The following is a 144,179-nucleotide window of genomic DNA, read 5'->3' on the forward strand; positions in this document are numbered from 1 at the left end:
AAGTACAGATTCTAGTAGATTTTTTAGGTTGAGTCCAATCCGGGATTCGAACCCACACTGCCAGGGTGACTTTGTGTGCTGGCGATTAGGTGCCTCACTCTGGCAGTGTGGGTTCGAATCCCGGATGGGACTCAACCTAAAACAACCTACTAGAATCTGTACTTTACTAAGAAAGTGTTATCCCAAATATAACATTTGTTACACTTAAGTACTGGTGCAGAATATTATATTTTAACAAACAATAGGCCAACAAAACAATGTTTTATCATGTTAAAATCCTTGGATGATGTCCGTAATCCATGGGGGGCACAAAACAGAAATATTTTGTTTAAGTTGGATTTGGCTTTGCCTGGAATAGTCAGGAAACAGGAAACCAACCAGCCTTCTTTACATGATAATCTCTTTCAGTCACGGCAAGCATCCTTACATGCGATTCATAAGTGTTTTTACCTTTACCAGTATAAATCACTTTTAAAATTTGAAAAGTCTACTCTACTCTGTTTTCCCGACATCCATACACAATTAATACCAAAAATTATTTTGTCGTTTCTGCATGGTTTGTGAAAAAAATGTGTGGTACTGCAGACATTTAGTGAAAAGATGGAAAAATCGTAAAAAAACGCAACAAGGGGAGTGTCTGGCGCCGAAACACACCAACGCGACATGCACGTGTAACATCACTTGTTGGGTTATAATTTGCATGCCATCACAATCTTACAGCAAGTGAACAGCGAAAACATGACACGACTGGCGGAAGTCAAACGCAACAACGCCATCGGACGATGGCAAAATCAACTACAGCCGTCGCCAGGTTTTTCCAAGTAGCACCAATCACCATTATAAGAATGTGGAACCGTTATTAGACACATGGGACACAACTAGACCTGCCCAGATCCGGTCGATCACGTATTACTACTAGAGCACAGCACAGCCTCATACGGCTACGTCACTTACCTGAAAGAACCACCACGGCCACCTCAACAATAACGGCAATACCAATTCATCCGTTGAAACAGGCAGATGGAGCAAAATATTGAATTTGAATTTACTTTTTAATAGCTCAAGAAACGGGAAAACTATGTAAGCTGTGTAAAATAATGGAAAGAATATTCATAAATGCTTGTACACATTTTCAGATGTGTTCTGTACGTGATCCGACTCTTCGGAAAAATTGTGTATGATACTGCAATAATTGTTTTCAGTGATCGGAACTCCTTAACCTAGACTGAACATTGATATCAATGGGTACATTTTAACATTTTAAACATTATAAATTAACATGCACTAATTAGACATTAACTAACGGTAATGAAACTGATAAGCGGTACTCCTTTGTTCTCATTTTATTTGCCTTGTACCGGAACGCCAAATTCCGTGTCAGCGAACCATGTCTTAGCCCTTACTGCTCCATCCGCCCGGAGAGCGGAAGGTCCGGGGTTCGATCCCCGGCCGCGTCATACCGCGTGTTACCACTAACGCGCTCGAAATTAAGGGGCTAAGACAAGGACTGGTCGGCTCGGAGTCAGTATATTGTGTCTGAGTGGGGTATTCATGTTAAACTGCGGCATGGTATCTCAGTGAGCTAGCACTATAAATCGGCATCAGTCCGGACTAGTACAAGCAGCCACACACACACACACGAGCATGCACGTCGCTATATAAGTCCAATAATCTTGGACGCGACGTTAAACCAAATTTCACCTCACCTCACCTTACTGCTCCAGGGAGTGCGACGATTATTTTTCCTCCAAAATATCAAATTTCGCGCGTCCAGGCCGAAACCGATAAAAACTATTCACAAAGCTGTATGACAAGAGAACGGACATCATCTTTCAAATAGCCTCTTTCCCTTCAGGTCGAGCAATATTCCAGCAGCTGCAGCCTTTAGTATCATTCCGAGAATGCTTCATGGAAAGGGTCTTGTGACTTATATTTGCTAAAGTACCTTCAACGATCCAAGCAAGTAATAAACCAAGCACTCGAGCTGCATTATTGATCCCGGGTAAGGCTTTGGAAACATATCAGGCTGATTTGATCAACAAAGAAACATACGCGTTGCGTTGCGAAATCATGTACAACTATCTACTAAAACTTTGCACAATCTTTAAATATACCACCACAGTACATATTAACAAGTCGAACGTCTTGAAAAAAGGTATGACTACATACTTCCTGTTTCTTTATTCATAATGCCTTTTCCAGATGGATCCAAGATTAGAAGCCTTAGTCCTGAACAAGCCCGTTTCGTCAATTCATTGTGGCATTACAATAATGGTGTACACTCTGAACCCTACATAAAGGAACTCATCAGCAAACTTCCGTCGTCTAGCCTGTACAATAGTGAAGGCTCCGTGGTAGGATACGCCCTTGCCTACCATTACGGGTATCTAGGTTTCTACCATGTTCTCAGGGAACGCGAAAGAAATGGGTTCTCCCAAGTGATAGGGTTTCAATTCCTCAGTTTGTGTCTACAACAAGCGGTGATGCATATTCACATCAATGAAACTAATGCTTCATCTATGAGGTTGGCTGAACTTACTGGCTTTGATGTTGATCAAAATATTTATTTTGTAAAGGCCCTCGATTCTAAAAAAAGGTAAATATATACACATCTGGGTGTATGCTTCCTTTACTTCATAATTCTATATAGGAAAGAGGTTCAATATTATCCAATCATAATTGCTGACTTCTTCACTGCACGTTCTACGAAAGCAACGAGCCTGACCTCCCGGGCCATTAAGACGCCTCTTACGACAAATTCTAAAACGTAATACTCCACGGGTGTTCTCCAGTAACATACATGTATGTCCATCATACAAGGTCGACTCGAAAAAAACAAAACACAGACTTTACGCGATTTTACGACCGCTTTTGAACTACAGAAAATATGGTGTCCATTAAGACTTCAACCATAGAGCTGATGCAGATTATAAACATGCTCTAAATGTGTGGGATAAATTAGGCTGTAAGAATTTAGGCGCTTATCATAATCCTTACTTAAATATGTCAGCGAGTAAAAGTACATCAGGTTTTGAGATATTTAGAAGTCAATATGGTTTGGATCCGGCATGGTACTATCGCAGTCCCGAATTCTCGTGGGATGCATTGTTGAAGAAGACTAATGTAGAACTAAACTTTATTGAGAAAGGGTAAAGAGGCTGTATATCAATGGCAGCAAAAAATATTCTAAGGGCAATAATAGATAAGTAGAAGGACAGGGCGTCGTGAGTGGGCGATCTGCAGCTTACTTCAACTGTGTTCCACAGGGTTGAGGTCTGGTGACCGGGCTGCCCATTCCATGCAGACAAGTAGGCATCAGCGACCCTGCCTGATTGCACCAATATTTGGTATCACGTACACACCCAGAATGTCATCACTGTAGCGCACCCCTTACCTTGTGCCCGCTGTAAGACAAGAAGTTTTTTTCAGCTCTACTGATCCCACCCCATACCGGTCATGTTCAGCTCTTGAAACTTTGTGTGATGCGAATGCGTGCCCTCCCTGACAAGAGACCAACCTTACGGAGACGATTACGCCACTGGCCTTCCGCAGGTAATTTCTGAGCGTGGTGGCAGTCACAAACTGATGAGAAACAGTCTTCCTGCATGTATCTTGGTAGCTTATCCAAGCGTGTGATATCGATTCCATGTCCTGCTGATCACACTTTGGTTGACACCAAAGACATTTGCAACATAGCGTTGTGTTGACCAAGTTTCAAACATGCCTATGCATCTGCATATTTTCTGGGTCGTCAAACCGACGTCTTTGACGTGCACCCAGTGGATTCAGTTTTTGCAATCCTCTATTGCAAATGTGTTCCCTGATCATGAAGTGCAACGATTCTGTCACGATACATCCAAACACAGGATCTTCAAGCACCACGTGCACATCATTCCCATGACAGCACGCCTCTGTCCGTTCATCATGAAATTGACCGCCTCCGTGGTCTAGTGGTAGAGCGTCCGCCCGGAGAGCGGAAGGTCCGGGGTTCGATCCCCGACCGCGTCATACCAAAAGACGTTAAAAGATGGTACTTGTTGTTACCCTGTCTGGCGCTCGGCATGAAGGGGCTAAAACAAGGACTGGTCGGCTCGGAGTCAGTATACTGTGTCTGAGTGGGGTATTCATGTTAAACTGCGGCATGGTATCTCAGTGTGCTAGCACTATAAATCGGCATCAGTCCGGACTAGTACAAGCAGCCACACAAACACACACACGTACATGCACGTGGCTATATAAGTGCAATAATCTTGGACGCGACGTTAAACCCCATTTCACCTCACCTCACCTCATCATGAAATTGAATTCATATAGGGGTTACCCAAGCATTGAGTAGTGGGGTATTTAAATCTTTATCTGCAGGATGTTTTTTATGTCAACAAAATTTGATCCTTGTTACTTTATACAATTCTTTTTAAAACTTTTGTAACTTTTATCTTTGAACGTCAAGAAAAGAATATTTTCACTTCCCGTGACTCCTTTTCAGCGCCTTCATAGATAGCCTGTTTATTTGCCCATGTGCGCGTTTGTCATGGCAGAGTGGATGTCATCATACCAGGTGTTTTGAAATGTGAGCAGTCAGAGTGTACTTTCGACACGTTTATTTGATCAAATTTCTAACATTTGATTATGCATTAAATTTACACCGGTCACTTCATAAATGATGCACTGCAATACTTTCAATTTAAATACGACATACCACCATTTATTTGGTTTGTTTGAAACATTTTTGAAAGCTTTACTGAGGCCCTGAATGTTGTAACCTTGATCAAACAACTTCTCGGAAAGAGTCGTGTGGCGCTCTTTGAAATCGTGGTAGAAAGAGCATGCCCGATTGTATCTCAAAAGTTGTGAAATGTACAACTAAAGGCTGGAGCTGAGAATATTTCTTGACATGAAGGGAAAGTTGACTATTGGAAAGTTGACGTCATTGCTCTTGTCATCCAGTCTTTGTATCACTCTGAATCTTTATGCATAGATCTACATATGAAACAGTTGAGGCTGTCTCATTGGGCTCCTTTTTCCTAGTACAGGTGGGAAAATCAGTTGAAGGGAATTGCTATTTGATTGTTATTTGAACGATATCAGATCATCGATATACCTCACTGCAAACACGAAAACGTCGTTTTTTTCCGTACATGGTCATTGGACGGAAAAACGACGTTATTTGGACGTTTTCAAACCATCGTTTTTCCGTCCAAATAACGTCGTTATTTGACATCGGAATTTACTGGGAGAGAACGATAGCGTTTAGCTCCTCCCTTTCTTGATTGACATTGTCAATCAAGCAACAGCGTCTACCGGTATTTCTACTTCTCAGATTTCATTGGTCAGTCCCCGCGTGTTAGATTACAGGCCCGCGTTTGACGCTGCACTCGAAGCGCTTAGCGGAAGTACTGAAATCAATCGTTCTGCGCATGCGGATTACTTAATGTCTTGACCAAATTTTCCGTTCTGTGCATGCGCGATTTCGCGTATTGTTTCCTAGATTTAATGTCACCACTATTTGACAATGGTTCATAAACACAGTCACGTGAAGGTTCGGAATCGTAACGAGTAACTCCATTTAAATTGAAGAGGATTCCCAGTGATATGGGAGATTCCAAGATGAAACTATTCTTTGGCTGTCTAGGCTGCCACCCAAACCGATCTAAACGGGACACGATAGCTTATTGTATGCTACATAGTCATATGGAAGTGGACAAGAACTATACATTGTATTCCGGCCGATTGTTCTTGCATTTACTTATAAGTCAGGAAAATGGACTTAAAAGGGGAGTTGTTGAATGTAATTATTTTAATTATTAAATGTTGCCTATACACTAATCTGGACGAACTTCTCATTGCTCTGTTTATGTCATCCTATATACTATTAGTATGTTACCGTTCTAAAGTCAACCTCTCACATAACATTATATTGTTCATAGTATCAAAGTTTAATCAACAATATCAAGAGTAGCGATTTAAACCACTGAAACGCCCAAATACAAGGCTGTTATCAAGCGCTAGTGCAGACGTGATGCATCGTAAAAACTGTATCGTGATGTCTTCAGAAATTCAATTATACTACGAGATAGTACGGCTAACGCTGACTCACCGGTGGAACAAAGACAATATCGCTAACACAGATATAACGTATTTGAATGTTAATACTAAAGACAAACAATTCATTATTTTTGCAGTGACGATATAACACGTATACACGTTTATTGTTTATTTTCATCAGTTTTGCTCTTCATTTTAATAACTTTGTTTTCACATATATATGTAGCAATACCCGACAAGCATGTCATACATAATTATGGGGCAGTTTTCAATCTTGTACTGACTTACCCTGGTGTTAATGAGCGAAGTTTATTGGCTTGTGTGTAAAACCCCGTTTTTCTGGTAATCCTATTATTACTTAGTTTATTTCTATCTAATGACACCCTGTTCTCTGGATCATGGCTCCGTGACTATCCATAGCAATTAAGATGAACATTCAGTTCAAGTAAATGAATGAGTTTGTTTTGACGCTACAGTCAGTCAAAAAACCAATGCTGTGAGGTTTGATAACACACTTCTACCAGGTCGAACATCGTGGATCCTCATTTTCTGCCTAAAGAGAATCATAGTTCATATGCTAATCAATCTGCGAATACCCTCCCACTCAAGATGACCTTACTTGTTGCTAAATCTGTCATCTATCCCCCTAATCTCACCCGCCCCCACCCCCCACACGCACGCACGCACACACGCACACACGCACACGCACACACGCGCACACGCACACACACACACACACACACACACACACACACACACACACACACACACACACACACACAAACAACTGACCTAAATAACCCGGACAGGAAATACTGCTGATAGCCTCTGGTCAACTCAGCCGCGCCACCGCAGAATGTTCGTCCAACTCTGCAGGGGGCATTCTCAGTGGCTTCAAACGCGCTGAAATGTTTTCGCTTTGCATCCAAGATGGTGGACAAGTGAAATCGTATGAAATTTGGCTATTTTAGGTCCTATCTCTTTTTTGATTACCCAATAAAGTCAATTCATAGTTACACGGTTGTGAAGAAGCTTACAACTTTATAAGACTTATTCATCTCATTCCAAAAAGGCTACTCGCGCTCACATAAAGTTGTAGTTATTATGTCACTGTTTTATTTCTTTAAAAATATATTACATGTTCAACAATAACAATTAAGATGAACATTCAATTTCCGATATAAGTAAATGAATAAGTGTGTTTTACGCCACAATCAGTCAAAGACCAACGTTGTCCGGTCTGATGACACACAATCTACCAGGTAGCACATTGTGTACACCCTATCCCCATTGAAGTCTCCACTGTGGGTATTCCTGGGGACGAAAAGGCCCCATGTACCTAGGAATTTCATCAATACATTCATGCGCGGCATTCTCTGCCTAAAGAAGATCATATAGTTAACATGCTAATCCAACTCGAACTACCATCCCGCTCAAGATGAATGTTTTATGTAACATCCAACAGGCCCACATTTACGCACGCACGCACGCACGCACGCACGCGCACACACATATTAGGATTTACCAATCCCTGAATTGAGAAGACGTGCGTTACGAAGCTCCTCCAAGTCATCATCAATATCCGTATATGTCTGTGATATCATTACCCATCCAAAGCCGAATATACATTTATTGTGTTTTCTTGACAACAAATGTTATAATTGGGATAACACTTTCTGAGTAAAGTACAGATTCTCGTACTTTCTTGGGTTGAGCCCTGTCCGGGATTTGAACCCACACTGTGAGTGAGGCACCCAATCGCCAGAACACAAAGTTGGCGATCTAACCCAGACACCGAACCAAAAATGTTAGTCCAGATGACGTATACTTTCTGTACTCCTCTGACAAGAGAAAAATGGCACGGCTTCTATGACCGAAAGCTTTGAACCAACAATGCCTTTAAGAAAGTGGTCAACAGTAACACACATTATATTTGGATACCACCTTCTCAGTAAACTACATATTTTTAGGGTGGAGATAATAGACGTTGATGGTTGATTATCAATGGACAAATTAAAGCCAAAACTTAACTTATGAATGATTGGTAATGGGAAATGGACAAAGGGCAAACGGGAGGCGGGGTAATCAGCGCCATGCCAGTTATCTGTTGGCTTCCCTTGTTGCGTTCCCTTCTTTGCTATCTTTTTACTTTTGTTGTTCTTACAGGTACAAATATATGTTCTCTGCCTCATAGCATTTAATAATATGCACCTGATGAAGGAGAAAGTATATATTCCGAAACGCAGTGTTCCTCCGTTGACATCCATACATATTTTTCCTTGTGTGTATCAGTTCTTAATGCCCTTCAAAGACTCAATCTAGCTTTGTTTTTAAATGTCGTGATATTTGCGTAGAATATAATATGGTCATGCCTATATACATTTGGGTCTTTGTCTACATAAGCATTTAGACATACAATTTAGAGCTAAGGACATTGCTAATTCTGCAGGCATGAAGTACGTCATAGCAAGCTGTGATCTTTATTCATACTTTAGATATTCGTAATGGAGATCTGTAACTGATGTTTACCGTAATCCTCGGCAACTCTCACCTCCTGAGCAGTTGAACGTCTTAGTGCATTCAGATGCCATTGTAAAAAATAAATGAAATCTATTGCGTTATAATAATCTCTGTTTGCTGATATATAATATGTACATGTAAAATATTTACGATATTTTAAACGTGTAATTCGATGCATATGCAATGCAATGTGAACATAAGTGCGGATGCACGAAGGCGGTTATAGTCATAGTTATACTGCGATGGATGTAGGGGAATGGTAGGGGGGTGTATGTATGTATGAAAGCACGAATACCGATACATGAGGGCGGATATAGTTATAGTTCGATGGATGTTGGGGAATGGTGGGAGGATGGATTATGTATGAAAGCATGCGCATGGATCCATGATGGCTGACGTAGACATAGTGGTGGGGAAAGAAGAATGTGATGTGTGAGTGTGTGTGTGTGTGTGTGTGTGTGTGCGTGCGTGCATGCGTGCATGCGTTGTGATACGAACATGTTGTCAGATGATTGTGTGAGTAAGTTAAGTGGTTGAGGATGTGGCAGGTATGAGTATTGATACATGCAGACTTGGGGTTGGGGGACTGGGTGTGCCTGTACTGAGGTCTTTTGTTTCACTCACTTATAGTGTTTTCTTTCACTCAAATACTGTTTTACGCATTTTAATGACTGCAACTGTAGTGACTCAAAGGTCATACTGGCCGGGCATTCAACATATCTACCCCAACTACATACGTAGCCATTTGTATGGTATACAATTCTTCTTCTGCCTCACACACACACACACACACACACACACACACACACACACACACACACACACACATTAATTGTTTTATTAAATGTATCTTCGAGAGTCAGTAAGAAACTAGAAATAACTGCCTTTGTTCTGTAAACCTCACCAAGTTTCAGCTTTCGCCTCTTCCTTTGTGGACTGAGGTTTCACATTTGTAAAATGATCTCTCTTATCTGTCTGTACCATCAACTTAACTGCCCTCACCCCCTGCAGTTTTCCTGTCCCATATTGCCAAGCAGGTGACCCACAAGGAGGAATACCGCCCTCCCTCAGTCCAGTGATACTGTGCCTAGCACAATATGTTGGGGATACGTAGCCTTGCTGTGGGCAAACATTTTGTAACAATTTGGCAAACTTTGATATGTAAACAGCAAATATTATTCAGTTTTATTTCAACAAAAACGGAAAAAATCGGATCCTACTTATTTTGTGGATACCATAACAATAAATCAAGCCAATAGATCGTTTGAGCTGGCATGAATATAAAAAATAATTAGCAAGTCGATAGTCATAATTCCCTCTGTTGTTCCCACGTGAAATGTTCTTCATGAATAGAATAGATGGCTGATAGACGTTCGACCGAATAATATCATTTGCTAACTTCAACTGTTCATCTAATTTCCATGAATGTATGTTACATAGTTCATATGTTCATGGGCTTCTTCACTAAATGTATAGTGTGGAGGACTACTTCACTTGAGGATAAGTAACATAAATAATGATGATAATTATGATAGTATTGCCATTATTATTCCTTCAGATTATTAAAAAAAAGTTTGTTTTTTTTCATAGAGAGAAAGAGGTATGGAGATTGTGAGATTATTTTTAGCATCGGAATTGTTAACATAATTCTTAAAGATATTATGTTTTGTTTGTTTATTGTTAAATGCTGCACTCAGCAACGTAAGGATATTAAAACATTACATTTAGGTTCAGTTGTATTTTTATATTTGTATCATTTTGCAAATGTTACAGAGACCTGATAAGGGATATATAATAATGTATAGTCGCTATTCTTAAAGTAAGAATATGTTAGATTTATCAACCAGAAATATTGCCCACAAGAGGATAATCATATTTCATGACACAATTTTTTAACGTCGAAGTCAACGATATTTGTGTTTGTTATTCCTACATGACACGGATACGTCATGATAAAGCAATTAGAAATTGGCATTTGATGATATAAGATAGCTACGCGATAAATCACAAAGAACAAAGAAGGAAGCGATATTTATTTCACGATAAAACATTGTTCTATCATGACGTCATTTATTGAGATTCGAACATGCACTCGCAACTTGAAAAGTAAAATTTGTAAATTTGACCTTATTTTTGAGAGGTATGTGTCTAGTGAGTTGTTCCCAATAAATTTTACTGGAGAATCCGAAAATGAGAGTGATATGACAATCGGTATTGGGAGAAAAGGTACAGATGATTGACGAGAAAATTGTGAGAATATGCGGGACCAAACTCAAATCCTAAAATGGATTTATCTAGCATGGCCGCTGTCGGATTCTATTCAAGGAATCATCATTATTTAAGTACGGGTAAATATTGTAAAGCGTGAATTTTTTCATAATTTAACACCCTAAAAGAGGCTGTACGTAATGTTGATATCGCATATAGAAATAAACGAGTCTCGGTCGTTGTTTATCGTACAATAAACAACTCCCACTCGTCGTTTGTTTCTTAATAACATGACCATATACACTAACATTATATCTTTTCATGTTTATCGGTCAACAAAAGCGACATAAGCATTTCCATTATCATGAGAAACCCTTGCCAAAATTAAAGTAGCGCCAACTGCACCATTGCGACAACATCAGGAGCATGTTTCATGATTCATCATAATAAATGATGACATTGGATGCTCGCAAAAACGCGAGCTCATTCCGATCCACTAGTTGCACCCGCCACAAACACATCCAAAGGCAAGCCAATCGTTCACCCGAAAAGGCAGAGAATTGCATCTGATATCATTTTTGTCATTGATACGTCAAACCTGGAAATGCCGTCTACACGTCCAACACAAAGCCCAAGCCAGGACCCAAATCCTTCAAACCCGGCCAAAGTTCTGTTAATTACATACATTTCCCGCTAACCTTAAATAATCTATACTAGTTCTGAAGTAAATCGTATTTACCCGTATGAATCGTCTTATGTTATTTATTGCCGATAAACAGAATATGCACACTTTCTGAAAGTACTGTGTGATAAGTCACGCACCAAACCTATACTCTCGATATACATGCTGCTCTTACTTAAAAAAGAATATTGGGTTAACAAGATACGTATATTAAAGTACCATGCTTTCCTGATGTGCTCTCATTCTAATTTGAAATAATGGCATAAATAGTTACCACTCATCTTTCAATATTTTTCAAATTTGGGTTAATCACGAACATATTTGAATATGTACAACATCTTTACTTACTTATCTTTATACTTAAAGGCATCAGGTTTGTCTGTCATAAGACCCCGAAACAAATATGTCCAACACAGCCCAATATTTGGCTCTTGGCTCCTTGTTCTTATATTTTATAAGTATTGTTTAAACAACTGTTTTTTTCTGTAAAATATGTTCATTTCAGAAATTAGATGTTATTCTAGCATTAGGTCTGTGGTACGTTTACTGCATCAGCATTACATTAAAACGATATTACATTATATAAATCCATACAGAGGAAATGCTTAACATTTATCTTTTAAGGAAGAGTGCAGGACGACTTGCTTTATACATATAAATGTGGACATATATGTATGGACATTTGGATGATACAGATATACCTCCTAAAAGATAGTGTTCGTAGATGACTGTAGAAAATGGAATAATTATGTGAGTAATCGGGTTAATACCACGTTCAGCAATATTTAGCCATATTGCGATATTGGTTTCCAACATACAAGACGGACCATGAAATTATGACTTGAATTTGGACCTGACTTTCTGGTGTGATGTAACACCCCAGAATCTCCGGTAGAAAAAGGGCTCAAAGCACGAATTAAGATCACGAGATGATACTGATGTATGCATCTGGACATATATTTGCGTAGTATTACTACCTTAATTCATCAGTATATATGTATTTTGCAAACAAGGATATTATAGGATCGACGCTGACATGCGCATATAGCCTATTCACCAGTGCTGTAATATTTCATTTCTTCTGACACATATCGACACGAGAAATTATATTTAAATTTAAAAGGAGTCCAAGTGGGATAGAATTTTGAATCTGAACCTGTTGAACAAGGCTTGTTTCATTTTGGGCTATAGCATTGCCGCAAGGCCTGGGCGGAAGGGAACACCTGTTTGCACCCATCAGATACCAATCACAACTTATCTCTCCAAACGAAAACAAAATACGATAAATGTCGGAAGTGTATCCTTCTAATTTTCTATTTAGATACATGTTTTAACTTTAAAGTAATTATATGTATCTCATGTATTATTGGTATCTGTGATGCTGGTACCGTTTTGTTGCCATTGTGTAGCTTTTGTGGAGTTATTATGAATATCAAATACATGCCTTGAAATATGGACTTGTGAAAGAACTCATCATTGAATCATTTGCATTTAAATTAATGCATATACCATTTACTTGGTGTGTATGGACATATTATCCATCTACTTATACACACTTATTATGGATAAAAAAAGAATTTCATTGTACTTTATTATTTAAAAAAATACCCGTGAAGATCCGGGTTAGAATAGGCATTCAACAACCCATGCTTCTACGAAGGCGACTTGGCTCGCTGACTTGGTTGATGCATGTCATCGTATCCCAAATGCGTAGATCGGTGCTCTTGATGATAATGACTAAATGTTTGGTCCAGACTGGATTATTTACGAACCACCGTCATAGAGCTGGTATATTGCTGAGTGCGGCGTTAAACAACAAACAATCAAACAAAATCTATATAATTATTAAACACCTTCCAACAATGAGAAATTAAACTTATATTTTCTAAATATTCTGTTATTTTTATAACATAATTTGATTCATAATTAAATTATTGCGTTGCTTTCTTCCCTGTCATTCAATGTGCATGTTCAAACCCCTAAACTTTTAATATTTCATTTTTCATAAATGGCTACGTTAGTGCGTTGCCTAGATCTCTCGTTACCTACTCACAAGAATAGATTAAAATAATTTGTTTTACTATCATATTTCTGTTTATCTAATTCATAATATGAAATTGATAATTCATTTATAATAGTATAGATCATATTCGTGTATATCACTATCTGATGCTAAGGTTTTATTTCAGAAAATATAATTAATTCAAAATGTAGAAAGATACACAATTTGCCATTATTTGACTTTTAAACTGTACAGAGTATGATATAATGATCAGAATACCTGTAACGGGTAGTATTTAAGAAAGAAATATTTGTCGAGAAGTCCCATTTTTCAGATATGCCCTTCAGTAGTATTATTGCATATCTCCAGAGAGAGGTTTACATTGTAGTTCTCATTATTTGTGAATAATTCAAAAAGCAACATAGAAAATATATATGCTACCATGACGAAAGAATACAGAGTATACATAACTCGCAATTCTATATATTCAGCAAACAGCCCCAAACCGAAACTCCACAACATATCCGATTACACTGATTAAGGCTGTCCCAGTTCTCCATGCGATACAAACGCCCGTTCGTCTCCCAGACCATACAGAATAAATTTAAAAGGAATCCAGCTCAAGTCTAGAACGATTTGGCAAGCCTAGATTGCCTTAATTCTATCCATGAAAGTAAGCATTAATATAAAAAAAATATTGTTCTTGTCTGCTTCAGATTATATTTTGTAAATACTTATTTTAACTAGGAAAATTGTACTGACACCGGCGCTGTCCCTATTGAAGCTATCCATAAGAATTTCGAATTGCCGTCCATTGTTCGATGTCAATACATCGATGACAAGTGAGGATATCATAAAGTAATCGTTGATGCCGCGCTACACTTTGATAAAAATTATAATCAAGTTGACTGGTGTGTACATTACTACAGTGAACATGTACATGATCATGCCCTAATAATCAAATGCCGTAATGTCAAAAACTAATGTATTATTGTGTGATGAATTTAACTGGATCAGTGGTAATATGTGATATTAATATTCCATCAATTTTTTCCTGGTTGGTCCATCCATGTTTACAAAATGAAAATAATACAATTAAAATGGAGCATAGAATAATTCTTAATTTCAGGCTAGAGCTGTGGAAATCTAGACTTTCCCAATCATTATAGACTTGAGTTGGTCTCATGTTTTACATTATTCTCTTGGGTCAACGTCACAGCTCATACCATACACTAACAAGACCAGCTTGCCCCCCGCCGGAGCGCCTGGATTTTGGTTATATCATCTAACATGGCAAACTCTGCTCTTAAGTAAACAAGAACCTAATCAGCGAGGGGTCCTTTGTCATCCCTATGTGGCTGCTTATAAAAATTTGATATCTTTTCCCAAAGACCTGGTTAATAATATATTTTCTGCTGAATATTCGAAACAAATAGAGTGAGTTGGTACTACATGTACATATGTATACGGTTCTATTTTAAATGACTGCAGCGCTCCATTATGAAAACAATTTGTTTTAACGCCGCTCTCAGCAGTATTCCAGTGATATATGACGGCGGTCTGTTGTATATGAAATATATGCAAATTGAATCTTGAATCTTGAAAGTTGTAACATGTCCGCAAATAAGTATCACATGCAGTATACAGTATATCAACTGCTACATCAGTATACAGTGTGTCGCGAGCTCTGCGCTGGGCTGGAGCACACATTTCCTACACCTCTCCCTTCGGCAAACACATCACGAGGGTTGCAACGAGGTCACAGGTCAGGCGTGCACTCGTCAGTTGTCTAATACGGTCAAGAGTAAGATCTTCCGGAAGACCACTGCACTGGAGGTATGTGGATTATTGAGGAGGTACTACGTGTTTGGAACTGGGAGTTGAACACTAAGCACTTTTAGAGAAGAGCTCACAATAAAACGTTATGGACTCGCGGACGGACTTGTGTTTTCATTTCAAGACGTACATTTATCAGGTTGAACTTCCTAACTGTAACAATAACTGAACTTTACGCCTTTTATACACATTTGTGATGGGGCGACAATGCGACAACGAGACATATTTTGACCTTGAAAATGTCGCGTTACGGCATCGTCGCCCTTTTGTAAAATAAAGAAAAGGATTATCAAAGAGCGACAATGCGAACACGCGACAATGCGACAAATGGCCAATTGTCGCGCTTTTGTTAATTTTGACACGTTTTGCTTGTTTTTGTAAAGGCGTCAATGCGACAATGCGACAACGAGACAATGTCCCTTCCATAGTAATCCGTGCAAATAAAACTGAGTAATGAAATAGAAGTCTGACATACCAGTTAAAAGATAGAGTGTTGCAGCTTCTGATTTCATAGATCTTCAAGAAGGGTTATCAATAATGGGATGGGTGATGAGTTCAACTGCATACGCTGTGATTAACAATAATGCTCCGAGTCAATACATTTTGTCAAATGTATGACATGTATTACGTGAATGAACATATTGTTTATACTCGTCCATGTTTTTGACGGACAAAATAATTTACATGCTCGGTAAAACTGAGGACGGGCATCATTGTGTGTTTCCGTGCTTTGTTCAGGTGAACAATTGACTTGTCCTTGCATGTTTTGTGACGGGTGCCACTTGTGTGGCAGGATACGCTCACCTTTTCCCGAACACCCATTGGATGACCTGAACCACTTCGGATTTTTATCCCACATCAGTCTGATACACCATGATATAACTGAAATACTGAAATACTGTACAGTTGAAAATGATGTTTAATGCGATTACCGTAGTGTGTTACTGCAACTGTTCATATTTTGTGCAGTGATGTTATGTAATATGTAAAAGAAAGCATATTCAATTATCCAACTGATTTGAATAGAATATACTTGCGTCAGTGTATTTTATTAACGCCCCAAATCGTAATTTAAACACATAAAATAACAGATCACGCATGGTCCCTTGACTTACTACTAGATTTAATGGGCCACCCCGGAATAAAATAGTACCCCCCAAAGCGAGGAACATATGTTTTAGTAGGTTTACAAGAAATATATTCCAAACAATATCTTCATTAGATGAGAAGATCTTTTGCAGAATTACCTCAGTAAGTCAATTACAATGACAGAGCGTCGTAATACATTTACATCAAGTACAATACGTCAAAATGGCCGACACGATAAACGGGACGGGAGATATTTTCGAAGTTGTTAATTAACCTGTGGCTATTTCAAGCCTTTGGCATCACTGATCAATTGGCCGATCATTGAAAGGTGATTGTGAAGATGTGTCAAATAGATACTAAGATAAATTTATAGATTTCTGTAAATTGTCACTGCGACAGTTTGGATTTATTTTCGTGTTTTTTCTCTCTGGGATGGGTTGCAGCGAGGGTATCCTTAAATGGGCTTGCAACCACGCTTATGTTTGAATTCGTACCAGGGAATTCCAAGGATTTTCCCTAGGAATGTGGAAGTAGTCAGTGTTTACGCCTTTTCAAGAATACAGCACGTGAAGAACGTCATGTGACCGACCTCGCGCCCAAGTCGTATATCTTGTAAACTTCACATTAAAAAATTAGTTATTGTTATAACCAAATGAAACACAACCCATTATCCGATAGGGGTAACTGTACATAGCCGTTACCACAATAAACTTAGTAACATTGTTTGGTTTGACTTCTTGGCGCGTGTCTGAATTCCATTAACATGTAACATATCCTAAAACTAGCTTATCAGCAAATCTCGCTGCACTGCGCGCGACAGATACTAGAGCAAGGCATGCCAGAAATACGAAACCTAAAGCTTCGGAAAGGAAACCTTGGACATCACGTGCGTCGGGGGACCAGCGCCATCTGATTGGCCGTTAACAGTTGTACAAGGCGGAGCAAAAAGCATCGTTTTTCCGTCCATTTTACGCTTGAAAAACTCGACCCTTTTCTGGACACTTTCTAGACGCTGACCAATTAATCAATTTTAATGAATTTTTAGTCGTTTTTCCGTCCAATGACCATATACGGGAAAAAACGACGTTTTCGTGTTTGCAGTGCCTGAAGCGTAAGTTAAACTTCTTGGCCAAACTACCTTCTTTTGACTTTGTCAATCCAGCAGAAATCCCAATTCATATGCATAAAAAAACAGATCTGCAAGAAGGGGATCACAATTGGTGCCATTTGTAATGCCTACTTCTTGCCTAAATGTTTTGCCCCTAATTTTACGTAGATGTTATCAATAAGGAATATAATTTCACATATTGTTTTCCCGGTAAACTTCAGATGGCATTTGCACATGAAATGTATCATGTCTTGGGTTGTGCTAATCGTCATAGGTTGGCTACTTCTGTCAAAAATATTTTTTGTCAAGTTTCAGTTTTGATTTTCTTGTATCTTCCAGGAAGTGGCCAGTGTTTAAATATTTCTGATGGATTTTAAAGAAAGAGTTAGAGTTTGAGTTATGTAGTTACATAGTCTACAATCTAGTAGTAGATTGCACTCAGCATTTAGATTTATGAACCTGAGTTGTACATTATAGATCCTTCATTTGCTGTATATCGTCTCTAATTGACAAAATTCCGTACAGGTATGTCCAAGTTAGCTGTGGAACAAGCAAGATATGCCTGATAAAATGTGATTTACATTTGCTAGAGAATGAGCGTCATGTTGTTATGTTGTTCAGTTTGTAAAGTCTTAGACAACAGAATCTCCATGGGGAAAATATATCACACAATGTTCTTTAAAATGAAAGTCGTTTGTCGAAAAAATTACAATTATTTGTCTATGAAGCCCGAATTGTAAGGCAACAACACCTGTCTAAACAGGAAATTTGAGAATACAATGGCTAAAAATGTCTGTTGTCCTCCGTAATAGCAATCAGTATTTCAGGAGTATTCATATTTTAAACACGGCTTCAAATACCACTGGTGTATTTTTTTATTGCTACAAGTTTCAGTGATAGATTCAAAACAGGCGTGGGGCGGACAGAGTATATCGCAAATTGTTCTTTACAGTCGTTTGTCGAAACGTTACAATTATTTGTACGTAAAGCCCTAAATTTAAGGCAACAACACCTGTCGAAACACGATGTTTGAACCAGGGGGTCCAATTGTCTAAAGCGCAACAATTTGCTGTGCAGACTTGCGACCCTTGCCAGAAACCTATGATCGTGGGTATGAATTCCGTTTCACCCTCATTATGTTTCTAGGTTTGCTCGTGAGTAGATACAGTGCCAAAAGTGAACCCCGGCTATTTTTCTAGCTAATGATACTAGAGCTCCCTACCAGCAAGGATTGTAGGAATTGTGAAGAAAACGTTTAACAATACAATGATAAAAAAGGGACTGGACACTCTTATAAACATTAAAAATACTAATATATATATATATATATATAAACTATCGGTTGAGATTTCTTGACATTCACATCAGTGTTGAACATGGTATCGAAAATAACCTCCTTGTTGAATATTCCCATATACTTCTGAGATACAATGTCCACAGCCTCCTTGTGAATAGTTCCAGGTGTCATACCGTTCTTCCTGTTTCTAAAGTCAATTGTCATTTCCTCAGCTATTCACATTCAACAAAATATAATTATCCTCACTCGATTTTACAAGTCGCTGATTTCATCGGAATTTTGTTCATTATCTTCTTATATGAGGCCAGTTTGACCATAAGACAATCAATGTGATGGCCAGGCCTACACGATGGTAAGTGTAGAGCATGAAGAGTACGGTCGAGATGACACAACCTTGTGGAGGACCTGTGTCAACTTGGACAAACTGAGGACTCAGAGAACTTTCGATGTAGTTCACTCTTGAGATGCATGTGCTTTTGATCGAAATGATCCAGATGGTATTCTAAAATGTTAAATTTGTAAAAATAAATATTTTCTCCGATATACCAATTAGGGATTTGTACAATAGTTGATTGCATTCAAGCATACATATACGCTTTCTGAAAAACATCAAAGGGTCTGGAGAACGTTGTTGGTCTTTCCTGTTTTACGTGTCAGAACAGACTTGGGTTTTCAGCATTATTGGCTTCTTGGTGTTGAATATGCCCGTATTTATAGTGACGTCGTCACTTCCGATTGATGCCTGAAACAACCCCCAAGAGACTTAATATCTACCAGTACTAATTATATCAGGAAGAAGTACAGATATTAACGGAAAAAAGGGAAAGGGCTTCATATTAAAGTTCAATGAATTATTTATTCTGAAATTAAATAATGCATAAAATTAAATATTGGATGTATGCGTGTTTGTTGGGAGTTTGATACTCACGTACGTGTTTGAAATTCACGTACGCGTTTGAACGTGAAAAGCAAGGGAAGCACTTTTTTTTAACCGTAAATATCTCTTACGCAACGCCACGTCGCGCCGTGATTATGCTGCAAACAAGGATCGTGCAAAATTAAGTTGTCAGACGTTTTAATGTTCGCCGAAATGCAATATTATGTGTTCGGAGACGTTATCTACAGCTGGGCAGCTCTCATGACTGGGTTAAGACCAATTATTGCCAGTGACGGCACATTGGAAGCATGGTATCTATCCTATTTATTTTGTGAGCTTACCAGGGTGTCCTCCGCAGGCACAAACTGAATCTTCTTGAGAATCTGAGACAGAGCAATCTTCATCTCCATCTGCGCAAGCCTCATTCCCACACACTGACGAGGGCCATGGCCGAAGGGGAGATAACTCATGGGATCCATTTCAGACTTTCGCTCCCATCTAAATTGAACAATAGTGCATCGTCAGCTGAACCCCTGAAACGTCTGGCGAACGTAAGTTTTCATTCATACAAGTCACCTACAGAGGACACACATCCCTCGATTTACCCACATTCATTCAGAGGGCAACACGAAATTAAGTCAACAACACCGACACTGAATGGCAAAACTATGAACCCATTTTAATAACATGAAAAATCTTGTTATTTAAGTGGGGCACGGGTGGCCCAGTCGTCTAAGGCGCCGCGTTTCGCTGTGCAGAGTTGCGTCCCTTGGGCACCCAGAAACCTATGATTGTGGGTTCGAAACCCATAGTTGGCCCCAATTATGTTTCTAGGTTGTCAGCACCATACCCGTGCTCGTGGGTTTCACCGAAGTAGTAAACGTCTATGACTTGCATCACTTCGGGCTTCCCTCCCACATTAAGCTGATACGCCGTGATATAACTGAAATACTGTAGCGTTAAATAGCGTTAAACCCAACTCACTCACTCACTCACTGTTTTTTAAGTACTGATCTCCAAGAATGGATTAATGACATTCCCACTGTCCCTATCTACTGTCTAGCAAACAGCACAAGCTTTGCACCTGATTTCATGAAGAAATGGTTAACGCAATTTAAGTTCTGCTTTGGAAGCTGAGTCTCTTTCAAGTTTGTTTCAATCAAATGTGAAGGACACCAGTTCCATCCCTGATTGGTATATGTGCACAGATTCATGAAGGGATAGTGAACAGTTTTTAAGTTCTGCTCCGAAAAAGAACCAAATGGACAGACAGATGGACATGCTGAGAGCAATATAATGATTGGAACTGTGTGACAACTTTGTAACTTAATGGAAATTCAAACGCTTGTTTCTCTTGTAAGTTGTTTTGTTTCTTTGAAAATAAACAATAAACCCTTGTATCCATTTGCTACCATCTCAATCAAATAACATTAAATTGCAGCATAAACTGACATGAACCCTAACACAGGATTGCATTTTCGCATGTCAAATTTTGAAACACGGCTTGAAGAACACCACAGACAGGACTTGCACCTACCTGTCAGGCTTAAAGCTGTGGGGGTCGGGGTATATATCAGCATCCCTGTGTGTCACCACCGAAGCGAGGGTGATGATACCTACCTGTCAGGCTTAAAGCTGTGGGGGTCGGGGTATATATCAGCATCTCTGTGTGTCACCACAGTAGCGAGGGTGATGGTACCTACCTGTCAGGCTTAAAGCTTTGCGGGTCGGGATATATATCAGGATCCCGGTGTATCTTAACAGAAGGGATGTTGACGCCACAGCCTTTGGGGAATGTGTAGCCCTTGATGGTGACAGTTTCCGCCACCACACGTGTTGCTCTGTAACGGTAAAGCTTAGCATTGACACAAATTTACACATTTCACATATTCACAGACCAATTCTCGACAGTCAGGGTTATTATCGACTCAACACCTGTATAATTTTGCCTATTGGTGAGATGAGGTGAGGTGAGGTGAGATGAGGTGAGGTGAGGTGAGGTGAGGTGAGGTGAGGTGAAACGCCGCGTTCAAGATTATTGTACTTATATAGCTACGTGCATGCATGTATGTTTGTGTTCGTGTGTGTGTTGCTTCTTGTACAAGTCTGAACTAATGTTGATTTTATTGTGCTAGCCCACTGAGACACTAAGACGCAGTTTTACATGAATACCCCACTCAGAAACAGTATACTGACTCCGAGCCGACCAGTCCTTGTTTTAGTCCCTTAAGCTACGCAGGGTAAAAACGAATACCATCTTTTAACGTTTTTTTGTATGACGCGGCTGGGGATAGAACCACGAGCCTTCCGCTCTTCGGGCATTACCACTATTAGACCACGGAGACGGCCTTTTGCCTACAGTGAAAGGGGCAAAGCATTCTATGTTACCATTTAGTATGTGAAATGTGCATCTAAACCATTGGTCCTTCTATATAAAACCACTGTTACTTTGAAAAAGTGTCGGAATAAGATCTAACACAGAAAACACGTCAATACACAAACAGGTTGAGAGTGAACGAGTGAGTTAGATTTTACACCGCTTTTAGCAACATTCCAGTCACCTCTTACGTCCGGCAGTAATATGCTTACGGGGTGAATGTAGGATAGAGTTCATTTCAAACTTTGTTCCATACAACTAACTAGGATTGTTTGTTAAATGGTATAGATTAGGTTTGAATTATGTTAGGGATCATGAGTGCTTCAATACCAGAGATAAAAAGACTTTTGATGGACTCAGAAAAGAATCTATTTGAATGAAACATAATATCTACTCTACTGTTAACTCAAACATTATATACCTAAACGATGGATACAATCGTTAAACATTAATGCACAAAACAATGAGGGTGAACATGTAATTCATTGCAGTCTTCAAAACGATATTCTTATGCAGATTGTAAATTCATATATGAGGTGAGGTGAAATGGGGTTTAACGTCGCGTCCAAGATTATTGCACTTGTATAGCGACGTGTATGAGCGCGTGTGTGTGTGTGGCTTCTTGTACTAGTCCGGACTGATGCCGATTTATAGTGCTAGCTCACTGAGATACCATGCCGCAGTTTAACATGAATACCTCACTCAGACACAGTATACTGACTCCGAGCCGACCACTCCTTGTTTCAGCCGCTTAATGCCAATCGCCAGACAGGGTAACAACAAGTACCATCTTTTAACGTCTTTTGGTATGACGCCGCCGGGATTCCGACCCCGGACCTTCCGGTCTCCGGGCGGACGCTCTAGTACTAGACCACGGAGGCGATCCGTAAATTCATATATGAACGTGTATGGGGCACTCTGGGTGAACCTTTTGATAACCTCCTTACAAAATGGGAAAATAAACTATGTATACTAGTACCGAACGACTACATAAACAAATGTTTTGCATTGCTAAATGATACTACGATGGAAAATAAAACAAGAGACTTTCAATATATATATTAATCCATCGAATATTAGCAACAAACTCCTTTCTTTACAAGATAGGAAAAAAATAATGATGATCTTGGAACTTTTTGCAACAGGGAGAGTGAGACTCTTGAACACCTGTTCTTTTTATGTGTTAAATCAAAAGAATTTATCTCGCGGTTAGGAAATTGGTTTAAAAAGAAAACATCCATTAGAGTTTTGCCCCTTTTATATCCCAAAGATTATATTTTGGTAAAGCAGCTCTTTCTTATTATAAAACAATACATATAAAATTCCAGATATGACTATACTGACATGCATATGACGTATCTTACACATACACTAAGGTACTGTTTTAATCTTGAAAAATAGAATTTTGGAGAAAACAGAACGAAATTCAATAATACATGAATGTCTTAAATTCACCACCCCCGAGCCCTCGTCTGTCTCCTCCCAACCTCTCCACTTTCCAGTGTGCACTCAACTCTCCTCTTCTCCATTTCAAGGCTATTTCCGTTGTTTATTTATTTAATCTACCAAAACGGGTTAATCCGTTTCTGTATTACAATATCTCAAGAATGATGAGATATAGAAAAAGGAAGAAGAAAAGAAAGAAAAAAGAGTTCAGATGTCAACTGTCCCATACTCTCAGATTACAGTGTAAGGAAGCACACATTTGATTTGCATGTCGTTTGATTTCTACTTATTTACTGAGCATCATCAAACAATCTATTCATTGTTACTATTACCTAAATGTTCAAACGTTTGTGTTATTTTCCACCAAACAAACTATTCATGTTTCCAACATTACCAACTCCGTAACAAAATAAAATATTTATCTCATAACAAATAACAAAGTGTTTTTAACAAGGACCTATGCACAGTGTGAACCGAGACTGGTTGTCCAGCAGTATTTGTGTAGAGACATGGCTATATTAACCCTTACCCTTCGCCAATGATGCCTAAAAGTTTTATCTCACCTTGATTTGTCATAACTGAAATACAGGCGGCCGGGTAGCCTAGTGGTTAAAGCGTTCGCTCTTCACGCCGAAGACCCGGGTTCGATTCCCGATATGGGTACAATGTGTGAAGCCCATTTCTGGTGTCCCCCGCCGTGCTAGAATATTGCTAAAAGTGGTGTAAACCCATACTCACTCACTATGATAACTGAAATTATAGGGATAAAAATGTTTGGCTTTTATTTAAGTGTGCCACAGGGATGGGTTAGCCAACATGGAGAATAGTTTTTATCCATCTTCAACAGTGCTCAAACTTGGAATATCATTTTCATCATAAGCAGTTGTGATTTTAAGCCCATCCCCACGCCTACCACCCTACACATAACAAAAAATAGAAATCAAATGGATGTTCCATAACGTCTTACCCAACCACAGCAGGATACAATCTGAGAGTCTCCGTGATCACGTGGTCCATATATTTCAGTCCGCAAACATTATCATAGTCTGGAATTTTCTGAAAAGCAAATGTATCATATCAGGACACGTCTACAGGTTATTTTTATACTTATGATGTTTACAAATTCTTGAAAGAAAGGATGGGGGAATTTGGGTGAAGAATTTGGTCCCGATGTCACGAAGTATATTTTAGTCAATAAATACAATATAGGGAAATGGTCAATGATATTAAATATTTTACTCCCATACGCTACCTGTGTTTTGATATGAGGTGAGGTAAGGTGAAATGGGGTTAACGCCGCGTCCAAGATTATTGCACTTATATAGCGACGTGCATGCACGCGCGCGTGCGCGCGGGTGTGTATGTGTGTGTGTGTGGCTTCTTGTACTAGTCCGGACTGATGCTGATTTATAGTGCTAGCCAACTGAGGTACCATGCCGCAGTTTGACATGAATACCCCACTCAGACACAGTATACTGACTTCGAGCCGACCAGTCCTTGTTGTAGCTCCTGAGCAGGCAGGCAGGGTAATAACAAGTACCAACTTTTAACGTCTTTTGGTATGACGCGGCCGGGAATCGAACCCCGAACCTTCCGCTCTCCGGGCGGACGCACTACCACTACACCACGGAGGCGGTTGCTCCCTGTGTAAAGATATGAAGACACCTGCTTAAGAGGTGGCGCCAGGTGAACTTTCTAAATTAGCCAACCAGCATTGAGGCTTCTAAATTCTCGGTACGATTGACCGACATATGCAGACAAACATATCTGATTTCCGTTTTCCAAAAATGGATGTAATCGGGGTGTTCTGAATGCAGGAAAATAAAGCCTCGCTTTTATGTTTTTGTGGATATTTTACATATCCATTTGTTTTGGGGCGTCATGCTATCTACATGCCATCAAAAGAGGGCACCAGCGAGGATATATTTGTGTTATGAAGCGGTTGTCATCGAATCGAAATTGTTTGGAAAAGAAGTCGAACCATTCGACTGGCATAAGAACCCACGCATCCTTTATTTAGATTGGGCAGTCAAAGTTCTCCTGATACGACCTCCTTAGGGAACCATTGACAAATCTTCACGCAGAGGTATCGTATCTGATTTCAATGTGACTCGGATACGTTTGTATCAGTGGCCTAAGATGCTGTGCTGAGTTTGTTCCTTAGTTGCCAGGATCCCGTATTGATATCTGATCCCAGGTATCTCAAAACGTAACCCCTTAGGAGAATCTAGCTGGATAACCTATCTACCATTATGAAAAACATCACCTGACATGAATTTCCAGACGGGTTCGCTACTTTTATAAAAGGAGATCGAATTCAAATTTAAGTATTTTTAGATTTCCCATCCAAACCAGCTAATTTGTGTGAGAGTGTGTGTGTGCGTGGGTGAATGTGGCTTGGCGGTCAAGAGAAACAAGTTCGATTTAACATTTAAAACATTACATACTTCTCCCAAAACCGTGTCGATTTCTTCTGTGAGCCGCTGTTGTACATCCGGGTTCATTGCCAGGGAATAGGCAATAAAATGGAGGGTGTTGGCCGTAGTTTCGTATCCAGCAATGAAGAATAATAAAGCCTGACCAAGTATTTCGTCGTTGGTCAATTCTGGAATGGAGAAAAACAAGTGGTGAATCCTACTACTAGCAAAATCTATATCATTGGACACAAATGCGATTTTTTTTCAATATGACTTCTATGGGGGCCATTTTGAAAATCGGATTTGGATCTCTTGAACAAACTGGGGTGTCATCATTGGTGGGCAAAAGCATGTGAACTTTCAATTTCACTGGACCAGTGCTTTCTGAGAAGATGTTTACGACTGATGCTGGTCAAACAGGCCACGACATAAGTTCACTTGACTTGCAGTCAGATAAGCTGTGAGTGAGTGTGGATTTACGCCGCTTTTAGCAGTATTCCAGAAATATAACGATGGGAGACACCATAAATTGGCGTCACACATTGTACGGGAATCGAACCCGTGGCTTCGGCGTGACGAGTGAACGCTTTAACATCTAGGCTACCCCGCCTCAGGTGAGTTGGAAATAATTACGATAAATAAAGGACACAATAATTGCAAAGGGCTATGCACTTTTGTTTAGTAGGGACACCGTCTGTTCAGCACACTTGGATGAGGTAAACTCGAAATTGTACATCAAATATACAGCGTGCTGAAACCTGTTGTCTTTCTTCTCGGTTATTACGGAATAACAAATATACATTTCTTCCCCTCCCACTTCCACTCCCCCCTCCCCCCCTCAACCCAACCCCAAACTCACAACCCCACATCCTGCCCCTCCATTCTCACTTCTCCTTCTCCACTACACTTAATCCTGGATCTGCCATCTAATATGGCTGGCAGTAAAACGACCCTGAAAACAAACTTTTGCTTTTACTGCCACTCTGATTGGGGTCTTCATCCCTCCCATCATCTTCTGCGTCAATTAAAAGTTGGAAGAAGTCCTGAGTTTTCGCCTAAAACAGAAACAAGAAAAGGTTGGCGCCCTATGAACTAAAATACATGAATATGTGCATAAAACTGTAATTGTCATGCCAAACAAAGATAATGAGAGAAAACACATCTGATGAAATGAATGAGAAATGCAAATGAAATTTTCCATCGCATGATATATATTTACATCGATGTGACATAGGTATAAAACGTACGCATGTACCGATGTAATTGTACTATTTGGTACACTTTGAACGGTATTTCAGTTATATGACGACGTATCAGCTAATTGTGAGGGGAAAGCCCCGATGCAAGTCTAAGAGGCTTACTATTTTGGTTTAACCCACAAGCACGGACAACAAAGAAACAAAACTAGGACGAACCCACGATCACAATGGACGCAACACCACATGCCAAAATGCGGCTAACTAGATGACTGGGCCACCCCTATCCCCAATTTCCCACAGATTATAACTGGTGGTCATAGACAGCAGCCACAGCCCTGTCCACGAAGCGTTGTGAGCACAGCGAGCTCTTCTGGTAAATGCGTAACCTAGCACAATGCCGAATTTACCTCAACTTTTTAGTACCTACCCTTCCATCCTTTGAATCTGCCTTGCGTTGTTCAATCATTTCTTTCAGTACCTTCGTGAAGAACTTTAGAGTGGTCTTTGAAAATGTGCTCACACCTAGAGCTCTGAATAAGGGTGTGAATTCGGGGAAAATCACTGCAAAATATAAATTAATCATTAATAAAATAACACAAATAGAAATTCAACATATCAACGCTACGTAATTTGAAAGTAATGTATCATCAATGTAACTGGTATCAATTTGATTATTTCCCTTGATCATCCGACTCGTCTTTATTCAATTATTTAGTCATCAAAGTCCTGTTTATGAAACATCTGCTGCCTGTGTACATTCATTAAACAATTGATCAAACATGTGCTGCCTGTGTACTTTCACTAAACAATTGATCAAACATCTGCTGCCTGTGTACTTTCGCTAAACAATTGATCAAACATCTGCAGCCTGTGTACTTTCACTAAACAATTGATCAAACATCTACCTATATATTTTTACTGAACAACTGATCAAACATCTGCTGCATGTGTACATTCACTAAACTATTGATCAAACATCTGCTGCCTAAATATTTTCACTAAACAACTGATCAAACATCCGCTGCATATGTACTTTCACTAATTATATAAACATTTGATCAAACATCTGCTGCCTGTGTACTTTCACTGAACAATTGATCAAGTTTCTACCGACAGGGAACCACGGTTAGTAATGGCAACAACACTCTAGTCACTTACAAATAATCATCATAATAGGGCTTTGGATTCCCTGCCCAAAGAACTTTCTGGCCTCTTCAATGAAAGCATTTTTGGAGTCACTTTGGGAATCCACTTCGATCCCAAAAGCTGTGCTTGCAATGACGTCCATTGCGAATGCACCAAAGTAGCTACAAGGAAGTTGAAGTAGTTTCATTATTGAGCCTCTAGTACTTTCAAAAACAATGAATACATACATGACGTCCATACCTCATCACATCATACACGACAAGTGTAAAGTGTACTGTTTCTGCTGCGATATCCCACTTATACTGAGGCCGTTTGGACATATTCTCTCAGACTGTGCGCATTGGATGAAAGTGTGGTGTGTACTTCTCAAGTGTTTCAATCCTATATATACCTTCCATGTGACCATGAAATCGTAAAACAATGTTTTGATTGAATAATATATATTTTTAAAATACATTTTGTAATCCGATAATAATGCCTATATCCTGTTGAATCATTTTGACCACGTGTCCTAACCTACCAATAAATATTTCTTTTGATAAATAACTGGATGAAATAAGTACAGGCGTTTTGCCTTACCGTTTGACATCAATGCTTTGGTTCGACTCTGCTGCCTTTACAAAGTTAGTTGTAAGTGTACTGGCGCATTGGTTTATTCGGTCGCACATCTGAAATATAACATCAAAAGTACTGTTTGGTGAACCCAGCATTGGTATTGTTCGCAACTCTGCACATAAAATTGCGGTGCCTGAGACGACTGTTCGACCTGTGTCCCGTGTTGCCATATATTCCTATTGACACGTAGAAACATAAAATCATCTTACCGTGAAGATCCGGGGTAAAATAGATCTTCAGCAACCCATGCTTGCCGCAAGGGGCGACAACGCTAGTCGTAAGAGGCGAAAACGGGATCGGATGGTCAGGCTCGCCGACTATTTACAGACCGCCGTCATATAGCTGGAATATATTGCTGAGTGCGGCGTTAAACAACAAACAAAACATACATATCTGACGTGTGAGCAGGTGATGAAATCGTTTATTCAATACAAATAATGTGCGATGTTTATACTGTCAGGACTTCAACGTTCAACATTTAACATCTGCTGAGCTGAAACTACTCATCTTAAATTAATAACTTTTTGAAGCTCAGCCAAATTCACATAATATACTCTAAAAAGGGGAATTTTCAAAAACGGCAGATGATTGCAGAAATACTAATCAAGTGATCGTAATGGATGGTTAAGAAAAGAGAGGACTGGGTGTAATAGGACAATCAACAGAGCATGTTGGCGCAATATTGTAAGGGTGCAAAGAAACAAGAAATAGAATAGGGTTGTGTGGTCAAATAATGAACGTTGGGGGCAACTTGATCAATAATGGGCCATGCCAAAACGAGTGTCAAACATTTGTTTATACGACGTGCCATGGTCCGAGTCAATCTCCTGACGACAATTTGAGAGAGTCTTGTCGACTGCTCTTTGCAGCACTTGGCCCGGTTAGGCTAACCAACGTAGAGGGTGGCCTTTGACGTTGGTGCACACGTCTCCCGATCATGCCCCAGACGTGCTCCATGGGAAAAGGTCAAGACACATTGCATTCTGGTCATTTTTGCTGCTAATGGGTATTCAGTTACGATAAGTGCAAGGTGGGCACGAGTATGTATAAAAAGACAAAAGAAAGCCCAAACCAGGAACAACGCTATTCTTGGAGGTACTTTCCATTGACCATTTCATGGACAACAGGTAGTGGCATTCTGTGATCCCGCCTCATATCATTACAGCCCTAGCCCCAGCCCCAAATGTGCCATGTTGCTTTGGGTTGACGTTCTTGAGGACGCATCCAAACACGTCCACGCCACAGACCATCGGCGATTCCCCCAGTTTTTACACTGTATACTAAACACCTTTGGCATCTGATTAGAATGTGTCGATTTCTTAACGATGTTTCAACGCGTGGTCGCCGAGAAAACTAACAAATCAGTAATTCGAACTCCGGTGGCCTGGCGCAAGTGAACATTGTGTTTCCAAAGTTTGAAAATCACAGTCTGAGACACATTGAACACATTAGTCACCTCTAGTTGAGTTCTACTAGTTTAAAGATTGCAAATAACCCTTAGGCGTTCATCACATTGAAGCTGATCACAAATACAGCAATAAAGCAAGAGTAGAGAATTTACTAGCTACTGTGGCTAATGAAAATCAACAAATATAATGGCTTAGAGCGATCTGACAAACTTTCACTGAAGCGTGCACGGGCGAATTGCATGGACCACGCGCTATGTGTCAAGTGTGTTGGTGCGTTGGAGAGGTCTATCCATTTCTATTCTTTGTCTTTCAAGAACAAAACTGAATAATGATCTTACCAAGCGCAGTTTGGATCCACTAAATGTTGGGCTTACAATATGTCTCAGCCGTTTCCAATTAGCGCCTTTCTCAAAGAGAATACTTCTGTTCACTGGGTAGTTGCTCAAGTCGAAACCCTGAAACATTCTCAAACATACTGTACGTTGTCCCTGTTACATTCTCAACCATACATTCTCACTGTAGCATTCCCGATCAGTTTGTAGAGTTCTCAAAGATACTGCATGTAACATGTCAAAAGGAAGTTTTAACATCCTGCACAACAAAGCTACAAGTATACATCCGTTAACATTAACAAGGACATTGAGTCCCTGACGGGTTCAAATCAATAGTGCGTGAGTGAGTTTGGTTTAACGCCGATTTTAACAGTATTTCAGTTATATCGCGGCGTGTCAGCTTAATGTGGGAGGAAAGCCCGAAGTGATGCAGGTCTCAGACGTTTACCACTTCGGTGAAACCCACGGACACGGGTATGGTGCTGACAAACCTAGAAACATAATCGGGGCGAACCGAGATTCGAACCCACAATCATAGGTTTCTGGCATGCCCAAGGGACGCAACTCTGCACAGCGAATCGCGGCGCCTTAGACGGCTGGGCCACCCGTGCCCCCCAAATCACCTACTGTGAATTTTAAATGATAACGTGACAGGTAACAATTAGTTTTATAAAAAGTTTATATATAAACTTATCAAACAAGTTTGTCAGTGTAACAGAGACAATAAATTCAAAAGGAAAAAATCGAGATAAATTGAACAGCTAAATGCAAACTTATGTATGTGTTGACGTGTCACAGCAATTCAATGTGAACTTACAAGAATCTACTCAGAATCAAATGAGATACTCACCGTTCTGTCTGTGAAGTGCTGGAAATCTTTGATCAAAATCTCTCTCACAACATCGAGGTCCGTTACACTGATCATCGGAAGGCCACCCACAAAAACCCTTAAAAGACAATATCACATCATATGGTGACTATTTAGTCTAAAACAAGTGAGTGAGTTGGGTTTAATGCCGCTTTCAACAATATCTCTATTCCATCAGGGCATGTCAGCTTGATGGTGGTGGAGGTGGGGATTCCGATATTCATAGGCATTACCCCCACGAGCACTTATACGGAGCTGACAAGCGAATGATAATAATCTAGGTTGGTTGGTGGGTTTGTTGTTTAACGCCGCACTCAGGAATATTCCAGCTATATGACGGCGGTCTGTAAATAATCGAGTAGACCAGACAATCCAGTGATTGACATCATGAGCATCGATCCACGCAATTGGGATACGATGACATGCATCAACCAAGTCAGCGAGTCTGACCACCGATCCCGTTAGTCGCCTCTTACGACAAGCATAGTCGCCTTTTACGGAATGCATGGGTTGCTGAAGATCTATTCTACCCTAGATCTTAATATAATCTAGGTGAATTGTGAATTCGAATAAACGATCGCAGGATCATGGGTATGACAGGCCTAAAGGACACAACTCTGCAGCGCCTCCCGTGTCCCACTGACATTACAGATATGAATAAATATCAGTTTGCTTGATAAATGTCATCCTACTCCGACGGCGTGTATCGTTGCTCACAATATTAATCACTTGAATGCCTTGCCCAGACTCCAATATTTAATGTCCGGCTAGTGGGGCGTTCAACATCAAACAAACAAACAAACAAACAATCGTCGAATTGTCGAACAGTTGGACTAAATGGCATTTTCAATGTGTTTCCCTGTTCACAAATAATTTCAATATAAACCTAAGGGAGATAACTCTTAAAGATTGACATACCCGAAGACTTTACCATACTGTTTCCCAAGCTTGTGGTCGAGGATGTCCTGTAACAATAGTATATTTGGATCTTTGATATTTATATTTCAAATGACAAAAAAAATCATTCCATGATAGTCATCCATTTGTCACCACTCGTCCCTTTCCGTAACCTGCAAGAAGACATTTGGCTTGTCCCTGAATGACACGAGTTGATCAGGAATGGTTTTGGTTTGTGTCTTTTTTTTGTTTAACGCCTCACTCAGACATATTCCAGCTATAAGACGGCGGTCTGTTAATAATCGTGTCTTGACCAGAAATCCAGTGATGGACATGATGAGCATCGCTGCAACTGGAATAAGATGACATGCATCAACCAAGTCACCCGATCACCCGATCACCCGAGAGCCTGACCACCCGATCCCCATAGTCGCCTCTCACGACAAGGATGGGTTGCTGAAGACCTATTCTACCCCGTATCTTCACGGGTATGGTCAGGAATGGACAGTCATCAGACAGAAGATGTTAGATGCAAATATTTTATCAACATGAGTCATGTATGATGTTCTGTCCAGGGAATACAGATATTACATACAACATGAATACCACTCTGATATATTCAGGAGAGATTTTACTTTAAATACAATCTGTTTTTGAAGATATCACGGTGATCTACGAACCTCAATGTCCTAGGACGGATAATATTTACAAGCGTTCGTTTTAAACGAGGGTCGAGTTAAGATTACATTTTAAGCTCACCTGTTTTAACAACTGATGGAAATTCCCGATAAAAATCACGGGCTCCGGGCCAGGAATACCCGCATCCTTGAACAGACGATTTCTCTTTTTTCCATATCTTTACAAGATAAAAACAAACAGAAAAAGACACATTCAGACGACACGATTGTAAAATTCCATTTACAAAAGGACATACTACCTTTCAATATAATTTTAATCCATCGTCTATTAGACACCAACTCCTTTCTTTTTGAGATAGTAAAAAATGAAGATGATTTCTGTGTTATTTGTATTGTGTGTTAAATCCCGAGAATTCATTGAAAATCGTTTAACACGAGCACAATTGGTTACAAACATTAGATCCTGTATGCTTGAAGACCACAAGGACAGTATTTTGGCAAACCATCTCTTTCATATTACAAATCATAAACCTCCGGTGATGTCATCCTATTGTTCTCGAGTCGGGTTAAATCTCATAAACAGGGACGTTGTAATGTCCCAGGGATTTTATATAATATCCCTGGGATTTATAGGATATACAAGTAACATTTGCTGTATAATGTGTTGTGATAATATCCCAGGGATTTTATATAATGTCCTGGGTATTTTATTAATATAACTTCCGTTCAGATTGTAACATGTAATGAAATGTAAAATCAAATGACAAATATTTTCTTTATATTCCCGAGGATCGAACATGCAACCTCGTATCTGTAGCCCAGTGAGTGTACCACTAAGTTAGAAAGGCGTTGATAAGTCGCACTGCTTTTTATAATGTCCTTTTCAAGATCCGTATGCCAGCACCAGATATTTTACGCCCGTTTCCTAGTGGAAAGTATGTTCGAAACATAAAAATATTGATAAATGTTGTTTAAAGTTTCTTTGTCGGTTTATAAGTAAGATAAAACGCTTCCCCTAGGGTTGCAATGTTATTTAAAACCCTTTCCCTCGGGATGCGGGTTTTAAATATCATAACAACCATCGGACGTGTTTTATCCTATACATAGTATGCAATATGCAAATCCCGATATAATTGTACTGACTTCCAACTGACGCATGTTGCAAAAACAATAAGGTACTATTTTAATTTTGAAAAATGCACTTTTGGAGAAAACAGCACTAAATTAAATAATATATTGAAATGTCTCAGTTCAAACTAATCAAGCATTCGTCACACACCCTCAATCCTCTCCCTATATCGACGTTTCACTGTCATTCTATCTCTTCTCTTTTCTTCCTCCTGATATTTCATTTTGTACAATAACATCCGAGGTTAAACAGGGCTACCCATTTTTGTAGTATAATGTCTCATGAATAAATATAGAAGGAACAAAAAGGAAAATGGTTCACTGCTTAACAAACTTAAAGAAATGATAGTCGATATTAACAGCAGGGATGGGAGGTTTTCTCGTGGACAAGTGATGAGAACAGCTACACTGCATGTTTCCAGTATATGTGGCGATTTGACGAATACACGGTCTTCACATACAAGCCGTGTGTCTAACAACATAGGCATTGTGAGATGACCCCCATATAATTTGACACCAGGTAAACGGCCTTGACCTTTTTATATAAACTTTACCTGACATATCAACCGCTGTAATATCAGCCTCGGGCGGTGCTTACGAGGTTAATTACAGAAGGAATGCTAACCTGACAATAGTCAATAAACGTCAGTGAAGCTTTACGTAATTGTACTTCCTTATTCAGGAGTAGATCAGTGAACCATTAAGAAATTATACTTACGCATAAATCAGAAACAACACCAATATCCCCAGAATCCATGTTGGAGAAATGTCAACACAACCGAGTATCTCCATTTGAAGAGTCACCAGGCAAACAGTTGGTTACCAGTTGGTTACGAGGATCAACCAAGAGAAGAGAAGTCATCCAATGAGGATACACTAACAGACAAATGCTTGGGGTTCGGCCGAGTGGACTCTGCGCTGCGCGCTGAAGGCAGGGCTCTTGAGTTCCTGAGTTGTGTGACTCGCCAGGTCACATGTGGGGAATGTCTCAAAACGTTTTAGATGTATTTAACCCCCACCCACGCATAGTTGTGCTGGGGAATAAGAAACGGGCTCTGTCGAGTTTCGTTTCAGGAGCATATCTAATAAACCATTCACAATTTCTTCATGAAACTTTGCATACACATAATGCAGCACTGCAATGGTGCCTTTTGCTATTTAGGATTATTTTATTTTTTTGATTATTTTTGTTTACGGGACAACAATTAGGACTGCGCTTCAAATCAGGGTAGGTTTGTTTAGTGTTAAACGCCACACTCAGCAATATTCGAGCTATGATGGCAGTCTATAAATACTCGAATCTGGACCAGACAATCCAGTGATTGGCATCATGAGCATCGATCTACGCAAGATACTATGACATACATCACCCAAGTCCAACTGTAAAGGGGAGTAATTCCTTGTATTTCCACCTGTCTGATATCACTTGGTCTTGGAAGAGTTTTCCCACAGAGAGATCACTGGGTCGAGGGTAGTTTGCCTGAATTAAAGGTCAAGATTTTACTTGCAGAGAAAGTGACTCGCCAATAAGAGCTGTATCTTTCACACATGGATGGCATGTACTGAGGGCTGACTGTAAGAGGACAGCTCAGAGTCATGTCGTCTGCTTAGGTAGTAGCTGTAACGTTAAAATCCAGTTATGGCACTCTGCATGTAGCATCAGGACAAAGCCATCGGTTTATTTGATGGAGGTAAGTACACAGATAACATGTATTTTGATTGGCCCGGGGCCAAGCTAGTTTATCTTCTGTCACATTCTGTTGGAACTTCTACTATATTCCAAGTAGGTTTCCTGTTGAAAAGTATTGCACAGTACGCCAGTTGAAAGACTTCTAAGGCTTGAGAGAATCTACAGTTATTCCAACATAAGTAAATGATTGGTAGTTTGTGTTTACAGGGTCAAAGAAGTCAATGCTCTGCCAGACAAAGAACAGATGTCCATATCATTTTTCTCCAAATACTTGTTCTCATGGCTATATCCTGAAACCTTGCTCATCTCACATCACACAGGGGCCACGGTAGTCCAGTTGTGTGAGTCAGCACCGTACCCGTGCTCGTGTGTTTCACGGAAGTGGTAAACGTCTGAGACCTGCATCACTTCGGGCTTTCCTCCCACATTAAGCTGACACGCCGTGATATAACTGGGATACTGTTAAAAGCGGCGTCAAACCCAACTCACTCACTCACCAGTTGTGTGAAGTACCAGCTACACTGTGGACAGACCTGTTCCTTAGTTTGAATTTCAGACTTGTCAGCAGAACACCTGTGCTCATGGGACTCACCGAGTTTGTTCGTTTTTGAACGCCGCACTTAGCAATACTCCAGCTATATGACGGCAGTCTGTAAACTATAAAATCTAGACCAGACAATCCACAATGGTAAACGATGCATGTCCAGCCAAGTCAGCGAGCGTGACAACCCGATCCCGTTAGTCGCCTCACACGACAAGCATGGTTTTGTTACCCGGATCTTCACAGGTTCACACAGCTTTAAGCATGTCTACATGCTATTTACAAACTTGTGATGTTTAAAACTTCTTTAAGGAAGAGTGAAAAAGGACAAAACTAGTGTTTATACCCTCCAATTTGCTGCCTATTCCCTGGCAATGAATCAGTATGCAGCAATGAAGAATAACAAAGCCTGGACAAGTATTTAATCGTTGGTCATATATCGAATTTAGAAAAATAGTGCCATTGCACTGAAGCTCATCTGGGAATGTCGACAACACAAAGCTAGAAGTATAGCAATAGACGTATAGAAGATTTGTTCAAAACCTATACCATTACACCTGGAGCAGAATAATGGACACATGTAGGTCTTTTTTCAATATGGTGAGTGAGTGAGTGGGTATGGTTTTACGCCGCTTTTAGCAATATTCCAGCAATATCACGGCGGGGGACACCAGAAATGGGCTTCACACATTGTACCCATGTCGGGAATCGAACCCGGGCCTTCGGTGTGACGAGCGAACACTTTAACCACTAGGCTACCCGACCGCCCCTTTTTTCAATATGGCTTCTGTTAGGTCTATATTGAAATTACTCTTGGGGTGTCATCATTTGTAGGAAAAAGCTTGTAATGATTCAACTTCATTGGACGAGCGTTTTGAGGGGAAGATGTTTATGTGGACGCTGGACGTACAGGCCACTACATAAGTTCACTTGACGAAGATGGGACACATGGACGAGGTTAACTCCAAATGATGGCTCTAAAGTAAGTTTGGTTACACTAAGCACTGCGATCTGTACTCAATCATAGAATCAAGGTATTCTCTAAGATAATGATGAAACCTGCTGTCTTCTGAGTTATTACACCACCACACACATATATCCCCCCCCCCCCCCGCCCCCCTTTTTCTCCACTGCACAGTATGCTGGGTCCACCAGCTGAACATGAACGTGAATACGAGTATGAATGGTAGCAAACCGACTATGGAAACACTCTTTAGCTTTTACAGCCACCCTGATTGGGGATTTCATCAAGCCCATCATCCTCTGCGTCATCTAAATCAGACACAGGAAAAGGTTGGTGCCTCATGAATTGGGTTTAACGTCGCATTCAAGATTATTGTACTTATATAGCGACGTGCATGTACGTGTGTGTGTGTGTGTGGCTGCTTGTACTAGTCCGGACTGATGCCGATTTTAAAGTGCTAGCCTACTGGGATACCATGCCGCAGTTTAACATGAATACCACACTCAGACAGAGTATACCGACTATGAACTAAGACACATGAACACCCCATGTATGTTAGACATAATAATTACAGTTAAAAAGATAATGAGAGGAATAATTATTACATCTGATGAAACGAATGGGGTAGTTTCGAAGCAGGAACAGTTTCTTGAAATGCAAATGAAATATTTACATCGATCTGACATGGATATAATAAGTATGCATGGACAGTTCTTGTCCTGATATGACGATATTAGTTTTCGATATTGAGTGAGTGAGTTGGGTTAGACGTCACTGAATCAGTATTTCAGGGATATGTCTGCTTTGTGTGAGAGGAAAGTCATGATGCACGTCTCAGACGCTCATTCATTACGCAAACAAGCGCGGGTATGGTGCTGAAACAAAACAATCCATGACAGCAAGGGCGACCCAAACTTGATGAAGTGAATCCTATACCATACATATTTGCTGTGTACTTGGACATAATTTCAGCAACCCATGCCTACCGTAAAAAGCGACTATGCTTGTCGTCAGAGGCTAACAGGATAGGGTGGTCAGGCTCGCTGACTTGGTTGATGCATGCCATCGCATTCCAATTGTGTTGATCGATGCTCTTGATGTCATGATGCTCATGATATTAATCTCTGCATTGTCTGGTCCAGACTGGATTATTTACAGACCGCCGTCACATAGCTGGAATACTGCCGAGTGCGGCGTTAAACAACAAACAAACTTGGACATAAAGTTACATTTTGTATGCTCCTTCTGTCTGATTGTTTCGCATCTGTGTTAAGATGCCCTTATGTCACACATATCATTGCAGGCAGGCATTGGAGTTAAATATAACATCTTCCCAAGGCAATGGAGTTAACTTACCATAATAGTCCAGTTTCCACCCTTGCCGAACGAGGCTGGAATAATGGTGTTACATTTTGGCTGGCCAAACTAGTCTATGTGTACAGTCCAATCAAAATAATTTCTTTCGCTCATGAACACAGACAAACTGAATCTTCTGAACACAGTTTGGAAAACTGCAGCCTTGAACAAGCGCGTTCTCGATATATTTGATTGAATCAGAACATTGTTATAAATGAACATTAAGTTGAAAAAGATGTTTTCCTCAGTATTAAGACAGATAATAATTACAGTTACAGTGGATTCGAACCCACACTTGCCAGAGTGAGGCACCCAATCGCCAGCACACAAAGTCAGTGATCTAACCCACTCAGCCACCGAGGCTTCCACAAAAATGAAAGTCCGACAACTGGTAGTCTAGATCACGTACTTTGAGTACCCCTCTGACCAGTGTGAATTGGCACGGCTCCCATGGCATTTGTATTCATTCATAAAAATCGTTTGTGCACTTGTACAAATATCACTTCACCTACACCATTGAATTGTTTATGTCATCTGGATGGCATTATTGACGTCACTCGAATGTTATTGTGACATAAGGGTGAAAAACAGCGGTTGTGATCAGTGCGTTTTTCAAAAGGGGAGCTCTAAAGAAATAATGGGTGATATAGAAATTATTACATTCGCATGTGTGTCAAATGGACTTTACGAAACTAGCGTCTGAATTTATGAAAAACCGTCGCTCTCGCTTGGGAAATACAAGAATTCTGACACAAGTTTCGTAAAATCAGCATGACACATGCTGGTATGCTTATCTCTATGAATGATCTTTGATTACAGAATCTATCCTTTCTTACCCAACCAGAGCACGATACAGTCGGAGAGTCTCCATGGTCACCTGGTCCATGTATTTCAGTTTGTCAACATTGTCGTCGTCTTCAACGCCGCATTCAGCAATATTCCAGCGATATGACGGCAGTCTGTTAATAATCTAGCCTGGACCAGACAATCCAGTGATTGACATCATGAGCATCGTTCGCAATTGGGATAAGACGACATGTATCAACCAAGTCAGCCAGTCTGACCCCCGATCCCGTTAGTCCTCTTACGTCAAGTATAGTCTGCTCTTACGGAAAGCATGGATGGCTGAAGACCTATTCTACTCCGGAACTTCACGGGTGAATGCAATTATGTAATCATACACTAGCTCGTGGTTTTCAAATGATGAGGAAATGTCTAACATGACAATCTGAGCGTTTCCATGATCACATTATCCATGTATGTATGTCAGTCGGCCAATATCATCATTCATAGTACCATTTTTACCCCCCAGTAGAGAGAAAGTAATACCTTCCGGACAAAAGCATTCCTGTGGAGCGTGGAGCACCAACAAAAGCATTCCTGTGGAGCATGGAATTTTTCTAACAAAAGCATTTCTGTGGAGCGTAGAGTAAAGAAACAAACAAAAGCATTCCTGTGGAGCGTAGAGTAAAGAAACAAACAAAAGCATTCTTGTGGAGCATACCACAGAGGGCAGTCAATACCTTTCACACAATAGAAGCAAATTTTGCTAAAGGAGACCATCAGTAAGGCTGGCTCTGTATATATTCGCTCTGTTCAAACATGTAACTATGTCACCGTTCATTAGTATCAATACACTAGAGGTAGCTCTCTCTCACCCACTCTTTATACGCAAGAGTAAATCTATTCGTGTGTGGGTTTTAGCCGCTGAACCTGTTAACCCTCCCACCGACGTCAATTCACTTATAAACATTTTTCTCTACTTCATTCACGTTTCACTAAGTGTTAAAGGAGCGTAGAGTAATGAAACAAACAAAAGCATTCTTGTGGAGCATACCACAGAGGGCAGTCAATACCTTTCACACAATAGAAACAAATTTTGCTAAAGGAGACCAGCAGTAAGGCTGGCTCTGTATATATTCGCTCTGTTCAAACATGTAACTATGTCACCACCGCACATTAGTATCAATACACTAGAGGTAGCTCTCTCTCACCCCACTCTTTACACGCAAGAGTAAATCTATTCGTGTGTGGGTTTTGACCGCTGAACCTGTTAACCCTTTCACCGGTGTCAATTCATTTATAAACATTTTTCTCTACTTCATTCACGTTTCACTAAGTGTTAAAATATTATGTTATTGTTCATAGCGGCATTCATTAACCTTTATCTATTAACATTTCTATCACTCTTTAACTTTTTATCTGTTTCAGTGTGCTAACGTAACACTAAGGGTTAAATGTTGCTTTTAGACGATCACCAACTAGATAATATCGCTGTTACTTGTTTTCGTCATTATGTTAGAACTTGAGTAGAAAGTATACATTATACCCATCAACAGATGTGTAATTCGTGTGTATTCTGCTTTATGACATGTAACTTATTGATGTAATAGTAATAATGAAAATAAAGTGAACTTACCTTTTGACTGTTCAACACTGTTTCATTAATCATTTCCTCCATATATTCCGTTTTGAATTAACCATTCGCTCAGTTCATATTTTGGTTTAATCATATTTATTCCATCAATTGTTCATAACAGTATTTAGCAAACAAGCCGAGCTGGCTTATGTAAATGCTTCTCCGGATTACATATATCATATATATATAAACATAAATCAGTCAGGATCAATTAATATATACTTTTAACTAAATCACTAACTTGCCGATCGCTTCCCGATACAGTGTATGACACAAGAAAAAGCTCAGAACATAGCAAATTAGAGTTTAACAATAACTGTTCATATTTATCTCTTGAGCTCTACAAATGCAATAAATTTTCTTTAAATTGTCAACGTTTTCAAGTTTCATTATATAGAACTATCTGAAATCTTATATACGAACGAGTGTATGTCAGTCACATTTTTTTTCAACAACTTCAAGTTTTTACTCGTATAAGTTTCGTAATATCTTCGAGTTTTACTGTACATGAAAACAGTTCACGAAGCGAATCGTTGATGAGTAAATCACTCTTCAGGATCCTATTGAATTTTCCCACATCTACTTTTTTGTTCTTTGTTTTATCCTTAAGTTTTTTCTTGCACAAGTTTCGTAATATCCTCGTGTTTTACTGTACACGAAAACAGTTCACTCAGTGAATCGTTGGTACGTAAAACACATAACAGTGTTCTGTTGAATTTTCTCACAACCACTTTCTTGTTCTTTGTTTTCGAATAACGTTTATATTTTCTGCAGAAGGTATGTGTTTTTCTTGACACTCTTCTCACCTTATTTCGAAGTTTTTCTTTTCTTTTAAAATAATCAGCAATTAACGTCTGTGCTTCCAAACAACGGATTTGTTTTTCCACTAAAAGCGCCGATCGATTGTTTGGTTCAGCGGTTTCACTTTGTATTCCAAGCGACCTTAAAAAAAACCTCTTTAGACGTCATTTTGAAAAATCTAATTTCTGTTTTTTCGAAGTACCCCTTGCTGTACTAAATGTATAGCTTAACTATTCCTCCGCTCTTTTATAACGACTACGCTTTATACTTCTCTATCATACTTTTCTTTTTGTCCTGTGTGGGAAAAGTAAAATTTTATTCATTTTCAAGCTGCAAACATGTTTCATCACATGTGGGAAAAGCAAATATCAATTAGTAGACCAGAGTCTATTCTTTATCTGTTACTGTTTACTAACGGCGACGGTAGGCTGTTATTATTTATCTTATCTAACGAAATCTGACAACTGATACAATGTCAAGATATCCCCAAGCAGAATACGATTAATTTGTCACGCGCACTTTGAATAGCACCGGTGTTCGTTGTGTAAGAAAAACCACACAAAAATGTTTTACAGATTCATATATATATATCGTATGCGATTATTTTTTTTTTGAGTATTCAGCTGTCTTGTCATGCCGTTCGAAATCTCTTTTAAATCTGATTGGACATATAACATCGAATTTTATAACGGAAATACTTCTATTAGCGTGTGCAATCATCTGAAACCAATTTTGAAATCTTTTTTAATTTATATTTTAGACGAAATTTTAATTTATAGAAATAGTTTTCACCTTCATAACGCTTTGTTAACTTATGATATTTGTTCAATACATTTTACTTTGAACCGGCAAACTGAAGTGTTAACTGTAAATCAGACAAATGGACAAGTGCAGCTGTCAGTAGGTGAAATTCGGGATATAGTTTCATCTGTTAATCTATTGGAGCATTTTTTCCAAGAAAGAGTGTTCCAAAACAAATTCTGAAAAGGTAAGTTTTTATTTTATTATTTAATTTTAACTATATGCATTACAATCAGTATTAACAGCACATTGTGTAACGATCGTAAATCTATCACCCATTCACAACTTTATTACATGTTTACGGTATATAATGAATTTATAAGAATTAAGATGTTTATATATGTTGGTCAGGACAGAATAGGCGGTTGGGGCGAGGAGAAGACCATCTGATAATACATGTTTTACAACAGTCGCAAGGAAATAATGTCTATACCCTATATTCATTTTCATCTCGAACACTCTACACAATGTTTTCATAGTCGTACACAATGGATGACCTTTCAACTACAATAGTCCATTCAGACGTCAGATTCTATAAATCTAGCAGCGTGCGAATTTAATTTTTTTTTTTTTCACTCTGCCTGTGAAAAATGTCCGATTCGTTTATGCTGAGAAATCCCACTCGCGCAGATTATAGTTTCAGCATTAAGCAAATTCGTGATTCTATTTTTTTAAATTTTATTTCAGCACGAAATTTGCTCTTTATTCTACAAAATCCACAGATAGAAAATAATATCAGTATTTTCTGTCAAATTTCTTTTCTCTTGGATTTTTCAGGAGCAATTATAATCCACGGTAAAGTGGTGATTTTTCTAACAAGGAGACAATTGAAAAAGCTTCAAAGTTGCCTGCAGTTGTCGTTGCGCTTATCAATGTGAGTATCTCTTTTATTTTCGTTGGTTATTCTTTGTAACTAGAAAGAAGGTTATTCGTTGTCACTTGAAACAAAGCTTTAATTTCATTCCATTATCGGCTTTCCTTTGATGACGCTCATGTGAGCGGCTTTCATCTCTCCACTACGTGTCATTTTGCACGTATAACAATGATCTGTCAATTTCGGGTGGGTTGTGGTATGGTGGTATTGTTTTATCCAATCAGCATGATCACATTTTGCACATGTGTTAATAATGTATTGCCAATGTTTGGCTGTTATTGAATATCCAATCAGAGTGCGATAATAATTGTATATAAAACCGTTGAAATCGCTAATTTATACCATTGAGAAAAAAATAATCAAAACAACCAAAAATGTGGTTAATAATCATGATCAGTATCGCTATACCATTTTTCGGAGTTGCACTTCCGTGTTCATGGGTCGGTGGGACGACGATGTCATGTTCCTCCGAACAACACATGCCGATATCACTTTTGTACGGGCAGTCGTATCCCCAAATTACCGTATTAAGAATTTACGGATCACCATCACGGCTGTTTGTCAACGGGGATTTATTCCCTCAGCTGCAGGTATGCTATTCTATTTCTGTTCTATTTCTGTTCTGTCCTGTCCTGCTCTGTCCCGTTTAGTTCTGTTCTGTTTACAGACTATTCTATTCTATTCACAGGCTATTATAGGACAAGACGTCGACTGCAGCCGTGTTGTCGGTGTTGAGGTGCCGGTGAACGGCAAGTGGTGTAGTGGTAAGTATTCAGATATTTAGTCTGATTGACTGTTATTTTCGTAATTAGTTATTGCTCAAACTTTTTATTTTCTGTTGAACCTTTTATTTTGAAATCTTGTATTGCACAAACGTTATATTGTTTTTATTATTGTCTTGCAGTGAAACCTGAGACGCACACGCACACGCACACGCACACGTACACACACATCAGCTTTCGCGAGCGTTTTTCCGATAAACCCGCCAGAGTTGATTGTGGTGTCTATAACCTCGAAACCAGTTGGAAACAAGTCATTAGCCTTCGCGGTTGTCACTGGTAAACCCCGACACCGCTGTGCGTGTGCGTGTGCGTGTGTGTGTGCACGTGATAATCTCGCTATATATTACTCGCAACTTCTTCTTATATATATATATATATATATATATATATATATATATATATATCGTAAACTTAGCTGGAAAAGCAACGGTCAAACCGTTCAGCTACACTAGTAGACGAACGGCTTACCGGTGTAAGGGAGGTAATACACTATTGACAGCGAGGAAACAATGAAAGCCGGTTGGTATGAATACATACACCGAAATACGGGTGAAGCGAGCGGCCTGCTCGCATGATCCAAGGGAGGCAACTCGTATCACACTAGTGGGTCATATCACATTGTTAGACCAAGAGAGCGGCCTGCTCGCGTGATCCAAGGGAGGTAACTCGTATCACACTAGTGGTTCATATCACATTGTTAGACCAAGAGAGTGAATAACTACGAATTGAAACATAAAACATACACACATTCTGATTTTCAAATATGCTTTTTATTTTAGATAACACAGTGAGGTGCTTGCGTATGTGACAATAATATCCACGATGCAATCTACGCTGAAGCAGTTTTTTCCTTTCTCGTCTCACCCAGCATTGTACCCATCGATGGCTGAAATGGAAGGGTGAATTATTAATAATAATACTAATACTACTACTACTAATAATAATCCAAAGCACTCAAAGCAGTACCAAAACTGATTCCCAAATGGTTGTACACTACTGCTCACAAGTTAGTCACCGTTGTAAATACACTACTCTACGAAAGTTTATGTCCGTGAAAAATGCAAATACAGTGCTAAAGACATTATAAACTACTGCACATGCTTTGTTCCGGATGTTAAACTGTTGTAACTACAACATTTAAGCACACCTGTATTATATCAAATTAACTTACCATCAGTATAAGTCCGCTTCAGTTGGTTAGTTACCGGATTGGTTCTTCCTGTTGTCAGCGTTTTATCAGCAGGCATCGTTCCAGTAGGCATATTTCCGGTAGGCGGCTTTGTTTCGGAAAACATCGTTCGAGCAGCCATCGGACCGCTTGCAGCAACAGCAGCAGCAGGATAAGAGGGCGGAGGTGGGGGTGCCATGTCACTTCCCGTCTGAGGAATACCCGGAATGACTGGAACTTCGCATGCCATCTCATAGCCCTCCAAAGCAGATATAATTTGTTCGCGATCTTCAATCAGTTTTCTAAAAACACTGCTTTTCAAGGAAATGGTTTTCCTTTCCTTTTTGCTGTTGTAGTTTGAAAGATGCACCCAAGCATCATCGCGGAACAAGTTGATGGACAACCAATGACCAGCAGCCCACTCAAACGTAGTGTGGTTGTGATTGTCAGACATTTTTGAGTAAAGTGTCTTCTCCCGAAATGAACCACTAACACGTTATATTTATACTCACACCGCAAGTAAGGTGATTCAGCATTTGACACTTTCTCACGGGAAAAACTACTTCATTATGTTATCTTGTTCTTCTCAAATGGTATCAACTGTCACACCCCCGCATACAAATGGAGTTTACATTTTACTTCTGACTCACTATACTTTGCTTGTGAGTGATGGTATACGATTTTTAATTAGTACGTTTTCTAGATACTCCCCTGTTTGATCAGACGGCAGCCCTATAGACAATCTCTCATTTTTAATCAATATCGAGTTTTTAGTAACACACTCTCTATACAGCTCTTTCATTAAGTGTATCCATTTATGCAATCTTTCATAAAGGAACACCTGTTCTTTTAAAGTGTCACGTTTTCAGCACCATCCCATGGTAAACACTCAACAACAATAAATTGTATAGGTTGTGTACTCAGTCAAGGTGATTCAGCAGTTCATTTTATGTAGTCTTTCATAAAGGAACACCAGTGCTTTTAAACTGTCACGTTTTCAGTACCATCTCAGTAAACATTTCTTAACAACAACAAAAAAATCTTTTTGTATAGCTTGTGTACTCTTTCAAGGTGATTCAGCAGTTCTTAGTCCTACCCTATTATACATGAAGCAACCTGAAACTGATTTGAATAGCAGCCAAACCACTCATGTTCATTGTGTGCAGCTGTTTGTACTAAAGTTTGAACTTATATTTCTATAGAGCTCCAAAATGTATAGTTTGGAATAAGAAGTCCATCCACTTTTATATTTTTCACCATTTTCGTCTGAGAAATTGCCAAGGCAACATCAACCAAAAGTCTACAGGAAACGTTAACCATTAACACGCATCCTTAGGATAGGAATCTCCAGCAAAAGAGCAAGTACTCCACTTTTACTGCATACTTACACTTATACATTTGTTAGATTAATTTAAAACTTATACACTTGACGTATTATTTAAAACTTATTATCACGATATATTACTTAAAACTGTTAGTAACCATTTTAGTTTAATGCTTAGTTGATGTTCGTTTTGTTTGTTTTCAGGTAACTTCCAACTCATACACACTTAGTTGGTGAATACCTATTTTATGACTATGTACACCACGAGCAGAGACTCCTACTGTGAAAATTGTCACACTTGTTTTGGTTATAAAAGAAATTTAACAAGGCATCAACAAATATGTGGGAAAGTTGGGGGACAATTTTCATGTCTGTATTGTAGAAAATATTTTTCCAGAAAAGATAGTTTAAAACGTCATGTGAAAAGCTGTCAAAAAGTAGTCAATCCTTTGGTTTGCCAATGTTCACTGTGCTTTCAACACTTTACCCATGAACTTGCTTTTCAATCACACTTACCACATTGTTGTCTAAACACGACTTCACAATATGATTCTCCTTCCACCTCATCACCACCTCCCATTCCTTCCTCCTACCCCCCTCCACCGCCCATCCCCTCCCCTGATGTTTCACCTTCTTATCCCAATCCCTACTTCATAAACGAGATTTCACAAAATGATGTATCCTGTCAGTCTTGTCAGACAATGTTTCCAACTTCAAAAGCTTTGCGACTGCATAAGAATAGAACAAGACATGATATGTGGGGTGGTAGCAAAGGCAAGTTAAGTAGGAAAAAAACGGCTACAGTATCTGCACAACCATCCAACCCTTCTTTGCCTCCCATTCCCTCCCCACCGGCTACTCCTTACAATCCTGAACCTGTTGGTGACACTTCTGATCATGCTCACCCATGTACCAGCGAATCTTTAGGGGGAGATGTGAGAGAGTATGAGTTTAAAGGGCAGGGTGCTACAGATGCTTTACATTTTATGGTGAATGAACAAGCTGTCATTATTGATGCGGTTAAGGCAGAACTCAGAGAGAAACAGTCAGTGAAATGGGGATTGTGCCTTCACATCAGAATGGTTAAACCTACTGAAGATGAAACAGCTAATATTCATGAGGCCTACTTTCGAAGCACAATGGTCATAGCTACACAAGGAACCAATTTGACTGATCAATACCTTGAAGCCATGCACAAGATATTGCGTTCACTAGATAATTATCAGGGTGAGCATTCTAATTTAAACGTGGTAGACATTGCAATGATGAAAGTGATCATCGTTAAATTTAAACCTTTTAAAGGCGGTACATACATCCCTCTTCCTAAAGAAATTGCATACAAAACTAAAAGCGTTGTGAATGTAGAAAACAATGATGAGATGTGTTTTATCTATAGCATTTTAGCCAAACTGTTTCCTGCTCCACATCATCCAACACGGGTGAAGCATTATCAACCTTTTGTGAACAGATTGAATTTGGATGGGTTTACTTTTCCGATGACTCTCAAACAAATCCCACGATTTGAACAAGTCAATCAGTTGAGTATCAATGTGTATGGCTTCGAAGATAAGACTCTCTATCCACTTTACATAAGCAACGTATCCAACATAGAACCAGACAGTCAAATTGATCTGTTGATGCTTTCACAAGAGAACGAGCCCGAAGATTTCGATGGATTCTTAGGCTTAGAGGGTCATGAACTTATGGATGTAGAAACGAAAGCAGACACCCATTTTTGTTTGATCACTAAGTTGAATTTTTTTGTCAAAAACCCTGAGAAAAAACGTAGTAACCAGTGTTATATTTGCAGAAAATGTTTGTGGACATACAGCTCACAAGAAAGGTTGAATAAGCACAAGGGGTATTGTTTTGTTAAGGCCCAACGTGTCAATATGCCTAAACCCGAGAAAGCAGTCTATCAGTTTGGATTACGATCTGAAGCTAAAACAGAAAGAGCTAAATTTCTTATTGTGGCCGATTTTGAAAGTTTGCTGTTACCAATCGAAAATCATGCATCGCGTTTGAACAGACATGTTCCTTGTGCCTATGCTTACAAAGTTATTTGTTCGGAGCAGCGGTATTCGAAATCTGTTCAAACCTATGTAGGTTCAGATGCAGCAGAACACTTTATTCAAGACATTTTAAGAGAATATGATGAAATTAAGGAGATCTTTGCCAATGTTGTTCCCATGCAATTATCTCATCAGGATAGGACAACCATAGCAAACACAACTCAGTGTGGATTATGTGGAAAAGAGTTAGGGAAAGACAGGGTGTTAGATCATGACCATCTCAGTGGTGCTTTTAGACAAGTATTACACAACAAGTGTAACCTAAATTTCCAGTTGCAAAAGAAAGTGTATCTGATGTTGCACAATTCAGAGCGTTATGATACGCATCTTATTCTTGAAGCAGCGCGTGAATTTGGAGAGAGAAGTATTCAGATCATACCCCATAATTCTGAACAGTTTCTGTCTTTTACTGTGGACAATGATCTGGTCTTCCTAGATTCTTGCAAATTTTTGCAAAGCTCTTTAGATGCTCTGACTAAGAATCAGATGAATAAAGGATTAGACACATTTATTTTCTTGAAAGAGCAGTTCCCGCAGCATGTTGGTATAATGACTCGAAAGCTTCCTTTTCCTTATGAGTACATGGATTCATGGGAAAAATTAAATGACACACAGTTGCCACCTAAAGAATCCTTCTACAGTTCCTTGAGTGATGAAGGCATTACTGATGAAGACTATGACTTTGCCCATGAATTGTGGCATACATTCGCATGCAACTCAATGTCTGACTTTACCCGGTTGTATGTGGTTGTAGACACACTGTTGTTGGCTGATATTGTCGAAACATTCAGAACTGGATGTTTACTAGATTATGGACTTGACATCTGTCACTACTATTCCATGCCTGGGTTTTGTATTGATGCAGCACTGAAAGTCACCGGAGTCAAGCTTGATCTCTTCACTGATGTAGATAGTTACAATTTTGTGGAAAATTCCATTCGGGGTGGCGTGTCCGTCATCGGTAAGAAATTTGCCGAAAGCAACAATGAATACATGACTAATTATAACCCAGAAAAAGAAGCCTCGGTGCTTCTGTACATGGACTTTAATAGTCTTTATTCTGGAGTTATGCTGGAACCCCTGCCTATTGGTAACTATCAGTTCATGACAGCACAAGATTATGAAACTATTGATTGGGTTACAATAGATACCCAAGGGGATACAGGTTACATTTTGGAAGTGGACTTGCACTATCCTAATCATTTACACAAACTTCATGCGGCTTTCCCCATGGCTCCTACCCATGACAACATTCCCTTTGAGGACTTTTCACCTTATCACAAAGAGTTACTCAGCCAGTTCTATACCTCCCAGTGTCAAAAACCCTCAGGCAAGAAATTGTTTGCTACTTTAAAAGATCGCTTGAACTATGTTGTTCATTTCAAAACTTTGCAGCTGTATTTGAGACATGGGCTAGTCCTCCAACACATTCATAGAGTGTTAAAGTTCAAGCAAGGTCCCTGGTTGAAACCCTATGTTCAGTTAAATTTGGAAAGACGCAAACACGCAACTGACGCCTGTGACAAGGACCGATATAAACTTATGAATAATTGTGTGTTTGGCAGGTTCTGTATGAATAAACGCAAGCGGAAATCCGTGCACTTAGTGACTCAAAGACAGCAATTTCGCAGTTATGTAGCTAAAACCAATTTCAAGCAGGTGAAAGTGTTTTCAGAAGATGTTGTGTCCGTGGAAATGGAGCAAGTGTCTGTCCTTTTAGATCAACCTATCGCTGTTGGTTTCAGTATTTTGGATATAGCCAAATTTCAAATCCTTTCTTTCTATTATGACGTCATGCAACGGCAATATGGACCAGAACGATTGGACTTGCTCATGACAGACACAGACAGTCTCTTTTTGCACATTCATGCCCCTCCACACGAGACTTTGCTTGATCCCTACATATTCATGAAGCAAAATCTGCATTTGTTTGATACTTCCAATTATGATCAGAACGATCCTAAAGGATTGTATTCGAATGAAAACAAAAAAGTCACAGGAAAGATGATGGATGAAGCTGCAGGAAAGATCATTTTAGAGTTTGTAGGGTTGAAAAGCAAAATGTATTCCTTTTTGATACAATCAGATGAGAACACTGTATCAAACCAAAAGACAGCTAAAGGAATAAAGAAATCTGTCATTGCCAAGCAATTGACCCATAAGAAATACAAAGACAGTCTCCTGGAGAGGAAACCTTTTTATTGTTCCTATTCACTCATTTGCTCTCACAATAACACTTTATACACTGAGTCATTGAGCAAAATAGCATTATCCCCCTTAGATGATAAACGTTATGTACTAGAGGATGGTATATAGTTTACTATATGGGTATTCACCAGTCTAAGAGTATGTGGTAATGCTGTTCAAGTTCCACATTTCAGAGATGGATGATTGATACAGGTACCCTCCTCCTTTTGTACTGAATGTTATCCATTTTAATTTAACAATATTAATTCTAATATCAATAGTAATAATTGCTGTTATCATCACACTTAAAGTGTTTCACTCATTTAATTATCTTTATGATTACAGCAACATGAGTACCACCGGATTCATTTACCAGTTGAGACGAAACGGCAGCAATGACATAGTGTATTATGAAGGCAGAAGCTTCCGAAGAAGCCATGAGGATGCCATGCAGGCAGGTTTACAGCGTGCAGGAAGAATGTTCTATCAAGACGAGAATCGTCAAACACCCAACTATTCAGTAACTGTGCGTGAAATTCACATCAACAGGAGACAAATAACCAATCGCTCACAGTTGCGACGAAACAAACGACTTTTCATAGGCGTCTTGGAGACTCACTATCTCGATGAACTCCAGAGACTTGTTCGGAAGTTATGTTGTGATAATTGTTATGGATGTGAAGTTAATCATCCATCGCAAGTTCATCACCAGTGTCTCATGATGAACAGTGACGAGTGTATTACTCAATACTTTGATCGTGCAGTGAATGAGCTGCCCCTTCATACCATCTTGGAAAAAGCCAAGCAACAGAGGTTAAGCCTTGGGCTAGAGTTTCATGACCAGCACGCTGTGCGTTACAATGACTCGGATTATATGCACAGACATTTCTTCTGCAATGACAGAAAAGAAAGACTTGAGATGCAGCTCAGAGTCCTCATGAACATGGAAGATAATAATAACTAAAAGTCGCATGTGTTAGCATTATTTTATTGCTTTACAATCAGAAAGTTACATAGAATACATGTCATGAATTCAATGTGCTTGTACAGTTAGAAAGACTCTAGTCTTCTTAATTTTGCAGTAGTGTTAGCACTGGGTACACCATGTTGTGCTTGTCGTTTTAGATATAAAGATGATTTTGCCTTTTTTCTTTTGTCGTTCTTTTTCTTTGCATCTGGCTTATACAAAAGCCGCTTTGGTACATGGAGCATTTTTAAAAGTTTGAGAAAGTCCCGGTAGCCTGAAGGAACAGCCCCACGATGCATCACAGTAAAACGAATGAGGTCAATAATGTTAGTTCCGATCCACACATTCTCATTATCTAACACAATTTCTAACTGATCATTCAGTCCGAAGTGAGCGTTTCTGATCTGATCTCTGATAAAGTACCATAGTTTGGCGAGTTTGCCAATCGTTTTAGTTAATGACACATCCTTAAGAAGTAGATCCAGAATCAAGTTTGTATTCGCTTTAATCTGTGCTTCATCATGGGTGATTTCTTCAGGGGTCTCATTCAGTCTCAGAGGACTCGTCTCCCGATCTGGAGTCACTGTCATTATCTGTTGTTCCTGTGTCACTGTCTTCTCCTTTTCCTGGTTGTCTATCAGACGCTGGTATGTGTTCCTGTTCAGGAGAACCATAGGTCTGCTCATGATGTAGGTAATCTAACAGTGCAGCAATGCAAATAGGCAAGATCGAATGATGTCTTATCAACACCTCCTTTTTAATCCGATTGGGAAAACCTTCTTTGGCAGCCAATGTTCTAATGTGAAACCTATGACGGTGCAAGCGAGTTTTATCCATCAGTGAGAGTGGAATATTCCCTTTCAAAATGTTTAACATCATGCTATTTATAGCATGCATTTGTTCACATGACACATATTGAAGTAAAGCTTTTCTCTGCTTCACATTAGCCTGCAGTAGTGTCTGAAGAAAAGACAGATGTTTTTCCAGTAAATCACCCATATTGAAGTGAGGAGATCACAATGTGAAATGATTCGACTAGGTTATTGTGACTTTTATATATGTATGCTTAGACCCTAATATTCCTCATACACCATAGCCGATGTCTCTCATTTGGTATTAGAAGCTATCATGTTTATGTAACTACACTGAGGTGATAACCTGAAATGTTCAGTTAGTGGTTCATCTTCTGGCATCCATTTATGTACACGCAATCGACACATGAAACAGTAGACTTTATCTGATTGACCCGTGTAAATGAATCCTGCTTGTGCCATAGTCTTCAGAGACTGTTTCATTTGCACGGGCCAACTGGTGAAGGACTTTAATCTCTGACAAAAGCTATGTCCATACACTTCAGCATTGGTTGAAATCACTGAACAATCGTTAGCAATATGTTCAAATCGCCCGCAAACATCCATGATGATCTCAGTAAGCAACTGATCTGTTCATTGGTAAGACAGGCAACTGGTGGGTATAACTTTCAGCAGTAGCTTTTATTTAGGTTGGTACACAATACATACTTCATCTGGAAAGACACCACTGCGCAGACGCCCATACTGAGGATCGGAATAGGGTGATACATCAGTCATTAAATATTGAAATTTCTTTCCCTCCACTGCGTCACGAAATGATTCAGTAAAATATTTGGCTTGACCTGAAAATATTTGAGATGCCAAGATTTTATATTCATGTGCAGAACGTGGGTTAGATAGCAAAATGAAGTAGTGTGTATTCAAGGAAATAGTTCGGTTACAATCCCCCTTGGGATAAGCAGACTGTTGAATATTTATAACACTGATTCCCCAATGATGAGACAGTGTAGTGTAGAGATTTAACATCAGTGGACTTTTACATATATCCATCATCATGTCATCCATGACCAACACCATGTTCTTTTCAGATTGCTCAGACCACATTTTCAATTCATTCTCAGTTGGAAGGGAATCCATAAAAAGAATGTTAGAAATGTTTTGCTGCATGTCACTGTAGATTTCTTGCCATACAGCATAGCAGTACACAATAAGGTTGGGAGGTTTGTCAAACATCAGATTAGCCTGCTCTAACAACCTTTTCACCCAAACTGTTTTCCCTGAGGAAGATCCACCAATCACAGATATGGTGGTAGGTGTTTGTATTGGTAAGAGACACTTACGTTCCATGATCTCACTCTGAGCACAATAATTCAACTGTGACAATACAGCTGAGTTACTTATATTTATAGAACAAACTCGAATGTCTACACTAATTTCTTTTTATTTCATTTTTGTAATGGGTTACACAAGTACAGTAGTATGTTACATGACACAGGTATGACAAGATAGCAAACAATATCTAAAATAATTACAGATAAACTTTGACACATGCTCATCATTGTTAAAACGGACTTGCACATCAAATATCTGCACAAGGGTTTGAAGGGTAAGTTCTGTTTTGCATTTATACAACAAATAATATAAACAATAATGACCACAAAGGTTGGATGATGAGGACTGTAACTGTCTTCTGTTGTGCTGGTATTGATTGACATAGGTTTTTAAGTACAAGTCAAAAACGGAATTCACTGGCTCACCCAGACTGTCAAACAGTTCCCCTGTATTTCCTTTGATGTACATAGCCACCCAGTGACGACCCAGTCTTCCAGATGGTTCAGTATTGACAATGAGACCCACTCCACGTGCAAGCATGATTCTAGTTAGCACAGGTAAAGTATCTTTGGCAAACACACCTAAGACCTGGTACTTTAAGATGGAGTCACTTTGAATAACACATGCAAGGTCAGAGGCTTTCATGTTTTTTACTTCACAAACACGTTCCTGGTCTTGTCAATTTCGATGAGGGAATTTCTTTCACTCAGAACAACACAACTGAGTGTTTCGGTGAGGGCGGATTTGAACTCGATTTCTAGTCGGGTGCTACCGGATTTCAACAGATTCAGATAGTCGGATTCACTGCATACTTTATCAATATCGAAGACGAACAGGGCACTCCCAAGCAAAAAATCGCTCCGAGTGATTCCGTTTCCTGTATTTTCTTTCCACAGACACATCCCATCGAACATCTGCACATAGGACTCAACGTCATCTGCCTGCATGGGACGTCCAGGGACACTGGCACCATTGATGTACAGGCTGATGTTTTTCACCATACTAGATTGGAAGTTGTAGGGGTTACCAGTGTAAGATCCATTCAAGCTGTTGCTGAGTACAAAGCCTACAATGTAACGATTAGCAATAGGATTCGACAGATTGTCAATGGTATGTGTCAGTTGAGTGGTGGGGATGCTTGTCACCTTGACCTCGCTTTTGGTGTAAGGATACAGAGCATTGCTGTCTTGAAACAAGGTGTTGTGTGCCAAAATAAGAGCTGGATTGACTTTCAGTTTACACACCTTCAGGTAGGTATCCAGAATTTCCACCTTGTAATCTTGACCTGTTTTGCCACTCATCAAACAGAACTGGGGCGGGGAGCGGTACAGCTTCACTGTCAAATCCACTCCATTGACTAAATGCCTGTTCATGTGAAAGATATCTTTATACAATGGTCCCGACATGGTCAAGACTTTACTATCATTAATGAAGCCGCCACGAGATTGCACTCCTGTATTGAGACCAGTGTAGGGATCAGTCGATTCCACATCATTGTTGGATTCAGACACATCTTTGTAGAAGAGTTGAGATGACAGCTGTGAAGTTTTAGCTTCTGTTCCATAGTTGAGTAGAGTTTTCATCATGCTCTTGTAAGCATAATGGTTGTTTGTAGAAGATACCAACTGATTCTGCAGATACACTGACACCTGAGAAAAGAGGGCCTGCAGAAACAAGTTGACAGGGACAATATGTTCCTTGGCATCAAGATCAGTGCCATCTGCATGTTTCACCTTGAGCTTCACATGTAGGCGGGTACGGTTCAGGTCAATGTAATCACTTCCAGCATTCGTTACTTGAAATTCCAACGGTGAAGAATCATTGATTTGACTGAGCGGTCGCACTTCATCAAAATAATGTTGATGGATGCTGGTCTGGTATGGTGGTAAAATAAACAGATTGAGAGAGGGTGGTATCAGTTCCTCAAAGTCTTTATCATTCAACAGTGACATGATTAACTGAAAACGTCGTTTTCTCGAACAGGGGTACACTGGAGAACCTTAGCGGTCTTTGATGGAATGTTATCTGTCTGACGGATCTTCTTTGAAGTGGTGATTTGGCCACCTGCAGCTCGTTTTAAAGATTTCTGACGCTTTTCTTTGGCATTGGCTCTCTCAACAATATTCTGCGTCTCTGATGTTACTTCCAGTTTGCTCTTTGGTTCTTCAGTCTTCACTTGAAGACGTGTCGGGATCACTTTCACCTGTGGTTTACCATTCACTAAGGCAGATGTTCCTTTCATGTGTTTCTTGAAATAGTGGGTCCATTTGACATAATCGGGAACATACAAAGGTGTGGACTCCATGGTTAATCAACGAAGGGATACCGTCTCAAGTGCAGTGTCACATATGTCACTTCCTTTAGAAATGAGTGAGTCATGCCGTTACTGGCCTTTATACGCACCTCTATGTGTGGAGATTCTTTGACTTTAATCGGAATATTGTATTCATAGGCAAAGCTATAGTAAGGACCTTGCCTGAGATCAAGCCGTCTCAATAAAGGCAGCTGCTGTTCACCTGCCAAAGAACTATCACACAGATTGCATAACACGTCCACATATGGATCATTCATGTGGGTGATGTCAAGTTTACCAAAATTAATCTCCATTAAAGACACAACCCAGAATCCATCAAAATTCAACCTTTGATTTAGTTTGACACGAAAATGATAAGGCGTATTCTCGGTAAAATAAGATTGTTTGGAGTCTGAGCTTTTGAGAAATATGTACCTTTCCATCAGATATCTTTCAGTTCACTTTCCTCCACATAGGAATCGAAGGAACTCGGCCAGCCTAACCACCTCACTAACAGGTAGGTCTTCCCTTTCACACGTTTTCTCTTTAAAATCTTCTCTACCTGCCACAAGACATTTTCCTTTTTCTCCACCTTTTGTAACTCGTTGACATAAAAAGTACCTTCTATCAGTTTATCATGAAAGTCTTTGATCTTATACTGTGCTATCTCTTGTCTCTTGTATCGTCTAACCACCTTAAACAGCTCTTGAGTCCACTTCAGATCAAGTTCCTTACTGAAAGGTCTCCGGAGGTATGGAATGCGAACAAGATCCCCTACTTTAAATACAAATGCCTTTGGCCGGTTGTGTTTGGAGCTTTTCTTAAGTAACAACGGCTTCACATACAAATGTTCCCATACTTTCAGTTCATTCTTCTTCTTGACTTGAACTGGTGAAAGGTTGGGCAAAGAAGAATGTAAGGTGTTGTTATAATTGCCCATCAACTTGGGCAGTGCATCTAAATTATACTTGGTGTTATTATGGGTCAAGTAACGCGTAATAAGTGATTTCAGTGTTCTGTTGAATCGTTCCACATGATTACTTTTGATATTTTCATTATGTGCAACAATCAGAGTGATATTGTGTTTTTCTAAAAAATCTTTAAATACTCCTTCAAACTCTGAACCACCATCCACACGTACTTTCATTGGATTTCGTTCCTGAATTATTTCTTTGAAAGCTTTCAGTACTGTCTCTGGTCTCTTATTTGTTAAAGGCAGGGCAAAAGCAAACCTACTTAGTATGTCAATAGCCACCAGTAAATAACGCACGCCATTATGCTCTTTGCTGTAACGAGTCATGTCGGTCAAATCTACATCAAACATTTCATTTATAGAATTCACTCGAACTCTCAGCCTTTTGAATCTCTGTTTGGCTCTTGTGTAAACTGTAGGCATCCTGTTTGTTCAGAAAACGTTTCACAGTGCTCAGTCTGAGATCTGGTTGACGAGCTAATTTCAGAACGCTATGAAGTTTCTCAGGACCATAAAAAGCTCCCGGTTCAAGCGGGTTAAAATAGTAACTTTCTAACATCTTCATGTTGAAATGAGAGAAGCACTGTCAACAGACACCTATTAAAGAACAACCATTTGATAACTATCAAAAGAAGACAAACAAAGATGTAAGCATAATTTATGTTTATTCATAGTATGAATATTGCTAAAGTACACACACACACACACACACACACATTGCACTCATTTGGTAATATGACATGGAAACAGTCTACAAGCGTTTTTGCAACTTCAACATTTTTACAACGCATTGCTTCAAACCATTCACCCATTCGGGTGATTTGAATGTATTGTCACGATAGTCCTTACACTGGTAAGGTACTAAATTGAAAGCAGGCATTGTGCACAGATGTGGATTATCAATCACAAGTTTCATCCATTTTCCTATTACCAGTTCATTGTCCGTATCCTCAAGTGCCGCGTTGAAGTATTTATCCACCTGCTCCTGCTCCGACATGCGACAAGAATGTTCTCCCAAAAAGATTGGATCACCTTCTTCATTAAACAAACAAGGAATACACATTTCACATGCGAGCTGACTGATCATTTTACTCACTTCTAAAGAGTAACTCATCGTGAGAAGATCCTCTGCTTGTTTCAGTTTTGTAGCCATATCTACTTCATCAGCGTTGAGTGGTAAGGTTTTCATCTTCTTGATAATGACTCTCTTTGTTGCCTTGTATTCATCTTTAAATTTTCTCTTTGCATCTTTCGCACATTCTTCCCTATCTTGAAACCACTCAGGCGATCGTGTTATGACTGGTGCATTTAGAGTGTGTGGCATCCGCATGACCTGCTTCCACTGTAACACATTTAAAACCATCAGTTTTCACTTGACTCTGTGTTCATTATTTCATTTCTAACCATCATTAAGATCTGACCAAGTCTATTACTGCCTTTCCATTTAGATGGATTAAGAATATTAGGGTCATGCAGTGATAGACCCACACCCCACACACGATCATAAGGACTCACTTCTACCAAGATCTTTGGAAAAGTGTCTAACAGTTGTTTCTTCAGAAAAACAGACTGTGAGAATTTAGCTGAAGATGCTGCATACACCACATTGGAACTCACAACATCCCATTGGCGTTGATTAAAACATCTCACACTTCTACCTAAACGTTTTTGTTCAGCAGCAGAAACACACTTTAAAATCTTATGCGCAGTTTCCCAATCTCTGAACATACAAGCTTTTTTATACATGTAATACTGTTCAGCACAGTTAAATGCTATTCCTTCGATAACAATCTCAGTAGAAAAATGTTGACTAAACACTGAAGTTCTGGTGTAAAAAAATACATACTTGTCAGTTGTTCGGGTTCCCATGATCAGATTCAAGATGTATACCGGCGTGAAGATTTCGTCTTGTTGACAAGATCGCTGTTTAAGCTCGAATGAAAGCTTCAACAGTTAAACACTGCTTAACTTCCATAAAGTTGAATTTCATTGGTGTACTTTGTCTTCCTTTAGCGTTTCATTGGTTACTGAGTATTCATCGTACCATACATTCTATGAATGGATGAAACGTTGATTCTGGAATGTTATTGTTAACTTCTATTGTGTGAAAGGTATTGACTGACCTCTGTGGTATGCTTTTGTTTGTTTCTTTACTCAACGCTCCATAGGAATGCTGCTCCACAGGAATGCTTTTGATGGAAATTCAACGCTCCACAGGAATGCTTTTGTTGGAAATTCCTTGCTCCACAGGAATGCTTTTGTTGGAAATTCCACGCTCCACAGGACTGCTTTTGTTGGAAATTCCTCGCTCCACAGGAATGCTTTTGATGGAAATTTCACGCTCTACAGGAATGCTTTTGTCCGGAACGTAACAGGAATGCTTTTGTTGGAAATTCAATGCTCCACAGGAATGCTTTTGTTGGAAATTCCATGCTCCACAGGAATTTGTTGGAAATTCTATGCTCCACAGGAATGCTTTTGTTGGTGCTCCACGCTCCACAGGAATGCTTTTGTCCGGAAGGTATTACTTTCTCTCTACTCCCCCCCCCCCCCCCCCCCCCCCCACACACACACACATACACCACCCCCATCCCCCTGCCCCGCAAAAAATCTCAACACCCAACAAAGTCCACAATCATATAAGCAATTTTCCCGCAATATCACGGCGCAGGACACCAGAAATAGTCTTTGCACACTGTACCGATGTGGGGATCGAGCAAGGATCTTTGGCATGACGGGCGAACGCGTTAATCACTAGGCTACCCCACTGCCCCTTTATCATTCTTCAACACTTAAGTGATTGGCCGGCCTAGCCCGCTATCTTCATAGAAACGTAATCTTTCTAGGTCATAGTATCTGCTGACAGACGCAAATTTCTTTTCATAATGACGTATTTAGGCTGAAACGAAAGTATAACTATGTTTCTTGGACTTCAAACGACTGTCCCATTTGTTCATTTTTACTTACCCCCTGCCGATTACAAGTGTTACAACTGTACTTTCAAACCAGCTTCGCGTAACCTGTTTGAACTAGCTAACGGGTTGGAATGTTTTTGTTTAAATATGTTTTTGTATAAATTTGCTTGTGCTATACCAATTAATAGTCTATTAAACACTTATTGTTTTCGAACAAATTTAAACAAATGAAATGCTGTTGCAGTTAATTAAGGTGTTTTAAGAAATTCATTTTTTTATTGTGATTTACTGATTTTGTAAAAGGTAATTTATTATTGTTTCAAACTCTGTTGGTCTTGACTTGATTATTTATGCGCCGTCGTGATACTGAATAGATATTTCTAATTGATATTTTTCTGGTTTTTTTTAAGTGGTAAACGTCTGAGGCCAGCATCACTTCGGGCTTTCCTCCCACATTAAGCTGACATGCCGGGATATAACTGGAATACTGTTAAAAGCGGCGTTAAAAGCAACTCACTCATTCACACTGTTGTCCTACGCCGGGCTAGCAATATAAAACCGTCATAAGTTGACACTAGTACAAGCAGCCACAGACATGCACGTCGCTACAAGAGTGACATTATCTTAGAGGCAACATTAATCCCTATATCAACTCTACAAATTGTTGTTTGTGTGTTGTTTTGTTTGTTGTTTAACGCCGCAATCAGCAATATTCCAGCTATATGGCAGCGGTTTGTAAAATAATCGAGTCTGGACCAGACAATCATGTGATTGACATCATGAGCATCGATCCACGCAATTGGGATCGATGACATGTATCAACCAAGTCCACCCGATCCCGTTAGTCGCCTTTACGACAAGCATAGTCGCCTTTTACGGCAAGTATCAGCTGTTGAAGACCTATTCTACCAAGGAATCTTCACGGGTCGCTGACTTGGTATACTAAAGCAAAAGATTTCACCGTGGCCCCACTACGCTTCCGTAACTGTCTACACAGATACGTTATCTATGTCAATCATATTAAGAGGCGGAAATGTTTATTCCAAGTAGCGCATTTAAGCTGAATCGAAAGTACAACTGTGTTTCTTGGAAATCGACTTCAAACGAGACTCTCATTATTTCACTGTTACTCACCAACTCGAGACGACAAGTGTTGTGGATTACAAACTGTCGATATGAGTAAAAGACAAGCCTCGTCATCCATAAAGCAGAAGCAAGTCACTCAGGCTGCTTTGATGAGGAAAGTCCAGCACGACCCCGGCAGATTTCGAGTTGGAGCCACAAGTGACATGTCTTCAAGAATGTCTGGCTACAAGAGTGATGGATGCAAAGGGAAGACGGCTTACTATGCGCCGTCCCAGAACCCTGGGATGAAGGAGAATAAGCTCCTCAGCAAACTCCCCGCCAATCATCCGCACAACGATCACAAATCAAGCAACTACCATTGCCCTGGTCAAGGTTATGTGTATGCCATCGACATGAAGAAATAGTTACAAAGATGTAACCTGGGGCGTTTTACTCTTTGTCACCATGACTGTGTGACAATTGAATCATAGGAGCATTCTGTGACATTCAATCCTCGAACGAGATGTTTTCTTGCTGAAATGGATGAGGAATAGGGATAGGAAAAGTGCTGAAGAACCTGATTTCAATTGAAGATACAAGTGAGTCTTCGAAAATGACACTTTAAAAAAGATTTTGGACACTCATGCCGGCCAATACGGCGTTGTATTATTTTTGATAGTATTGAGTACTCTGTAAATGTATGTATTTCTCATTTTATTGATTATGTTAATTTGACATTTCGCTTGAAACCAGCGAATTGAAAGAAATATGTACATGATTTATTAAAAACTGCCCCAGTGATTTGGCGAGTCATGTGTTTTAACCACACCGGACGGATGGATTTACTTTCTGTTGTTCTATCACATTTTGAAAGGTTTGGGAATGGATTTTCATTACATACAGCTGCTAGATATTTTCTTGATTTGGAATGTCAATTTGTCTTCAAAACAGTGTTCGTTGCCTTTTGATACATTCAGTAAAACATTCTGGAATCTGTTTTGTGTAAATAATGTTGAAAAGTTAATGGGAATTATATGAAACATGATAATCTAGTTTTAATTCACATGTGTGTTATTTGTTAAAAGGATTTGCACAAATATGTTGTAAGAAAGACTGTTAGAAGAATGAAATTATCACTCTAAGAGACAAATGACAGATTCTATTATTTTTAACACGAAACATGTTTTTCCGCTGACATACACAACAACACAAGAACATGCAGCTGCAGCTGTCTAACTGTATTCGTATTCGTGCAGTAACACTAACATAGTGGGCTTCTTGAGGACAACTGTACTTTCGTAGTGAGAGTCAGGTACTGCCGTGAGATATCGTACTCCTAACTTTTTATTTTCTCCTAACTACAAACGTTATTATGCACAGTTTTGGACAACTTCGTGAATTATACTATTAATTCACAGGCGAATGTCTGAATTGCAACGAAGAAAGTAAAAAAGTGGTAATTTGGTCAATTTAACTGTTGACACTCTCGATTTAGATGAACGTGTTGAAACAAAATGTAAACCTGCTCATAATAATACGTTGGTCTGCTCACCATAACAATTATGCGGACCAAAAAACCTACAAAAACCAGAGCAGACTTATTCCAGAAATAATCTGGCCTCCAGGTCTACCCCCTCCTGGACATACCAGTGTGTCTTGTTCTATCCCCTACTGGACATTCTGGTGTGTCCTGTTCTATCTCCTACTGTACATGCATGGTGTGTCCTGTTCTATCCCCTACTGGACATGCTGGTGTGTCCTGTTCTATCCCCTACTGGACATGCTGGTGTGTCCTGTTCTATCCCCTACTGGACATGCTGGTGTGTCTAGTTCTATCCCCTCCTGGACATGCTGGTGTGTCCTGTTCTATCTCCTACTGTACATGCTGGTGTGTCCTGTTCTATCTCCTACTGTACATGCTGGTGTGTCCTGTTCTATCTCCTATTGTACATGCTGGTGTGTCCTGTTCTATCTCCTACTGTACATGCTGGTGTGTCCTGTTCTATCTCCTACTGTACATGCTGGTGTGTCTTGTTCTATCTCCTACTGTACATGCTGGTGTGTCCTGTTCTATCTCCTACTGTACATGCATGGTGTGTACTGTTTATCCCCTACTGGACATGCTGGTGTGTCCTGTTCTATCCCCAACTGGACATGCTAGTGTGTCCTGTGTATCTCCTACTGGACATGCTGGTGTGTCCTGTTTATCACCTACTGGACATGCTGGTGTGTCCTGTCTATCACCTACTTGACATGCTGGTGTGTCCTTCTCTATCCCCTACTGGACATGCTGGTGTGTCCTGTTTATCACCTACTGGACACGCTGGTGTATCATGTCCTATCCCCTACTGGACATGCTGGTGTGTCCTGTTTATCACCTACTGGACATGCTAGTGTGTCCTGTTTATCCCCATCTGTACATGCTGGTGTGTCCTGTTCTAGTTGAACTACAGAAAATATGGTGTCCATTAAGACTTCAACCATAGAGCTGATGCAGATTATAAACATGCTCTAAATGTGTGGGATAAATTAGGCTGTAAGAATTTAGGCGATTATCATAATCTTTACTTAATATGTCAGCGAGTAAAAGTACATCAGGTTTTGAGATATTTAGAAGTCAATATGGTTTGGATCCGGCATGGTACTATCGCAGTCCCGAACTCTCGTGGGATGAATTGTTGAAGAAGACTAATGTAGAACTAAACTTTATTGAGAAAGGGTTACAGTGCCAAAAGTGAACCCCGGCTATTTTTCTAGCTAATGATACAAGTGTGTCTGAGCGAAAGATATTTTGAACAAAAAGAGCTCCCTACCAGCAAGGTTTGTTGGAATTGTGAAGAAAACGTTTAACAATACAATGATAAAAAAGGGACCGGACACTCTTATAAACATTAAAAATACTAATACATACATAAACTATCGGTTGAGATTTCTTAACATTCACATCAGTGTTGAACTTGGTATCGAAAATAACCTCCTTGTTGAATATTCCCATATACGTCTGAGATACAATATCCACAGCCTCCTTGTGAATAGTTCCAGGTGTCATACCGTTCTTCCTGTTTCTAAAGTCAATCGTCATTTCCTCAGCTATTCACATTCAACAAAATATAATTATCCTCACTCGATTTTACAAGTCGCTGATTTCATCGGAATTTTGTTCATTCTCTTATATGAGGCCCGTTTGACCATAAGACAAACAATGTGATGGCCAGGCTTACACGATGGTAAGTGTAGAGCATGAAGAGTACGGTCGAGATGACACAACCTTGTGGAGGACCTGTGTCCACTTGGACAAACTGAGGGCTCTTTATGAGAGAACTTTCGATGTAGTTCACTCTTGAGATGCATGTGCTTTTGATCGAAATGATCCAGATGGTATTCTAAGAAGCTAAAAACTGTAAAAAGAAATATTTTCTCCGATATACCAATTAGGGATTTGTACAATAGTTGATGGCATTCAAGCATACATATACGCTTTCTGAAAAACATCAAAGGGTCTGGAGAACGTTGTTGGTCTTTCCTGTTTTACGTGTCAGAACGGACTTGGGTTTTCAGCATTATTGGCTTCTTGGTGTTGAATATGCCCGTATCTATAGTGATGTCGTCACTTCCGATTGATGCCTGAAACAACCCCAAAAAGATTTAATATCTACCAGTACTAATTATATCAGGAAGAAGTACAGATATTAACGGAAAAAAGTAACTGTGCTTCATATTAAAGTTCAATAAATTATTTATTCTGAAATTAAATAATGCATGAAATTATATAATGGATGTATGCGTGTTTGTTAGGGGTTTGATACTCACGTACGTGTTTGAAACTCACGTACGCGTTTGAACGTGAACAGCAAGGGAAGCACTTTTGTTTAACCGAAAATATCTCTTACGCAACGCCTCGTCGCGCCGTGATTATGCTGCAAACAAGGATCGTGCAAAATTAAGTTGTCAGACGTTTTAATGTTCGCCGAAATGCAATATTATGTGTTCGGAGACGTTATCTACAACTGGGCAGCTCTCATGACTGGGTTGAGACCAATTATTGCCAGTAACGGCACATGGGAAGCATGGTATCTATCCTATTTATTTTGTTAGCTTACCAGGGTGTCCTCCGCAGGCACAAACTGAATCTTCTTGAGAATCTGAGACAGAGCAATCTTCATCTCCATCTGCGCAAGCCTCATTCCCACACACTGACGGGGACCATGGCCGAAGGGGAGATAACCCATGGGATCCATTTCAGACTTTCGCTCCCATCTAAATCGAATAATAGTGCATCGTCAACTGAACCCCTGAAACGTCTGGCGAACGTAAGTTTTGATTTGTACAAGACACCTACAGATGACACACATCCCTCGATTTACCCACATTCATTCAGAGGGCAACACGAAACTAAGTCAACAACACCGACACTGAATGGCAAAACTATGAACCAATTTTAATAAAATGAAAAATCATGTTATTTAAGTGGGGCACGGTTGGCCCAGTCGTCTAAGGCGCCGCGTTTCGCTGTGCAGAGTTGCGTCCCTTGGGCACGCCAGAAACCTATGATTGTGGGTTCGAAACCCATAGTTGGCCCCAATTATGTTTCTAGGTTTGTCAGCACCATACCCGTGCTCGTGGGTTTCACCGAAGAGGTAAACGTCTATGACTTGAATCACTTCGGGCTTTCCTCCCACATTAAGCTGATACGCCGTGACATATCTAGAATACTGTTGCGTTAAATAGCGTTAAACCCAACTCACTCACTGTTATTTAAGTACTGATCCAAGAATGGATTAATGACATTCCTACTGTCCCTATCTACTGTCTAGCAAACGGCACAAGCTTTGCACCTGATTTCATGAAGAAATGGTTAACGCAATTTAAGTTCTGCTTTGGAAGCTGAGTCTCTTTCAAGCTTGTTTCAATCAAATGTGAAGGGCACCAGTTCCATCCCCAATTGGTATATGTGCACAGATTCAAGAAGGGATAGTGAACACTTTTTAAGTTCTGCTCCGAAAAAGAACCAAATGGACAGACAGATGGACATGCTGAGAGCAATATAATGATTGGAACTGTGTGACAACTTTGTAACTTAATGGAATTTCAAACTCTTGTTTCTCTAAGTTGTTTTGTTTCTTTGAAAATAAATAATAAACCATTGTATCCATTTGCTACCATCTCAATCAAATAACATTAAATTGCAGCATAAACTGACATGAACCCTAACACAGGATTGCATTTTCGCATGTCAAATTTTGAAACACGGCTTGAAGAACACCCACCACTGACAGGACTTGCACCTACCTGTCAGGCTTAAAGCTGTGGGAGTCGGGGTATATATCAGCATCCCTGTATATCACCACAGTAGCGAAGATGATAGTACCTACCTGTCAGGCTTAAAGCTGTGCGGGTCGGGGTATATATCAGGATCCCGGTGTATCCCCACAGAAGGGATGTTGACGGCACAACCCTTAGGGAATGTGTAGCCCTTGATGGTGACAGTTTCTGCCACCACACGGGCTGCTCTGTAACGGTAGAGCTTAGCATTGACACAAATTTACACATTTCACATATTCAGAGACCCATCCTCGACAGTCAGGGTTATTATTGACTCAACACCTGTATAATTTTGCCTATAGGTGAGATGAGGTGAGATGAGGTGAGGTGAGGTGAGGTGAGGTGAGGTGAGGTGAGGTGAAACGTCGCGTTCAAGATTATTGTACTTATATAGCTTCGTGCATGCACGTATGCGTGTGTTCGTGTGTGCTTTGCTTTTTGTACAAGTCTGAACTAATGTTGATTTTATAGTGCTAGCCCACTGAGACACTAAGACGCAGTTTTACATGAATACCCCACTCAGAAACAGTATACTGACTCCGAGCCGACCAGTCCTTGTTTTAGCCCCTTAATGCCGAGCGCCAGACAGGGTAACAACATGTACCATCTTTAAACGTCTTTTGGTATGACGCGCCTGGGGATCGAACCCCGGACCTTCCGCTCTCCGGGAGGACGCTGTGGCACAATACCACGGAAGCGGTCCGTAAATTCACATATGAACGTTTATGGGACACTCTGGGTGAACCTTTTGATAACCTCCATATAAGATGGGAAAATAAACTATGTGTACTAGTACCGGGCGACTATTTAAACATATATTTGGCATTGATAAATGATACTACGATTGGAAATAAAACAAGAGACTATCAATATATATATTAATCCATCGAATATTAGCAACAAAATCCTTTCTTTACAAGATAGGAAAAAATAATGATGATCTTTGAGTGAGAGAGAGTGAATCTCTTAAACACCTATTCTTTTTATGTGTTAAATCAAAAGAATTTATCTCGCGGTTATCAAATTGATCTAAAAGAAAACATACATTAGATCTTTTATGCCCCTTTTATACCCTAAAGATAATATTTTTGTAAAGCAGCTGTTTCTTATTATAAAACAATACAGATATAATTCCAGATATAACTGTACTGACGTGTATATGACGTATCTTACACATACAGTAAGGTACTGTTTTAATCTTGAAAAATATAATTTTGGAGAAAACAGAACGAAATTCAATAATACATGAATGTCTTAAATTGCACTAATGAAGAATTTATCACCACCCCAAGCCCCCGTCTGTCTCCTCCCAACCTCTCCACTTTCCACTGTGCACTCAACTCTCCTCTTCTCCATTTCAAGGCTATTTCTGTTGTTTATTTATTTAATCTACCAAAACGGGTTAATCCGTTTCTGTATTACAATATCTCAAGAATGATGAAATATAGAAAAAGGAAGAAGAAAAGAAAGAAAAAAAGAGTTCAGATGTCAACTGACCCATAATCTCAGATTACAGTGTAAGGAAGCACACATTTGATTTGCATGTCGTTTGATTTCTACTTATTTACTGAGCACCATCAAAGAATCTATTCATTGTTACTATTACCTAAATGTTCAAACGTTTGTGTTATTTTCCACCAAACAAACTATTCATGTTTCCAACACTACCAACTCCGTAACAAAATAAAATATTTATCTCATAACAAATAACAAAGTGTTTTTAACAAGGACCTATAGACAGTGTGAACCGAGACTGGTTGTCCATCAGTATTTGTGTAGAGATATGGCTATATTTAACCCTAACCCTTCGCCAATGATGGCTGAAAGTTTTATCTCACCTTGATTTGTCATAACTGAAATACAGGCGGCCGGGTAGCCTAGTGGTTAAAGCGTTCGCTCGTCACGCCGAAGACCCGGGTTCGATTCCCGATATGGGTACAATGTGTGATGGAATATTGCTAAAAGCGGCGTAAACCCATACTCACTCACTATGATAACTGAAATAACAGGGATAAATATGCTTGGCTTTTTTTCAAGTGTGCCACAGGGATGGGTTAGCCAACATGAAGAATAGGTTTTATCCATCTTCAACAGTGCTCATACTCGGAATATCATTTTCATCATAAGCAGTTGTAATTTTAAGCATCCCCCACCCCCCAACCCCACCACCACCACCACCACCACCCCACACATAACAAAAAATAGAAATCAAATGGATGCTCCATAACGTCTTACCCAACCACAGCAGGATACAATCTGAGAGTCTCCGTGATCACGTGGTCCATATATTTCAGTCCGCAAATATTATCATAGTCTGGAATTTTCTGAAAAGCAAATGTCTCGTATCAGGACACGTCTACATGTTATTTAAATACTTATGATGTTTAAACATTCTTGAAAGAAAGGAAGGGGGAATTTGGGTGAAGAATTTGGTCCCGATGTCACGAAGTATATTTTAGTCATTAAATACAATATAGGGAAATGGTCAATGATATTAAATATTTTACTCCCATACGCTACCTGTGTTTTGATATGAGGTGAGGTGAGGTGAAATGGGGTTAACGTCGCGTCCAAGATTATTGCACTTATATAGCGACGTGCGTGCGTGCGTGCGTGCGTGCGTGCGTGCGAGTGGCTTCTTGTACTAGTCCGGACAGTTTAACATGAATACCCCACTCAAACACAGTATACTGACTCCAAGCCGTCCAGTCCTTGTTTTAGCCCCTTAACAGGCGGGGGGCATGGTAATAATTATTATATAACCTCTTTTAACGTTTAACGTCTTTTGGTATGACGCGGCAATCAAACCGCGAACCTTCCGCCCTCAGGGCGGACGCTCTGCCACTACACCATGGAGGCGGTCGCTCCCTGTGTAAAGATATGAAGACACCTGCTAAAGTGGTTGCGCCAGGTGAACTTTCTAAATTAGCCAACCAGCATTGAGGCTTCTAAGTTCTCGGTACGAGTGAGCGACATATGCAGACAAACATATCTGATTTCCTTTTTCCAAAAATGAATGTAATCGGGGTGTTCTGAATGTAGGAAAATAAAGTCTCGCTTTTATGTTTTTGTGGATATTTTACACATCCAATTGTTTTGGAGCGTCATGTCATCTACATGCCATCAAAAGAGGGTACCAGCGAGGATATATTTGTGTTATGAAGCGGTTGTCATCGAAACGAAATTGTTTGGAAAAGAAGTCGAACCATTCGACTGGTATAAGAACCCACGGATCCTTCATTTAGATTGGGCAGTCAAAGTTCGCCAAATCTTCACTCAGAGGTATCGTATCAGTGGCCTAAGATGCTGTGCTGAGTTATGTCCCTTAGTTGCCAGGATCCCCTGGTATTGATAACCTATCCCGGATACCTCCATACGTAACCCCTTATGAGAATCTATCTGGATAACCTATCTATCGTTATCAAAAACAACACCTGACATGTCTTTCCAGACGCGTTGTCGAATGTCTTTCGCAACTCTTATACGTATAAGGAGGTCGAATTCAAATTTAAGTATTTTTAGATTTCCCATCCAAACTAGTTAATTTGTGTGAGTGTGTGTGTGCGCGTGTGTGAATGTGGCTTGGCGGTCAAGAGAAACAAGTTTGTTTTAACATTTAAAACATTACATACTTCTCCCAAAACCGTGTCGATTTCTTCTGTGAGCCGCTGTTGTACATCCGGGTTCATTGCCAGGGAATAGGCAATAAAATGGAGGGTGTTGGCCGTAGTTTCGTATCCAGCAATGAAGAATAATAAAGCCTGACCAAGTATTTCGTCGTTGGTCAATTCTGGAATGGAGAAAGAAAGTGGTGAATCCTACTACTAACAAAATCTATATCATTACATCTTGAACAGAGTAATGGACACAATTACGATTTTTTTTCAATATGACTTCTGTGGGGGCCATTTTGAAAATCGGATTTGGAACTCTTGAACAAACTTGGGTGTCATCAATGGTGGGAAAAAGCATGTGAACTTTCATTTTCACTGGACCAGTGCTTTCTAAGAAGATGTTTACGAACGATGCTGGTCAAACAGGCCACGACATAAATTCACTTGACTTGCAGTCAGATAAGCTGTGAGTGAGTGTGGATTTATGTACCTTTTAGCAATATTCCAGAAATATAACGATGGGGGACACCATAAATGGGTTTCACACATTGTACCTATGTGGGGAATCGAACCCGTTGCTTCGGCGTGACGAGTGAACGCTTTAACCACTTGGCTACCCCGCCTCAGGTGATTTGGAAATAATTACGATAAATAAAGAGCACACTAATTACAAAAGCTATGCACTTTTGTTTAGTAACCACAAACTCACAACCCACAACCCGACATCAAGCCCCGCCTTTCCCACTTCTCCTTCTCCACTACACTTAATCCTGGATCTGCCATCTAATATGGCTGGGAGTAAAACGACCCTGAAAACAAACTTTTGCTTTTACAGCCACACTGATTGGGGTCTTCATCACTCCCATCATCTTCTGCGTCAATTAAAAGTTGGAAGAAGTCCTGAGTTTTCACCTAAAACAGAAACAAGAAAAGGTTGGCACGCTATGAACAAAAATACATAAACATGCGTATAAAACTGTAATTGTCATGCAAACAAAGATACTGAGAGAAAACACATCAGATGAAACGATTGAGAAATGCAAATGAAATCTTCCATCGCATGATATATATTTACATCGATGTGACATAGTTATAAAACGTAAGCATGTACTGATGTAATGGTACTATTTGGTACACTTTGAACAGCATTTCAGTTATATAATGACGTATTATGACAGCTTATTGTGAGGGGAAAGCCCCGATGCAAGTCTAAGAGGCTTACTATTTTGGTTTAACACACAAGCACAGACAACAAAGAAACATACCTATAGGTCAAACCCACGATTATAATGGACGCAACTCCACATGACAAAAATGAGGCTACTTAGACGACTGGGCTATCCCTGTCCCCAATTTCCCACAGATTATAACTGGTATTCATAGACAGCAGCCGCAGCCCTGGACACGAAGCGTTGTGAGCGAGGCGAGCTCCTCTGGTTCGTTGGTTGGTTGGTTGATTGCTTAACGCCGCACTCGGCAATATTTCAGCTATATGACGGCGGTCTGTAAATAATCGACCAGACAATCCAGTGATTGATATCATGAGCATCGATCCACGCAATTAGGATCGATGACATGCATCAACCAAGTCAGCGAGCCTGACCACCCGATCCCGTCAGTCGCATCTTACGACAAGCATAGTCACCTTTTACGGCAAGCATGGGTTGCTGAAGACCTATTCTACCCCGGAAACTTCACGGGTCAACTCCTCTGGTAAATGCGTAACCTGGCACAATGACGAATTGACCTCAACTTTTTAGTACCTACCTGTCCAGCCTTTGAATCAGCCTTGCGTTGTTCAATCATTTCATTCAGTACCTTCGTGAAGAACTTTAGAGTGGTCTTTGAAAATGTGCTCAAACCTAGAGCTCTGAATAAGGGTGAGAATTCAGGGAACATCACTGCAAAATATAAATTAATCATTTATACAATAACACAACTAGAAATTCAACATATCAACGCTACGTAATTTGAAAGTAATGAATCATCAATGTAACTCGTATCAATTTGATTATTTCCCTTGATTCAATTATTTAGTCATCAAAGTCCTGTTTTGATGAAACAGCTGCTGCCTGTGTACATTCACTAAACAATTGATCAAACATCTGCTGCCTGTGTACATTCACTAAACAATTGATCAAACATCTGCTGCCTGTATATTTTACTAAACAAATGATCAAACATCTGCTGCCTGTGCACTTTCACTAAACAATTGATCAAACATCTGCTGCCTATATATTTTCACTAAACAACTGATAAAACATCCGCTGCATATGCACTTTCACTAAACAATTGATCGAACGTTTGCTGCCTATATATTGTCACTAAACAACTAATCAAACATCCGCTGCATATGCACTTTCACTAAACAATTGATCAAACATCTGCTGCCTCTATATTTTCACTAAACAACTGATCAAACATCCGCTGCATATGTACTTTCATTAAACATTTGATCAAACGTCTGCTGCCTCTATATTTTCACTAAACAACTGATCAAACATCCGCTGCCTGTGTACTTTCACTGAACAATTGATCAAGTTTCTACTTTACGTGCTCTGACAGGGAACCACGGTTAGTAATGGCAACAACACTCTAGTCACTTACAAACAATCATCATAATAGGGTTTTGGATTCCCTGCCCAAAGAACTTTCTTGCCTCCTCAACAAAAGCATTTTTGAAATCACTTTGGGAATCCACTTCGATCCCAAAAGCTGTGCTTGCAATGGCGTCCATTGTGAATGCACCAAAGTATCTGCAAGGAAGTTGAAGTAGTTTTATTATTGAGCCTCTAGTACTTTCAACAACAATGAATACATACATGACGTCCATCATCACATCATACACGACAAGTGTAAAGTGTACTGTTTCTGCTGCGATATCCCACTTATACTGAGGCCGTTTGGACGTATTCTCTCAGACTGTGCGCATTGGATGAAAGTGTGGTGCGTCCTTCTCATGTGTTTCAATCTTATTTAATATGTGTGCAGATATTTTGATATATATACCTTCCATGTGACCATGAAATCGTAAAACAATGTTTTGATTAAATAATATATTTTCTTTTTTAATAATCCGATAATAATGCCTATATCCTGTTGAATTATTTTGACCACGTGTCCTAACCTACCAATAAATATTAATTTTGATAAATAACTGGATGAAATAAGTACAGGCGTTTTGCCTTACCGTTTGACATCAATGCTTTGGTTCGACTCTGCTGCCTTTACAAAGTTAGTTGTAAGTATACTGGCGCATTGGTTTATTCGGTCGCACATCTGAAATATAACATCAAAAGTACTGTTTGGTGAATCCAGCATTGGTATTGTTCGCAACTCTGCACATAAAATTGCGGTGCCTGAGACGACTGTTCGACCTGTGTCCCGTGTTGCCATATAGTCCTATTGACACGTCCATACATATATTACCCGTGAAGACCCGAGGTAAAATAGATCTTCAGCAATCCATGCTTGCCGTAAGAGGCGACTATGTTCGTCGTAAGAGGCGACTAAAGGGATCGGGTGGTCAGGCTCGCCGACTTGGTTGATGTATGTCATCGTAACCCAACTGCGAGGATCTATGCTCATGATGTCCGTCACTGGATTGTCTGGTCCAGATTCGATTATCTATAGACCGCCGTCATATAGCTGGAATAGTCAGGCTCGCCGACTTGGTTGATGCATGTCATCGTAACCCAGTTGCGTGGATCTATGCTCATGATGTCCGTCCCTGGATTGTCTGGTCCAGATTCGATTATTTATAGACCGCCGTCATATAGCTGGAATAGTGCTGAGTGCGGCGTTAAACAACAAACAAAACATACAAATCTGACGTATGAGCAGGTGATGAAATCGTTAATTCAATACAAATAATGTACGAGGTTTATATTGTCAGGACTTTAACCTTCAACATATAACATCTGCTGAGCTGAAACTACTCATCTTGAATTAACATCTTTTGAAGCTCAGCCAAATTCAGATAATATACTCAAAAAAGGGGAAATTTTCAAAAATGGCAGATGATTGCAGAAATACTAATCAAGTGATCGTAATGGATGGTTAAGAAAAGAGAGGACTGGGTGTAATAGGACAATCAACAGAGCATGTTGGCGCAATATTGTAAGGGTGCAAAGAAACAAAAAATAGAACAGGGTTGCGTGGTCAAATAATGAACGTTGGGGACAACTTGATCAATAATGGGTCATGCCCTAACGAATGTCAAACATTTGTTTATACGAAGTGCCAAGGTCCGAATCAATCTCCTGACGATAATTTGAGAGAGTCTTGTCGACTACTCTTTGCAGCACTTGGCCAGGATAGGCTAACCAACGTAGAGGGTGGCCTTTGACGGTTCTGCACACGTCTCCCGATGATGTCTCAGACGTGATCCGTGGGAAAAGGTCAAGACACATTGCATTCTAGTCATTGCTGCTGCTAATGGGTATTCAGTTACGATAAGTGAAAGGTGGGCACTAGCATGTAAAAAGACAAAAGAAAGCCCAAACCAGGAACAACGTTATACTCGAAGGCACTTTCCATTGACCATTTCATGGTCAACAGGTAGTGGCATTCTGGCGGTCATAGTGATCCCGCCTCATATCATTACAGCCCTAGCCCCAGCCCCAAATGTGCCATGTTGCTTTGGGTTGACGTTCTTGAGGACGAAACTGATCACAAATACAGCAATAAAGCAAGAATAGAGAACTTACTAGCTACTGTGGCTAATGAAAATCAACAAATATAATGGCTCAGAGCGATCTGACAAACTTTCACTGAAGCGTGCACGGACGAATTGCATGGACCACGCTCTATGGGTCAAGTGTGTTGGTGCGTTGGGGAAATCTATTTGTTTCTATTCTTTGTCTTTCAAGAACCAAACTGGATAATGTTCTTACCAAGCGCAGTTTCGATCCACTTAATGTTGGGGTTACAATATTTCTCAGCCGTTTCCAATTAGCGCCTTTCTGAAGGAGAATGCTTCTGTCTACTGGGTAGTTGCTCAAGTCGAAACCCTGAAACATTGTCAAATATACTGTATGTTGTCCCTGTTACATTCTCAAACATACATTCTCACTGTAGCATTCCCGATCAGTTTGTAGAGTTCTCAAAGATACTTCATCCGTTGACATTAACAAGGACACTGAGTCCCTGACAGGTTAAAATCAATAGCGCGTGAGTGAGTTTGGTTTAACGCCGATTTTAACAGTATTTCAGTTATATCGCGGCATGTCAGTTTAATGTGGGAGGAAAGCCCAAAGTAATGCAGGTCTCAGACGTTTACCACTTCTGTGAAACCCACGGGCACGGGGACGCAACTCTGCACAGCGAATCGCGGCGCCTTAGACGGCTGGGCCACCCGTGCCCCCTCCCCCCCCCCCCCCCCCCCCCCAATTCACCTACTGTGAATCTTAAATGTTAACGTGACAGGTAACAATTAGTTTTATGAAAAGTTTACATATAAACTTATCAAACAAGTTTTTCAGTGTAATAGAGACAATAAATTCAAAAGGAAAAAATCGAGATAAATTGAACGGCTAAATGCAAACTCACCGCTCTGTCTGTGAAGTGCTGGAAATCTTTGATCAAAACCTCTCTCACAACATCGAGGTCCGTTACATTTACCATCGGAAAGCCACCCAAAAAAACCCTTAAAAGACAATATCACATCATATGGTGACTCTTTAGTCTATAATGAGTGAGTGAGTAGGGTTTAATGCCGCTTTCAACAATATGTCTGTTCCACCAAGGCATGTCAGCTTGATGGTGGTGGTGGAGGTGGGGATTCCGATATTCATAGGCATTACCCCCACGATCACTTATATGAAGTTGACAAGCGAATAATAATAATCTTGGTTGGTGGGTTTGTTGTTTAACGCCGCACTCAGTGATATTCGAGCTATATGACGGCGGTCTGTAAATAATTGAGTCTGGACCAGACAATCCAGTGATTGACATCATGAGCATCAATCCACGCAATTGGGATACGATGACATGCATCAACCAAGTCAGCGAGCCTAACCACCCGATCCTGTTAGTCGCCTTTTACGACAAGCATAGTCGCCTTTTACGGCAAGCATGGGTTTCTGAAGACCTGTTCTACTCCGGATCTTAATATAATCTAGGTGAATTGTGAATTCGAATAAACGATCGCAGGATCATGGGTATGACAGGCCTAAAGGACACAACTCTGCAGCGCCTCCAGTGTCCCACTGACAATCATTACAGATATGAATAAATATCAGTTTGCTTGATAAATGTCATCCTACACCGACGGCTTGATTCGTTAGTTCACAATATCGATCACATGAATGCCTGGTCCGGATTATTTACTGTCCGCCTTTATTTAGCTAGTGCGGCGTTAAACGTCAAACAAACAAGCAATCTTCGAATTGTCGAACAGTTGGACTAAATGGCATTTTTAATGTGTTTCCCTGGTCTCAAATAATTTCAATATAAACCTAAGGGAGATAACTCTTAAAGATTGACATACCCGAAGACTTTACCATACTGTTTCCCAAGCTTGTTGTCAAGGATGTCGTCCTGTAACAAGAGTATATTTGGATCTTTGATATTTATATTTCAAATGACAAAAAAATCATTCCATGATAGTCATCCATTCGTCACCACTCGTCCCTTTCCTTAACCTGCAAGAAAACATTTTGCTTGTCATTCGTCACCACTCGTCCCTTTCCGTAACCTGCAAGTAGACATTGGCTTGTCATTCGTCGTCACTCGTCCCTTTCCGTAACCTGCAAGAAGACATTTGTCTTGTCATTCGTCACCACTCGCCCCTTTACGTAACCTGCAAGGAGACTTTGGCTTGTCATTCGTCGTCACTCGTCCCTTTCCGTAACCTGCAAGGAAACATTTTGCTTGTCATTCGTCACCACTCGTCCATTTCCGTAACCTGCAAGAAGACATTTGGCTTGTCCCTGAATGACACGAGTTGATCAGGAATGGTTTTGGTTTGTGTGTTTTTTTGTTTTTTGTTTAACGCCTCACTCAGCAATATTCTACCCCGTATCTTCACGGGTATGGTCAGGAATGAACAGTCATCAGACAGCAGATGTTAGATGCAAATATTTTATTAACATGAGTCATGTATGATGTTCTGTCCAGGGATTACAGATCGATATTACATACAATATGAATACCATTCTGATATATTCAGGAGAGATTTTACTTTAGATACAATCTGTTTGTGAAGATGTTAAGGTGATCTACGAACCTCAATGTCCTAGGACGGATAATATTTACAAGCGTTCGTTTTAAACGAGGGTCGAGTTAAGATTACATTTTAAGCTCACCTGTTTGAACAACTGATGGAAATTCCCGATAAAAATTACGGGCTCCGGGCCAGGAATACCCGCATCCTTGAACAGACGATTTCTCTTTTTTCCATATCTTTAGAAGAAAACAAACAAACAGAAAAAGACACATTCAGACGACACGATTGCAAAATTCCATTTACAAAAGGACCTACTAACTTTCAATATAATTTTAATCCATCATCTTTTAGACACCATCTCCTTTCTTTATGGGATAGTAAAAAATGAAGATGATTTCTGTATTATTTATATTGTGTGTTAAATCCCGTGTGTGAAAATCGTTTAACACGAGCACAATTGGTTATAGACATTAGATCCTGTATGCTTGAAGACCACACGGACAGTATTTTGGCAAACCATCTCTTTCATATGATAAAATAATACATATGTAAATCCCGATGTAACTTACTGACTTCCAACTGACGCATGTTGCAAATACAATAAGGTACTATTTAAATTTTGAAAAATACAATTTTGGAGAAAACAGCACTAAATTAAATAATATATTGAAATGTCCCAGTTCAAACTAATCAAGCATTCGTCACACACCCTCAATCCTCTCTCTATATCGACGTTTCACTGTCATTCTATCTCTTCTCTTTTCTTCCTCCTGATATTTCATTTTGTCCAATAACATCCGGGGTTAAACAGGGTTACCCATTTTTGTATTACAATGTCGCATGAATAAATATAGAAGGAACTAAAAGGAAAATGGTTCACCGCTGAACAGACTTAAAGAAATCAAGACCTGACAGTTGAACCCGAGGATCTAAATTATAGTCGATATTAACAGAAGGGATGGGAGGTTTGCTCGTGGACAAGTGATGAGAACAGCTACACTGCATGTTTCCAGTATATGTGGCGATTTGACGAATACACGGTCTTCACATACAAGCCGTGTGTCTAACAACATAGGCAAAAAATGGCGGTCCTTGTGAGATGACCCCCATATAATTTGACACCAGGAAAACGGCCTTGACCTTTTGACAGGACATTACTTGGCATATCAACCGCTGTAATATCAGCCTCGGGCGGTGCTTGTGAGATGAATTACAGAAGGAATGCTAACCTGACAATAGTCAATAAACGTCAGTGAAGCTTTACGTAATTGTACTTACTTATTCAGGAGTAGATCAGTGAACCATTAAGAAATTATACTTACGCATAAATCAGAAACAACACCAGTATTCCCAGAATCCATGTTGGAGAAATGTCAACACAACCGAGTATCTCCATTTGAAGAGTCACCAGGCAAACAGATGGTTACCAGTTGGTTATGGGAAAAACCAAAAGAAGAGCAGTCATCCAGTGAGGATACACTAACAGACAAATGCTTGGGGTTTGGCCTAGTAGACTTGCGCAGCGCGCTGAAGGCAGGGTACAGAGTTCCTGAGTTGTGTGACTCGCCAGGTCGGGATATGGGGAATGTCTCAAAACGTTTTAGATGTATTTAACCCCCACCCACGCATAGTTGTGCTGGGGAACTAGAAACGGGCTCTGTGGGGTTTCGTTTCAGGAGCATATCTAATAAACCATTCACAATTTCTTCATGAAACATTGCATACACATAATGTAGCACTGCAATAATGCCCATTGCTACTTAGGATTATTTGTTTAATTTTTTTGATTACGAGACAACAATTTGGACTGCGCTTCAAATCAGGGTAGGTTTGTTGGTTTGTTTGTTGTTTAACGCCGCACTCAGCAATATTCGAGCTATGATGACAGTCTGTAAATACTCGATTCTGGACCAGACAATCCAGTGATTGACATCATGAGCATCGATCTACGCAAGATACTATGACATACATCACCCAAGTCCAACTGTAAAGGGGAGTAATTCCTTGTATTTCCACCTGTCTGATATCACTTGGTCTTGGAAGAGGCTTCCCACAGAGAGATCACTGGGTCGAGGGTAGTTTGCCTGAATTAAAGGTCCAGATTTTGCTAGTAGAGAAAGTGACTCGCCACTAAGAGCTGTATCTTTCACACATGGATGGCATGTATTGAGGGCTGACTGTAAGAGGACAGCTCAGAGTCATGTCGTCTACTTGGGTAGTAGCTGTAACGTTAAAATCCAATTATGGCACCCTGCATGTAGCACCAGGACAAAGCCAGTGGTTTATTTGATGGAGGTAAGTACACAGATACATGTATTTTGATAAAGCTAGTTTAACTTCTATCACATTCTGTTGGAACTTCTACTATATTCTAAGTAGGATTCCTGTTGTAAAGTACTGCGCAGTACCGCCAGTTATTCCAACAAAAGTAGGTGATTGGTACTTTGTGTTCACAGGGTCAAAGAAGTCAGTGCTGTGTCCATATCATTTTCCTCCAAATACTTGTTCTCATGGCAATATCCTGAAACCTTGCTCATCTCACTCTTGGGGTGTCATCATTAGTAGGAAAAAGCTGTTAAAGTTTCAGCTTCATTGGTCGAGTGTTTTGATGGGAAGATGTTTATCTACATCGGTCCACTTGACACAGATGAGACACATGGACGAGGTTAACTCGAAATGATGGCTCTAAAGTAAGTTTGGTTACACTATGCACTTAGATAACTCAATCAAAGAATCAAGGTATTCTCTAAGAAAATGATGAAACCTGCTGTCTTCTGAGTTATTACACCACCACACACATATATTCCCCACCCCTTTCTCCACTGCACAGTATCCTGGGTCCACCAGCTGAACATGAACGTGAATACAAGTATGAAGGGTAGCAAAACGACTATGGAAACACTCTTTAGCTTTTACAGCCACTGATTGGGGATTTCATCAAGCCCATCATCCTCTGCGTCTCGTCCTTTCATCTAAAACAGACACGGGAAAAGGTTGGCGCCTCATGAATTGGGTTTAGTGACTGAGTGAATGAGTTGGGATTAACGCTGCTTTTAACAATATTCCATTTATATCGCGGCGTGTCAGCTTAATGTGGGAGGAAAGCCCGAAGTGATGCAGGTCTCAGACGTTTACCTCTTCGGTGAAACCCACGAGCACGGGTATGGTGCCGACAAACCTAGAAACATAATCGGTGAATTGGGTTTAACGTCGCGTCCAAGATTATTGCGTTTATATAGCGACGTGCATGCACGTGTGTGTGGCTGCTTGTACTAGTCCGGACTGATGCCGATTTTAAAGTGCTAGTCCACTGGTATATCTTGCCGCAGTTCAACATGAATATCACACTCAGACACAGTATACCGACTATGAACTAAGATACATGAACACCTCATGTATGTTAGGCATAATAATGACAGTTTAAAAGATAATAAGAGAAATAATTATTACATCTGATGAAACGAATGAGGTAGTTTCGAAGCAGGAACAGTTTCTTGAAATGAAAATAACATTTTCTATTGCATAATACTTACATCGATGTGACATGGATATGCATGGTACGTATGCATGGACAGTTCTTGTCCTGATATGACGATATTAGCTTTCGATAATGAGTGAATGAGTTGGGTTATACGCCACTTTAACAGTATTTCAGTTCTATGACGACGTGACTGCTTTAGGTGAGGAGGAAGTCATGATGCACGTCTCAGACGCTCATTACTTTGTGAAGTAAACAAGCACGGGTATGGTGCTGAAACAAAACAATCCATGACAGCAAGGGCGACCCAAACTTGATGAAGTGAATCCTTCCATACATATTTGCTGTGTAGTTTGACATAATTTCAGCAACCCATGCCTACCGTTAAAAGTGACTATGCTTGTCGTCAGAGGCTAACGGGATACGGTGGATTGGTCCTCCCACCTTAACTGGTTTTCCATCTATTCTGACAATCAATGTGTACAACTGGCGAAGTTGTACCAATCACATGATTGGGAAAAGAAAAACAAGGAGGAAATCTTTTTTATTTTATTTTATGAGACAGACAAAAAATAAAGCATACATGGAAAATCAATGAGCCATGATATTTTTTTTCCATCTGATTCCAATGCTGACAGCGTCGCTGTGGTTAACTGTCATAATCATTTGTAAACCGATCACAAACAATCTTCTTCAATGTACAATGATCATTGACATGAGCTGCTGCATATTGCTAAGAAATAACATGGATACAAGATACACTGCATAAGATACATGAACATAGCAACCTTTACCCTGACACAACTGACCCTAATGATGAACGCGACACACAAAATCAGTGCAGCAAGAACTAAAGATGGTGTCAATGGGGCTTGGTCAACAGGCACAATGCCTGTTTGAAGACCTCTCATACAAAATACTTACATAACATATCACATATCTAAACAGGCAGTGGCTGATGAAAGATTCAATATCAAATATATATATAAATGTCTAAAAAGTGGACTAATGTACAATAGAGGCTTTCGAAGCATTTTGTAAGGGTAAAATATACATGAACAGAGTTATATTTCCAAACAACACGGTTTTAGAATTACAACCTTTTATATAAAAGAAGCAATTTGATCTTCTTTCCATACATATTTTTACACATATGAATAATGAAAATTATCATACCTCCTTGTCACAATGATCAGATTTGATAGGTCCACGTGATCCTGATAAAATACCATGTATACCGTCTTGGAGGGGAAGTAAATTTCTCAGCGGGAGAATAAATAACTTGGGCTGCACATGGATTTCTGAGAGGCAGAATAAATCCCTTAAACCCCACTTTAAAGCAAAAACCGCCACGCATTTTCCAAAGCAATGAAAGTCACGTGACATAGCACAAGTTAACCTCAGCTGGGGGTAGGGGAATATATCAGCATCCCTGTGTCCCCACAGTAGGGAGGATAATGGTACCTACCTGTCAGGCTAGAAGCTGTGGTGGTCGGGGAAGATATCGTCCCTGTGTGTCCCCACAGTAGGAAGGGTGATGGTACCTACTTGTCAGACTTAAAGCTGTGGGGGTCAGAGAAAGATATCAGCGTCCCTGTGTGTCCCCACAGTAGGGAGGGTGATGGTACCTACCTGTCAGACTTAAAGCTGTGGGGGTCGGGGATGATATCAGCGTCCCTGTGTGTCCCCACAGTAGGAAGGGTGATGTACCTACTTGTCAGACTTAAGCTGTGGGGGTCGGGGAAGATATCAGCGTCCCTGTGTGTCCCCACAGTAGGGAGGGTGATGGTAACTACTTGTCAGACTTAAAGCTGTGGGGGTCGGGGAAGATATCAACGTCCCTGTGTGTCCCCACAGTAGGAAGGGTGATGGTAACTACCTGTCAGGCTTAAAGCTGTCGGGGAAGATATCAGCGTCCCTGTGTGTCCCCACAGTAGGAAGGGTGATGGTACCTACTTGTCAGACTTAAAGCTGTGGGGGTCGGGGAAGATATCAGCGTCCCTGTGTGTCCCCACAGTAGGGAGGGTGATAGTACCTACTTGTCAGTGTTAAAGCTGTGGGGGTCGGGGAAGATATCAGCGTCCCTGTGTGTCCCCACAGTAGGGAGGGTGATGGAACCTACCTGTCAGACTTAAAGCTGTGGGGGTCGGGGAAGATATCAGCGTCCCTGTGTGTCCCCACGGTAGGGAGGGTGATAGTACCTACTTGTCAGACTTAAAGCTGTGGGGGTCGGGGAAGATATCAGCGTCCCCGTGTGTCCCCACAGTAGGGAGGGTGATGGTACCTACCTGTCAGGCTTAAAGCTGTCTGGGAAGATATCAGCGCCCCTGTGTGTCCCCACAGTAGGGAGGGTGATGTACCTACCTGTCAGGCTTAAAGCTGTGGGGGTCAGGGAACATATCAGCGTCCCTGTGTAGCCCGCAGTAGGGAGGGTGATAGTACATACCTGGCAGACTTAAAGCTGTGGGGGTCGGGGAAGATATCAGCGTCCCTGTGTGTCCCCACAGTAGGGAGGGTGATAGTACCTACTTGTCAGTGTTAAAGCTGTGGGGGTCGGGGAAGATATCAGCGTCCCTGTGTGTCCCCACAGTAGGGAAGGTGATGGAACCTACCTGTCAGACTTAAAGCTGTGGGGGTCGGGGAAGATATCAGCGTCCCTGTGTGTCCCCACGGTAGGGAGGGTGATAGTACCTACTTGTCAGACTTAAAGCTGTGGGGGTCGGGGAAGATATCAGCGTCCCTGTGTGTCCCCACAGTAGGGAGGGTGATGGTACCTACCTGTCAGGCTTAAAGCTGTCTGGGAAGATATCAGCGCCCCTGTGTGTCCCCACAGTAGGGAGGGTGATGCAACCTACCTGTCAGACTTAAAGCTGTGGGTGTCGGGAAGATATCAGCGTCCCTGTGTGTCCCCACAGTAGGGAGGGTGATGGTACCTGCTTGTCAGACATAAAACTCTGGGGGTCGGAAAAGAAATATCAGCGTCCTTGTGTGTCCCAACAGTAGGGAAGGGTGATGGTACCTACTTGTCAGACTTAAAGCTGTGGGTGTCAGGGAAGATATCAGCGTCCCTGTGTGTCCCCACAGTAGGGAGGGTGATGGCACCTATCTGTCAGGCTTAAAGCTGTGTGTGTTGGGGAAGATATGAGCGTCCCTGTGTGTCCCCACAGTAGGGAGGGTAATGTACCTACTTGTCACACTTAAAACTGTGGGGGTCAGGGAAGATATCAGCTTCCCTGTGTGTCCCAACAGTAGGGAGGGTGATGGTACCTACTTGTCAGACTTAAAGCTGTGGGGGTCGGGGAAGATATCAGCGTCCCTGTGTCTCCCCACAGTAGGGAGGGTGATGCACATACATGTGAGACTTAAAGCTGTTTGGGTCGGGGAAGATATCATTGTCCCTGTGTGTCCCAACAGTAGGGAGGGTGATAGTACCTACTTGTCAGACTTAAATCTGTGTGGGTCGGGGAAGATATCAGCGTCCCTGTGTGTTCCCACAGTAGGGAGGCTGATGGTACCTACTTGTCAGACTTAAAGCTGTGGGGGTCGGGGAAGATATCAGCGTCCCTGTGTGTCCCCACAGTAGGGAGGGTGATGCAACCTACCTGTCAGACTTAAAGCTGTGGGTGTCGGGAAGATATCAGCGTCCCTGTGTGTCCCCACAGTAGGGAGGGTGATGGTACCTGCTTGTCAGACATAAAACTCTGGGGGTCGGAAAAGAAATATCAGCGTCCTTGTGTGTCCCAACAGTAGGGAAGGGTGATGGTACCTACTTGTCAGACTTAAAGCTGTGGGTGTCAGGGAAGATATCAGCGTCCCTGTGTGTCCCCACAGTAGGGAGGGTGATGGCACCTATCTGTCAGGCTTAAAGCTGTGTGTGTTGGGGAAGATATGAGCGTCCCTGTGTGTCCCCACAGTAGGGAGGGTAATGTACCTACTTGTCACACTTAAAACTGTGGGGGTCAGGGAAGATATCAGCTTCCCTGTGTGTCCCAACAGTAGGGAGGGTGATGGTACCTACTTGTCAGACTTAAAGCTGTGGGGGTCGGGGAAGATATCAGCGTCCCTGTGTCTCCCCACAGTAGGGAGGGTGATGCACATACATGTGAGACTTAAAGCTGTTTGGGTCGGGGAAGATATCATTGTCCCTGTGTGTCCCAACAGTAGGGAGGGTGATAGTACCTACTTGTCAGGCTTAAATCTGTGTGGGTCGGGGAAGATATCAGCGTCCCTGTGTGTTCCCACAGTAGGGAGGCTGATGGTACCTACTTGTCAGACTTAAAGCTGTGGGGGTCGGGGAAGATATCAGCGTCCCTGTGTGTCCCCACAGTAGGGAGGGTGATGGTACCTACTTGTCAGACTTAAAGCTGTGGGGGTCGGGGAAGATATCAGCGTCCCTGTGTCTCCCCACGGTAGGGAGGGTGATGCACATACATGTGAGACTTAAAGCTGTTTGGGTCGGGGAAGATATCATTGTCCCTGTGTGTCCCCACAGTAGGGAGGGTGATGGTACCTACTTGTCAGGCTTAAATCTGTGGGGGTCAGGGAAGATATCAGCGTCCCTGTGTGTCCCCACAATAGGAAGGGGGATGGTACCTACTTGTCACACTTAAAGCTGTGGGGGTCAGGGAAGATATCATTGTCCCTGTGTGTCCCAACAGTAGGGAAGGGTGATGGTAACTACTTGTCAGACTTAAAGCTGTGGGGGTCGGGGAAGATATCAGCGTCCCTGTGTGTCCCTACAGTAGGAAAGGTGATGTACGAACTTCTCAGACTTAAAGCTGTGGGGGTCGGGGAATATATCAGCGTCCCTGTGTGTCCCCACAATAGGGAGGGTGATAGTACCTACTTGTCAGACTTAAATCTGTGTGGGTCGGGGAAGATATCAGCGTCCCTGTGTGTCCCCACAGTAGGGAGGGTGATGGTACCTACTTGTCAGACTTAAAGCTGTGGGGGTCGGGGAAGATATCAGCGTCCCTGTGTGTCCCCACAGTAGGGAGGCTGATGGTACCTACTTGTCAGGCTTAAAGCTGTGGGGGTCGGGGAAGATATCTTTGTCCCTGTGTGTCCCCACAGTAGGGAGGGTGATGTACCTACTTGTCAGACTTAAATCTGTTGGGGTCGGGGAAGATATCAGCGTCCCTGTGTGTCCCAACAGTAGGGAGGGTGATAGTACCTACTTGTCAGACTTAAATCTGTTTGGGTCGGGGAAGATATCAGCGTCCCTGTGTGTCCCCACAGTAGGGAGGGTGATAGTACCTACTTGTCAGACTTAAATCTGTGTGGGTCGGGGAAGATATCAGCGTCCCTGTGTGTCCCCACAGTAGGGAGGGTGATGGTACCTACTTGTCAGGCTTAAAGCTGTGTGGGGTCGGGAAAGATATCAGCATCCCTGTGTGTCCCCACAGTAGGGAGGGTGATAGTACCTACTTGTCAGGCTTAAAGCTGTGGGGGTCGGGGAATATATCAGCGTCCCTGTGTGTCCCCACAGTAGGGAGGGTGATTGTACCTACTTGTCAGGCTTAAAGCTGTGTGGGGTCGGGAAAGATATCAGCGTCCCTGTGTGTCCCCACAGTAGGGAGGGTGATAGTACCTACTTGTCAGACTTAAAGCTGTGGGTGTCGGGAAGATATCAGCGTCCCTGTGTGTCCCCACAGTAGGGAGGGTGATGGTACCTACCTCTCAGACTTAAAGCTGTGTCCCCAGATGTTGATGTAACTGCCCTTTGGAAATGTGTAATCTGTGATCGTGACAGTCTCATCAGCCTTGCGATTAGTGCTGTAAAAGATACCATGTCTGTGCAAGGTAATGCAAATGGCTCACATTAATTAAACTTCTCATTTTTATGTTTCCAAATTGACTATCAACAAAAAGACCGCCTCACTGCACACTTTGGATAGCGGAAATATCAACTTGAATATACAGACAAATTATACCACAGAGTATGACCACCCGATCTACTGCAGTTCGTTCTATCAACAAGCCTGGGATACTGGGGATCTATTCTTCCCTGTGATCCCTACAGAATCGTATAGAGGGAAGCTTCGTGGCTGCTTCATATCCTTCACATACCCAACAGTAGGAGTGTAACAATATACTGAACTACCACAATTGTTTACCAAACAATGGTACTATATTAATACAAAAACATAAATGCCAATAGACTTGTCGATAGTTTGCATAACAATCAATAGTTACAATCAGTTTCCAAATAATGCATACCAGTATTTTATGTGAGTTTCAAACCCACCTGTGTGTTGGTCAGCAACGATTGCAACTACTTCAGATTAGGGTTACTTCCCTTTGGTTTGAGTAGTGAAAGGAATGAAAATGGCCTTCTTTGAGACTGTCAGAAATACTTTCTTCGTTTCTCTTACACTGGTTGATATAATTATCAAGCCTTAAAGTTGGTTTACTACTATCCACAATACTATTGCAATAGTGAATATAATCCCAATAGACTACCCTATTCAACAGCATTACTGTCTTCACTGTTCTGTTTATACACGAAGGTGCAGTTAACTTAAGGATAAGTCTTATTCCATACTGAATGGCCTCAGGCCCATAGTACAATTCTGTTTTCGGGAGAGGTTATATATCTGTTTAAAGGGTCATATTCTAATTAAGATAGCATGATAAATGAACAGTGATAGTATCTTCATACAGTGATAGTATAGTTGTTGACAAGATCGATATAATATTTTGTTGAGTGGTATGTACATAAAAAGTCAGATCAATAGGTGCAGTTAACTTACAGGTATAGCTGGGCAAATACGAGAGGAACGATAGACACCATCAAAGTAACTTTTACAGCACCTTTCAACATTTAGACATAGACTCTCGGTCCATTTCACTTCACCATACCAGAGAGTATAAGAAAACTGACAGATGATGTCACATGTTTCCATGACAAGGGAACAAGGCGGGCAGCAAAATGCAGAGAAAAAATGTTTTGTTATGTTTTCATAAATATCGAAAATACAAGTTATACACTGAAAAAAATATTCAAAACACCATGCAGAATGTCTGTAGGCTGTGAAAACATCAACGCCAGGGAATAACCAGTCTCAATTATCTGCCGTTAGATTGCATGTTGATGGTTGTTTCTGTGGCTGGAACACTTGTTTAGGTTGCGTTTGGCTGGTTGTTTCTGTGATGGGAACACTGTTTAGGTTGCGTTTGGATGGTTGTCTCTGTGATGGGAAGACGGTTTAGGTCGCAGTTGGGTGGTTATTTCTGTGACTAAAACACTGTTTATGTTGCGTTTGGGTGATTGTTTATGTGACTGTTTAGCGTGCGTTTGGGTGGTTGTTTCACTGACGGGAACACTGTTTAGGTTGCATTTGGGTGTTTGTTTCTGTGACTGTTTAGCGTGCGTTTGGGTGGTTGTTTCTCTGACGGGAACACTGTTTAGGTTGCGTTTGGGTGATTGTTTCTGTTATGGGAACAGTGTTTAGGCTGCACTTGGGTGGTTGTTTCTGTGATGGTAAGACTGTTTAGGTTGCGTTTGTGTGGTTGTTTCTGTGATGGGAACAGTGTTAAGGCTGCATTTGGGTGGTTGTTTCTGTGATGGTAAGACTGTTTAGGTTGCATTTGGGTGGTTGTTTCTGTGATGGTAAGACTGGTTAGGTTGCGTTTGGGTGGTTGTTTCTGTGATGGGAACAGTGTTTAGGCTGCACTTGGGTGGTTGTTTCTGTGATGGTAACACTGTTTAAGTTGCGTTTGGGTTTTTGTATTTGTGATGGGAACAGTGTTTAGGCTGCACTTGGGTGGTTGTTTCTGTGATGGTAAGACTGTTTAGGTTGCGTTTGTGTGGTTGTTTCTGTGATGGGAACAGTGTTAAGGCTGCATTTGGGTGGTTGTTTCTGTGATGGTAAGACTGTTTAGGTTGCATTTGGGTGGTTGTTTCTGTGATGGTAAGACTGGTTAGGTTGCGTTTGGGTGGTTGTTTCTGTGATGGGAACAGTGTTTAGGCTGCACTTGGGTGGTTGTTTCTGTGATGGTAACACTGTTTAAGTTGCGTTTGGGTTTTTGTATTTGTGATGGGAACAGTGTTTAGGCTGCACTTGGGTGGTTGTTTCTGTGTCGGGAACGCTGTTTAGGCTGCATTTGGATGGTTGTTTCTGTGATGGAAAGACTGGTTATGTTGCGTTTGGGTGATTGTTTCTGTGATTGGAAGACTGTTTAGGTTGCGTTTGTGTGGTTGTTTCTGTGATGGAAGCAGTGTTAAGGCTGCATTTGGGTGGTTGTTTCTGTGATGGTAAGACTGGTTAGGTTGCGTTTGGGTGGTTGTTTCTGTGATGGGAACAGTGTTTAGGCTGCACTTGGGTGGTTGTTTCTGTGATGGTAATAATGGTTATGTTGCGATCGGGTGATTGTTTCTGTGATGGGAACAGTGTTTAGGCTGCACTTGGGTGGTTGTTTCTGTGATGGTAAGTCTGTTTAAGATGCGTTTGGGTTTTTGTATTTGTGATGGGAACAGTGTTAAGGCTGTATTTGGGTGGTTGTTTCTGTGACGGGAACGCTACTTAGGTTCCATTTGGGTGTTTGTTTAGGTCATGGTAAGACTGGTTAGGTTGCGTTTGGGTGGTTGTTTCTGTGTGGGAACAGTGTTTAGGCTGCACTTGGGTGGTTGTTTCTGAGATGGGAACACTGTTAAGGTTGCATTTATGTTTTTTTTCTGTGAAGTGACAAAACTTTGAATCATCTTTAATCCTTAATATGTACCTTCTCTTTGCATGTGCTCTACGTTGCTTAATCATTTCAGTTAGAGCCTTGGTGGAGAACTTATGAGTGCACCTAGCGAACATTCTCATGCCTAGAGCTTTGAAAACTCCTGTTAGTTCAAGAAAAAGGACTGGAAAAATGTAAAAATGATTATAAAAATAAATCATTGAGCCACGTAGAGAAAATAGGTAAAGTCAGTATTTCTATTTATTACTGATCAGCCAAATATCCCATGGATAGTCTCTGGCACTACTGCACTGTTTTATTAGATACTTGTAGGTCCTTTTTGCACCATTTTCACATCACTATCGCACCACAATAAAGTCTCTTCTGTGCCATCTTTGCCAAACTGACACGACATCTGTGTATCACTTTCACTGAGTAATGGAATTGTGAGATGTGATAACATTTCATAACACAGGGAAGTAACTTATGAAATGTAGCTTATGACGACGTTGATCGATCACTTACATACTAAAATGAAAACAAAAATCCTTCAGTGAAAAACTTCCGAGGCTTCTAAAAAGCCACTTCGATCCAAAAAGCTGTGGGATGACGTCCATTGTAAATGCACTAAAGCAGCAGGAATGAAGTTCAAATATTTTCTCTCACTAGAGAATACTCCACTCAGACACAGTATACTGACTCCGAGCCAATCGGTCCTTTTTTGCGCTTTAATGCATGCTGAGCGCAAGACAGCAAGTACCATCTTTGAAACATGTTTTGGTATGGTGCTGCCGGGGGTCGAACCCCAGACTTGCTGCTCTCCGGGCGGACGCTCTACCACTTAACCATGGAGGCGGTCTCATACCACCTAGGCAGACAATCTACTCTTCATATCTCCAAGACAGAGATTATCAACTCTTCATTCAATATCGACAGAGTTATCTACTCTTCATACAATCTAGACAGAGTTATCTACTCTTCATACAATCTAGACAGAGTTATATACTCTTCATACAATCTAGACAGAGGTATCCACTCTTCATACAATCTAGACGGAGCTCTACCACTGGTTCTATGAATGAGGCGGTTCATCATGTGAGTGAGTAAGTGAGGGAGTATGGTTTACGCCACTTTTAGAAGCAATTTTCCATATCTTTGCACACTCTACCCATGTGTGGATCGAGCCAGGAGCTTTGGCATGACGGGCGAACGCTTTAATCACTAGGCTACCCCACTTCCCCTGTATCATTCTTGAACATTCCCACAGTTCAACGCATCAATCAACACTTAGTGATTTCATTGTACTTTGGCCGGCCTAGCCTGCTATCTTCATAAAAAACGTTATCTTTCTAGGTCATATTATCTGCTGACAGACGCAAATTTCTTTTCATCATGACGCATTTAGACTGAAACGAAAGCACAACTACGTTTCTTGGAAATCGACTTTAAACGACACTCCCATTAATTCATTTTGACTCACCACCTCCAGATTACAAATGTTACAACTGTACTTTCAAACCAGCTTCGCGTAACCTGTTTGAACTGGACAACGGGTTGGAATGTTTTTGTTTAAATATGTTTTTGTATAAATTTGCTTGTGCTATACCAATTAATAGCCTATTAAACACTTATTGTTTTCGTACAAATTTAAACAAAATGAAATGCTGTTGACGTTAATTAAGGAAATTCATTTTATTATTGTGATTTACTGATTTTGTAGAATGTAATTTATGATTGTTTCAAACTCTGCTGGTCTTGACTTGATTATTTACACGCCGTCGAGATACTGAATAGATATTTCTAATTGATATTTTCCTGGGTTTTTTTCTTCTAAGTGTTGGGGTGGGTGGTTGGGGTGAGGGATTGGGTTGTTAATGGGTTTCGGGGTGGTTGTGCGGGTTTCAACTGGAGTGGGAATACACTTGATCCAATAGTTTGCCTTAGGTTTAAAGGAACCCCAACAAATTGATCTCTGGACATGCTTGGTGTCATACAAAATGTGTTGTGTAACTTTCAGAGTAGGTCTTGAAGCAGTGACCGGTTTTTGTCCAAGAGATATTCAAGCAATACCACTTCCCGTCCACCACTCCCCTCACCCCTATAATATAGAATAAGTGTTTGCATATACCATTTAAAATGTACCAATCAAACAATACGAGACTTTCATTGGAAATGGCAAGGGCTGTAACTTGTTAAGGCAAGTGGACGTTCTTGGTTCAGAAAATGCTCAGCAAGCTGTCTGCAAATCATTATCCCACAATACTCAGGAACCAAGCAATTACCATGGCCCTTGCAACGGTTATGTGGGTGTCATCGACAAAGATGATATAATTTTTCTTCATGTCACAGTGACTGATTATTTATCAGACTCCGTTGCAAAGTTCAAATCAGTTATCCCTCTAACATAAGCTTACAAACAATCATGATTTGACACAGTGCCTTGATAGTGCTGGGTGTTTGATGACACTCGTGAGCAGGCGTTGGTCGGTATGCAGGACGTTATCATATTTTAACCTGCACATTATCCAAAATGTCAAAAAGACGAATTCTACAAATCAATACAAATCTAAAATACCACAATTGAGTGGATATCACTATTGAAATTGGGTGAAGATCATCAATAAAATTGCACTTAGGTCCCTTGTCAGTCACCATCGCCAACTTCGTACACATGATTGTGAGATGGCCCCTATAATCCTCGTCCAATTGCTGCAATCGATATTCATTACTTGTTACAGATTACTGATAACACAGCCCGGAGATGTGTTTTAGAAAAAAATTGCAAACTTGATCTCAGGTGTGTACCAGTAAAACGTCATTTTGGAGGTCCTTTGGAAGAGCAACATGTTTTCTAAACTGGTGATAGTTTCCCTATGCGTGATGGGTACGTATTGAAACTCATGATTTTAAAAGTTGCACATGAGTCGTTTACATAATTTAGAGTTTTCCAGCCTTAATGTTTCGTTCACATTTCTGACATGGCTGTTACTTTGTAACAATACAACCTTTGCAACCGTCTCCTAAGTAACCGCCTCCTTGGTCAAGTGGAAGGTGCGTCTGCTCGGAGGTGCGTCAAACCGAAGACGTAAAACAAATGGTACTTGTTGCCCTACCTGATGCGCGGCAGCAAGGGGATATAACAAGGACGGTTCAGAGTCGGTATAATGTGTGACAAGGGAAACCTGTTGTACTCGGGGGCGCGGGTGGCCCAATAGTCTAAGGCGCCGCGATTCGCTGTGCAGAGTTGCTTCCCTTGGGCATGCCAGAAACCTATGATTGTGGGTTCGAATCCTGGTTCGCCCCGATTATGTTTCTAGGTTTGTCAGCACCGTATCCGCGCTCGTGGGTTTCACCGAAGCGTTAAACGCCTGAGACCTGCATCACTTCGGGCTTTCCTCCCACATTAAGCTGACACGCCGGGATATAACTGGAATACTGTTAAAAACGGCGTTAAACGCCGGTGGGCTAGCACTATAAAACCGGCATAAGTTGACACTAGTACCAGCAGCCACAGACATGCACGTCACTACAAGAGCGACATAATCTTAAAGGCAACATTAATCCCCATATCAACTCTCCTGTATCGTTGAGTATGGCGTGACGATAGATCAGGTTTCTTTCATTACAGCTCTCAGCATCAGTGTGGAAGGTACATGTGACGCAAATGCCTGCTCCTCAGAAATGCAGAATTACTTAGGACTTTTATCACAGGATGATTTAACTATCCAGGACGTGTGCCCGTAAGTATCTTCTCTTTGTCTTTATATGTGAAATGTCATCATTTTAACGCATATCATTTTTTAATGATACAGTAACAAAAATAATGTGTTCCTGATATAGAACACATATTTTCCGAATCATTAGAACATAATTGTTTTCATCTATCATAGATTGTATTCCAAACATAAGTGCATTCTTTTCATATTTGATCTCAAGTAGTTCACCTGAATGTCTTTCAGGGGGTATTGTAGTATATTGGCAAATACTGATTCGAATTGACGGTCCTTTATTGAAAAGGACAAACGGTATACTTGATTGTTTTTCCAAGGTTAAGTGAGCAGCCCATCATTTTTGTTGCACAGCATGCCACTAATACCTACAAATGAAACACTTGTTATCAACTATTTGTGAAATACTTTATTAGGGTTGCCTTGGCATATATTGACTGTGAAAAAGGAGTCATCGAAGATTGCGGAATAGATTCATCTTTACTCGATTCTGTGAAGAGTTATATTGAGCAGAACGGCTGCAGTGAGTACATTCTCGGCAATTTTGAATCGATTTCTTATTTATTTTATACAAAACGTTCTACTTGCTTGTACTTGAAAACAAGTTGATTGAATGTTCCTCTGCTCATTATCCCAAAGGGATTCCGCGTCACACAACGGGACTCAGGATCAGGAAAAAAATGTACATTTTCATGTTTAAATACACATATTTAAAACGATAACATACTGTTAAATAATTGATATATAATTATCAAGGAAGTGAATATTGCTAAATTCAGTCTTGATATTCAAAAGATTAATCATCTAAAGTGTCCAATTTTATTATCCAGGTTTATATTTTAAAACTTGTTCTACTAATTAAATACCTTTCATTTTCAGATTCAGCCGAAAAACTTTTCGTCTTCAGTCCATTCCTACTCCTACTTCTCCTTTTGGCCAAGTCAGTTAACTAAATAGATTCGGTATTCTGAACATACACTGAACATGCATGTACTTGTCCTTTGTAGGTTTCAGAGATATTTGATCTTTATATATAACATAAGTAAAAATAGATGAGCTCTAAATTGGATATGCTATCAATGTCGAAGTGAAAATAAGAAAATCAATTATCTCCAGTAGCAGTCTATTACCTATTCCTCCTTTGTTGGAGAGTAGACTTGATTGTGTTGCTACAATTTTCCATGTTGTGAAACCTCGATGGTAAAGACAGTATTGATCCGGAAATCCTGCCCTCTGGAAAAATACATTCGAGTCCAACTGTAGAATATACCAATCCGGACCATTTTTATAGTGAACGGTATTGCCAGGATCAAACGGAGTCACATACAAAATGGTTACAAATTGTTTTTTTTTGTTTTTTTGTTTGTTGTTTAACGACGCACTCAGCAATAACAACAAACAAACAAACAAACCTATTCTACCCCGGAATCTTCACGGGTCTACAAATTGTTGAGAAATAGAAGTAATGAGTAAAAATGGAACTGACGATGAAACATATATAATGTCGAAATGAAGAATACATGATACTGAAATGGCCATTTCATTTCTCGTTATTTGATGAAATGTCTTTAAACTACAATTTGTCGAAAGCATATGCCATGACTGAGCTACAAATAAGTGGACCCGTGAAGATCCGGGAAGACTAGGTCTTCAGCAATCCATGCTTGCCGTAAAAGGCGACTGTGCTTGTCGTAAGAGGTGACTAGCGGGATCGGGTGGTCAGACTCGCTGACTTGGTTGATGCATGTCATCGTATCTCAATTGCGTGGATCGATGCTCATAATGTAAATAACTGGATTGTCTAGTCCAGACTCGATTATTTACAGACCGCCGTCATATAGCTGGAATATGGCTGAGCGCGGCGTTAAACAACAAACAAACAAACAAACAAATGATTAAGATCACTGTAACACATACTTATCCAAGAGATGCTTGTCAAAAATGTCTTTTTAAGGCTCTTGATCCATGTCATTTTTCTTAATGCATAGTATGTGCAATGGGGACAAGTTTTCTCAGAAACTACGGATGACAGAATTTGTGTGTATTAATTTCACATTTAACCATGTTTTCCGATGACATAGAGCGGCCCAAATGCCGATCTCTCCTTTAGGCTTTTAGGACTCTTTTTGTAGTTTATGTTCACTGCTATATGAACAAACAGAATTCGAATGTGCCTCATGGCGGGGGATAGTGACAACGCTGCTTTTTTTAATACTTTGGCCTGCCTGGTCTGCTGTCTACGGAAGCAAGGTAGGGCCACGGTGAAAATCTTTTGTCTAAGTATCTCCTACGTAGGACTTAGTATCTCCTACGTAGGACTTACTATCTCCTACGTAGGACTTCCTTTCTCCAAGATACTAAGTCCTACGTAGGAGATATTAATTCTAGGCCTTACTAAGTCCTACGTAGGAGAAAGTAAGTACTACGTAGGAGATAGTAAGACCTACGTAGGAGATAGTAAGTCCTACGTGGAAGATACTAAAGCAAAAAAATTCACCGTGGCCCTACTACGCTTCCGTAACTGTCAACACAGAAACGTTATCTATGTTAATCATATTAAGAGGCGAAAATGTTTGGGATCGATGACATGTATCAACCAAGTCCACCCGATCCCGTTAGTCGCCTTTACGACAAGCATAGTCGCCTTTTACGGCGAGTACCGGCTGTTGAAGACCTATTCTACCCAGGAATCTTCACGGGTCGCTGACTTGGTATACTAAAGTAAAAGATTTCACCGTAGCCCTACTACGCTTCCGTAACTGTCTACACTGATACGTTATCTATGTTAATCATATTAAGAGGCGGAAATGTTTGTTCAAAGTGGCGCATTTAAGCTGAATCGAAAGTACAACTGTGTTTCTTGGAAATCGACTTCAAACGAGACTCTCATTATTTCACTGTTACTCACCAACTCGAGACGACAAGTGTTGTGGATTACAAACTGTCGATATGAGTAAAAGACAAGCCTCGTCATCCATAAAGCAGAAGCAAGTCACTCAGGCTGCTTTGATGAGGAAAGTCCAGCATGACCCCGGCAGATTTCGAGTTGGAGCCACAAGTGACATGTCTTCAAGAATGTCTGGCTACAAGAGTGATGGATGCAAAGGGAAGACGGCTTACTATGCGCCGTCCCAGAACCCTGGGATGAAGGAAAATAAGCTCCTCAGCAAACTCCCCGCCAATCATCCGCACAACGATCACAAATCAAGCAACTACCATTGCCCTAGTCAAGGTTATGTGTATGCCATCGACATGAAGAAATAGTTACAAAGATGTAACCTGGGGCGTTTTACTCTTTGTCACCATGACTGTGTGACAATTGAATCATAGGAGCATTCTGTGACATTCAATCCTCGAACGAGATGTTTTCTTGCTGAAACAGATGAGGAATAGGGATAGGACAAGTGCTGAAGAACCTGATTTCAATTGAAGATACAAGTGAGTCTTCGAAAATGACACTTTAAAAAAGATTTTGGACACTCATGCCGGCCAATACGGCGTTGTATTATTTTTGATAGTATTGAGTACTCTGTAAATGTATGTATTTCTCATTTTATTGATTATGTTAATTTGACATTTCGCTTGAAACCAGCGAATTGAAAGAAATATGTACATGATTTATTAAAAACTGCCCCAGTGATTTGGCGAGTCATGTGTTTTAACCACACCGGACGGATGGATTTACTTTCTGTTGTTCTATCACATTTTGAAAGGTTTGGGAATGGATTTTCATTACATACAGCTGCTAGATATTTTCTTGATTTGGAATGTCAATTTGTCTTCAAAACAGTGTTCGTTGCCTTTTGATACATTCAGTAAAACATTCTGGAATCTGTTTTGTGTAAATAATGTTGAAAAGTTAATGGGAATTATATGAAACATGATAATCTAGTTTTAATTCACATGTGTGTTATTTGTTAAAAGGATTTGCACGAATATGTTGTAAGAAAGACTGTTAGAAGAATGAAATTATCACTCTAAGAGACAAATGACAGATTCTATTATTTTTAACACGAAACATGTTTTTCCGCTGACATACACAACAACACAAGAACATGCAGCTGCAGCTGTCTAACTGTATTCGTATTCGTGCAGTAACACTAACATAGCAGGCTTCTTGAGGACAACTGTACTTTCGTAGTGAGAGTCAGGTACTGCCGTGAGATATCGTACTCCTAACTTTTTATTTTCTCCTAACTACAAACGTTATTATGCACAGTTTTGGACAACTTCGTGAATTATACTATTAATTCACAGGCGAGTGTCTGAATTGCAACGAAGAAAGTAAAAAAGTGGTAATTTGGTCAATTTAACTGTTGACACTCTCGATTTAGATGAACGTGTTGAAACAAAATGTAAACCTGCTCATAATAATACGTTGGTCTGCTCACCATAACAATTATGCAGACCAAAAAACCTACAAAAACCAGAGCAGACTTATTCCAGAAATAATCTGGCCTCCAGGTCTACCCCCTCCTGGACATACCAGTGTGTCTTGTTCTATCCCCTACTGGACATGCTGGTGTGTCCTGTTCTATCTCCTACTGTACATGCATGGTGTGTCCTGTTCTATCCCCTACTGGACATGCTGGTGTGTCCTGTTCTATCCCCTACTGGACATGCTGGTGTGTCTTGTTCTATCCCCTCCTGGACATGCTGGTGTGTCCTGTTCTATCTCCTACTGTACATGCTGGTGTGTCCTGTTCTATCTCCTACTGTACATGCTGGTGTGTCTTGTTCTATCTCCTATTGTACATGCTGGTGTGTCCTGTTCTATCTCCTACTGTACATGCTGGTGTGTCCTGTTCTATCTCCTACTGTACATGCTGGTGTGTCTTGTTCTATCTCCTATTGTACATGCTGGTGTGTCCTGTTCTATCTCCTACTGTACATGCTGGTGTGTCCTGTTCTATCTCCTACTGTACATGCTGGTGTGTCTTGTTCTATCTCCTACTGTACATGCTGGTGTGTCCTGTTCTATCTCCTACTGTACATGCATGGTGTGTACTGTTTATCCCCTACTGGACATGCTGGTGTGTCCTGTTCTATCCCCAACTGGACATGCTAGTGTGTCCTGTGTATCTCCTACTGGACATGCTGGTGTGTCCTTCTCTATCCCCTACTGGACATGCTGGTGTGTCATGTTTATCACCTACTGGACACGCTGGTGTATCATGTCCTATCCCCTACTGGACCACCTACTGGACATGCTGGTGTGTCCTGTTTATCACCTACTGGACATGCTGGTGTGTCCTGTTTATCACCTACTGGACATGCTGGTGTGTCCTGTCTATCACCTACTTGACATGCTGGTGTGTCCTTCTCTATCCCCTACTGGACATGCTGGTGTGTCCTGTTTATCACCTACTGGACACGCTGGTGTATCATGTCCTATCCCCTACTGGACATGCTGGTGTGTCCTGTTTATCACCTACTGGACATGCTAGTGTGTCCTGTTTATCCCCATCTGGACATGCTGGTGTGTCCTGTTCTAGTTGAACTACAGAAAATATGGTGTCCATTAAGACTTCAACCATAGAGCTGATGCAGATTATAAACATGCTCTAAATGTGTGGGATAAATTAGGCTGTAAGAATTTAGGCGATTATCATAATCTTTACTTAATATGTCAGCGAGTAAAAGTACATCAGGTTTTGAGATATTTAGAAGTCAATATGGTTTGGATCCGGCATGGTACTATCGCAGTCCCGAACTCTCGTGGGATGAATTGTTGAAGAAGACTAATGTAGAACTAAACTTTATTGAGAAAGGGTTACAGTGCCAAAAGTGAACCCCGGCTATTTTTCTAGCTAATGATACAAGTGTGTCTGAGCGAAAGATATTTTGAACAAAAAGAGCTCCCTACCAGCAAGGTTTGTTGGAATTGTGAAGAAAACGTTTAACAATACAATGATAAAAAAGGGACCGGACACTCTTATAAACATTAAAAATACTAATATATACATAAACTATCGGTTGAGATTTCTTAACATTCACATCAGTGTTGAACTTGGTATCGAAAATAACCTCCTTGTTGAATATTCCCATATACGTCTGAGATACAATATCCACAGCCTCCTTGTGAATAGTTCCAGGTGTCATACCGTTCTTCCTGTTTCTAAAGTCAATCGTCATTTCCTCAGCTATTCACATTCAACAAAATATAATTATCCTCACTCGATTTTACAAGTCGCTGATTTCATCGGAATTTTGTTCATTCTCTTCTTATATGAGGCCCGTTTGACCATAAGACAAACAATGTGATGGCCAGGCTTACACGATGGTAAGTGTAGAGCATGAAGAGTACGGTCGAGATGACACAACCTTGTGGAGGACCTGTGTCCACTTGGACAAACTGAGGGCTCTTTATGAGAGAACTTTCGATGTAGTTCACTCTTGAGATGCATGTGCTTTTGATCGAAATGATCCAGATGGTATTCTAAGAAGCTAAAAACTGTAAAAATATATATTTTCTCCGATATACCAATTAGGGATTTGTACAATAGTTGATGGCATTCAAGCATACATATACGCTTTCTGAAAAACATCAAAGGGTCTGGAGAACGTTGTGGGTCTTTCCTGTTTTACGTGTCAGAACGGACTTGGGTTTTCAGCATTATTGGCTTCTTGGTGTTGAATATGCCCGTATCTATAGTGATGTCGTCACTTCCGATTGATGCCTGAAACAACCCCCAAAAGATTTAATATCTACCAGTACTAATTATATCAGGAAGAAGTACAGATATTAACGGAAAAAAGTAACTGTGCTTCATATTAAAGTTCAATAAATTATTTATTCTGAAATTAAATAATGCATGAAATTAAATAATGGATGTATGCGTGTTTGTTAGGGGTTTGATACTCACGTACGTGTTTGAAACTCACGTACGCGTTTGAACGTGAACAGCAAGGGAAGCACTTTTGTTTAACCGAAAATATCTCTTACGCAACGCCTCGTCGCGCCGTGATTATGCTGCAAACAAGGATCGTGCAAAATTAAGTTGTCAGACGTTTTAATGTTCGCCGAAATGCAATATTATGTGTTCGGAGACGTTATCTACAACTGGGCAGCTCTCATGACTGGGTTGAGACCAATTATTGCCAGTAACGGCACATGGGAAGCATGGTATCTATCCTATTTATTTTGTTAGCTTACCAGGGTGTCCTCCGCAGGCACAAACTGAATCTTCTTGAGAATCTGAGACAGAGCAATCTTCATCTCCATCTGCGCAAGCCTCATTCCCACACACTGACGGGGACCATGGCCGAAGGGGAGATAACCCATGGGATCCATTTCAGACTTTCGCTCCCATCTAAATCGAATAATAGTGCATCGTCAACTGAACCCCTGAAACGTCTGGCGAACGTAAGTTTTGATTTGTACAAGACACCTACAGATGACACACATCCCTCGATTTACCCACATTCATTCAGAGGGCAACACGAAACTAAGTCAACAACACCGACACTGAATGGCAAAACTATGAACCAATTTTAATAAAATGAAAAATCATGTTATTTAAGTGGGGCACGGTTGGCCCAGTCGTCTAAGGCGCCGCGTTTCGCTGTGCAGAGTTGCGTCCCTTGGGCACGCCAGAAACCTATGATTGTGGGTTCGAAACCCATAGTTGGCCCCAATTATGTTTCTAGGTTTGTCAGCACCATACCCGTGGTAAACGTCTATGACTTGCATCACTTCGGGCTTTCCTCCCACATTAAGCTGATACGCCGTGACATATCTTGAATACTGTAGCGTTAAATAGCGTTAAACCCAACTCACTCACTGTTATTTAAGTACTGATCCAAGAATGGATTAATGACATTCCTACTGTCCCTATCTACTGTCTAGCAAACGGCACCAGCTTTGCACCTGATTTCATGAAGAAATGGTTAACGCAATTTAAGTTCTGCTTTGGAAGCTGAGTCTCTTTCAAGCTTGTTTCAATCAAATGTGAAGGGCACCAGTTCCATCCCCAATTGGTATATGTGCACAGATTCAAGAAGGGATAGTGAACAGTTTTTTAAGTTCTGCTCCGAAAAAGAACCAAATGGACAGACAGATGGACATGCTGAGAGCAATATAATGATTGGAACTGTCTGACAACTTTGTAACTTAATGGAATTTCAAACTCTTGTTTCTCTAAGTTGTTTTGTTTCTTTGAAAATAAATAATAAACCATTGTATCCATTTGCTACCATCTCAATCAAATAACATTAAATTGCAGCATAAACTGACATGAACCCTAACACAGGATTGCATTTTCGCATGTCAAATTTTGAAACACGGCTTGAAGAACACCCACCACTGACAGGACTTGCACCTACCTGTCAGGCTTAAAGCTGTGGGAGTCGGGGTATATATCAGCATCCCTGTATATCACCACAGTAGCGAAGATGATAGTACCTACCTGTCAGGCTTAAAGCTGTGCGGGTCGGGGTATATATCAGGATCCCGGTGTATCCCCACAGAAGGGATGTTGACGGCACAACCCTTAGGGAATGTGTAGCCCTTGATGGTGACAGTTTCTGCCACCACACGGGCTGCTCTGTAACGGTAGAGCTTAGCATTGACACAAATTTACACATTTCACATATTCAGAGACCCATCCTCGACAGTCAGGGTTATTATTGACTCAACACCTGTATAATTTTGCCTATAGGTGAGATGAGGTGAGATGAGGTGAGGTGAGGTGAGGTGAGGTGAGGTGAAACGTCGCGTTCAAGATTATTGTACTTATATAGCTTCGTGCATGCACGTATGCGTGTGTTCGTGTGTGTTTTGCTTCTTGTACAAGTCTGAACTAATGTTGATTTTATAGTGCTAGCCCACTGAGACACTAAGACGCAGTTTTACATGAATACCCCACTCAGAAACAGTATACTGACTCCGAGCCGACCAGTCCTTGTTTTAGCCCCTTAATGCCGAGCGCCAGACAGGGTAACAACATGTACCATCTTTAAACGTCTTTTGGTATGACGCGCCCGGGGATCGAACCCCGGACCTTCCGCTCTCCGGGAGGACGCTGTGGCACAATACCACGGAAGCGGTCCGTAAATTCACATATGAACGTTTATGGGACACTCTGGGTGAACCTTTTGATAACCTCCATATAAGATGGGAAAATAAACTATGTGTACTAGTACCGGGCGACTATTTAAACATATAGTTGGCATTGATAAATGATACTACGATTGGAAATAAAACAAGAGACTATCAATATATATATTAATCCATCGAATATTAGCAACAAAATCCTTTCTTTACAAGATAGGAAAAAATAATGATGATCTTTGAGTGAGAGAGAGTGAATCTCTTAAACACCTATTCTTTTTATGTGTTAAATCAAAAGAATTTATCTCGCGGTTATCAAATTGATCTAAAAGAAAACATACATTAGATCTTTTATGCCCCTTTTATACCCTAAAGATAATATTTTTGTAAAGCAGCTGTTTCTTATTATAAAACAATACAGTTATAATTCCAGATATAACTGTACTGACGTGTATATGACGTATCTTACACATACAGTAAGGTACTGTTTTAATCTTGAAAAATATAATTTTGGAGAAAACAGAACGAAATTCAATAATACATGAATGTCTTAAATTCCACTAATGAAGAACTTATCACCACCCCAAGCCCCCGTCTGTCTCCTCCCAACCTAACCACTTTCAAGTGTGCACTCAACTCTCCTCTTCTCCATTTCAAGGCTATATCTGTTGTTTATTTATTTAATCTACCAAAACGGGTTAATCCGTTTCTGTATTACAATATCTCAAGAATGATGAGATATAGAAAAAGGAAGAAGAAAAGAAAGAAAAAAAGAGTTCAGATGTCAACTGTCCCATAATCTCAGATTACAGTGTAAGGAAGCACACATTTGATTTGCATGTCGTTTGATTTCTACTTATTTACTGAGCACCATCAAAGAATCTATTCATTGTTACTATTACCTAAATGTTCAAACGTTTGTGTTATTTTCCACCAAACAAACTATTCATGTTTCCAACACTACCAACTCCGTAACAAAATAAAATATTTATCTCATAACAAATAACAAAGTGTTTTTAACAAGGACCTATACACAGTGTGAACCGAGACTGGTTGTCCATCAGTATTTGTGTAGAGATATGGCTATATTTAACCCTAACCCTTCGCCAATGATGCCTGAAAGTTTTATCTCACCTTGATTTGTCATAACTGAAATACAGGCGGCCGGGTAGCCTAGTGGTTAAAGCGTTCGCTCGTCACGCCGAAGACCCGGGTTCGATTCCCGATATGGGTACAATGTGTGATGGAATATTGCTAAAAGCGGCGTAAACCCATACTCACTCACTATGATAACTGAAATAACAGGGATAAATATGCTTGGCTTTTTTTCAAGTGTGCCACAGGGATGGGTTAGCCAACATGAAGAATAGGTTTTATCCATCTTCAACAGTGCTCATACTCGGAATATCATTTTCATCATAAGCAGTTGTAATTTTAAGCATCCCCCACCCCCCAACCCCACCACCACCACCACCACCACCCCACACATAACAAAAAATAGAAATCAAATGGATGCTCCATAACGTCTTACCCAACCACAGCAGGATACAATCTGAGAGTCTCCGTGATCACGTGGTCCATATATTTCAGTCCGCAAATATTATCATAGTCTGGAATTTTCTGAAAAGCAAATGTCTCGTATCAGGACACGTCTACATGTTATTTAAATACTTATGATGTTTAAACATTCTTGAAAGAAAGGAAGGGGGAATTTGGGTGAAGAATTTGGTCCCGATATCACGAAGTATATTTTAGTCATTAAATACAATATAGGGAAATGGTCAATGATATTAAATATTTTACTCCCATACGCTACCTGTGTTTTGATATGAGGTGAGGTGAGGTGAAATGGGGTTAACGTCGCGTCCAAGATTATTGCACTTATATAGCGACGTGCGTACGTGCGTGCGTGCGTGCGTGCGTGCGTGTGGCTTCTTGTACTAGTCCGGACAGTTTAACATGAATACCCCACTCAAACACAGTATACTGACTCCAAGCCGTCCAGTCCTTGTTTTAGCCCCTTAACAGGCGGGGGGCATGGTAATAATTATTATATAACCTCTTTTAACGTCTTTTGGTATGACGCGGCAATCAAACCGCGAACCTTCCGCCCTCAGGGCGGACGCTCTGCCACTACACCATGGAGGCGGTCGCTCCCTGTGTAAAGATATGAAGACACCTGCTAAAGTGGTTGCGCCAGGTGAACTTTCTAAATTAGCCAACCAGCATTGAGGCTTCTAAGTTCTCGGTACGAGTGAGCGACATATGCAGACAAACATATCTGATTTCCTTTTTCCAAAAATGAATGTAATCGGGGTGTTCTGAATGTAGGAAAATAAAGCCTCGCTTTTATGTTTTTGTGGATATTTTACACATCCAATTGTTTTGGAGCGTCATGTCATCTACATGCCATCAAAAGAGGGTACCAGCGAGGATATATTTGTGTTATGAAGCGGTTGTCATCGAAACGAAATTGTTTGGAAAAGAAGTCGAACCATTCGACTGGTATAAGAACCCACGGATCCTTCAGTTAGATTGGGCAGTCAAAGTTCGCCAAATCTTCACTCAGAGGTATCGTATCAGTGGCCTAAGATGCTGTGCTGAGTTATGTACCTTAGTTGCCAGGATCCCCTGGTATTGATAACCTATCCCGGATACCTCCATACGTAACCCCTTATGAGAATCTATCTGGATAACCTATCTATCGTTATCAAAAACAACACCTGACATGTCTTGCCAGACGCGTTGTCGAATGTCTTTCGCAACTCTTATACGTATAAGGAGGTCGAATTCAAATTTAAGTATTTTTAGATTTCCCATCCAAACTAGTTAATGTGTGTGAGAGTGTGTGTGCGCGTGTGTGAATGTGGCTTGGCGGTCAAGAGAAACAAGTTCGATTTAACATTTAAAACATTACATACTTCTCCCAAAACCGTGTCGATTTCTTCTGTGAGCCGCTGTTGTACATCCGGGTTCATTGCCAGGGAATAGGCAATAAAATGGAGGGTGTTGGCCGTAGTTTCGTATCCAGCAATGAAGAATAATAAAGCCTGACCAAGTATTTCGTCGTTGGTCAATTCTGGAATGGAGAAAGAAAGTGGTGAATCCTACTACTAACAAAATCTATATCATTACATCTTGAACAGAGTAATTGACACAATTAAGATTTTTTTTTCAATATGACTTCTGTGGGGGACATTTTGAAAATCGGCTCTGGAACTCTTGAACAAACTTGGGTTTCATCAATGGTGGGAAAAAACATGTGAACTTTCAATTTCACTGGACCAGTGCTTTCTAAGAAGATGTTTCCGAAAGATGATGGTCAAACAGGCCACGACATAAATTCACTTGACTTGCAGTCAGATAAGCTGTGAGTGAGTGTGGATTTATGTAGCTTTTAGCAATATTCCAGAAATATAACGATGGGGGACACCATAAATGGGTTTCACACATTGTACCTATGTTGGGAATCGAACCCGTTGCTTCGGCGTGACGAGTGAACGCTTTAACCACTTGGCTACCCCGCCTCAGGTGAGTTGGAAATAATTACGATAAATAAAGAGCACACTAATTACAAAAGCTATGCACTTTTGTTTAGTAACCACAAACTCACAACCCACAACCCCACATCCAGCCCCGCCTTTCCCACTTCTCCTTCTCCACTACACTTAATCCTGGATCTGCCATCTAATATGGCTGGGAGTAAAACGACCCTGAAAACAAACTTTTGCTTTTACAGCCACTCTGATTGGGGTCTTCATCCCTCCCATCATCTTCTGCGTCAATTAAAAGTTGGAAGAAGTCCTGAGTTTTCACCTAAAACAGAAACAAGAAAAGGTTGGCACCCTATGAACAAAAATACATAAACATGTGTATAAAACTGTAATTGTCATGCAAACAAAGATACTGAGAGAAAACACATCTGATGAAACGATTGAGAAATGCAAATGAAATCTTCCATCGCATGATATATATTTACATCGATGTGACATAGTTATAAAACGTAGGCATGTACTGATGTAATTGTACTATTTGGTACACTTTGAACAGCATTTCAGTTATATAATGACGTATTATGACAGCTTATTGTGAGGGGAAAGCCCCGATGCAAGTCTAAGAGGCTTACTATTTTGGTTTAACACACAAGCACAGATAACAAAGAAACATACCTATAGGTCGAACCCACGATTATAATGGACGCAACTCCACATGACAAAAATGAGGCTACTTAGACGACTGGGCTATCCCTGTCCCCAATTTCCCACAGATTATAACTGGTAGTCATAGACAGCAGCCGCAGCCCTGGACACGAAGCGTTGTGAGCGAGGCGAGCTCCTCTGGTTCGTTGGTTGGTTGGTTTGTTGCTTAACGCCGCACTCGGCAATATTTCAGCTATATGACGGCTGTCTGTAAATAATCGACCAGACAATCCAGTGATTGATATCATGAGCATCGACCCACGCAATTAGGATCGATGACATGCATCAACCAAGTCAGCGAGCCTGACCACCCGATCCCGTCAGTCGCATCTTACGACAAGCATAGTCACCTTTTACGGCAAGCATGGGTTGCTGAAGACCTATTCTACCCCGGAAACTTCACGGGTCAACTCCTCTGGTAAATGCGTAACCTGGCACAATGACGAATTGACCTCAACTTTTTAGTACCTACCTTTCCAGTCTTTGAATCAGCCTTGCGTTGTTCAATCATTTCATTCAGTACCTTCGTGAAGAACTTTAGAGTGGTCTTTGAAAATGTGCTCAAACCTAGAGCTCTGAATAAGGGTGAGAATTCAGGGAACATCACTGCAAAATATAAATTAATCATTTATACAATAACACAACTAGAAATTCAACATATCAACGCTACGTAATTTGAAAGTAATGAATCATGAATGTAACTCGTATCAATTTGATTATTTCCCTTGATTCAATTATTTAGTCATCAAAGTCCTGTTTTGATGAAACAGCTGCTGCCTGTGTACATTCACTAAACAATTGATCAAACATCTGCTGCCTGTGTACATTCACTAAACAATTGATCAAACATCTGCTGCCTGTATATTTTACTAAACAAATGATCAAACATCTGCTGCCTGTGCACTTTCACTAAACAATTGATCAAACATCTGCTGCTTATATATTTTCACTAAACAACTGATAAAACATCCGCTGCATATGCACTTTCACTAAACAATTGATCGAACGTTTGCTGCCTATATATTGTCACTAAACAACTAATCAAACATCCGCTGCATATGCACTTTCACTAAACAATTGATCAAACATCTGCTGCCTATATATTTTCACTAAACAACTGATCAAACATCCGCTGCATATGTACTTTCATTAAACATTTGATCAAACGTCTGCTGCCTCTATATTTTCACTAAACAACTGATCAAACATCCGCTGCCTGTGTACTTTCACTGAACAATTGATCAAGTTTCTACTTTACGTGCTCTGACAGGGAACCACGGTTAGTAATGGCAACAACACTCTAGTCACTTACAAACAATCATCATAATAGGGTTTTGGATTCCCTGCCCAAAGAACTTTCTTGCCTCCTCAACAAAAGCATTTTTGAAATCACTTTGGGAATCCACTTCGATCCCAAAAGCTGTGCTTGCAATGGCGTCCATTGTGAATGCACCAAAGTATCTGCAAGGAAGTTGAAGTAGTTTTATTATTGAGCCTCTAGTACTTTCAACAACAATGAATACATACATGACGTCCATACCTCATCACATCATACATGACAAGTGTAAAGTGTACTGTTTCTGCTGCGATATCCCACTTATACTAAGGCCGTTTGGACGTATTCTCTCAGACTGTGCGCATTGGATGAAAGTGTGGTGCGTCCTTCTCATGTGTTTCAATCTTATTTAATATGTGTGCAGATATTTTGATATATATACCTTCCATGTGACCATGAAATCGTAAAACAATGTTTTGATTAAATAATATATTTTCTTTTTTAATAATCCGATAATAATGCCTATATCCTGTTGAATTATTTTGACCACGTGTCCTAACCTACCAATAAATATTAATTTTGATAAATAACTGGATGAAATAAGTACAGGCGTTTTGCCTTACCGTTTGACATCAATGCTTTGGTTCGACTCTGCTGCCTTTACAAAGTTAGTTGTAAGTATACTGGCGCATTGGTTTATTCGGTCGCACATCTGAAATATAACATCAAAAGTACTGTTTGGTGAATCCAGCATTGGTATTGTTCGCAACTCTGCACATAAAATTAGGGTGCCTGAGACGACTGTTCGACCTGTGTCCTGTGTTGCCATATAGTCCTATTGACACGTCCATACATATATTACCCGTGAAGACCCGAGGTAAAATAGATCTTCAGCAATCCATGCTTGCCGTAAGAGTCGACTATGTTCGTCGTAAGAGGCGACTAAAGGGATCGGGTGGTCAGGCTCGCCGACTTGGTTGATGTATGTCATCGTAACCCAACTGCGTGGATCTATGCTCATGATGTCCGTCCCTGGATTGTCTGGTCCAGATTCGATTATTTATAGACCGCCGTCATATAGCTGGAACAGTCAGGCTCGCCGACTTGGTTGATGCATGTCATCGTAACCCAATTGCGTGGATCTATGCTCATGATGTCCGTCCCTGGATTGTCTGGTCCAGATTCGATTATTTATAGACCGCCGTCATATAGCTGGAATAGTGCTGAGTGCGGCGTTAAACAACAAACAAAACATACAAATCTGACGTATGAGCAGGTGATGAAATCGTTAATTCAATACAAATAATGTACGAGGTTTATATTGTCAGGACTTTAACCTTCAACATATAACATCTGCTGAGCTGAAACTACTCATCTTGAATTAATATCTTTTGAAGCTCAGCCAAATTCAGATAATATACTCAAAAAAGGGGAAATTTTCAAAAAATGGCAGATGATTGCAGAAATACTAATCAAGTGATCGTAATGGATGGTTAAGAAAAGAGAGGACTGGATGTAATAGGACAATCAACAGAGCATGTTGGCGCAATATTGTAAGGGTGCAAAGAAACAAAAAATAGAACAGGGTTGCGTGGTCAAATAATGAACGTTGGGGACAACTTGATCAATAATGTGTCATGCCCTAACGAATGTCAAACATTTGTTTATACGAAGTGCCAAGGTCCGAATCAATCTCCTGACGATAATTTGATAGAATCTTGTCGACTACTCTTTGCAGCACTTGGCCAGGATAGGCTAACCAACGTAGAGGGTGGCCTTTGACGGTTCTGCACACGTCTCCCGATGATGTCTCAGACGTGATCCGTGGGAAAAGGTCAAGACACATTGCATTCTAGTCATTTTTGCTGCTAATGGGTATTCAGTTACGATACGTGAAAGGTGGGCACGAGCATGTAAAAAGACAAAAGAAAGCCCAAACCAGGAACAACGTTATACTCGAAGGCACTTTCCATTGACCATTTCATGGTCAACAGGTAGTGGCATTCTGGCGGTCATAGTGATCCCGCCTCATATCATTACAGCCCTAGCCCCAGCCCCAAATGTGCCATGTTGCTTTGGGTTGACGTTCTTGAGGACGAAACTGATCACAAATACAGCAATAAAGCAAGAATAGAGAACTTACTAGCTACTGTGGCTAATGAAAATCAACAAATATAATGGCTCAGAGCGATCTGACAAACTTTCACTGAAGCGTGCACGGACGAATTGCATGGACCACGCTCTATGGGTCAAGTGTGTTGGTGCGTTGGGGAAATCTATTTGTTTCTATTCTTTGTCTTTCAAGAACCAAACTGGATAATGTTCTTACCAAGCGCAGTTTCGATCCACTTAATGTTGGGGTTACAATATTTCTCAGCCGTTTCCAATTAGCGCCTTTCTGAAGGAGAATGCTTCTGTCTACTGGGTAGTTGCTCAAGTCGAAACCCTGAAACATTGTCAAATATACTGTATGTTGTCCCTGTTACATTCTCAAACATACATTCTCACTGTAGCATTCCCGAAAAGTTCGTAGAGTTCTCAAAGATACTTCATCCGTTGACATTAACAAGGACATTGAGTCCCTGACAGGTTAAAATCAATAGTGCGTGAGTGAATTTGGTTTAACGCCGATTTTAACAGTATTTCAGTTATATCGCGGCATGTCAGTTTAATGTGGGAGGAAAGCCCAAAGTAATGCAGGTCTCAGACGTTTACCACTTCGGTGAAACCCACGGGCACGGGGACGCAACTCTGCATAGCGAATCGCGGCGCCTTAGACGGCTGGGCCACCCGTGCCCCCTCCCCCCCACAATTCACCTACTGTGAATTTTAAATGTTAACGTGACAGGTAACAATTAGTTTTATGAAAAGTTTACATATAAACTTATCAAACAAGTTTTTCAGTGTAATACAGACAATAAATTCAAAAGGAAAAAATCGAGATAAATTGAACGGCTAAATGCAAACTCACCGCTCTGTCTGTGAAGTGCTGGAAATCTTTGATCAAAACCTCTCTCACAACATCGAGGTCCGTTACATTTACCATCGGAAAGCCACCCAAAAAAACCCTTAAAAGACAATATCACATCATATGGTGACTCTTTAGTCTATAATGAGTGAGTGAGTAGGGTTTAATGCCGCTTTCAACAATATCTCTGTTCCACCAGGGCATGTCAGCTTGATGGTGGTGGTGGAGGTGGGGATTCCGATATTCATAGGCATTACCCCCACGATCACTTATATGAAGTTGACAAGCGAATAATAATAATCTTGGTTGGTGGGTTTGTTGTTTAACGCCGCACTCAGTGATATTCGAGCTATATGACGGCGGTCTGTAAAAAATTGAGTCTGGACCAGACAATCCAGTGATTGACATCATGAGCATCAATCCACGCAATTGGGATACGATGACATGCATCAACCAAGTCAGCGAGCCTAACCACCCGATCCTGTTAGTCGCCTTTTACGACAAGCATAGTCGCCTTTTACGGCAAGCATGGGTTTCTGAAGACCTGTTCTACTCCGGATCTTAATATAATCTAGGTGAATTGTGAATTCGAATAAACGATCGCAGGATCATGGGTATGACAGGCCTAAAGGACACAACTCTGCAGCGCCTCCAGTGTCCCACTGACAATCATTACAGATATGAATAAATATCAGTTTGCTTGATAAATGTCATCCTACACCGACGGCTTGATTCGTTAGTTCACAATATCGATCACATGAATGCCTGGTCCGGATTATTTACTGTCCGCCTTTATTTAGCTAGTGCGGCGTTAAACGTCAAACAAACAAGCAATCTTCGAATTGTCGAACAGTTGGACTAAATGGCATTTTTAATGTGTTTCCCTGGTCTCAAATAATTTCAATATAAACCTAAGGGAGATAACTCTTAAAGATTGACATACCCGAAGACTTTACCATACTGTTTCCCAAGCTTGTTGTCAAGGATGTCGTCCTGTAACAAGAGTATATTTGGATCTTTGATATTTATATTTCAAATGACAAAAAAATCATTCCATGATAGTCATCCATTCGTCACCACTCGTCCCTTTCCTTAACCTGCAAGAAAACATTTGGCTTGTCATTCGTCACCACTCGTCCCTTTCCGTAACCTGCAAGTAGACATTGGCTTGTCATTCGTCGTCACTCGTCCCTTTCCGTAACCTGCAAGAAGACATTTGTCTTGTCATTCGTCACCACTCGCCCCTTTACGTAACCTGCAAGGAGACTTTGGCTTGTCATTCGTCGTCACTCGTCCCTTTCCGTAACCTGCAAGAAAACATTTTGCTTGTCATTCGTCACCACTCGTCCATTTCCGTAACCTGCAAGAAGACATTTGGCTTGTCCCTGAATGACACGAGTTGATCAGGAATGGTTTTGGTTTGTGTGTTTTTTTGTTTTTTGTTTAACGCCTCACTCAGCAATATTCTACCCCGTATCTTCACGGGTATGGTCAGGAATGAACAGTCATCAGACAGCAGATGTTAGATGCAAATATTTTATTAACATGAGTCATGTATGATGTTCTGTCCAGGGATTACAGATCGATCTTACATACAATATTAATACCATTCTGATATATTCAGGAGAGATTTTACTTTAGATACAATCTGTTTGTGAAGATGTTAAGGTGATCTACGAACCTCAATGTCCTAGGACGGATAATATTTACAAGCGTTCGTTTTAAACGAGGGTCGAGTTAAGATTACATTTTAAGCTCACCTGTTTGAACAACTGATGGAAATTCCCGATAAAAATTACGGGCTCCGGGCCAGGAATACCCGCATCCTTGAACAGACGATTTCTCTTTTTTCCATATCTTTAGAAGAAAACAAACAAACAGAAAAAGACACATTCAGACGACACGATTGCAAAATTCCATTTACAAAAGGACCTACTAACTTTCAATATAATTTTAATCCATCATCTTTTAGACACCATCTCCTTTCTTTATGGGATAGTAAAAAATGAAGATGATTTCTGTATTATTTATATTGTGTGTTAAATCCCGTGTGTGAAAATCGTTTAACACGGGCACAATTGGTTATAGACATTAGATCCTGTATGCTTGAAGACCACACGGACAGTATTTTGGCAAACCATCTCTTTCATATGATAAAATAATACATATGTAAATCCCGATGTAACTTACTGACTTCCAACTGACGCATGTTGCAAATACAATAAGGTACTATTTAAATTTTGAAAAATACAATTTTGGAGAAAACAGCACTAAATTAAATAATATATTGAAATGTCTCAGTTCAAACTAATCAAGCATTCGTCACACACCCTCAATCCTCTCCCTATATCGACGTTTCACTGTCATTCTATCTCTTCTCTTTTCTTCCTCCTGATATTTCATTTTGTCCAATAACATCCGGGGTTAAACAGGGTTACCCATTTTTGTATTACAATGTCGCATGAATAAATATAGAAGGAACTAAAAGGAAAATGGTTCACCGCTGAACAGACTTAAAGAAATCAAGACCTGACAGTTGAACCCGAGGATCTAAATTATAGTCGATATTAACAGAAGGGATGGGAGGTTTGCTCGTGGACAAGTGATGAGAACAGCTACGCTGCATGTTTCCAGTATATGTGGCGATTTGACGAATACACGGTCTTCACATACAAGCCGTGTGTCTAACAACATAGGCAAAAAATGGCGGTCCTTGTGAGATGACCCCCATATAATTTGACACCAGGAAAACGGCCTTGACCTTTTGACAGGACATTACTTGGCATATCAACCGCTGTAATATCAGCCTCGGGCGGTGCTTGTGAGATGAATTACAGAAGGAATGCTAACCTGACAATAGTCAATAAACGTCAGTGAAGCTTTACGTAATTGTACTTCCTTATTCAGGAGTAGATCAGTGAACCATTAAGAAATTATACTTACGCATAAATCAGAAACAACACCAATATCCCCAGAATCCATGTTGGAGAAATGTCAACACAACCGAGTATCTCCATTTGAAGTGTCACCAGGCAAACAGATGGTTACCAGTTGGTTATGGGAAAAACCAAAAGAAGAGCAGTCATCCAGTGAGGATACACTAACAGACAAATGCTTGGGGTTTGGCCTAGTAGACTTGCGCTGCGCGCTGAAGGCAGGGTACAGAGTTCCTGAGTTGTGTGACTCGCCAGGTCGGGATATGGGGAATGTCTCAAAACGTTTTAGATGTATTTAACCCCCACCCACGCATAGTTGTGCTGGGGAACTAGAAACGGGCTCTGTGGGGTTTCGTTTCAGGAGCATATCTAATAAACCATTCACAATTTCTTCATGAAACTTTGCATACACATAATGTAGCATTGCAATAATGCCCATTGCTACTTAGGATTATTTGTTTAATTTTTTTTGTTTACGAGACAACAATTTGGACTGCGCTTCAAATCAGGGTCGGTTTGTTGGTTTGTTTGTTGTTTAACGCCGCACTCAGCAATATTCGAGCTATGATGACAGTCTGTAAATACTCGATTCTGGACCAGACAATCCAGTGATTGACATCATGAGCATCGATCTACGCAAGATACTATGACATACATCACCCAAGTCCAACTGTAAAGGGGAGTAATTCCTTGTATTTCCACCTGTCTGATATCACTTGGTCTTGGAAGAGTTTTCCCACAGAGAGATCACTGGGTCGAGGGTAGTTTGCCTGAATTAAAGGTCCAGATTTTGCTAGTAGAGAAAGTGACTCGCCACTAAGAGCTGTATCTTTCACACATGGATGGCATGTATTGAGGGCTGACTGTAAGAGGACAGCTCAGAGTCATGTCGTCTGCTTGGGTAGTAGCTGTAACGTTAAAATCCAATTATGGCACCCTGCATGTAGCACCAGGACAAAGCCAGTGGTTTATTTGATGGAGGTAAGTACACAGATACATGTATTTTGATAAAGCTAGTTTAACTTCTATCACATTCTGTTGGAACTTCTACTATATTCTAAGTAGGATTCCTGTTGTAAAGTACTGCGCAGTACCGCCAGTTATTCCAACAAAAGTAGGTGATTGGTACTTTGTGTTCACAGGGTCAAAGAAGTCAGTGCTGTGTCCATATCATTTTCCTCCAAATACTTGTTCTCATGGCAATATCCTGAAACCTTGCTCATCTCACTCTTGGGGTGTCATCATTAGTAGGAAAAAGCTTTTAAAGTTTCAGCTTCATTGGTCGAGTGTTTTGATGGGAAGATGTTTATCTACATCAGTCCACTTGACACAGATGAGACACATGGACGAGGTTAACTCGAAATGATGGTTCTAAAGTAAGTTTGGTTACACTAAGCACTTAGATAACTCAATCAAAGAATCAAGGTATTCTCTAAGATAATGATGAAACCTGTTGTCTTCTGAGTTATTACACCACCACACACATATATCCCCCACCCCTTTCTCCACTGCACAGTATCCTGGGTCAACCAGCTGAACATGAACGTGAATACAAGTATGAATGGTAGCAAAACGACTATGGAAACACTCTTTAGCTTTTACAGCCACTGATTGGGGATTTCATCAAGCCCATCATCCTCTGCGTCTCGTCCTTTCATCTAAAACAGACACGGGAAAAGGTTGGTGCCTCATGAATTGGGTTTAGTGACTGAGTGAGTGAGTTGGGATTAACGCTGCTTTTAACAATATTCCATTTATATCGCGGCGTGTCAGCTTAATGTGGGAGGAAAGCCCGAAGTGATGCAGGTCTCAGACGTTTACCTCTTCGGTGAAACCCACGAGCACGGGTATGGTGCCGACAAACCTAGAAACATAATCGGTGAATTGGGTTTAACGTCGCGTCCAAGATTATTGCGTTTATATAGCGACGTGCATGCACGTGTGTGTGGCTGCTTGTACTAGTCCGGACTGATGCCGATTTTAAAGTGCTAGTCCACTGGTATATCTTGCCGCAGTTCAACATGAATATCACACTCAGACACAGTATACCGACTATGAACTAAGATACATGAACACCTCATGTATGTTAGGCATAATAATGACAGTTTAAAAGATAATAAGAGAAATAATTATTACATCTGATGAAACGAATGAGGTAGTTTCGAAGCAGGAACAGTTTCTTGAAATGAAAATAACATTTTCTATTGCATAATACTTACATCGATGTGACATGGATATGCATGGTACGTATGCATGGACAGTTCTTGTCCTGATATGACGATATTAGCTTTCGATAATGAGTGAATGAGTTGGGTTATACGCCACTTTAACAGTATTTCAGTTCTATGACGACGTGACTGCTTTAGGTGAGGAGGAAGTCATGATGCACGTCTCAGACGCTCATTACTTGGTGAAGTAAACAAGCGCGGGTATGGTGCTGAAACAAAACAATCCATGACAGCAAGGGCGACCCAAACTTGATGAAGTGAATCCTTCCATACATATCTGCTGTGTAGTTTGACATAATTTCAGCAACCCATGCCTACCGTTAAAAGTGACTATGCTTGTCGTCAGAGGCTAACGGGATACGGTGGATTGGTCCTCCCACCTTAACTGGTTTTCCATCTATTCTGACAATCAATGTGTACAACTGGCGAAGTTGTACCAATCACATGATTGGGAAAAGAAAAACAAGGAGGAAATCTGTTTTTTTTTATTTTATGAGACAGACAAAAAATAAAGCATACATGGAAAATCAATGAGCCATGATATTTTTTTTCCCCTCTGATTCCAATGCTGACAGCGTCGCTGTGGTTAACTGTCATAATCATTTGTAAACCGATCACAAACAATCTTCTTCAATGTACAATGATCATTGACATGAACTGCTGCATATTGCTAAGAAATAACATGGATACAAGATACACTGCATAAGATACATGAACATAGCAACCTTTACCCTGACACAACTGACCCTAATGATGAACGCGACACACAAAATCAGTGCAGCAAGAACTAAAGATGGTGTCAATGGGGCTTGGTCAACAGGCACAATGCCTGTTTGAAGACCTCTCATACAAAATACTTACATAACATATCACATATCTAAACAGGCAGTGGCTGATGAAAGATTCAATATCAAATATATATATAAATGTCTAAAAAGTGGACTAATGTACAATAGAGGCTTTCAAAGCATTTTGTAAGGGTAAAATATACATGAACAGAGTTATATTTCCAAACAACACGGTTTTAGAATTACAACCTTTTATATAAAAGAAGCAATTTGATCTTCTTTCCATACATATTTTTACACATATGAATAATGAAAATTATCATACCTCCTTGTCACAATGATCAGATTTGATAGGTCCACGTGATCCTGATAAAATACCATGTATACCGCCTTGGAGGGGAAGTAAATTTCTCAGCGGGAGAATAAATAACTTGGGCTGCACATGGATTTCTGAGAGGCAGAATAAATCCCTTAAACCCCACTTTAAAGCAAAAACCGCCACGCATTTTCCAAAGCAATGAAAGTCACGTGACATAGCACAAGTTAACCTCAGCTGGGGGTAGGGGAATATATCAGCATCCCTGTGTCCCCACAGTAGGGAGGATAATGGTACCTACCTGTCAGGCTAGAAGCTGTGGTGGTCGGGGAAGATATCAGCGTCCCTGTGTGTCCCCACAGTAGGGAGGGTGATAGTACCTACTTGTCAGTGTTAAAGCTGTGGGGGTCGGGGAAGATATCAGCGTCCCTGTGTGTCCCCACAGTAGGGAAGGTGATGGAACCTACCTGTCAGACTTAAAGCTGTGGGGGTCGGGGAAGATATCAGCGTCCCTGTGTGTCCCCACGGTAGGGAGGGTGATAGTACCTACTTGTCAGACTTAAAGCTGTGGGGGTCGGGAAAGATATCAGCGTCCCCGTGTGTCCCCACAGTAGGGAGGGTGATGGTACCTACCTGTCAGGCTTAAAGCTGTCTGGGAAGATATCAGCGCCCCTGTGTGTCCCCACAGTAGGGAGGGTGATGAAACCTACCTGTCAGACTTAAAGCTGTGGGTGTCGGGAAGATATCAGCGTCCCTGTGTGTCCCCACAGTAGGGAGGGTGATGGTACCTGCTTGTCAGACATAAAACTCTGGGGGTCGGAAAAGAAATATCAGCGTCCCTGTGTGTCCCAACAGTAGGGAAGGGTGATGGTACCTACTTGTCAGACTTAAAGCTGTGGGTGTCAGGGAAGATATCAGCGTCCCTCTGTGTCCCCACAGTAGGGAGGGTGATGGCACCTATCTGTCAGGCTTAAAGCTGTGTGTGTCGGGGAAGATATCAGCGTCCCTGTGTGTCCCCACAGTAGGGAGGGTGATGTACCTACTTGTCACACTTAAAACTGTGGGGGTCAGGGAAGATATCAGCTTCCCTGTGTGTCCCCACAGTAGGGAGGGTGATGGTACACTACTGCCTAGAAGTTCATTCCCCTTACACGCATGGGCAACGCGTTACGCAACCAGTGTGCATCGGGTTGGTCACGCGTGTGATACCCGTGTGCAACGCGTTGCACACGGGTGTGCACCCCGTCCGCCACTCGTGTGCAACGCGTGACACACTCATTAGAGGGGAAACAAACTTTTGACCAAAGGAGGACCCGTCTTAAGCTGAACCTGGAGGTGGTAACAAGGAGAGAAAATTTTGTTATCCTGACGAAAAATGATAATACACATGTATTTGCTAATGTCTCCTTTCTTTGTGTGATTTTGTGGGAATAACATGAATACTTTTGTGTTTAAATAGATCTGTCTTGTTTTATACGACCATTGCTTCTAAATCCGATGGTGTTAAAAGAATACATGGTCCTGGAACATGTTATTGCAATTGAAATGCTTTTATTGTGATTTGACATTAACCGTCTGTAGTACGACTTTCAGTGATAATATGTATGAGGTTTGGCGGCGCATTGTTTTTATTGGACCCTAATTAATTTATGATGACTTGGACTCTTTATCTCAGCTCCATAGCCGTGAGGCTGGAAAAGAGCAGCATGTAATTAATGAGGGTGGGTTATATCATTGAGGATACACTTGAGGAAGAGAATACTAATTACCGTACTACAGGAAGAGACCTGTAGACGTAAGCGCGGGGTTGTGTTTTAGCTGGCCGTTCGATAATGGCCGTCAGGAGAAGTGAGCTTTGACTGCGTCATCTAAAATAAATAGTAAGATACAGCAGTGTTATTTTCACGGGTCTGTTGAATAAACTCCCAGCGCTACGGTCAATGTATCTTCTACTTGATCCTTGATACATCATTTTGGCATTCACAATATATAGTATTTCAACGTACAAAGGAGCACTGATCTAAAGCAATTCCGCGGGAGTAGTTGTTACCTGTGCATTACTGTATTTTCCCAGTGAGTACCCGGATGATATAGCAGAAATCTAGACTTGTTCGCGACCTGTGCTCGCCATTCGTAAGCGCATTTTTATTGAAAGTAGAAGGACGTATGGTCACATTGATCAACAAAAATAAAATACAGTTTTGGAAATGTAGGTATATTTGTGGGGAGCATCGGTAATGGTGATGCAGTTTTGGTAGGTCACTTGCTTGGTAATTGTGCGATCTTTGTGTACACTATTTTGACTTGCAACACAAAGTAAATATTTCATCTGAATATTGCTTATTTTACCCTGTGTATATGTTTACATTCAAAATGTAAACATATTTCACTAAGGAAATTTATTAAACGCCTAAATATTCAGTTTATTTTACAAATTAACTGAAAAATATGTCCATCTTTATAATATGATAACGAATTCCAAATATTTGTTTCTGTTTAATATCATCACCAAGTACAGTTCTGTATTGTTTGGCTTCTTTTCTTAGCATAATTAATATATTGTGATGTGTTTAAGCTCTTTTGATCGTCTTTATCATTTTTAGTCAGTCGGTTAAATAAATGAATGGATTATTCAGTCAATTTGTAAAATGACTGAAATATTTAGATTTTTAATAAATTGCCTGAGTGAATCATATTTTACACATTGACTGTAACATGTGCGCACAACGTTTTTAAACGTTCCAAATGTTTAAATGTATCGAATATTATAACCCGTGTTCGTTTCTTAACTGATCACTTAGTTTGTTTCAATTGTTTCACATAGGTGCCAAGTTAGCTGAGAAAGCCCACGTGACAACTATTTTTATAATGTCCTCGGTTCTTAAAAACATACATTGAGTTAGATAACAATGAACAACCAGTCAGTGTATTATCGGTTACCCTTTGAACAAAGTATGTTGTTTTTACATCTGTACTTCCCGCCATGATATGAGTGTATTGCCTAGGTTTAGTAAACCTACCTTCACATGTAAACACTTACTTTTGACATATCCACTGTGCAAGATAACAGTAATTAATCAATCAACGTATTTCCTGTTGATCCTTTGATGTCTGGGAATGATCCGTTGATTTACAAAAAAAGTAAAGCCACTGACCATACATCTCTTGCTGGGCCGCCGCGTGCATATCACATAACTCACATTCCACCTCACTTCAAACCTGGATTTAGATTAAATAATTACCCCAGGTACAAGAAAGACCAAATTTGAACCTTTATCAGGTAATCTGAGTGGTGCTACAACTAAGTATACATGTTATAAATTCATTAACTGAGCAGCAAGTGAATTACGACAAATACACAAGTGTAGGGTTATACCAGAAAATGTGGATGACAACAAGGGAGTAGTAATTGTATCATCCACGCAATCCGAAATCCGCAAATGCTTTCACTCAGGGATACTTTTTTATTATTAAACTGTAACCATCAGGGGTATTTCCAAATAACGACATCCGATGAGCTTTCGCCGTTATTTGTCTGTTTGTTTAGGCTGAAGAAATTAATTATCATGCGCCCTTTGTTGAAATCTTCATAGATCACGGGTAACCAATCAGTTTTCAAATATACGTAAGCTTATTTAGCTGTCCTTGCAGACTGGTAGCCCAGTCTCTTGTCACGCTCGGTTGCGTTAACGAGCAAATTGACTCACGGCAGCTAGAAAGCCCAAGCGGAAATCCAAAGGTCGTATTACCTGAAGAATCAACCTTCATTTGCGAAATATCTACTGCTCTCAAAATTAAAGTCAGAACTTTCTAACCAAGGATTACCAGTTGAAACAGGTCGATGGCTGAACATTCACAGGGAAGACAGCCAGTGTCCACTCTGTGAATCTATCGCTGTGGGAGATGAATTGCATTATTTATTCAGATGTGAAGCTATTTACCAACGGTGATATGAACTCTTAAATAAGCAATATCTTAAGTTTCCAAACATTTAATAAAATTATGACCACTAACAGTGTAAGAAATCTAAAAGGCCTATCTAAATTCCTTAACAATGTGTACAATACAATTGGTAAATTGTATTAGAATCCACGTATCCTATTTTTATTATTTTTGTTAAATTGTACATTGTAAATTGTAGATAATTGTATGTCATGTTATTCTAAGAATAAATGAGTTTGAGTTTGAATCCGACACCCGAGAAGAAGCCAGAGATTAGTGCCCCTTTTTGAATAGTTTACAATCATGTGTTTTAGGGTTAGCTGTGTTGGCTTAAACGTATTTTTATTTCAAAAGAAATCTGGATCGGTAAACAAGCAAAACTTGCTTATGTAATACCTCTCCAGGTAACAACTTAACAACAGCTGGATATATATAAGAGAGTGATGAACATAAACATACAAAATGCACAAATGAAATGCACGAAGCCAATACACTGAAGCAAGTGGTGTCTGTGAAATAAGGTAATGCAGTTTTCCTTTACTACATGCATAAAATTAAGCTACTCAAACCTTTTGTTTTTGACAATGATGTCGTGAACTGATTTAAGAAGAGCCATGTTTGTAGAACTGCTTAACTACTGCCACGTAATATCATTTTTAGACCATACCCATGTGTGTAGAAATACACAGTGTTTCTGATATTATCGTATTTTTTGACAGTTATAGAAAAAGTGAATTTCATCTTCAAGGTGATATCCACAAGTGCAGTCTGGTATGTCTGATACATGTCGTCTAAACTTATCAGCGTTTAAGTCACTGCATCCGAGCCTAAGGCGACAGTGGACAATTTGGCATGATCTATGAAAATATTTGAAGTCAAAATTATTAGTAATTGTATCAGAACGATTAATTAATGATTTGATTTCTTTTAATGAGCGAGCATTAGTTACTTCATCGGATAGAGGGTTCCGCAGGTTTATCATATCCAGAAGAAAATATTATTAAGCATAGGTCTGTGTTCTACATTTGATTGTTTGTATGTTGAATCTATTTCTAAGGTTATATTTGCTGTTATCGAAGAATTGAATATACAATTTTCAAATATTTTGGCTGAGCAACTTGTGAGTGCTACAGGTCTATAATTTGAGCATTCATGTTCATCGCTGACACTGACACTGACACCGCATCAGCCCGGCAGTGGACTTGACACAGTTATTTGCGCACCTATTATATAACTCCTACAGATAGGGTGGGGTGGTTGTTTAAAGCGAAACGGACGACCCCGTCTGTTATCTAATAAATGCTGTGCGGCGCCTGTGATCTTGCCTCAAAATATACACCTTATAGTAGTAAACTACGATCAGGATGGCCTGGAAATAAACACAATTCTGTCTGCCCAGTGTATGCACAATTAACTAGAATGCTTCATATCCACAAATATATATATAGAAAATAGATATTTGCCCACAGCAAATATTCATTTGCTTAATTGCATCACTGTCGTTTATCAGAACATGTACAATGCTTTCTTACGCTTGGTGAGGCAGACTAGTACTGAAATTGAACATTAGGATAACTTCAGCAGGGATAAAAGAGGTCATACCAAAGAACTTTAATTACCAGTGGAAAAGTCAGACATTCCGATCAACCACTACAAGGCCCACCCGGATCTCAAGGTTGACCAGATCAACACCCCAAAGGAACATCTCTATGCCCTTTCGTCATGGTGCACAAGACGAGGGGACAGGACATCGAGTACGACATCACAAACTACACAGACTTGTACCACTTCTTCCAGAGTAGTGGCGTACCGACCTCAAACCACTTCGTCGCCAATACCGGGATGAGAGGCTGACCAAGAGACTACTAGAAGGATACCGTCCGCTAGACTTCTAGCCACACATGCTCGCCAACCGACGCCGTGCCTTCCCACGCTTGCCCCCCACCCCCCCCCCCCCCGGCCCAAACTTTTCCATATTATTGAATATTCTTTTATCTCCCACTCCCTCCTAGCCAAACCCCAACCCCTTTAACTTTATTAGAATAGGCTGTAAACTTATATTTTTTTGGGGGGGTGCACTTCTTTATTTAATCATTACGCTTTTTTACCCTAATAGTATAAGTGCTTCCCCGTGTGCGAGATGGGCTTAAGTCGGAAAGCGAACGTTAAATCTCCGAGGTACCTATCTACCAGAACTTTATTTGCTGTTCTGGTCATACATAAATATATGTAAGTTACGTACATGGAGAGGCTAGATTATTTACAGCTAACAGCAATATAGTGCAAATATTATGTTCAATAAAAGAAAACGTTGATAGATCTATAACATACTTTTTGTACTATTAAACAAACTGTGGACTTTTAAGACATTTTCGCTTATTGTAATAACATCTAGCTAACAAATCATGTCTATCTCTGAAATCCACAAGCATAGTTGCTGTCAAACCCAAAAAAACATATTCAGGGAGATCAGTTTTGACTTGCCAAGCACCTTAAGGTGAGTTTATTTTTAAACTGTCAAAAGCGATTGTCCCTTCAATACTAGTATATGGCTGGAAGCTGTTTCTCGGACTGTTATGAGTTATGATGTATTTTATGATATTACTGGGGAATGTTCAAATTAGTTACTGTCATTTAATCCAACGTTCTAACTGTCAACTGTCTCAACATGACCATAGGTTTGGTCATATATCTCCTCCCTGTCTCTATGTGTTAAGTTGTTAATCGGTAACTGCGGTCCAAATGTATCAACGTATACATCTACTGTTGCAAACTTGACTGATTTAAACATATCTAATGGATCATGAACTACTCAGTCAGTCAAGCACCTGTATCAGAAATGTAAAACCAGCCATGTTTCATGTAGTCCCAATATCACTGAGAAATGCCGATGAAACGTGACATATAAATTTACTAACAGGCAATATATTTTTCTTGAGAGTGAAGCACAATTTTATTAAAGTTTTATTAAATTTCATAAACTATAATGATATTAATATTAAAATTCATCATTACTTGCCAAATTTATGAACATGTCCCCATTTGGGAGATGTCACATATAAACAAGGATTCGAACTAAATTTGATCGTCTTTGACACTGAGGTTTATCCCCACTTTGCCAGCAAACTGCAGAAGATTAATAGTGAGTGAGCATCGTTTCTATGTTTATACAAGAAAAGATGTTATGCCAAAAACGCTCACAGTAGTTAGTGAGTAAACTGACGACCTGTCATGACGTGGTTGAGTGACTTCCTCCAATCAACGTGAAAGGATTACCCACAGAGAAAGAAAGGATTAAAGTCACCCATCAATCTTATCCTAACGTAGTACTCCAACTTCTAAATGCCTCTCAAAGAAGGATTAAAATCCTAAATATATCCTATCTACGCGGTATAGGTACTCACAACCTCTAATAATAAACTGTTACGTTTGGTATCCCCAGCAATACTCACTATGGTCATTGGGCAAATGTAAAAATCACAAACCCTAACGAGATTCTGTCTACCCGGTGATTGTGAAGATCTCAAATTCTATCAACAGTCAGACAGCATGGCTGTTCATATTCATTTACAACATCCTCTTATAATTAGTATAAAAGTGTCCCACACAAAACCTTCTTTTATTTATTCTTTCAAAATACAAAACAGAAAGTGGGGTGTGGGGAAATGGGACATATTCCTACGTGAAATAATGAGACATTAGTAGTGGTGACGGCTATATCATAATTGTACTGTCTAAAGCATAAATTTGGCGAACGAAAAACGTTATATTTGCAATCAAATGGAATGACTCGTGTGGGCAAATGAATATGTTCGCAATCCACAATCAATCATTTTATTAATGGCGAACATTTACCAACCCGCGACAATCGTGTCAACACGGGGGTTCCCCTAGCAATAAACTCGCATCTAAATTCACTACTGTTCTACTGTCGGCTAGCCACAATGGCTAGACGGAACCCTAGTGGAATGGTTCATGCCATAAAAGTCCAGTAACCGAACACTAATTAAGACGGGCCGACCTTGTATTTACGGTCTGGCGAGCACAGCTCAATGGCCGCTCATTAACTCAAATTTCACATCTCACTGTTTTGTTTTATCTCACTATTCATTTGATAATTTTGTCAACTTCAACTGGAACCCAGTCCCGTGTTACACGCGTGGCACACGCGTGTGCAACAGGTTGCACACGCGATGCACACCCGTTGCACACCCGTGTGCAACGGGTGCTCACCCCGTGTGCAACCCGTTGAGCACCCGTGTCACATGCGTGTTACACGCGTTCTCAACGCGTGTTAGGGGAATGAACTTTTAGGCAGTAGTGTACCTACTTGTCAGACTTAAAGCTGTGGGGGTCGGGGAAGATATCAGCGTCCCTGTGTCTCCCCACAGTAGGGAGGGTGATGCACATACATGTGAGACTTAAAGCTGTTTGGGTCGGGGAAGATATCATTGTCCCTGTGTGTCCCAACAGTAGGGAGGGTGATGGTAACTACTTGTCAGACTTAAAGCTGTGGGTGTCAGGGAAGATATCAGCGTCCCTCTGTGTCCCCACAGTAGGGAGGGTGATGGCACCTATCTGTCAGGCTTAAAGCTGTGTGTGTCGGGGAAGATATCAGCGTCCCTGTGTGTCCCCACAGTAGGGAGGGTGATGTACCTACTTGTCACACTTAAAACTGTGGGGGTCAGGGAAGATATCAGCTTCCCTGTGTGTCCCAACAGTAGGGAGGGTGATGGTACCTACTTGTCAGACTTAAAGCTGTGGGGGTCGGGGAAGATATCAGCGTCCCTGTGTCTCCCCACAGTAGGGAGGGTGATGCACATACATGTGAGACTTAAAGCTGTTTGGGTCGGGGAAGATATCATTGTCCCTGTGTGTCCCAACAGTAGGGAGGGTGATGGTAACTACTTGTCAGACTTAAAGCTGTTGGGGTCGGGGAAGATATCAGCGTCCCTGTGTGTCCCCACAGTAGGAAGGGTGATGGTACCTACTTGTCAGACTTAAAGCTGTGGGGGTCGGGGAAGATATCAGCGTCCCTGTGTGTCCCCACAGTAGGGAGGGTGATGAAACCTACCTGTCAGACTTAAAGCTGTGGGTGTCGGGAAGATATCAGCGTCCCTGTGTGTCCCCACAGTAGGGAGGGTGATGGTACCTGCTTGTCAGACATAAAACTCAGGGGTCGGAAAAGAAATATCAGCGTCCCTGTGTGTCCCAACAGTAGGGAAGGGTGATGGTACCTACTTGTCAGACTTAAAGCTGTGGGTGTCAGGGAAGATATCAGCGTCCCTCTGTGTCCCCACAGTAGGGAGGGTGATGGCACCTATCTGTCAGGCTTAAAGCTGTGTGTGTCGGGGAAGATATCAGCGTCCCTGTGTGTCCCCACAGTAGGGAGGGTGATGTACCTACTTGTCACACTTAAAACTGTGGGGGTCAGGGAAGATATCAGCTTCCCTGTGTGTCCCAACAGTAGGGAGGGTGATGGTACCTACTTGTCAGACTTAAAGCTGTGGGGGTCGGGGAAGATATCAGCGTCCCTGTGTCTCCCCACAGTAGGGAGGGTGATGCACATACATGTGAGACTTAAAGCTGTTTGGGTCGGGGAAGATATCATTGTCCCTGTGTGTCCCAACAGTAGGGAGGGTGATGGTAACTACTTGTCAGACTTAAAGCTGTGGGGGTCGGGGAAGATATCAGCGTCCCTGTGTGTCCCCACAGTAGGAAGGGTGATGGTACCTACTTGTCAGACTTAAAGCTGTGGGGGTCGGGGAAGATATCAGCGTCCCTGTGTGTCCCCACAGTAGGGAGGGTGATGTACCTACTTGTCAGTGTTAAAGCTGTGGGGGTCAGGGAAGATATCAACGTCCCTGTGTGTCCCCACAGTAGGGAGGGTGATGGTAACTACTTGTCAGACTGAAAGCTGTGGGGATCGGGGAAGATATCAGCGTCCTTGTGTGTCCCCACAGTAGGGAGGGTGATGGTACCTACTTGTCAGGCTTAAATCTGTGGGGGTCAGGGAAGATATCAGCGTCCCTGTGTGTCCCCACAATAGGAAGGGGGATGGTACCTACTTGTCAGACTTAAAGCTGTGGGGGTCGGGGAAGATATCAGCGTCCCTGTGTGTCCCCACAATAGGAAGGGGGATGGTACCTACTTGTCAGACTTAAAGCTGTGGGGGTCGGGGAAGATATCAACGTCCCTGTGTGTCCCTACAGTAGGAAGGGTGATGTACGAACTTCTCAGACTTAAAGCTGTGGGGGTCGGGGAAGATATCAGCGTCCCTGTGTGTCCCTACAGTAGGAAGGGTGATGTACGAACTTCTCAGACTTAAAGCTGTGGGGGTCGGGGAAGATATCAGCGTCCCTGTGTGTCCCCACAGTAGTGAGGGTGATAGTACCTACTTGTCAGACTTAAATCTGTGTGGGTCGGGGAAGATATCAGCGTCCCTGTGTGTCCCCACAGTAGGGAGGCTGATGGTACCTACTTGTCAGACTTAAAGCTGTGGGGGTCAGGGAAGATATCAGCGTCCCTGTGTGTCCCCACAGTAGGGAGGGTGATGGTACCTACTTGTCAGGCTTAAAGCTGTGGGGGTCGGGGAAGATATCAGCGTCCCTGTGTGTCCCCACAGTAGGGAGGGTGATGTACCTACTTCTCAGACTTAAATCTGTGTGGGTCGGGGAAGATATCAGCGTCCCTGTGTGTCCCAACAGTAGGGAGGGTGATAGTACCTACTTGTCAGACTTAAATCTGTGTGGGTCGGGGAAGATATCAGCGTCCCTGTGTGTCCCCACAGTAGGGAGGGTGATTGTACCTACTTGTCAGGCTTAAAGCTGTGTGGGGTCGGGAAAGATATCAGCATCCCTGTGTGTCCCCACAGTAGGGAGGGTGATGGTACCTACTTGTCAGGCTTAAAGCTGTGGGGGTCGGGGAATATATCAGCGTCCCTGTGTGTCCCCACAGTAGGGAGGGTGATGGTACCTACTTGTCAGGCTTAAAGCTGTGGGGGCCGGGGAATATATCAGCGTCCCTGTGTGTCCCCACAGTAGGGAGGGTGATTGTACCTACTTGTCAGGCTTAAAGCTGTGTGGGGTCGGGAAAGATATCAGCGTCCCTGTGTGTCCCCACAGTAGGGAGGGTGATAGTACCTACTTGTCAGACTTAAAGCTGTGGGTGTCGGGAAGATATCAACGTCCCTGTGTGTCCCCACAGTAGGGAGGGTGATGGTACCTACCTCTCAGACTTAAAGCTGTGTCCCCAGATGTTGATGTAACTGCCCTTTGGAAATGTGTAATCCGTGATCGTGACAGTCTCATCAGTTTTGCGATTAGTGCTGTAAAAGATACCATGTCTGTGCAAGGTAATGCGAATGGCTCACATTAATTAAACTTCTCATTTTTATGTTTCCAAATTGACTATCAACAAAAAGACCGCCTCACTGCACACTTTGGATAGCGGAAATATCAACTTGAATATACAGACAAATTATACCACAGAGTATGACCACCCGATCTACTGCAGTTCGTTCTATCAACAAGCCTGGGATACTGGGGATCTATTCTTCCCTGTGATCCCTACAGAATCGTATAGAGGGAAGCTTCGTGGCTGCTTCATATCCTTCACATACCCAACAGTAGGAGTGTAACAATATACTGAACTACCACAATTGTTTACCAAACAATGGTACTATATTAATACAAAAACATAAATGCCAATAGACTTGTCGATAGTTTGCATAACAATCAATAGTTACAATCAGTTTCCAAATAATGCATACCAGTATTTTATGTGAGTTTCAAACCCACCTGTGTGTTGGTCAGCAACGATTGCAACTACTTCAGATTAGGGTTACTTCCCTTTGGTTTGAGTAGTGAAAGGAATGAAAATGGCCTTCTTTGAGACTGTCAGAAATACTTTCTTCGTTTCTCTTACACTGGTTGATATAATTATCAAGCCTTAAAGTTGGTTTACTACTATCCACAATACTATTGCAATAGTGAATATAATCCCAATAGACTACCCTATTCAACAGCATTACTGTCTTCACTGTTCTGTTTATACACGAAGGTGCAGTTAACTTAAGGATAAGTCTTATTCCATACTGAATGGCCTCAGGCCCATAGTACAATTCTGTTTTCGGGAGAGGTTATATATCTGTTTAAAGGGTCATATTCTAATTAAGATAGCATGATAAATGAACAGTGATAGTATCTTCATACAGTGATAGTATAGTTGTTGACAAGATCGATATAATATTTTGTTGAGTGGTATGTACATAAAAAGTCAGATCAATAGGTGCAGTTAACTTACAGGTATAGCTGGGCAAATACCAGAGGAACGATAGACACCATCAAAGTAACTTTTACAGCACCTTTCAACATTTAGACATAGACTCTCGGTCCATTTCACTTCACCATACCAGAGAGTATAAGAAAACTGACAGATGATGTCACATGTTTCCATGACAAGGGAACAAGGCGGGCAGCAAAATGCAGAGAAAAAATGTTTTGTTATGTTTTCATAAATATCGAAAATACAAGTTATACACTGAAAAAAATATTCAAAACACCATGCAGAATGTCTGTGGGCTGTGAAAACATCAACGCCAGGGAATAACCAGTCTCAATTATCTGCCGTTAGATTGCATGTTGATGGTTGTTTCTGTGGCTGGAACACTTGTTTAGGTTGCGTTTGGCTGGTTGTTTCTGTGATGGGAACACTGTTTAGGTTGCGTTTGGATGGTTGTCTCTGTGATGGGAAGACGGTTTAGGTCGCAGTTGGGTGGTTATTTCTGTGACTAAAACACTGTTTATGTTGCGTTTGGGTGATTGTTTATGTGACTGTTTAGCGTGCGTTTGGGTGGTTGTTTCACTGACGGGAACACTGTTTAGGTTGCATTTGGGTGTTTGTTTCTGTGACTGTTTAGCGTGCGTTTGGGTGGTTGTTTCTCTGACGGGAACACTGTTTAGGTTGCGTTTGGGTGATTGTTTCTGTTATGGGAACAGTGTTTAGGCTGCACTTGGGTGGTTGTTTCTGTGATGGTAAGACTGTTTAGGTTGCGTTTGTGTGGTTGTTTCTGTGATGGGAACAGTGTTAAGGCTGCATTTGGGTGGTTGTTTCTGTGATGGTAAGACTGTTTAGGTTGCATTTGGGTGGTTGTTTCTGTGATGGTAAGACTGGTTAGGTTGCGTTTGGGTGGTTATTTCTGTGATGGGAACAGTGTTTAGGCTGCACTTGGGTGGTTGTTTCTGTGATGGTAACACTGTTTAAGTTGCGTTTGGGTTTTTGTATTTGTGATGGGAACAGTGTTTAGGCTGCACTTGGGTGGTTGTTTCTGTGTCGGGAACGCTGTTTAGGCTGCATTTGGATGGTTGTTTCTGTGATGGTAAGACTGGTTATGTTGCGTTTGGGTGATTGTTTCTGTGATTGGAAGACTGTTTAGGTTGCGTTTGTGTGGTTGTTTCTGTGATGGAAGCAGTGTTAAGGCTGCATTTGGGTGGTTGTTTCTGTGATGGTAAGACTGGTTAGGTTGCGTTTGGGTGGTTGTTTCTGTGATGGGAACAGTGTTTAGGCTGCACTTGGGTGGTTGTTTCTGTGATGGTAAGACTGGTTATGTTGCGATCGGGTGATTGTTTCTGTGATGGGAACAGTGTTTAGGCTGCACTTGGGTGGTTGTTTCTGTGATGGTAAGTCTGTTTAAGATGCGTTTGGGTGGTTGTATTTGTGATGGGAACAGTGTTAAGGCTGTATTTGGGTGGTTGTTTCTGTGACGGGAACGCTACTTAGGTTCCATTTGGGTGTTTGTTTAGGTCATGGTAAGACTGGTTAGGTTGCGTTTGGGTGGTTGTTTCTGTGTGGGAACAGTGTTTAGGCTGCACTTGGGTGGTTGTTTCTGAGATGGGAACACTGTTAAGGTTGCATTTATGTTTTTTTTCTGTGAAGTGACAAAACTTTGAATCATCTTTAATCCTTAATATGTACCTTCTCTTTGTATGTGCTCTACGTTGCTTAATCATTTCAGTTAGAGCCTTGGTGGAGAACTTATGAGTGCACCTAGCGAACATTCTCATGCCTAGAGCTTTGAAAACTCCTGTTAGTTCAAGAAAAAGGACTGGAAAAATGTAAAAATGATTATAAAAATAAATCATTGAGCCACGTAGAGAAAATAGGTAAAGACAGTATTTCTATTTATTACGGATCAGCCAAATATCCCATGGATAGTCTCTGGCACTACTGCACTGTTTTATTAGATACTTGTAGGTCCTTTTTGCACCATTTTCACATCACTATCGCACCACAATAAAGTCTCTTCTGTGCCATCTTTGCCAAACTGACACGACATCTGTGTATCACTTTCACTGAGTAATGGAATTGTGAGATGTGATAACATTTCATAACACAGGGAAGTAACTTATGAAATGTAGCTTATGACGACGTTGATCGATCACTTACATACTAAAATGAAAACAAAAATCCTTCAGTGAAAAACTTCCGTGGCTTCTAAAAAACCACTTCGATCCAAAAAGCTGTGGGATGACGTCCATTGTAAATGCACTAAAGCAGCAGGAATGAAGTTCAAATATTTTCTCTCACTAGAGAATACCCCACTCAGACACAGTATACTGACTCCGAGCCAATCGGTCCTTTTTTGCGCTTTAATGCATGCTGAGCGCAAGACAGCAAGTACCATCTTTGAAACATGTTTTGGTATGGTGCTGCCGGGGGTCGAACCCCAGACTTGCTGCTCTCCGGGCGGACGCTCTACCACTTAACCATGGAGGCAGTCTCATACCACCTAGGCAGACAATCTACTCTTCATATCTCCAAGACAGAGATTATCAACTCTTCATTCAATATCGACAGAGTTATCTACTCTTCATACAATCTAGACAGAGTTATCTACTCTTCATACAATCTAGACAGAGTTATATACTCTTTATACAATCTAGACAGAGGTATCCACTCTTCATACAATCTAGACGGAGCTCTACCACTGGTTCTATGAATGAGGCGGTTCATCATGTGAGTGAGTAAGTGAGGGAGTATGGTTTACGCCACTTTTAGAAGCAATTTTCCATATCTTTGCACACTCTACCCATGTGGGGATCGAGCCAGGGGCTTTGGCATGACGGGCAAACGCTTTAATCACTACGCTACCCCACTTCCCCTGTATCATTCTTGAACATTCCCACAGTTCAACGAATCAATCAACACTTAGTGATTGCATTGTACTTTGGCCGGCCTAGCCCGCTATCTTCATAAAAACGTTATCTTTCTAGGTCATATTATCTGCTGACAGACGCAAATTTCTTTTCATCATGACGCATTTAGACTGAAACGAAAGCACAACTACGTTTCTTGGAAATCGACTTTAAACGACACTCCCATTAATTCATTTTGACTCACCACCTCCAGATTACAAATGTTACAACTGTACTTTCAAACCAGCTTCGCGTAACCTGTTTGAACTGGACAACGGGTTGGAATGTTTTTGTTTAAATATGTTTTTGTATAAATTTGCTTGTGCTATACCAATTAATAGTCTATTAAACACTTATTGTTTTCGTACAAATTTAAACAAAATGAAATGCTGTTGACGTTAATTAAGGGGTCTTCGAGAAATTCATTTTATTATTGTGATTTACTGATTTTGTAGAATGTAATTTATTATTGTTTCAAACTCTGCTGGTCTTGACTTGATTATTTACACGCCGTCGAGATACTGAATAGATATTTCTAATTGATATTTTCCTGGGGTTTTTTCTTCTAAGTGTTGGGGTGGGTGGTTGGGGTGAGGTATTGGGTTGTTAATGGGTTTCGTGGTGGTTGTGCGGGTTTCAACTGGAGTGGGAATACACTTGATCCAATAGTTTGCCTTAGGTTTAAAGGAACACCAACAAATTGATCTCTGGACATGCTTGGTGTCATACAAAATGTGTTGTGTAACTTTCAGAGTAGGTCTTGAAGCAGTGACCGGTTTTTGTCCAAGAGATATTCAAGCAATACCACTTCCCGTCCACCACTCCCCTCACCCCTATAATATAGAATAAGTGTTTGCATATACCATTTAAAATGCACCAATCAAACAATACGAGACTTTCATTGGAAATGGCAAGGGCTGTAACTTGTTAAGGCAAGTGGACGTTTTTGGTTCAGAAAATGCTCAGCAAGCTGTCTGCAAATCATTATCCCACAATACTCAGGAACCAAGCAATTACCATGGCCCTTGCAACGGTTATGTGGGTGTCATCGACAAAGATGATATAATTTTTCTTCATGTCACAGTGACTGATCATTTATCAGGCTCCGTTCTCAAGTTCAAATCAGTTATCCCTCTAACATAAGCTTACAAACAATCATGATTTGACACAGTGCCTTGATAGTGCTGGGTGTTTGATGACACACGTGAGCAGGCGTTGGTCGGTATGCAGGACGTTATCATATTTTAACCTGCACATTATCCAAAATGTCAAAAAGACGAATTCTACAAATCAATACAAATCTAAAATACCACAATTGAGTGGATATCACTATTGAAATTGGGTGAAGATCATCAATAAAATTGCACTTAGGTCCCTTGTCAGTCACCATCGCCAACTTCGTACACATGATTGTGAGATGGCCCCTATAATCCTCGTCCAATTGCTGCAATCGGTATTCATTACTTGTTACAGATTACTGATAACACAGCCCGGAGATGTGTTTTAGAAAAAAATTGCAAACTTGATCTCAGGTGTGTACCAGTAAAACGTCATTTTGGAGGTCCTGTGGAAGAGCAACATGTTTTCTAAACTGGTGATAGTTTCCCTATGCGTGATTGGTACGTATTGAAACTCATGATTTTAAAAGTTGCACATGAGTCGTTTACATAATTTAGAGTTTTCCAGCCTTAATGTTTCGTTCACATTTCTGACATGGCGGTTACTTTGTAACAATACAACCTTTGCAACCGCCTCCTAAGTAACCGCCTCCTTGGTCAAGTGGAAGGTGCGTCTGCTCGGAGGTGCGTCAAACCGAAGACGTAAAACAAATGGTACTTGTTGCCCTACCGGATGCGCGGCAGCAAGGGGATATAACAAGGACGGCTCAGAGTCGGTATAATGTGTGACAAGGGAAACCTGTTGTACTCGGGGGCGCGGGTGGCCCAATAGTCTAAGGCGCCGCGATTCGCTGTGCAGAGTTGCTTCCCTTGGGCATGCCAGAAACCTATGATTGTGGGTTCGAATTCTGGTTCGCCCCGATTATGTTTCTAGGTTTGTCAGCACCGTATCCGCGCTCGTGGGTTTCACCGAAGCGTTAAACGTCTGAGACCTGCATCACTTCGGGTGTTCCTCCCACATTAAGCTGACACGCCGGGATATAACTGGAATACTGTTAAAAACGGCGTTAAACGCAACTCTGTTCACACTGTTGTCCTACGGTGGGCTAGCACTATAAAACCGGCATAAGTTGACACTAGTACCAGCAGCCACAGACATGCACGTCACTACAAGAGCGACATAATCTTAAAGGCAACATTAATCCCCATATCAACTCTCCTGTATCGTTGAGTATGACGTGACGATAGATCAGGTTTCTTTCATTACAGCTCTCAGCATCAGTGTGGAAGGTACATGTGACGCAAATGCCTGCTCCTCAGAAATGCAGAATTACGTAGGACTTTTATCACAGGATGATTTAACTATCCAGGACGTGTGCCCGTAAGTATCTTCTCTTTGTCTTTATATGTGAAATGTCATCATTTTAACGCATATCATTTTTTAATGATACAGTAACAAAAATAATGTGTTCCTGATATAGAACACATATTTTCCGAATCATTAGAACATAATTGTTTTCATCTATCATAGATTGTATTCCAAACATAAGTGCATTCTTTTCATATTTGATCTCAAGTAGTTCACCTGAATGTCTTTCAGGGGGTATTGTAGTATACTGGCAAATACTGATTCGAACTGACGGTCCTTTATTGAAAAGGACAAAAGGTATACTTGCTTGTTTTTCCAAGGTTAAGTGAGCAGCCCATCATTTTTGTTGCACAGCATGCCACTAATACCTACAAATGAAACACTTGTTATCAACTATTTGTGAAATACTTTATTAGGGTTGCCTTGGCATATATTGACTGTGAAAAAGGAGTCATCGAAGATTGCGGAATAGATTCATCTTTACTCGATTCTGTGAAGAGTTATATTGAGCAGAACGGCTGCAGAGAGTACATTCTCGGCAATTTTGAATCGATTTCTTATTTATTTTATACAAAACGTTCTACTTGCTTGTACTTGAAAACAAGTTGATTGAATGTTCCTCTGCTCATTATCCCAAAGGGATTCCGCGTCACACGACGGGACTCAGGACCAGGAAAAAAATGTACATTTTCATGTTTAAATACACATATTTAAAACGATAACATACTGTTAAATAATTGATATATAATTATCAAGGAAGTGAATATTGCTAAATTCAGTCTTGATATTCAAAAGATTAATCATCTAAAGTGTCCAATTTGATTATCCAGGTTTATATTTTAAAACTTGTTCTACTAATTAAATACCTTTCATTTTCAGATTCAGCCGAAAAACTTTTCGTCTTCAGTCCATTCCTACTCCTACTTCTCCTTTTGGCCAAGTCAGTTAACTAAATAGATTCGGTATTCTGAACATACACTGAACATGCATGTACTTGTCCTTTGTAGGTTTCAGAGATATTTGATCTTTATATATAACATAAGTAAAAATAGATGAGCTCTAAATTGGATATGCTATCAATGTCGAAGTGAAAATAAGAAAATCAATTATCTCCAGTAGCAGTCTATTACCTATTCCTCCTTTGTTGGAGAGTAGACTTGATTGTGTTGCTACAATTTTCCATGTTGTGAAACCTCGATGGTAAAGACAGTATTGATCCGGAAATCCTGCCCTCTGGAAAAATACATTCGAGTCCAACTGTAGAATATACCAATCCGGACCATTTTTATAGTGAACGGTATTGCCAGGATCAAACGGAGTCACATACAAAATGGTTACAAATTGTTTTTTGTTTTTGTTTGTTTGTTGTTTAACGACGCACTCAGCAATAACAACAAACAAACAAACAAACCTATTCTACCCCGGAATCTTCACGGGTCTACAAATTGTTGAGAAATAGAAGTAATGAGTAAAAATGGAACTGACGATGAAACATATATAATGTCGAAATGAAGAATACATGATACTGAAATGGCCATTTCATTTCTCGTTATTTGATGAAATGTCTTTAAACTACAATTTGTCGAAAGCATATGCCATGACTGAGCTACAAATAAGTGGACCCGTGAAGATCCGGGAAGACTAGGTCTTCAGCAATCCATGCTTGCCGTAAAAGGCGACTGTGCTTGTCGTAAGAGGCGACTAGCGGGATCGGGTGGTCAGACTCGCTGACTTGGTTGATGCATGTCATCGTATCTCATTTGCGTGGATCGATGCTCATAATGTAAATAACTGGATTGTCTAGTCCAGACTCGATTATTTACAGACCGCCGTCATATAGCTGGAATATGGCTGAGCGCGGCGTTAAACAACAAACAAACAAACAAATGATTAAGATCACTGTAACACATACTTATCCAAGAGATGCTTGTCAAAAATGTCTTTTTAAGGCTCTTGATCCATGTCATTTTTCTTAATGCATAGTATGTGCAATGGGGACAAGTTTTCTCAGAAACTACGGATGACAGAATTTGTGTGTATTAATTTCACATTTAGCCATGTTTTCCGATGACATAGAGTGGCCCAAATGCCGATCTCTTCTTTAGGCTTTTAGGACTCTTTTTGTAGTTTATGTTCACTGCTATATGAACAAACAGAATTCGAATGTGCCTCATGGCGGGGGATAGTGACAACGCTGCTTTTTTTAATACTTTGGCCTGCCTGGTCTGCTGTCTACGGAAGCGAGGTAGGGCCACGGTGAAAATCTTTTGTCTAAGTATCTCCTACGTAGGACTTAGTATCTCCTACGTAGGACTTACTATCTCCTACGTAGGACTTCCTTTCTCCAAGATACTAAGTCCTACGTAGGAGATATTAATTCTAGGCCTTACTAAGTCCTACGTAGGAGATAGTAAGTCCTACGTAGGAGATAGTGATTCTAGGCCATACTAACGCCTACGTAGGAGAAAGTAAGTACTACGTAGGAGATAGTAAGACCTACGTAGGAGATAGTAAGTCCTACGTGGAAGATACTAAAGCAAAAAAATTCACCGTGGCCCTACTACGCTTCCGTAACTGTCAACACAGAAACGTTATCGATGTTAATCATATTAAGAGGCGAAAATGTTTGGGATCGATGACATGTATCAACCAAGTCCACCCGATCCCGTTAGTCGCCTTTACGACAAGCATAGTCGCCTTTTACGGCGAGTACCGGCTGTTGAAGACCTATTCTACCCAGGAATCTTCACGGGTCGCTGACTTGGTATACTAAAGTAAAAGATTTCACCGTAGCCCTACTACGCTTCCGTAACTGTCTACACTGATACGTTATCTATGTTAATCATATTAAGAGGCGGAAATGTTTGTTCAAAGTGGCGCATTTAAGCTGAATCGAAAGTACAACTGTGTTTCTTGGAAATCGACTTCAAACGAGACTCTCATTATTTCACTGTTACTCACCAACTCAAGACGACAAGTGTTGTGGATTACAAACTGTCGATATGAGTAAAAGACAAGCCTCGTCATCCATAAAGCAGAAGCAAGTCACTCAGGCTGCTTTGATGAGGAAAGTCCAGCACGACCCCGGCAGATTTCGAGTTGGAGCCACAAGTGACATGTCTTCAAGAATGTCTGGCTACAAGAGTGATGGATGCAAAGGGAAGACGGCTTACTATGCGCCGTCCCAGAACCCTGGGATGAAGGAGAATAAGCTCCTCAGCAAACTCCCCGCCAATCATCCGCACAACGATCACAAATCAAGCAACTACCATTGCCCTGGTCAAGGTTATGTGTATGCCATCGACATGAAGAAATAGTTACAAAGATGTAATCTGGGGCTGTTTACTCTTTGTCACCATGACTGTGTGACATTTCTTTGAATCATAGGAGCATTTTGTGACATTCATACCTTGAACGAGATGTTTTCTTGCTGAAACAGATGAGGAATAGGGATAGGAAAAGTGCTGAAGAACCTGATTTCAATTGAAGATACAAGTGAGTCTTCGAAAATGACACTTTAAAAAATATTTTGGACACTCATGCCGGCCAATACGGCGTTGTATTATTTTTGATAGTATTGAGTACTCTGTAAATGTATGTATTTCTCATTTTATTGATTATGTCAATTTGACATTTCGCTTGAAAACAGCAAATGGAAAGAAATATGTACATGATTTATTAAAAACTGCCCCAGTGATTTGGCGAGTCATGTGTTTTAACCACACCGGACGGATGGACTTACTTTCTGTTGTTCCATCACATTATGAAAGGTTTGGGAATAGATTTTCATTACATATGGCTGCTAGATATTTTCTCGATTTGAAATGTCGATTTGTCTTCAAAACAGTGCTTTTTGATGCATTCAGTAAAACATTCCGGAATGTAGTTTTGTGTAAATAATGTTGAAAAGGTTAAGGTGAATTATATGAAACATGATAATCTAGTTTAAATTCACATGTGTGTTATTTGTTAAAAGTTTTGCACGAATATATTGTAAGAAAGACTGTTGGAAGAATGAAATTATCACTCAAAGAGACAAATGACAGATTCTATTATTCATAACACGAAACATGTTTTTCCGCTGACATACACAACAACACAAGAGCATGCAGCTGCAGCTGTCTAATTGTAGTCGTATTCTTGCAGTAACACTAGCATAGCGGGCTTCTTGAGGACAACCCCCTCCTGGACATACCAGTGTGTCTTGTTCTATCCCCTACTGGACATGCTAGTGTGTACTGTTTATCCCCTACTGGACATGCTAGTGTATCCTGTTCTATCCCCAACTTGGCACGCTAGTGTGTCCTGTTTATACCCTACTGGACACGCTGGTGTGTCCTGTTCTATCCTCAACTGGACATGCTAGTGTGTCCTGTTTATACCCTACTGGACATGCTGGTGTGTCCTGTTCTATCCCCCACTGGACATGCTGCTGTTTCTTGTTTTATCCCCTACAGGACATGCTGGTGTGTCTTGTTTTATCCCCTACTGGACATGCTGGTGTGTCTTGTTCTATCCCCTACAGGACATGCTGGTGTGTCTTGCTTTATCCCCTACTGGATATGCTGGTGTGTCCTGTTCTATCCCCTACTGGACATTCTGGTGTGTCCTGTTCTATCCCCTACTGGACATGCCAGTGTGTCCTGTTCCATCCCCAATTGGACATGCTGGTGTGTCCTGTTCTATCCTCAACTGGACATGCTAGTGTGTCCTGTTTATACATTACTGGGCACGCTGGTGTGTCCTGTTCTATCCCCCACTGGACATGCTGCTGTGTCCTGTTCTATCCCCTACAGGACATGCCGGTGTGTCCTGTTCCATCCCCAACTGGACATGCTAGTGTGTTCTGTTCTAATCCCTACAGGACATGCTGATGTATCCTGTTCTATCCCCTACTGAACACACTGGTGTATCCTGTTCTGTCCCCTACTGGACACACTCGTGTGTCTTGTTTCATCCCCTACAGGACATGCTGGTGTGTCTTGTTTCATCCCCTACTGGATATGCTGGTGTGTCTTGTTCTATCCCCTACAGGACATGCTGGTGTGTCTTGTTCTATCCCCTACAGGACATGCTGGTGTGTCTTGTTTTATCCCCTACTGGATATGCTGGTGTGTCCTGTTCTATCTCCTACAGGGCATGCTGATGTGACCTGTTCTATCCCCTACTGGACACGCTGGTGTGTCCTGTTCTATCCCCTACTGGACATGCCGGTGTGTCCTGTTCCATCCCCAATTGGACATGCTGGTGTGTCCTGTTTATCCCCAACTGGACATGCTAGTGTGTCCTGTTTATCCCCAACTGGACATGCTAGTGTGTCCTGTTTATCCCCAACTGGACATGCTGGTGTGTTCTGTTCTATCCCCAACTGGACATGCTAGTGTGTCCTGTTTATTCCCTACAGGACATGCTGATGTGTCCTGTTCTATCCCCTATTGGACTTGCACTGGTTCATATAATTACCAAGCCTTAAAGTCTTAAAGTTGGTTTACTACTATTTACAATACTATTGCAATAGTGAATATAATCCCAATAGACAACCCTATTCAACAGCATTACCGTCTTCACTGTTTATACATGAACTATCCGCGAATAGCTGGACTATTGCTGATGCGGCTTAAAGCACACTTACTCACTCACTCACTCACTTATACACGAAGGTGCAGTGAACTTAAGGATAAGTTTTATTCGATACTGAATGGCCTCAGGCCCATAGTACAATTCTGTTTTCGGGAGTGGTTTCGGATCTGTTTAACAGGTCATATTCTAATTAAGATAGCATGATAAATGAACAGTGATAGTATAGTTGTTGACAAGCTCGATATAATTTTTTGTGGAGTGGGATGTACATAAAAAGTCAGATCAATAGGTGCAGTTAACTTACAGGTATAGCTGGACAAATACGAGGGGGGCGATAGACACCATCAAAGTAACCTTTACAGCACCCCTTCAACAGTTAGACAGACACTGTTCTATTATTGCAGATTACAACGACAATTTTATCTGTGTACAACAACAAGGATGACTCAACAGCCCAAAGTGACAATTACCGCATTTCAAAACGTCATGGTTTCATATACATTCTTACACATATTTTGGGTCAGTGGGGTAGCCAAGTGGTTAATGCGTTCGCTCGTCACACGAAGACCTGGGTCGGTTTCCCCACATTGGGTTCAATGTGTGGAGTCCATTTCTGGTGTCCCCTTCCATGATATTAATTGCTAACAGCAATCATGTAAGACCACAATCGAGCACACTCATAGACATGATGCCAGGGCATCTGAGGAAAGACTTTCGTATGTAAACTGCTTGAATATCAATAGGGGGAGAAATAAGTGACTTCATAAAAATCTAACATATGCTATATTTGGGATAACACTTTCTTAGTAAAGTACAGATTCTCGTACTTTTATGGGTTGAGTCCCGTCCGGGATTAGAGCCCACACTTGCCAGAGTGAGGCACCTAATCGCCAGCACACAAAGTCAGTGATCTAACCCACTCAGCCACCGAGGCTTCCACAAAAATGAAAGTCCGACAACTGGTAGTCTAGATCACGTACTTTGAGTACCCCTCTGACAAGTGTGAATTGGCACGGCTTCCATGGCATTGTGTATTCATTCATAAAAATCGTTTGTGCACTTGTACAAATATCACTTCTTCACCTACACCATTGAATTGTTTATGTCATCTGGATGGCATTATTGACGTCACTCGAATGTTATTGTGACATGACGTCACACTAGAAACGAGATCATTGCTGAAGATTGTTGATGTCTATCACCAGTTGTGGTTTTCTACGACAGCGGTTGTGATCAGTGCATTTTTCAAAAGGGGAGCTCTAAAGAAATAATGGGTGATATAGAAATGATTACATTCGCATGTGTGTCAAACGGACTTTCGTACTAGCGTCTGAATTTATGAAAACCCCTCGCTCTCGTTTGGTAAATACAAGAATTCTGACACAAGTTTCGTAACATCAGTATGACACATGCTGGTATGCTGATCTCTATGAATGATCTTTGATTACAGAATCTATCCTTTCTTACCAAACCAGAGCAGGATACAGTCGGAGAGTCTCCATGGTCACGTGGTCCATGTATTTCAGTTTGTCAACATTGTCGTCGCCTGGATTTGTCTGAAAAACGTATGCAGGATACATGATGTAACTTACTTAATTACTTCTGGTTTAAAAGCAGAGTTGACATACAGCGTACCTGGGTTTGGTCCTGGTTTTATAAATAAGGAATCTTATCACAATTATGAAAGCAGAGTCCCTTTGTTGATTGGATCCATTCCCAGAATGCTCCTAATGCAATCATGTTTTTTTTTATTTTTCTTCAACGCCGCATTCAGCAATATTCCAGCTATATGACGGCAGTCTGTTAATAATCCAGTCTAGACCAGACAATCCAGTGATTGACATCATGAGCATCGTTCGCAATTGGGATACGAAGACATGTATCAACCAAGTCAGCCAGTCTGACCCCCGTTAGTCCTCTTACGTCAAGTATAGTCTGCTCTTACGGAAAGCATTGATGGCTGAAGACCTATTCTACTCCGGATCTTCACGGGTGAATGCAATTATGTAATCATGTCTAGCTCGTGGTTTTCATATAATGAGAAAATGTCTAACATGACAATCTGAGCGTTTCCATGATCACATTATCCATGTATGTATGTCAGTCGGCCAATATCATCATTCATAGTACAATTCCCCCCCTCATTCTTCAACAGTTCAATGCATCAGTCAACACTTAAGTGATTGGCCGGCCTAGCCTGCTATCTTCATAGAAACGTAATCTTTCTAGGTCATATTATCTGCTGACAGACGCAAATTTCTTTTCAGAATGACGCATTTAGGCTGAAACGAAAGTATGACTATGTTTCTTGGAAATCGACTTCAAACGACGCTCCCATTTGTTCATTTTTACTTACCCCCTACAGATTACAAGTGTTACAACTGTACTTTCAAACCAGCTTTGCGTAACCTGTTTGAACAAGCTAACGGGTTGGAATGTTTTTGTTTAAATATGTTTTTATAAATTTGCTTGTGCTATACCAATTAATGGCCTATTAAACACTAATTGTTTTCGAACAAATTTAAACAAATGAAATGCTATTGCCGTTAATTAAGGGGTTTTAAGAAATTCACTTTTTTATTGTGAATTACTGATTTTGTAAAAGGTAATTTATTATTGTTTCAAACTCTGTTGGTCTTGACTTGATTATTTATGCGCCGTCGTGATACTGAATAGATATTTCTAATTTATATTTTTCTGGTTTTTTTTAAGTGGTAAACGTCTGAGGCCAGCATCACTTCGGGCTTTCTTCCCACATTAAGCTGACATGCCGGGATATAACTGGAATACTGTTAAAAGCGGCGTTAAAAGCAAATCACTCATTCACACTGTTGTCCTACGCCGGGCTAGCAATATAAAACCGGCATAAGTTGACACAAGTACAAGCAGCCACAGACATGCACGTCGCTACAACAGTGACATTATCTTAGAGACAACATTAATCCCTATATCAACTCTACAAATTGCTGTTTGTGTGTTTTTTTGTTTGTTGTTTAACGCCGCAATCAGCAATATTCCAGCTATATGACAGCGGTCTGTAAAATAATCGAGTCTGGACCAGACAGTCATGTGATTGACATCATGAGCATCGATCCGTAACTGTCTACACTGATACGTTATCTATGTTAATCATATTAATGTTTGCGGAAATGTTTGTTCAAAGTGGCGCATTTAAGCTGAATCGAAAGTACAACTGTGTTTCTTGGAAATCGACTTCAAACGAGACTCTCATTATTTCACTGTTACTCACCAACTCAAGACGACAAGTGTTGTGGATTACAAACTGTCGATATGAGTAAAAGACAAGCCTCGTCATCCATAAAGCAGAAGCAAGTCACTCAGGCTGCTTTGATGAAGAAAGTCCAGCGTGACCCCAGCAGATATCGAATCGGAGCCACAAGTGACATGTCTTCAAGAATGTCTGGCTACAAGAGTGATGGATGCAAAGGGAAGACGGCTTACTATGCGCCGTCCCAGAACCCTGAGATGAAGGAGAATAAGCTCCTCAGCAAGCTCCCCGCCAATCATCCGCACAACGATCACAAATCAAGCAACTACCGTTGCCCTGGTCAAGGTTATGTGTATGCCATCGACATGAAGAAATAGTTACAAAGATGTAATCTGGGGCTTTCAACTCTTTGTCACAGTGACTGTGTGACATTTGAATCATAGGAACTTTCTGTGACATTCAGTCCTTGATCGAGATGTTTTCTTGCTGAAACAGATGAGGAATAGAGATCGAAAAAGTGCTGAAGAACCT

General features: G+C 40.7%; 7 protein-coding genes across 7 annotated transcripts; 2 read left to right on the forward strand and 5 right to left on the reverse strand.

Moving 5' to 3' along the window:
• Positions 1 to 4,295: 4,295 nt before the first annotated feature.
• LOC139474822 (cytochrome P450 3A24-like) lies at positions 4,296 to 35,090 on the reverse strand. Its single transcript, XM_071257953.1, has 15 exons — positions 34,855 to 35,090; positions 33,130 to 33,226; positions 32,392 to 32,438; positions 31,456 to 31,552; positions 30,612 to 30,728; positions 28,829 to 28,917; positions 28,262 to 28,410; positions 27,531 to 27,664; positions 26,869 to 26,959; positions 25,935 to 26,092; positions 24,455 to 24,543; positions 21,368 to 21,505; positions 20,006 to 20,162; positions 17,487 to 19,529; positions 4,296 to 5,101 (listed from the first exon to the last, which is right to left on the reverse strand). The coding sequence occupies exons 1-14, from the start codon at positions 34,926 to 34,928 to the stop codon at positions 19,434 to 19,436; spliced, it is 1,533 nt and encodes a 510-aa protein (XP_071114054.1). The 5' UTR covers positions 34,929 to 35,090; the 3' UTR covers positions 4,296 to 5,101; positions 17,487 to 19,433.
• A 19,786-nt stretch (positions 35,091 to 54,876) lies between these two features.
• On the reverse strand, positions 54,877 to 56,178 carry LOC139475561 (uncharacterized protein F54H12.2-like). Its single transcript, XM_071258752.1, has one exon. The coding sequence runs from the start codon at positions 56,176 to 56,178 to the stop codon at positions 54,877 to 54,879; it is 1,302 nt and encodes a 433-aa protein (XP_071114853.1).
• A 2,065-nt stretch (positions 56,179 to 58,243) lies between these two features.
• On the reverse strand, positions 58,244 to 58,855 carry LOC139475562 (uncharacterized). Its single transcript, XM_071258753.1, has one exon. The coding sequence runs from the start codon at positions 58,853 to 58,855 to the stop codon at positions 58,244 to 58,246; it is 612 nt and encodes a 203-aa protein (XP_071114854.1).
• A 5,832-nt stretch (positions 58,856 to 64,687) lies between these two features.
• On the reverse strand, positions 64,688 to 78,972 carry LOC139474569 (cytochrome P450 3A24-like). The gene is made up of 14 exons (XM_071257633.1): positions 78,899 to 78,972; positions 77,716 to 77,812; positions 76,899 to 76,948; positions 75,959 to 76,055; positions 75,304 to 75,420; positions 73,599 to 73,687; positions 73,016 to 73,164; positions 72,176 to 72,309; positions 71,230 to 71,320; positions 70,427 to 70,584; positions 69,030 to 69,118; positions 66,845 to 66,982; positions 65,573 to 65,729; positions 64,688 to 65,096 (listed from the first exon to the last, which is right to left on the reverse strand). Exons 1-14 carry the CDS (start codon positions 78,970 to 78,972, stop codon positions 65,001 to 65,003), a joined length of 1,536 nt encoding a protein of 511 aa, XP_071113734.1. The 3' UTR covers positions 64,688 to 65,000.
• A 13,583-nt stretch (positions 78,973 to 92,555) lies between these two features.
• LOC139475918 (uncharacterized) lies at positions 92,556 to 94,776 on the forward strand. The gene is made up of 4 exons (XM_071259135.1): positions 92,556 to 92,608; positions 93,353 to 93,464; positions 93,869 to 93,975; positions 94,332 to 94,776. The coding sequence occupies exons 1-4, from the start codon at positions 92,569 to 92,571 to the stop codon at positions 94,403 to 94,405; spliced, it is 333 nt and encodes a 110-aa protein (XP_071115236.1). The 5' UTR covers positions 92,556 to 92,568; the 3' UTR covers positions 94,406 to 94,776.
• Positions 94,777 to 98,940: 4,164 nt separating this feature from the next.
• LOC139474233 (cytochrome P450 3A24-like) lies at positions 98,941 to 114,137 on the reverse strand. Its single transcript, XM_071257154.1, has 14 exons — positions 113,891 to 114,137; positions 112,708 to 112,804; positions 111,891 to 111,940; positions 110,951 to 111,047; positions 110,309 to 110,425; positions 108,603 to 108,691; positions 108,016 to 108,164; positions 107,176 to 107,309; positions 106,230 to 106,320; positions 105,426 to 105,583; positions 104,036 to 104,124; positions 101,861 to 101,998; positions 100,609 to 100,765; positions 98,941 to 100,132 (listed from the first exon to the last, which is right to left on the reverse strand). Exons 1-14 carry the CDS (start codon positions 113,962 to 113,964, stop codon positions 100,037 to 100,039), a joined length of 1,536 nt encoding a protein of 511 aa, XP_071113255.1. The 5' UTR covers positions 113,965 to 114,137; the 3' UTR covers positions 98,941 to 100,036.
• Positions 114,138 to 133,863: 19,726 nt separating this feature from the next.
• LOC139475116 (uncharacterized) lies at positions 133,864 to 137,027 on the forward strand. Its single transcript, XM_071258367.1, has 4 exons — positions 133,864 to 133,971; positions 134,740 to 134,851; positions 135,256 to 135,362; positions 135,719 to 137,027. The coding sequence occupies exons 1-4, from the start codon at positions 133,932 to 133,934 to the stop codon at positions 135,790 to 135,792; spliced, it is 333 nt and encodes a 110-aa protein (XP_071114468.1). The 5' UTR covers positions 133,864 to 133,931; the 3' UTR covers positions 135,793 to 137,027.
• Positions 137,028 to 144,179: the final 7,152 nt, after the last annotated feature.

Source organism: Haliotis cracherodii, unplaced genomic scaffold (genome assembly GCF_022045235.1).
Source record: "Haliotis cracherodii isolate W230 unplaced genomic scaffold, xgHalCrac1.p SCAF_3, whole genome shotgun sequence".
Lineage (NCBI taxonomy): Eukaryota > Metazoa > Mollusca > Gastropoda > Lepetellida > Haliotidae > Haliotis > Haliotis cracherodii.

Bases quoted from the DNA above. Each gene is read 5' to 3' on its own strand.
- LOC139474822 (XM_071257953.1), bottom strand. From the start codon at position 34,928: ATGGAGATACTCGGTTGTGTTGACATTTCTCCAACATGGATTCTGGGG. The intron at 33,227-34,854 runs GTAAGTATAATT...TATCTTGTAAAG, and splicing joins GTGTTGTTTCTGATTTATGC to ATATGGAAAAAAGAGAAATC. The intron at 30,729-31,455 runs GTGAGTATCTCA...AGAATGTTTCAG, and splicing joins AGCACTTCACAGACAGAACG to GGTTTCGACTTGAGCAACTA.
- LOC139474569 (XM_071257633.1), bottom strand. From the start codon at position 78,972: ATGGAGATACTCGGTTGTGTTGACATTTCTCCAACATGGATTCTGGGA. The intron at 76,949-77,715 runs GTGAGCTTAAAA...CTCTTGTTACAG, and splicing joins TCCATCAGTTGTTCAAACAG to GACGACATCCTTGACAACAA. The intron at 71,321-72,175 runs GTAGGTACTAAA...TTTCTGTTTTAG, and splicing joins CTGATTCAAAGGCTGGACAG to GTGAAAACTCAGGACTTCTT.
- LOC139475918 (XM_071259135.1), top strand. From the start codon at position 92,569: ATGTTTTCTAAACTGGTGATAGTTTCCCTATGCGTGATGG. The intron at 93,465-93,868 runs GTAAGTATCTTC...ATACTTTATTAG, and splicing joins ACTATCCAGGACGTGTGCCC to GGTTGCCTTGGCATATATTG. The intron at 93,976-94,331 runs GTGAGTACATTC...TTTCATTTTCAG, and splicing joins TATTGAGCAGAACGGCTGCA to ATTCAGCCGAAAAACTTTTC.
- LOC139475116 (XM_071258367.1), top strand. From the start codon at position 133,932: ATGTTTTCTAAACTGGTGATAGTTTCCCTATGCGTGATTG. The intron at 134,852-135,255 runs GTAAGTATCTTC...ATACTTTATTAG, and splicing joins ACTATCCAGGACGTGTGCCC to GGTTGCCTTGGCATATATTG. The intron at 135,363-135,718 runs GAGAGTACATTC...TTTCATTTTCAG, and splicing joins TATTGAGCAGAACGGCTGCA to ATTCAGCCGAAAAACTTTTC.
- LOC139474233 (XM_071257154.1), bottom strand. From the start codon at position 113,964: ATGGAGATACTCGGTTGTGTTGACATTTCTCCAACATGGATTCTGGGG. The intron at 112,805-113,890 runs GTAAGTATAATT...TTTCTTCTAAAG, and splicing joins GTGTTGTTTCTGATTTATGC to ATATGGAAAAAAGAGAAATC. The intron at 108,165-108,602 runs GTAAGGCAAAAC...ACTTCCTTGCAG, and splicing joins CAAAGCATTGATGTCAAACG to ATACTTTGGTGCATTCACAA.
- LOC139475561 (XM_071258752.1), bottom strand. From the start codon at position 56,178: ATGTCACTGTTGAATGATAAAGACTTTGAGGAACTGATACCACCCTCT.
- LOC139475562 (XM_071258753.1), bottom strand. From the start codon at position 58,855: ATGGTTTTAAATGTGTTACAGTGGAAGCAGGTCATGCGGATGCCACAC.